General features: G+C 36.7%; 7 protein-coding genes across 24 annotated transcripts; 1 reads left to right on the top strand and 6 right to left on the bottom strand.

Annotated features, from left to right (window-relative positions):
• Positions 1 to 31,870: 31,870 nt before the first annotated feature.
• Positions 31,871 to 34,674, top strand: LOC113341793 (chaperone protein DnaJ-like). 2 transcript variants are annotated; one of them, XM_026586543.1, is made up of 6 exons: positions 31,871 to 32,196; positions 32,292 to 32,385; positions 32,479 to 32,555; positions 33,030 to 33,086; positions 34,023 to 34,070; positions 34,345 to 34,674. In XM_026586543.1, exons 1-6 carry the CDS (start codon positions 32,101 to 32,103, stop codon positions 34,465 to 34,467), a joined length of 495 nt encoding a protein of 164 aa, XP_026442328.1. In that variant the 5' UTR covers positions 31,871 to 32,100; the 3' UTR covers positions 34,468 to 34,674. The 2 variants fall into 2 exon arrangements, with proteins under 2 accessions (XP_026442328.1, XP_026442327.1); XM_026586542.1 differs by having other exon boundaries at positions 31,884 to 32,196; positions 34,023 to 34,253.
• A 13,224-nt stretch (positions 34,675 to 47,898) lies between these two features.
• On the bottom strand, positions 47,899 to 52,709 carry LOC113341792 (ankyrin repeat-containing protein NPR4-like). Of its 4 annotated transcripts, XM_026586540.1 has the most exons (9): positions 52,491 to 52,709; positions 52,227 to 52,282; positions 51,736 to 51,849; positions 51,123 to 51,197; positions 50,802 to 51,035; positions 50,159 to 50,671; positions 49,819 to 49,971; positions 49,459 to 49,706; positions 47,899 to 48,576 (listed from the first exon to the last, which is right to left on the bottom strand). In XM_026586540.1, the coding sequence occupies exons 5-9, from the start codon at positions 50,821 to 50,823 to the stop codon at positions 47,914 to 47,916; spliced, it is 1,599 nt and encodes a 532-aa protein (XP_026442325.1). In that variant the 5' UTR covers positions 50,824 to 51,035; positions 51,123 to 51,197; positions 51,736 to 51,849; positions 52,227 to 52,282; positions 52,491 to 52,709; the 3' UTR covers positions 47,899 to 47,913. The 4 variants fall into 4 exon arrangements, with proteins under 4 accessions (XP_026442325.1, XP_026442323.1, XP_026442324.1 ...); XM_026586538.1 differs by lacking the exons at positions 51,736 to 51,849; positions 52,227 to 52,282; positions 52,491 to 52,709 and having other exon boundaries at positions 51,123 to 51,480; XM_026586539.1 differs by lacking the exons at positions 51,736 to 51,849; positions 52,227 to 52,282; positions 52,491 to 52,709 and having other exon boundaries at positions 49,819 to 49,938; positions 51,123 to 51,480.
• A 701-nt stretch (positions 52,710 to 53,410) lies between these two features.
• On the bottom strand, positions 53,411 to 59,548 carry LOC113341790. 4 transcript variants are annotated; one of them, XM_026586535.1, is made up of 10 exons: positions 59,160 to 59,548; positions 58,729 to 58,790; positions 57,705 to 57,859; positions 56,633 to 56,713; positions 56,300 to 56,515; positions 55,670 to 56,182; positions 55,302 to 55,454; positions 54,880 to 55,191; positions 54,250 to 54,698; positions 53,411 to 54,106 (listed from the first exon to the last, which is right to left on the bottom strand). In XM_026586535.1, exons 3-10 carry the CDS (start codon positions 57,736 to 57,738, stop codon positions 53,474 to 53,476), a joined length of 2,391 nt encoding a protein of 796 aa, XP_026442320.1. In that variant the 5' UTR covers positions 57,739 to 57,859; positions 58,729 to 58,790; positions 59,160 to 59,548; the 3' UTR covers positions 53,411 to 53,473. The 4 variants fall into 4 exon arrangements, with proteins under 4 accessions (XP_026442320.1, XP_026442319.1, XP_026442321.1 ...); XM_026586534.1 differs by having other exon boundaries at positions 57,705 to 57,824; XM_026586536.1 differs by having other exon boundaries at positions 55,302 to 55,421; positions 57,705 to 58,790.
• Positions 59,549 to 59,962: 414 nt separating this feature from the next.
• On the bottom strand, positions 59,963 to 62,687 carry LOC113341721. Its single transcript, XM_026586476.1, has 3 exons — positions 62,449 to 62,687; positions 62,123 to 62,359; positions 59,963 to 61,263 (listed from the first exon to the last, which is right to left on the bottom strand). The coding sequence occupies exons 1-3, from the start codon at positions 62,657 to 62,659 to the stop codon at positions 61,145 to 61,147; spliced, it is 567 nt and encodes a 188-aa protein (XP_026442261.1). The 5' UTR covers positions 62,660 to 62,687; the 3' UTR covers positions 59,963 to 61,144.
• A 7,459-nt stretch (positions 62,688 to 70,146) lies between these two features.
• LOC113341725 lies at positions 70,147 to 76,069 on the bottom strand. Of its 7 annotated transcripts, none has more exons than XM_026586487.1 (9): positions 75,969 to 76,069; positions 75,298 to 75,365; positions 74,872 to 74,987; positions 73,266 to 73,499; positions 72,614 to 73,126; positions 72,237 to 72,389; positions 71,774 to 72,085; positions 71,122 to 71,570; positions 70,147 to 70,967 (listed from the first exon to the last, which is right to left on the bottom strand). In XM_026586487.1, the coding sequence occupies exons 4-9, from the start codon at positions 73,492 to 73,494 to the stop codon at positions 70,305 to 70,307; spliced, it is 2,319 nt and encodes a 772-aa protein (XP_026442272.1). In that variant the 5' UTR covers positions 73,495 to 73,499; positions 74,872 to 74,987; positions 75,298 to 75,365; positions 75,969 to 76,069; the 3' UTR covers positions 70,147 to 70,304. The 7 variants fall into 7 exon arrangements, with proteins under 7 accessions (XP_026442272.1, XP_026442270.1, XP_026442271.1 ...); XM_026586485.1 differs by lacking the exon at positions 75,969 to 76,069 and adding an exon at positions 74,633 to 74,746 and having other exon boundaries at positions 75,298 to 75,881; XM_026586486.1 differs by lacking the exon at positions 75,969 to 76,069 and adding an exon at positions 75,654 to 75,881.
• Positions 76,070 to 76,788: 719 nt separating this feature from the next.
• Positions 76,789 to 81,999, bottom strand: LOC113341732 (protein ACCELERATED CELL DEATH 6-like). 5 transcript variants are annotated; one of them, XM_026586494.1, is made up of 7 exons: positions 81,820 to 81,999; positions 81,634 to 81,704; positions 80,014 to 80,085; positions 79,773 to 79,925; positions 79,147 to 79,659; positions 77,821 to 77,855; positions 76,789 to 77,687 (listed from the first exon to the last, which is right to left on the bottom strand). In XM_026586494.1, exons 4-7 carry the CDS (start codon positions 79,918 to 79,920, stop codon positions 77,025 to 77,027), a joined length of 1,359 nt encoding a protein of 452 aa, XP_026442279.1. In that variant the 5' UTR covers positions 79,921 to 79,925; positions 80,014 to 80,085; positions 81,634 to 81,704; positions 81,820 to 81,999; the 3' UTR covers positions 76,789 to 77,024. The 5 variants fall into 5 exon arrangements, with proteins under 5 accessions (XP_026442279.1, XP_026442280.1, XP_026442281.1 ...); XM_026586495.1 differs by having other exon boundaries at positions 79,773 to 79,921; XM_026586496.1 differs by lacking the exon at positions 80,014 to 80,085 and having other exon boundaries at positions 79,773 to 79,921.
• A 58,595-nt stretch (positions 82,000 to 140,594) lies between these two features.
• On the bottom strand, positions 140,595 to 142,557 carry LOC113341707 (probable aminotransferase TAT2). Its single transcript, XM_026586469.1, has 7 exons — positions 142,292 to 142,557; positions 141,789 to 142,128; positions 141,459 to 141,677; positions 141,301 to 141,360; positions 141,000 to 141,155; positions 140,818 to 140,911; positions 140,595 to 140,710 (listed from the first exon to the last, which is right to left on the bottom strand). Exons 1-7 carry the CDS (start codon positions 142,555 to 142,557, stop codon positions 140,595 to 140,597), a joined length of 1,251 nt encoding a protein of 416 aa, XP_026442254.1.
• Positions 142,558 to 144,179: the final 1,622 nt, after the last annotated feature.

The following is a 144,179-nucleotide window of genomic DNA, read 5'->3' as shown; positions in this document are numbered from 1 at the left end:
AAGTGTCCAAAAATAAAAAAAAAATTACAAAAACTAAAACCCTATTTACAGTTTCTAAAAATAAAACAAAATAACTATATACAAAATATTCTTCTTCACTCCTTTCGGATTCCTCTCTTTCCTTCTTTGGCGATGCTTTCCTTTTATAGTACTTTTTTCTTTCCTTGTAGCTTCGCTCCAATCTGAAAAGAATCGAAAAATACCAAAGGCGTAAAAGAGAACAAAAATTCTAAAAGAAATAAAATAAATCTAAAACCTAAAACCTAATACAAATCCGCGTCGGCGGCGCCAAAAATTGATGTAGTTTTGAAAGTGGTAGTAAAGTTCGTTCAACTCGGATTGTGTAAAGGTTTGATTTAAGAACTAAGAATAAAAATACTAAAAATATTTTCACAAGGTTGTCACGAATATCGAGAGGTACTGAGACTTAGGATTTCACCACTAATCACATTCAATTGGTTCATATGATGACTCATAACAATTCTAGCTGTTTTGTTGACTCTTTTATTTGCCAAAAGTAGATTTTATAAAGCATTAGATGTAAATCACAAGCATGACGCATCAAAAGTTCCTAAAACCCATCATGCGACATCAAACAAAATCACAACTAATCAAGAAAAATCATAAATCGATTAAAACAAGTGCAAAAGTCATAAAGAATCAATTATAGTTACCAAGTGATTGTGAAATAGGGCTTCCTCCATCATCCCAGTATTGGGGTTTAGCTCCTCATGTCAAAAACACGCTCAAAATATTTAATCATGGCTTAAATAGGTGTTTTTATTGAAGAAGTGAATCTGTAACAGATATAATTGTTACAGAATCCACTGTTACGGAAGCTGCCCTTACAAATAAATTCTAACAAGAATAGTTGTTGCAAAGCTGTTACAAAGGTATTGGATTTGAAAGATTAGGTAACAGTTTCTTGCTAAGTTGTGAAGTGTTCTACGACGTTGTTCTTCAGCAGCAGAAACGTCTTCTCTGCAACTCTTGATTTTCACCCCTGCAGCTTCACCAAGCCCTCAGCTCGGTCCTCCAAAGTCTCGACTCCCTTGTATGAACTCCCAGCAACTTATATAGCCAACAGAGCGATTTAATCTCCCCAAAACTTCTCGAAATCTCTTCTTTTCTTTTCTTGGCAGTTACGACAATAATCTCTTCCCAAAATTGTTTCACTCGTTTCTGAGCTTTCCAACTTATCTCAAACTCTTCCTTAGATAGATATGTATCTTTGGGAAGAGTTTCTTGCCTTTAGTCTTCCTAGAATTCCAAAAATAAGTCATACAGAGACCCGTGCAAAACCTGACTTCTATTTCTTTTTCCGCCTATTCTAGCCAATTTGAGTTCAAACCAAAGACTTCACCAGGCCTGTTTAGGCCTAGGGAGTAAACCCAATCAATTTCAGCCATTGAATCACTCTGGAAATCGATCGAATTCAATCCCCAAATCTGCCAGTTGCATGCATATTTTTCCCGCCAAAAACTATAAAACTTGATTCATCTCTTGCGGATTGTCTAGCCAATTCTGGGCAAAAATAAGACCATCACCAGCCCTGTTTAGCCAAGAGGGACAAACCCATTTGATTTCAGCCACTGAATCTCCCTTGAACACCTTCAATTCTTCAACCCTAATTTTTTTCTTATTTTCCCTCCAAAATTCAAATTTCAAATGAATAAGATGACCTCCCCTTATCCAAAGTGAGAGTCCGTATAGTAATTTTCTCCCACGAGCGCAAAAACCACTTTTTTAGCCAATTTCGCCGCAAAAGCTTATTTCTCCAAAAATACCTACAGGGACATAAAAAGCCATAATAAATATAAAATCGAGCACTAATAATATATACAATTGAGATTATATAAGACACAAAAATTTTCCTATCACCTGTTCTGAGTTCAACAGGATTGAGTTGAAGTTGTTGTTCAAGAAGAAATGAGGGAGAAGATAAATTAGGAATTAGGGTTCTTTAATCGTGTTTGAATCTGAAATTGAGAAGGAGGATATGGAACTGAATGTGATTTTGCAGATTGAAGCAGTTGAAGAGTTGAAAGGTTTCTGGAGATGAATTAGGTTATGAAGATTATGAAACTGTTGTTGATTTGCAGTGGAGTGTTAGTTGTGTTCAGCGTTGGCGTGAAATGATGTTGTTGGTGGTTTTGAGTTGGTTCTACAACTGGAACAAGGAATTGGCATGAGTTGTGAAGAATGAGTTAGATGGATGGTGATGAATTGCAGGTCATAGTGCCAATTGGTGATGTTGCTGCAATAGATTGTACATCTAATGTTCTTCATTTCCTCAAGGTCTATGTATTATGATTTGGTAACCTCGGTGCGGTTTGTCTGCGGTTTTCAAAGTCCAACTGCAAACGCATCGCGTGCGGATTTGAAAATCTCACCCGTGTCCGACCCATAGATCTTGCGGATTGGGTTTTACCTGCAATTTTGCGGACGGATACGGGTGAAATCCGCGGCTTCGGTTTTTCTGCACAGCCCTAGCTGGCATATAACTGTACTAACTTTCCATCTATCATTTTTAGTCAAATAAGGCCTAGTTTTATAAGAAATAAAAAAATAGGCTTAGTTTTGTAAACCATAAAAAAAACAGGCCTAGATTTGTAAACAGCCCAAAAAATATTAACAATTTTTTTAAGAAAGGTTTAAAAAAAAAATCTAAATAAATAATAAAATTAAAATAACAGGAAGGGTAGAAAAGTTTAAAAAAAAACTAAAAAATATATTAATAAATTAAAATAATAAGAAGAGTAATTTAGATATTACTATAAATATTTGAATAAGGGATGGCTTCAGCTTACTTCTAAATCTCTTACTAAAATTGAAATCATGGTCCCCACAAAAAAACCATGGTCCCCAAAAAATAGTTCAAAATTAGCTCTAATTAGGTTCTTTGATTTTAAAACTGGGATCTTGATAAAGGTTCAAATCCTATAGCCCAACCACGTCGATGGACAAATTTGATTTCCTACTATGGAAAATATGACCAAAATCAACTAGTTTGGTATTAATAATCCCACAAATGATTTTTAAATAACAAACAATATACCCCCAGAAACTATTTTTTAAACATTAATAAGCAAAATTATTAAAATATAACAGTTAATACTCACTCCGCTCCAGTTTAGTTGAAGATTTAGAGTTTAAATTTAGTTCCAAAATAGATTTTCATATTTTTTTCCAAATTTCTCTTGATTAATCCGTGCACTTAAATCTTACACTACACATAAGGAACAAAAAATATAAATAATTTATGGATTATTACTAAGGGATATATTTGCTCTTTCTCATTTTTGTCAAGCTGCTTTAAAATACCTAAATCTTCAACTAAATCGAGGCGAAGGGAGTATACTACAAATTACTATTATATATGATAATATATGGCAAAGTAGTACTACTGAAACTATTGAGCGACTAAGCATTCGCCGCATAGAGGAACAAGAGACGTCAGCGGTTGAACTTAGACCGCGCGAGACAAGTTACTTCGCTTGCGTTTCATATTCATCCCCACAGTACAAGAGGAGACCGCATATCTTGTTACGCCACAATGGGCAAATCCTTAAATTTATTGGTTTTTCCATCCATTTTGTATGTTTGGCTGTACCATAATGGAAACAAAATGGCAAATCTTAGATTTCCCTATTCCATTTGAATTTCCTAAGCAATATTTGTTTCTTGTTGTTGCCACTAAGTCTCTTGCTCTTGACGAGTTCATCCATAATGGAAGTAGGTAATGGTACCAAGTGAACGCTCTTTAGCATTAACCAAGTGGACGAGAGACGAGCTGATATTTTATGCGAGGAGTTGACGATCATTACAGACCAAAGAATGAACTTATTTTATCATACGATTTTAAGTGGAGTGATGGTTGAGATTTATCATGTCAGCAAGAAGTTTTCTACAAAAGAAATTTCGTTCGTTATCTAGAGCAGAAATTATTTTTGTTTGCTAAATCAATAATCCTACGATAATTCATTTTTAGCAGTTCGTACGGTAGTTTCTTTCTAACAGTTCATTTTGTATCGAAGTTTATTTTTCAATTAGCAATTTATTATGTAATATGAATTCGTATGGAGGTTCATTTTGTAGAATGAACTCGTGTAATAATTCATTCAAGCAGTCATTTTATAAAATAAAACTTATATGGTAGTTCATTTTGTATAATGAACTCGTGTGCTATTTCGTTTGTGTAATGAACTTGTATGGCATTTCATTGTAACAGTTCATTTTGAAGAGTGAAACTGTAAAATAATTCATTTTAACAATTCACTTTGAAGAATGAACCATCTGGTAGTTGATTTTTACTAAAAATAAACTACCATACTAGTTGATTGTAGCTATTCATTTTGTAGAATGAACTCGTATAATAGTTCATTTTGCAGTTAATTTTCCACTGAAGGTCAACACAAAAAATTAATTGTTTGGAAACATAGTCGAGTGTTTTCCGAATATAAAAATAAAATAAAAATTGACTTTTCAAAAGATATTTAATTTTCAAGTTTTAAAGAAAGAGAAAAGGATATATATGACATTGTTTAATGAACGATGATGTTGTCTGACGTGGATAACATTTACCCTAGTTTACCCTAGGACCAAAGAAATTTTTTTGAACCAAAATAAAGTAATATTTTAGAAAAATGATCTTAGAGCAATTGGACCAACCCAACAGGACCAAACTAACACATTATGTTTTATACAAGGACTACTTGATAGTTTCAACATAAAATTTTCAAACTGACGTGTTTCAAACTCGGGTCGTTGATATCATCACCAATGAACTTTACCATTGCATTATAATAAGACCGACAGAACAAAAATTTCAGAACAACAATTATAAATTGACCATTGGTAGGTTTGGATGAAGAATTTTGAAGGTGGGATTTATGGGTCCAAGAGATTTGGTGGAATTACGTTTCTTTCGGTACGTTTTGTTACCCAAATCCTCTGGAATCACGTTTCCTACAAGAATCACTTTTCCAGCAAATCCTCCATATGAAATCCTACCCCTCCCCCTAAGATCTCTCGTACACGAGAGATCTGCATGAATCCCAGTATATGGAATTGTAATTTCTGCAGGCATACACACCACATAGGAAAAGTAACAGTATTTCTTTCCTAAAAACCTAAATAATAAATTAAAATTTTAAAAGTGACATAAGAAAATGGGTTGCGTTATCTTGTGCACGGAAAATTCCTAAGGTAAACAGTTTAAAACTTATCTTGGGGATGCTCAAGATAACCGATCATTAACATTGAAAATTGTAAAAATCAATAAAATATACGAGAGATAGTGTTTTTCTGCATTGGAGGATGCATTTGTAAACAGAGAAATTTAAAAATCCATAAATATTTAAATTCGCCAAAGCAAACACATGGTACCTCTTATATACTTTATTAGTGTTTACAATTTATTAATGCCTGACACAGGAGTACAAGTATAGAATCCTTTAATGCCAGAGCTATTTCAAGTGATAAATTATTAATCTCTAGTTTTGAGAACCGAAGATATGTTGTATTGTATGAAATGCGAAGACTACTGGGAATAATACTGGAGCAAAAGATTTCAGCATTTGTCTTTGGTGGTCAACATTCAACAATATATTGTTCAGAAAGTTGCATGTGATCTGTTGGCTCAAGCCTGAATGAGTTGAGCATAAATATTGATAAGCACGTAAGTGCGACGCTTTTTTACCCATAATTACATTAGCTAGGACCCATTTTATTGTTAATAAACTTGTTTTAAGTCTTTTCATGGAAATAAGTTCTTATGGAGAAATCGGCTCGAAAAGTGGTATTTGGTCCCAGAAAAGTACTAAAGGCACCCGAACTTTGGCTAAGGGCATCCCCGAAATGTGTCAAAAATGCCCTAGGAGGAGTGTTGAAAAACACCCAAGGAATTTGCTAAAGACATCCCAAAAATTACTAAGGGGCAACCTAATTACTAAGGGGGAGCCTAATTACTATCTCCACCCCCCAGCAGTCAAGAGGTAACCTTCTTCCACATTTTGAATTTCCCTTTTGGCGGGAAAAATTGGCTTCCACAGGCTGATTTAGGGTTCAATCGTTGAAGGTGTTTTACGAAGATTAAGTCGCTGGAATTCATGGGGAAGGATTGATTCATCAAGACAAGAATGATATGAGCTTCAGAATTAGTTAACTTTGGCTGGATAATCAAAAAAAAATTGTTGCAGTCACCGGAAAAGTTAGGGTTCAATATTTGGAGTTGTTAGAAGAAGACTCGATCGTTCAAATTAATTGGGTTTGTTCGTATTGGCTAGACATGGCTGGTATTAGTTTCAGATTCGTTTAGAATGGGTTGGATAATCACCATTTGAGAAAACATCATTCTCGGGTTTATTTGGCTCCGGGAAGTTCTGTAAGAAACTTTGGCAGGATTGAGAGTGATTCAATCTCGAGTTTGGGTTGCTTTAGGCCTGTTAAATCAAAACAGGGCTGGTATGTGAGTTGGAATCGAAAAAACTTGGGTTACACATGAAGAAAGAATGAAGAAGATATACTCGGAGTTTAACTCAATCCATGTTATGTAAGAAACGTGTTGAGACGTGTAGAAGCTTGTTTGGAAAGAATTGGACACCGACAGAAGCGTGCAGGGGAGATTATTGTCGTATTTCTCTGTGTAAGGAAAGAAGAAATTTTGAAGTTATTACGAAGGATTTTGGGAATTTGTCGAGTATATAAAGGCTGTAGGGGATCTGTATAAAGGGACGGAGAGTCTGGGGAAGAAAGTGAGGCTTAGAATCGAGAATAGAGAAGTTACAAATATTCTTCCTGCTGCTGCTCAACCAAGAACACGAAGAACAACACCTGGCAGAAGAAGTCGCAGAAGCTTATCGTTTTAGAACCACAGAAGTGCCATATCGTTTATCATTTAGTTGTATTAGGTCTTTTGCTGCTAAACTATTGCAACTGTATAGTGGCTGAACATCTTTAGCGACTAGAGATCATTGTAAGCTATTTAAATTACTTTTTGAATACAATGAAAGATCAACATTTCTCCATTTTTCGATCCATGAGTAGCTAAGTTTCTTTTTTAGGGTTGGGATGAAGCTATTTTCTTAAGGAGTTTATTTAAATAATTATTTTCTTTATCATATTTACTCCCCTTTTGTGCTAATAATTCCTTAAAAATTCTCTCTTCTTGCATGCCTCATTTAAATTGTTTTGAATAGTTTTAGACTATTGATTTTTTATAGGCGAAGGAGAATTTGGCCTAAGATTAATGACAAAGTCATAAAAATAGAGCTGGTAACCTTTTTATCCTCCAAGGCATGAGATTGAGTTCAAAAATGCCTTGAGTAATCTGGAGTATTGTGTAGAAGTCTTAATTAGTGAATTTGCAACATCAAAATAGTGGATTCCCAATCCTAGTTCTTCATCTCCTTGTTAAACCCAAAAATCAATTTTAATTAAGTGTCTTAGTATTTTCTTTGAGTAATCTTAAAACCCATCCTTTGAAAAGTCCGAGCAACGAATCTTTTCTTACCACTTGTAAAAACTCCATCATATATCAAAGGGTACGACAAATTTACCACCCTAGAATAGAGCATGAAAGGATAATTATGATTAAAAGCAGGAAATTTCGATGAACGCGGCATAGATTAGGAGTAGTAGCTAGCAGCGTGTTTAATGCTATAGCATCCAAAATATTTCTACAAAAAGATCTTTTTGCATAAGAGGACAAACTGGGTATTTTAATTTTCTTACCCATGTTAAATTAAAGGTGATGACAAACACTTTCTCAACTGCTTTTTGAAATTATTTTTTAGGCAATCAAAAGAACGAACCACTTTAGTACTTTACTAAGGTAAATAGTTTAAAACTTATCTTGTGAATACTCAGTATAACAGCCAATCATTAACACTGAAAAAAATCAATAAAATATACGAGAGATAATGTTTTTATTCATTGGAGAATGCATTTGTAAAGAGAGAAATTTACAAATCCATGAATATTTGAATTTGCCAAAGAAAATAAACTGTGAAGCCCCAAATACTAAACCTGCTTCACTGATAGGATTACAACCTAATTGAAGTATCAAAACTAGATTACCGATTTTAAGAATCATAATTATAGAAAAAGCTAAATATCAAAATTCAAACTCTCTGATATTATATAAATGAAAGTCTTTCGAGTTCTAAGAATATACTAATGTGTTGTTTACAGAATCATAAAGAATACATATAGTAAAAGATGCCCAACAACACTAGATTCGAAAAAAAAAACTCTAAGCTACGAAACAGATATCTTCGAGCGCTCCATTTCTTCAGATTACTGAAAAACTGATGTGGGAACAAGTGATCACATCATCCCAAGGGGTTCCCAACGGAAACAAATAACTTTCAAGTAATCACTAACATGCTTCACGGTTCTAAAGATAAAACAATAATTTAAAAGAGACAATGGTGAAAGGAAACATTCAGTAATTCACGCATCAAGAAGCAAAGGTTAGTCAAACAAGCATAATATGCACACGAGTGATATCCCTTAAATAAAATAGTATATTTAATATTCTGACGGATGGCGTACCGCCCTACTAGATACTGTTGCCGACGGATATGGAACACTGTCCTACTATATTAATAAGAAGAAAATGTAATACTATTGCCGACGGATGGCGTACCGCCCTACTATCAACATAAACAGGAAATGTAATACTATTGCCGACGGATGGCGTACCGTCCTACTTGACTTTGCTAAGAGTAGTGGGGAATACACAGACACTCTTCGTGGGAAAATCACACAACGCATATCACACACATACAGTTATTCAAAACAAACATCGTTCAATGCAATTACAATATACATTCATATAGATAGTAAAAGCACATCATGATCACAAAGGAAAGAAACTTAATGATTACATGAAGGTTACAAAGTTCCCACCTGATTTGATGAGCCGTGCCTACCTCGAGATTCACGATCTACTGGTTCATCCTATTAATCGATCGTTGTTAGTAAAGACTAACTGTTAATCGCACAAGCACTCAAACAAATTATCCAAAAGGATCACACAAGGCTCATAGCATAATCTCATACAATTCTCTAGTTATAGACTAAGTGAACTATCTAATGGTTTAGATCTCATTTGTGGTTCTACACCTTTTCATTATCTATCTTTAGCACATCTAAGGTTTTACTAATTAAATTAGGTTGATTCTATAGTCCATCTGATAGGTCTTATGGATATCTACAACTTTGTAGAAGGAACCAAATGCCAATTCAGACCATAAGGGTCCAATTCATCAAATTAGGAAAACTATACTTAAGCCTAAGTCCACTAAACCGGCCCGTTAAACTAAGGACCAGTCCATCTGAGTCAACTAACGGTCAAAAACAGATAAAGGGGTCAATTAATGGTCAACAGTCAAAGTCAATGGTCCACTAGTCCAGGTCAAGTCAACTGAGTCAAACCGATTCAACTCAGTCAGATTCATTAGTCGACTCAGTCACATAACTGAGTGAGACGAGTCAGACAACTGACTGGGTTAACATACTAGGTAAAACTGATCCAATCAGATCACAATCCAAACATCCTAATGCATAATCAAAACACAAGATCAAACATATAATTTCTATAATCATTCTAGCTGTAATCTCCAACTATAAAATCATCTATATTCACTTTCCATTACAAAGCTAATGGCAGAAACTCATTGCCATATCCACTACATACTTGCAATATCATACATATCTCTTGAACTCTAACAACACTGCCAACCTAGCTTCAACTGCAATACACCCAAACTGCAGTTCAGCGTTTCTATTTCTTCTCAGTATCACATGACCACTGACATCAACACCAACTAACCTTGAATAACTCTAGCTGTAACATCTAGCACTTATCTTCAATTCCTTTAGCCACAGCTACAATCCCATATCATTTTCACTGCATGCACAGAGCATAAACCAAATGCACCTAAAACTTCAGTTCCATCTATGCACAAGAATCCATAGTTCATCTTCTATCTTCAACACAACCAACACCACCAATTCAGTTGAATTAAAACATATTTATTTTCACAGCCTCAAGCCAAGATCACAAATCAATCTTCATCTTCTTCTTAAACTCATCACAATCCCAACATACAATTAAAGCTCCGTATTCATTCACTTCTTGAATTCCAGTTACATAAAGCATACAACCGCCAATTCCAACATCTTACCTCTGCTATTTACATCAATACTAGTTTCTCTGTATTTCCCAAAATCAGAACCAGCAAACTTTATGTATCTAACTAAGTTCATCTTCACTAACATCTCCATTTGAAGTTACAGCTTCACATGCAGTTCCAACAATCCATACACCCACTTCCTAGAACAATACTATCAAACATTCAACCAACAACTAAAACTATATCTTCTTTCTTGATTCACCAATAACACAGCATCACCGACATTTCTTCGTCTCATTCTCCCTACACTAGTGCAGTTAATTACAACAGCAAAACAACATAATACCACGACACCACAACCATCACAGTATATTGATTTGTTCTCTTGTTCATACTTAGATACTTCCATATCTAACAACAACAACTTCAGCTCATTATATTTTCTTCTTCTTATCTCAACCCCAACTCTAAATCAACTTCAACAACCCCAATTCACCATTCTTTTTCTTTCCAGTACCATTCAATTGATTCCCAACTAAAATACTCAAACCCTAGTTTCTATTTCATCTTTGAAGAATCCTAAATCAACAACCTAACTTCAATCACCTCTAACTAATTCAATTCTTCGACCGAGATTCAATAGCAACATCTCAAACCCTAAAATTCCTAACCTGATACACAATTAACTGAGAAACTGAAATTAAATCCTATAGAACCATCTAAACTACAATCAAACACAAACCCATCTATAATTTATCCATTTAAAACAGATTCATGAAGAAAATTAAATCAATTAGAAACCCTAAAATTTAATGTCTGATTTACCTTCTTTGTGAATTCTTGAATTTGGTAAACATATCAGCACCATCACCTTCTTCATATAATCATCTTGGATAACTGATTCCCTCAAATAGAATTCACTCTCATCTCATAAAACAATCAGAAGCAGAGGAACAGGGAAAGGAAAGACAAAAATAGGAAGAAAGAAAAGATAAGAAGATTTACAGAAGTGTATTGGATTAAGATTTACATGGATATTTAACAATCCTAAAAACTCCTAGGTATTCAATTAGGATATGTAAGTAATCATTAAATATTCATGGTATTCAATTAGGATTGTTTTAGATTCCTCAAATATCCTAGGTATTCAATTGGCTTAGGATATCTTAGGATAGTTAAGGGACATGATATATATAGATTCTTATGGATATTTGTAGGAAAAATATGTATGTTATTATCTCGTATATTTCTTAACCCAAACTACACGAGTTTCATGGATTTTTATGGACAATTTTTTTTAATAATAACACGCTATGTTTTTCCACCACCACCACCACACACCAACACTAACACAACCAAGACCAGCACAACCAACACCATCGACCAACGCCGCCACCATAAAACGTCACCACCATCATTGCCTCACACCAACCACCACCGCCCACGCCCACTACCGCCCACCACCACCTCCACCCACCACCTCAACTTTTCTTCTTCTTAAGGGAATCATGATGACCTTGATTTTTTCAAATATATTACTAATTTGTAATATATTTCAATTTTTAAAGATCTAACTACTCCTAAGACAATCCGTTATAATCCAGAATCATATATCCATAGGAATCCTAAAGATTCTTTAAAAAACGTTATAAATCCACCAGATTCGGGTATAACTAATATCTAATTTTATATGATGATCCAATACACCCCTGTTAATCTTCTTCGGTTGGTTTTGTTGATAATACCAACGAAAATACTGAGGCACCCAGAGAAGTTGGATAAGGGCAGCCAGGTCGGTTCTCTATAAAAGTCTATTTTGCCGTTCTTACGGTTCGAGTGACTTCTTCTTCATCCGGTATCCGAATGATACGTTCGAGTAGTCCAAATCGCATAACTTTTCGAGATCTATCTAGCTATACTAGTTTCATATCTAGATCGTTGTTAGATTAATTTCTATTAATTAAAATCCACGTTAACTAATCGAGTCATTAACGGTTAATTCGTCTCTTGACTGGTCTAATAGTGTTGACGTTCTTGAGGGTCCTTACATTCTCCTCACCTTATAAAATTTGTGTCCTCGAAAATTGAACCATCCTTCTGGTTCTCAAAACTCCCCACCTTATAGAGAAAACACTATCTCTCGACTAAGTGCAGATACTGCCCATACTTACAAACGCGCGAAAATCTAACTCATTTCAAATGAGTTCAATCGAAGCAACATGAAATGAAACATAATTTACATGGATCTCTACAACTAAGATCTAAAGTTTTTAGCTCTAGGTTCAACCTCAATAATTTATGTTCTAACAAATAATTATGTCTAAGTTCTCCGCAATAATATTTATTGTCTAATATTTAGTAATTATTAATTGGGAAAATTAATAAAGTAACCAGCTTCCTGACCAATAATTAATAAACCGGCCATTTTTTTCCTGACTTATATAAAGTGGCTATTCCGTTAGATTTTAGGTCCGGACCCACTATATTCGTCCAACGCCATTGAAAAAGTCAAAACCGTGTGAATCATTACTTAACCACCCTTCTTGATTTTCTAGGAAGTTTTATTTTCACTATGTCTAAGACAAGAAGAAGAAGAAAGAGTCGCTCAGGGGATGGTCATGGTTGGTATTCTGTTGTCATTTTTACTACTCAGCTCGGAGAACCAGATGATACTACAAACACCACCATTCACGACTTGAATTTCTTCCGTTGTGGTGATGGTCTTCTCCGGTGATGGAACTTCATCTTCTCCGGGATTATGAACAGGTGATAGAAATATAAGAGGCCATCACAAAATAAATGGGGATTATTCTAATTAATGTGTTTGCTCATTTATTTGTGCTAATTAGAGGTATGGGTAGGAAGCAATCAAGTTAAATTGCATGTATTGATGTTTGATTTTGGGGATTGAAAATTTAGGGTTCTTAAAAACTAGACCTAATGTCTGTCTTATAATTTTTAGGGTTCGGATCTGTTTGTATTTCGTGTTGGATTAGATATCTAATAACTTGGGTTTATCAATTTGTAACGGTGGTGTGTTATTACTGTGACAATTTAATTTGTTTGTTACGGGAGAATCATAAACTAGTCTTGCTGGTTAATTTTGAAGTGTTTGTGAATTGTTGATTTGTCAATGGTTTGATTGTTTTTTTTTCTTTCAATTCGTGATGAAATTAGTTTGTCTCCTCTATGTTTTGTTTAGAACTAGTTGACCATACCCCAGTCGGTAATGGTGATGAACTGTTGGGGAAGAATATGAACATGGTTATACACAACAACCCGTTTTTTTCTACTTACCGGGTTAGTTGACTCGGGAACTAATCTGACTCGGACTCTTTTAGCCGATTTGAGTGATTTATACGTCTTTTCAGTGGACTGGATAACTGACACGTAAGCGATGACTGTCGTTACCCGTTTTTAAAAAAAAACGTGACGGAAAATGTCAAACTCGGCCATTTTATATAATGATTCAAAAAAACGGCCACTTTTTTAAATATAGTTCGAAAAGTTGGCCATTTTATTAAAAAGCCTAATTTGATGTAGTTTCGTGGTTGTTATATATATATATATATTTATCCATATAACTAATTCAAATTTGATTTCACGTCAAATTATATTATGTGATATTTTAACTTTACCGTGATACCATATACAAATTTTTTCTAAGTGTTATCTACCATAAATTTGTTGTTAACCTAATTACTCAAATATTATTATTCTCATTATGTGTTATTATTCTCATTATTCTTATTATCATAGTTATTGGTTTGTTGATAGTCCAGTTGGTACACTAAGTTTTAAGTTTCTAAATATGATTCTACATTCACGTAAAAAATTGATAGTATAATAGATTTTATTTTCTTTTAATTCTAATATTTCACTAAGTATCTGAAGGCTATTATTATTGCTTCATGTATATTTGTTTCCTTTTAAGGATTTACTGGATCATTTGTTAGATTAAAGATAATTTCTGTACGGATTACTAACAAGTGGAATCCTTTTATTTTTATATTATACCCTCGTTTTCTTAAGTCTAATGCCAAACAAGGATTATATTAATTATCCAGTTTAACGAAAAACATATATCCTCTAATTTGTAATTAATTTAATTCGTTAATAATAATTATTAGTCATTATTAGACCTTTAATAACTATTTAATCAGAATTATTATTTCTACATTTTTAATGAAATTTTAGTTAATTAAGCTAAGCTCAATATGATACTAAATGATAAATGTTGATCATTATTATTATTATTATTTAAAAATTATTATTACTTTGATTATCATCTATAATTATTATTATAATATTTTATTATTAACATTGATGGTCGAACTATTATTCTAACTACCCTTACAAATATTATTGAGTCCCAAAAATATTATTATCATTTATGTAATTATAAATTGTTGATTCTACGTTTAAGTCAATGCGCAATAAGTTTCTATGTGACTTTTAAGATCTATCAATAATACTGATCTCCCTATTTTATTTTTTTCTAGTATTGGATTGCTTACGTGTTCATACTTTTTAGACTAATTCAAAACCCAAACTCTCTGATATTATATGAATGAAGAACTTTCGAGTTCTAAGAATATATTAATGTGTTGTTTACAGAATCAGAAAGAATACACATAGTAAAAGATGCCCAACAACACTAGATTCAAAAAAAAAAACTCTAAGCTACGAAACGGATATCTTCGAACGCTCCATTTCTTCAGATTAGTGAAAACCTGATGTGAGAACAAGTGAACACATCATCCCAAGGGGTGCCCAATGGAAACAAATATTTCCAGTTACATAAAGCATACAACCGCCACTTACAACATCTTCCCCCTGCTATTTACATCAATACTAGTTTCCCTCTATTTCCCAAATTCAGAACCAACAACCTTTATTTATCTAACTAAGTTCAGCTTCACTAACATCTCCATTTGAAGTTACAGCTTCACCTGCAGTTCCAACAATCCATACACCCACTTCCTGAACAATACTATCAAACATTCAACCACCAACTGCAACTATATCATCTTTCTTGATTCACCAATAACAAAGCATCACCGACATTTCTTCGTCTCATTCTCTCTACACTAGTTCAGTTAACTACAACAGCAACACAACATAATACCACAACACCACAACCATCACAGTACATTGGTTTGTTCTCTTGTTCATGCTTAGATAATTTCATATCTAACAGCAACAACTTCATCTCAGATCAATCATTATATTTTCTTCTTCTTGTCTCAACCCCAACTCTAAATCAACTTCAACAACCCAATTCACCACTTCTTCCTTCCAGTACCATTCAATTGATTCCCAACTAAAATACTCAAACACTAGTTTCTATTTCATCTTTGCAGAACCCTAAATCAACAACCTAACTTCAATCACCTCTAACCAATTCAATTCTTCAACTGAGATTCAATAACAACATCTCAAACCCTAAAAATCCTAACCTGATACTCAATTAACTGAGTACCTGAAATTATATCCTATAGAACCATCTAAACTACAATCAAACACAAACCCATCTATAATTTATCCATTTAAAACGGATTCATAAAGAAAATTCAATCAATTAGAAACCCTAAAATTTTATCTCTGATTTACCTTCTTGTGAAGTCTTGAATTCGGTAAACATATCAGCAACATCACCTTTTTCATCTAATAATCTCGGATAACTGATTCCCTCAAATAGAATTCACTCTCATCTCATAAAACGATCAGAAGCAGGGGAACAGGGAAAGGAAAGAGAAAAAAAAGAAGAAAGAGGAAGAAAGAAAAAATAAGAAGATTTAATCTTCTTAGGTTGGTTTTGTTTATAAGACCAACGAAAATACTGAGGCACCCAGAGAAGTTGGATATGGGAAGCCAAGTCGGTTCTCTACAAAAGTCTATTTTTCCCTTCTTACTGTTCGAGTGATTTCTTCTTCATCCGGTGTCCGAATGACTCGTTCGAGTAGTCCAAATCAAATAACTTTTCGAGATCTATCTAGTGATACTAGTTTCGTATCTAGATCGTTGTTATATTAATTTCTATAAATTAAAATCCACGTTAACTAATTGAGTCATTAACGTTTAATTCGTACCTTGACTGGTCTAATAACGTTGACGTGCTTGAGGGTCCTTACATAAACAATACCTCTTATATACTTTATTAGTTTTTACAATTTATTAATGCCTGAAATAAGAGTACAAGTCTAGAATCCTATAATGTCAGGGCTATTTCAAGTGATAAATTATTAATCTCTAGTCGTGAGAACTAAAGAGATACTTTATTGCATGAAATGCGAAGACAACTGGGTATAATACTGGATTAAAATATTTCAGCATTTGTCTTTGGTGGTCACATTCAGCAACATATTGTTCAGAAAGTTGCATGTGATTTGTTGGCTCAAGCCTGAATGAGTTGAGCATATATATCAAAGGATACGACACATTTACCACTCTATAATAGAGCATCAAAGGATAATTATGATTAGAAGCAGGAAATTTCGATGAAAGCGACATAGGTTAGGAGTAGTGGGTAGCAGGGTGTTTAATACTATAACATCCAAAATCTTGCTGCAAAAAGATCTTTTTGCATAAGAGGACAAAGTGGATATTTTAATTTTCTTACCCATGTTAAACTAAAGGTGATGACAAACACTTTCTCAACTAATTTTTGAAATCATTTTTTAGACAACCAAAAGAACGAACCACTTTAGTACTTTGATAAGGTAAATAATTTAAAACTTATCTTGTGGATGTTTAAGATAACAGCCAATCATTAATATTGAAAATTGTAAAAATCAATAAAATATACGAGAGATAGTGTTTTTATGCATTGAAGAATGCATTTGTAAAGAGAAAAATTTACAAATTCATGAATATTTGAATTTTCCAAAGCAAATAAACAATACCTCTTATATACTTTATTAGTTTTTAGCATTTATTAATGCCTTCAACATAAACACAAGTATATAACCCTATAATGCCAGGGATATTTTAAGTGATAAATTATTAATCTGTAGTCTTGAGAACTGAAGAGATATTTTATTGTATATAATGCTAAGACTACTGGGTATAATACTGGAGCAAAAGTATTTAGAATTTATCTTTGGTAGTCAACATTCAGTAACATATTGTTCAGAAAGTTGCATGTGATCTGTTGCTCAAGCCTGAACGAGTTGAGCATATATATCAAAAGATACGACACATTTACCACTCTTGAATAGAGCATCAAAGAATAATTATTATCAGAAGTGGGAAATTTTGATGCACGCGACATAGGTTAGGAGTATTGGGTAGAAGGGTATTTAATGATATAACATCCAAAATCTTGCTGCAAATAGATATTTTTACATAAGAGGACAACCTGGATATTTTAATTTTCTTACCCCTGTTAAATTAAAGGTGATGAAAAATACTTTTTCAACTGATTTTTGACTTTAGTTTTTAGGCCATCGGAAGAACGAACCATTTTAGTACTTTGTCAAGGTAAATAGTATTAAACTTATCTTGTGGGCGCTCAAAATACGACCCAATCATTAAAATTGAAAATTTTAAAAATCAATAATATATACGAGAGATAGTTTTTGTCTGCTTTGGAGAATGCATTTGTAAATAGAGAAATTTACAAATCCATGAATATGTGAATTCGGTAAAGAAAATAAACAGTACCTCTTATATACTATATTAGTTTTCACAATTTTTTAATTCCTGAAACAGGAGTACAAGTCTAGAACACTATAATGTCAGGGATATTTCAAGTGATAAATTATTAATCTCTAGTCTTGAGAACTGAAGAGATATTTTATTGTATGAAATGCGAAGAATACTGGGTATATAACTGAAGCAAAAGATTTCAGGATTTGTTTTTGGTGGTCAACATTCAGCTACATATTAATTGTTCAGAAATTTGAATATGATACGTTGGCTCAAGCCTGAACGAGTTGAGCATATATATCAAAGGATACAACACATTTACCACTCTTGAATTGAGCATCAAAGGACAATTATGATTAATAATCGGAAAGTTCGATGCGCGCGACATAGGTTAGGAATACTGGTTACCAAGATGTTTAATGTTATAACTTCCAAAATCTTGTCGCAAAAATATCTTTTTGCATAATAGGACAAACTGGATATTTAATTTTCATAACCCTGTTAAATTAAAGGTGATGACAAACACTTTCTCGACATATTTTTGAATTTATTTTTTAGGCCATCAGAAGAACGAACCACTTTACTACTTTGTTAAGGTAAATAGTTTGAAACTTATTTTCTGGATGTTCAAGATAAGAGACAATCATTAACATTGAAATTTGTAAAAATCAATAGAATATACGAGAGATAGGGTTTTATGCATTGGAGAATGCATTTGTAAAGAGAGAAATGTACAAATCCATGAATATTTGAATTCACCAAAGTAAATAAACAGTACCTATTATATACTTTATTAGTTTTTACAATTTATTAATGTCTGAAACAGGAGTACAAATCTTGATTATATAATGCCAGGGCTATTTCAAGTGATAAATTATTAATCTCTAGTCTTGAGAACTGAAGAGATATTTTATTGTATGAAATGGGAAGACTACTGGGTATAATACCGGAGCATTAGATTTCAGGATTTGTCTTTGGTGGTCAACATTCATCAACATATTATTCATAAAGTTGCATGTGATCTGTTGGCTCAAGCCTGAACGAGTTGAGCATATATATCAAAGGATACGACACATTTACCACTCTTGAATAGAGCATCAAAGGATAAATATGATTAGATGTAAGAAATTTCGATGTACGCGACATAGGTTAGGAGTAGTGGGTAGCAGGGTATTTAATGCTATAGCATCCAAAATCTTGCTACGAAAAGATCTTTTTACATAAGTGGACAAACTGGATACTTTAGTTTTCTTAGCCCAATTAAATTAAAGGTGATGACAAACACTTTCTCAACAGATTTTTGAATTTATTTTTTAGGCCATCAGAATAATGAACCACTTTAGTACTTTGTTAAGGCAAATAGTTTAAAACTTATATTGTGGATGCTCAAGATAAGAGCCAATCATTAACATTGAAAATTGTAAAAATCAATGGAATATGTGATAGATAGTTTTTTTCTCCATTGGAGTATGCATTTGTAAAGAGAGAAATTTACAAATCCATGAATATTTAAATTCGCCAAAGCAATTAAAAAGTACCTCTTATATACTTTATTAGTTTTTACAATTTATTAATGCTTGAAACGAGAGTATAAGTCTAGAACCCTATAATGCCAGGGCTATTTCAAGTGATAAATTATTAATCTCTAGTTTTGAGAACTGAAGAGATACTTTTTTTGTATGAAATAAGAAGAATACTGGGTATAATACTGGAGCCAAAGATTTCAGGATTTGCCTTTGGTGGTCAACATTCAACAACATATTGTTCATAAAGTTACCTGTTGGCTTAAGCCCAATCGAGTTGAGCATATATATCAAAGGATACGAAACATTTTCCACTCTTGAATAGAGCATCAAAGAATAATTATGATTAGAACTAGGAAATTTCGATGCACGCGATATAGGTTAGGAGTTGTAGGTAGAAGGGTGTTTAATACAATAACATCCAAAATCTTGCTGCAAAAAGATCTTTTTGCATAAGTGGACAAATTGGATATTTTAGTTTTCTTACCCCTGTTAAATTAAAGGTGATGACAAACACTTTCTCAACAGATTTTTTAATTTATTTTTAGGAAATCAAAAGAACGAACCACCTTAGTATTTTGTTAAGGTAAATAGTTTAAAACTTATCTTGTGGATGCTCAAGATAAGAGCCAATCATTAACATTGAAAATTGTAAAAATCAATAAAATATACGAAAGATAGTAGTTGTCTGCATTGAGGAATGCATTTGTAAAGATAGAAATTTACAAATCGTAAATACTTGAATTCTCCAAAGCAAATAAACAATACCTCTTATATACTTTATTAGTTTTTACAATTTTTCATACCAATAATTAGTTTTTATCTTGTGTATAAATGTCAAAAAAGTTTCATAATTTTCATTCGAGACTAGTGTCACTTGATATTTTCAAGTAACTATGTACCAAACAGAAAACACTTTCTATCACTGGACCAAACTGTTGTAGTCTCGTCTATAAATGGACCAAGCAATAATTTCCTATAACAAAACCCAATGTTCCTTTAAAGACTTTGACGGATGCGAAAACGGAGTATGATGGAGGGGCATGGTTCGAAACTCCCTTTTCAAGCATCTTAATAACATACACTTTGTCAACGGCAAGGAGAATAGCCATTTCCGAGAGAGGATACGAAACAATGCGGACGTATTCCATAAGTGGGAGAAAGTTTTTTTTCAGTTGAAAATGTGGTTGTGCTCATGTATGCACCTGCATGCATGGAGGAAGCCATGCAGTTTACACACATGTGATGTCACTTTAGGGACGTTCAATGGAAGGGGGGCGGACTTTCTCATCCATGGAATTTCTTTACCAGTCGCTGCAATTGGAGATGTGGAACCTGGTCCGCCAGTAAATGAAGGTGCAATTACTTGTCAACTTGATTTCGATCTTTTAGACAAGGTTTTCAGGAAGAATATCCATACAGTGAATAATATACCTCCCAAGTGCAGACTACAAGTCTATAGAGCTTTCAAATCATCACTCGACAAGGTGGCTGTGCTAATCTGGTACACAAAATACTTGATGAGAATGAACATTTGCGTCGAGATAGACAGAGAAATAATAAGACAAGCCAAAAAAAACAAATTTGAGAGTATGTCGTAGCAAAGTTACAAACGGGTTATACACAGCTGCGATACGAGTACTTAGTTCCAATGGTTTAGCTCCTCCCTCAGATGATACCCTGAATGAATTGATTAGAATTCATCCTAGAGGACCAGTATGTAAGGAAACGGTGGGTTTCCTAAATTGGGTCAACTTTCATATATAATATGGGTTGCCTAATGGACATGGTTTCCTAGTATGAGTTGGTTTCCTAAACCAAGGAGGCTAATACTTGGGAACCAAGTTTGTGACTCCTATATAAGGAGCTCTAGGCTAAGTGTTTTAGTCATGGAATCCTCAATGTAAATCTCATAGAGATGTGAGGGATTCATCCCACCTACTGAGGTGGTTATGTGATAGACCTAATGGTGGAAGGAGTACATCATTATGGTGTTTATAGGATACTTATCGATGTTGGAAGATATGTCGTTATGGAGTATTCATGTGGAGATGTTGGTAAGATATATTGTTAAGGAGAAGATCATCTTGGTGGTGCTGGATTAGATTATTGGTGTTGAGCTGAAGGCGTCCATGATAATCTATATCAGGGTGTGCAGGAAAGATCGTCTCGTTGTGGTAGATAATGTGGTAAACATTATCTCGTACGGGTGAAGACGCTACTTTGGTTCTTATAGGGTGCTTGTGAGAGTTGTTGTGTTCGGTCACATTGTGGTGACTTGATGGATTAATTTAGTCAATCAGTTGTGTAATTCTCAGTGGTGATTCTATAATGAATAAAGAGGTCGTAGTCGTTTGGTAAAAAATATTACACACATTGTGTATATTGTCGAACCACGTTAAATCCGTGAGTACTTTACTTCTTGGTGCTTTGTTTATGGCTTGAATCTATGTGGTTCTCTTTCTTTTCTTCTTATCCTAGATCACAGTAAGGTTCATGGAGCAATCCAAGATACCAAGTGTTTCTTGTTAGCTAATATGTTTCCGCAAGATTAGCATGTAGATGGCTCTGAACCCCAACAATTGGTATCAAAGCATTATGTTGGATACCAATTGCCCCAACAATTGGTATCAGAGCTATAGGTTGCGTAGAAGATTTAAAGAGAAAGTTTTGGATTTTCTGGTTGGAAGAAAATTTTGAAGACGGAGGATTTGGTTTCATCAAGTATGTGAGGATTTGATGTTACAGCTTCCGAAGATGTAGAGTTTGATGTTTTCAAGTTAATATGAGATTTGATTTCATCAGTTTTGGGAACAAAGTAAAAAAAAAGTGTACTTCTAAAGGAATGTGATTATATTAGATGATCTGCATTCGACATGGTCAAGATTTATGGTCTTGATGTTTATGATGCTCTACATTGAAGATGTAGAGTTATTGGAGCGTAAACCCTATGCATGGCTTCAAGTAAGTTTATTTATTCTCTATACTTCGTACTATTCTTGGAACTGTTTGAAAGACCTGCGTAGATTGGTTTTCAATTGATCAGTGTTTGCTTGGAAAGACACAAGAAGGCAACAATATCATAGTTTGGATACAAATATTGATTTGTATGTTTGTGTAAGTAAAGACGGAATATAAGCATGTCAAAGTCTCATTATTGTCCAAACCAAGGAAACAATAATTTGTTATCAATCGTCATCAATTGGATTATGTTGCTTCTTGTATTTAACCTGAAGTTGAAGAATGTGAAGATAGATTCATACTCGTTTTTCCTTAGTTATTTGTTACAATAAGGATATGGGAAAATCTCGTTGTAGGTTTCGTTTTGGAAGTATTTTCCGTTGGCTAGGGTTTGATATGTTCCAGTTGTGAAGAGTTTGATTTCAGTCTTAGTATTTGAAGTGTGTGGTTACAAATAAGTTGCATGACAGTGATCGTTTAATGAGATGTGATATTGGTTGTGGTGGAGCTATAGATTCTTCTTATTGTATAAGAAGCAGTTTGTCGACACAGTTTGTTAGGGTTTGTTTGTCTGTGTTGAGGTTTGACATTGTTTCGGGTAGAACAATGTTTTGGAGTTTCTCTCGTACTGTTTCTGATGGAGAAGCTAGATAGTTTGTGATCTTTTGATTCTTGTCGATGAAGTTCAGTCAAAGGGTTATTTTTGGTTGTACACCATTTGAAGTCGATCGGAGCTGGTTGAAGTGCAAGATCATTGTGAGAAACAGGTTGGTCTATTGTATTGTGGATACGTTCCTATTTTGGTAAAGACCCATTGTGAGGAATTAAAAAGGTATCGCTTGGACACTTCAAGAGTTTAAAGAATAAAGATACAATACTACAATGTGTATGGTGGTGTGGCTACGGGAGCTAGCACATACTACTTGGAGAAAACACGGTGCATGAATTCGAGTGGGCTACAATTTCGGCGTGTTTTTCCATCAACCTTTTATTATGCATTGGCTATTTGATTTCCCGATGATCAGTGTGAGACTTACTGTTGGAGAGAGCAACATTATAGCAATGATAATATTTGGGGGCTTGCTCATCTGCTATAGTTATTGAAATTGATTTCAATAGTGACAGATCCTGTAGAGATGAAGGTAAAAATTTCTATTGAGAAATTTTGTTCAACAACGATATAGTTTCCGTCAAGTTATAAAAACAACAACGTCTTGAATTTCTTGGAGCTTGAGGAAGTTACCGAAGGTTTCAGATTATGGCTGAGTGTGATTGGGTCTTTGTGTGAGGATGGATTATCGGATTTCGAAAGTTGGTGTACGTTTTTGGAGCAAGATTGGTAAAGGATATGCATAAGGCAGAATGTGTGACTTTATACATTGTTACGAGGGTAGCAGTGAATTCTTCGACGATGGTCACAGTTCTATTCGAGTCCGATTGTATTGTGGTTTGACTGTCATGAAGTCGAAACTACATGCTTGCTTAAGAAATTGATAAAAGACTATATTGACAATTATGCCTGTAAAAGGGACATTGTTGTCAAAGCCCGTTGAGGTTGCTGAAGTGGTATAGTAAAACGATTGGTGTGTCAGTTGTTGAAGTCTCCGTGAAGATGGACATGTATTTGGTATGTATGCAATGGTCGAAGATATGATGAGCTGTCATGGATGAGTAGAACTCAATTGGGGAAATATGGTCGTAGAATCATGATCCATTCGGAGATAGGCTCGATAAAGCAAGATTCATAGAGATGATCTTAAGATTGGCACGCAGTGGCAATAATCTGTGGATTGGTTGTATTTGGTGTGCAGTTAGAGTCATGCTCAATATGCTTTAGTACATACAAGATGGTTAGTTTTTTGAAAGCTAACATGGAAGATGGTTTTTGTAAACTAACCTGAAGTATCTCGTTAACTCGCTTTCATGGACATGCTCGTGGAAAGGAGAAAGTGTGTGATCAGTTGTTTGAAGAAGCAATTGTCTTAGCTGGAGTTTGGAGACGAAGTTGAAGACTATAGTTCTGCTAAGGTAATGCTTAGGCAGATGCATGGAGGCTACTATGGCAGTTTTATTTGATAATCTATTAGTTATGGATGTCAACCCTAACGGATGTGGTGTGCAACTTGGAGTTAGTGGCTTAGAAGAGCGGAACACTACCTTAGGTGGAGCAAGGCAGGCCAAGACGGAGTTGTGTTCATAGTATGAAACAAGTTCGAAGGTGGCGAAGGCTCAAAGGCGCATAATGACTGTAAATAAGTTCGATTGGAAGCATATGAACAATGATCGTGTATGGTCTGATTGAGTTGGCATGTAATACACCTAGAATGAGTACCAATCAATGTGGAGTTGTGAACATAAAGGAGTAAGGTGTTTCTCAAGATGTTGCATAAAAAATGATCATATGATGATGGTTGGTTTGATGGTTAGGAATTTTTCACCGTGGTGGGGATTTGTAAAATCACTGGTAGGTTGGATTGTTAAGTCTGAGTTGGTGACGTTCAAGTTTGATTTGCTCTCTTCTGGTAGAGGTTCTACGGAACAAGTTTAGGCGAACTACATTTAGGTTTGATTTCTATTGAGGATACGTAGGAAACCAGTGATGGTGCAATTGATGTTCAGAAGATAGAGGGATAACAGTTGATCGTCTCATGCATGAATGCATGATCCGAGGTGGAGAATTGTAAGGAAACGGTGGGTTTCCTAAATTGGGTCAACTTCCATATATAATATGGGTTGCCTAATGGACCATGGTTTCCTAGTATGAGTTGGTTTCCTAAACCAAGAAGGCTAATACTTGGGAACCAATTTTGTGACTCTTATATAAGGAGCTCTAGGCTAAGTGTTTTAGTCATGGAATCCTCAATGTAAATCTCATAGAGATGTGAGGGATTCATCCCACCTATTGAGGTGGTTATGTGAGAGACCTAATGGTGGAATGAGTACATCATTATGGTGTTTATGGGATACTTATCGATGTTGGAAGATATGTCGTTATGGAGTACTCATGTGGAGATGTTGGTAAGACATCTTGTTAAGAAGAAGATCATCTTGGTGGTGCTGGATTAGATTATTGGCGTTGAGCTGAAGGCGTCCATGATAATCTATATCAGGGTGTGTAGAGAAGATCGTCTCGTTGTGGTAGATAATGTGGTAAATATTATCTCGTATGGGTGAAGACGCTACTTTGGATCTTATAGGGTGCTTGTGATAGTTCTTGTGTTTGGTCACGTTGTGGTGAGTCGATGGATTGATTTAGTCAATAAGTTGTGTAATTCTCAGTGGTGATTCTATAATGAATAAAGAGGTCATAGCCGTTTGGTGGATGTAAACAATATTACACACATTGTGTATATTGTCGAACCACGTTAAATCCGTGAGTACTTTACTTCTTGTTTCTTTGTTTATGGCTTGCATCTATGTGGTTCTCTTTCTTTTCTTCTTATCCTAGATCACAGTAAGGTTCATGGAGCAATCCGAGAGACCAAGTGTTTCTTGTTATCTAATATGTTTCCGCAAGATTAGCGCGTAGATGGCTCTGAATCCCAACACAGTATCCATCTTAGCACAAACACCTATTGAAGTTGATGCTATCACTGCAAACAAATCAACTGTGTTGAGAAAATTAGGAGCTTCCCAAGAGGGACTTCTTGTGGGAGAGACGGACTGCGGTCTCAACATCTCCTGGATATGCTTAGTGGGGCTGCTACAGCTGTAGCTGATGATCTTCTGTCATCAATCACTGAAGTGGTCAACCTCCTTCTTGCTGGAAAATGCCCAATCCAAATGGGAGAATACATAGCCAGTGCTCGTCTCACCCCATTATTAAAGCCTGGAGGAGGAGTGAGGCCTATTGTGTTGGATACTATTTGGTGTCGTCTCGTTTCCAAGGTTGCTGCTACTTCAGTGGGCAAAGAAATGAGCGATTATCTTGGGGACTTACAGTTCGGTGTTGGCATCCCCAGTAGTGGCGAGGCAATTCTCCACTCTGTTAATCGTTTACTTGAAGAAAAAGGTACCTAAAGTTCTATCACCATGCTTCTTGTTGATTTTAGTAATGCCTTCAACATGTTAGACAGATCTGCGATGATTCGAGAAGTAAGAAATATATGTCCTTTTGTATCTAGATGGGCAGAATTTTGCTACGCCACTCCTGCTAGATTATACTATCAAAATAACATATTATTTTCATCTCAAGGAGTTCATCAAGGGGATCCACTTGGCCCGTTACTTTTAGCCCTTACATTACAGCCACTACAAAAGTTAATCGCCAACCAATGCCCTCTAGACCTTCAATCATGGTACCTATATGACGGAATGATTGTTGGAGATACAATGGTTGTCTCTAGAGCCCTTCAAATAATTCAATCCGAAGGACCATCTCTTGGTCTCCACTTGAATATTGCTAAGACAGAAATCGATTGTCCATCAATAGACACACGCAGTTTGGTTAAAGGAGTTTTCCCTGAACATATTCGCAGGCAAACTGCTGGTGTAAAAATACTTGGAGGCCCAGTCAGCCTCGATGATAACCACTGCAATGATATGGTTATGTCCTGTGTCGACAAGACGATCAAGCTGATGACTGCGATTAAGAGACTCAAAGACCCCCAGACGGAACTGATTCTCCTCCGCAACTGTACGGGTGTTTCTAGGTTGTACTTCTATTAAGGAAAGTGATATATTAGGAAATGTCGTAATACTTTCCAAGACCGTAGTGGTCAGTCTATGGAAAGTATTGTCCATGTAAGTCACGAATTTGAGACCGATAAGGTAAGTGATATATTAGGAAAGTGTGGTAATATATTAGGAAAGGATTTCCATGTAAGTCATGATTTTGAGACTCATAAGGAAAGTCTCAAATCCGTGTCTTAGGAAAGTTTTGACCATTTGTGGAGCACAGTATTTTTTAACAATAGTAGATGATTTTTCAAGAGGTGTGTGGATTCATTTGCTTCAAAATAAAACTGCAGTTGAACGAACGTTTCTTGATTTCATTGCTCTTGTGAAACGATAATTTGATAAAGATATCAAAATTGTTAGAAGTGATAATGGTACCGAGTTTAATTCATTGCGTGGATATTTTAAGACTAATGGGATAGTTTTTGAAACATCGTGTGTTGGCACTCCGCAACAAAATGGAAGAGTGGAGAGAAAGCATCAACATATATTGAATGTGGCAAGGGCTTTGAGATTTCAAGCCAACTTGCCAATACGGTTTTGGGGAGAATGCGCATTGACAGCTGCGTATTGATTAATCGTACTCCTACACCTATTCTGAAAAATAAAACGCCATATGAAATATTGTTTGGAAAGCAACCTCCGTATAATCAGTTGAAAGTGTTTGGATGCCTGTGTTATGTGCATGATCAAAGTAATAAAGGGGATAAATTTGCAAGTAGAGGAAGGAGGTGTGTTTTTCTTGGATATCCATTTGGTAAAAAGGCATGGAAAGTATATGACTTGGATGAAAGAAAATTTTTAGTGTCAAGAGACGTCCAGTTTTGTGAGAATAGTTTCCCATATAAGAATGAAACATCTGTGTTGCAGCAGCCAACAGTTTCGACTCGCACCGAGAGTGATCAGCCTGGTCATTCTATTGAGACCGAGGTGACTGGTGTATCAGCTGAGACTGATCAGTTGAGTCCATCGTTTGACTGGAGTGATGATGAAGATGTAACAGCGACAGCAGGAGAAAGTGTGGCAGCACCAGGCGTAACAGCGACAGGAGGAGACGTTGTAGGCATACCAGGCGTAACTGCGACAACAAAAGAAGGTGTAGCAGTTCAAGATGTGACTGCGACGGAAGGAGAACGTGTAGCAGTTCAAGAGAGATCTGCTGAGGTTGTGAGTCCGGGCAATGATGTTGCAGTAGAAGGTGATATGGGTAAAGGAAAGCGTACGAAAATTCCATCGAGTAGGCTTAAGGGATTTGTGACGCACACCACTCGAGAAAATAGTCCATCTCATCTTCATCCATCACAATCATCCTCCTCAGGTACGCCGTATCCTTTGACATATTATGTTAGTTGTGATAAATTTTCTACACCGTATAAGAAATTTCTTGCAGCTATAACTGCGGGTTCTGCACCTCGCAACTTTAAAGAAGCAATGAAACATCCAGGATGGCGGAAAGCCATGGAAGAAGAAATACGAGCACTAGAAGAACAAGATACCTGGGTTTTGCAAGAATTGCCGGAGGGCAAGAGAGCACTAGGAAGTAAATGGATATATACAGAGAAGTATGATGAAAATGGGAATTTGGTTCGTTTAAAAGCAAGATTGGTGATCTTTGGAAATCATCAGGTGGAAGGCTTAGATTACAAATAGACTTTTGCACCTGTAGCAAAAATGACAACAGTGCGCACTTTTCTAGCTGTTGCAGCTGTTAAAAATTGGGAAGTACATCAGATGGATGTACACAATGCGTTTCTACATGGAGATTTGGAGGAAGAGGTGTATATGAAAATACCACCTGGATTTGCGAAAGGTAATCCTAATATGGTATGTAGAATGAAGAAATCGTTGTATGTTTTGAAACAGGCTCCACGTTGTTGGTTTGCAAAACTATCAACAGCTTTGAAGAATTATGGTTTTCGGCAATCTTATTCAGACTATTCTCTCTTCACTATGATCAAAGGAAAGATGCAACTTAATGTTTTGGTGTATGTGGATGATTTGATTGTTGCAGGAGATAATATAGCGGATCTAAATAAATTTAAAACATATTTGGGACAGTATTTCAAGATGAAAGATTTGGGAAAATTGAAATATTTTCTGGGCTTGGAGATAGCTCGCAGTAAGCAAGGCATTTATGTTTGTCAACGGAAATATGCATTGGACATTATTATGGAGACGGGGTTATTAGGAGCAAAACCAGCAGAGTTTCCAATGGAAACTAATCATCGTCTAGCTTTGGCAACAGGGCCGTTGCTGAGTGATGCAGAAAGGTATCGACGACTGATAGGAAGATTGATTTATCTGGCCGTGACTAGACCGGATCTAGCTTATTCTGTGCATATTTTGTCACAGTTTATGCAGCATCCAAGACAAGAACATTGGGAAGCTGCACTTCGGGTAGTTAGATATTTGAAAAAGAATCCTGGGCAAGGAATTTTGTTGCGCTCTGATAGTAGTCTAAGTTTAAAAGGCTGGTGTGATTCAGATTGGGAAAGCTGTCCTTTGACTAGACGATCGTTGACAGGATGGTTTGTGCTTCTTGGAGATTCACCAGTGTCTTGGAAGACCAAAAAGCAGTACACAGTTTCTCGGAGTTCAGCTGAAGCAGAATACAGATCTATGGCTGCAGCTACTTGTGAATTGAAGTGGTTGAAGCAATTACTAGGTGATTTGGGAGTTTGTCATACACAGGGAATGAGTCTTCTTTGTGATAGTCAGTCGGCATTGTATATTGCTCAGAATCCCGTTTTTCACGAAAGAACTAAACATATAGAAGTGGATTGTCATCTCATCAGGGATGTGATAGTACAGAAAATTATTTCTCCCTCTTATACGCCTACGGGGTTGCAGTTGGCGGATATCTTCACCAAATCATTAGGCCGAGTTCAGTTTCAAGGTCTTTTGTCCAAGATGGGCATTTGTGACCTGCATGCTCCGTCTTGAGGGGGGTATTAAGGAAAGTGATATATTAGGAAATGTCGTAATACTTTCCAAGACCGTAGTGGTCAGTTTATGGAAAGTATTGTCCATGTAAGTCACGAATTTGAGACCGATAAGGTAAGTGATATATTAGGAAAGTGTGGTAATATATTAGGAAAGGATTTTCCATGTAAGTCATGATTTTGAGACTCATAAGGAAAGTCTCAAATCCGTGTCTTAGGAAAGTTTTGAGTCTCCAAGTTATCGGTCATGTATAAATATCTATGGAAATACTATGAATGAAAATAAGAAAAGAATTTACCAAAGTTTTAACAACTTCCCATTGCGTACAACCAAACCTTCGGTAATTTCAACTGCTCAACTTGTTTTTGACAGCTATCTGTTTGATTATCTAAGGAGCTTGATTACAAGTGATGGACCTGGCTTCGGACCACTGCAACAACGCCTAGACACTTTTCCAGTAAAATATGGAGGTTTGGGCATATACTCAATGGCAGAAACTTCACAATATTGCTTTCTGGCTTCACAAATCCAGACCCAGTCTTTACAGGACACCATTCTTCGCAACTCTGGATGCATAGGTCCGAGTCATAATGTTCAACTAGCTAAAACCTCTTTTGTACATACATGCGACATAGTTTCTTCTTCTTACAGTTTCGACGACACTGACCCACATCCCATGCGTTCCTTGGAAGTCAAATACTTTAAAGCTGTAAAGAATGATATGCCCGTGAAATACAATATGTCCACAAGGGACATAGTACTTTGGCAGTGTAATAAGATAAAACACGCGCAAGATTACTTGTTTGCTATTCCGATTGATGGTTTCAATCAAAAGATAGGACCAAGACAGTTTCGGTCAGTCTTATGTTACAGTTTCGGTCAGTCTTTATCTGCGGAAGGCAGCTCGTGCCCTAGTTGCAATAGAAATATGCATATTTTTGGTGACTCTGCACTTCATTGTGCACATGGCATGGGTTAAAAATTCAGGCATGATCTTGTTCGTGATGCTTTCTCTTATAATTGCTTTCGAGCAGGTGTGTCGGCTGGGAAAGAGGTTAATCTTGGATTCTCATCTAGCGAAGGAAGAGATTTACGACCGGCAGACCTTTTAGTACACAACGGAAGAGATGTTTGCCCAGGTATTACAGGGGTCTCGCCTTTCACTGGAGGTGTTCACACTTTCATACCTGGTCAAGTTGTCGCCAACGCAGAAGCCCGAAAGCGAGCCAAATATCTGGATAAATACAATGAGAGCGGTTTTGGATTTGGTACCTTGGCATTCACAACATTAGGTGAACTTGGAGACGACACAACGAAATTCCTAAAGAGACTTTAGAATTACATAGCTAGTCATGATGCTAATAATTATGTAGGAAATTTCATTTTTCATAAAATAAGTCTTATTATCCAAAAGAGGGTCGGTGCCCAGCTCGTGACCAGGTTATCGTCCAACTTCTTGTAAGTGCGCTTTTGTAAGTTCATATGAAAATTTATTATTTCTCAAGAAAGAAAGGAAAAAGAAAAAAGAAAAAAAGCCAAAGAAATTCCATAATTTTCATCCGGATTAACATTACTTCCAAAAAATGATTCACCCCACTTCTAATCAAGCTCATCCCCGATGATGTAACAAATTTTTGGAATTATTGCTAAAAATTCTCCTCAACCCCAGTCCAAACTATTCACGACCATATTAGCTAGGTAATCAAGATCCTTCCTTATCATCCCCCAACCACCACCATCATCTCCACAAAAACCATCCCGAACCCTAAAATGGAAAAACCTATGAACCCAAACTCAACGTAGGACCCACCACAACTCTAACCTTAAAAGAGACTGGTTCAAAGCCATGGGCCCACACTAGATATTTTTTTCTGGTCTCTCACGCATGTAACTCACACATTGAAAATGAAGAAGAAGAACCTTCTCGATTATGTACATAGTCACCAAAAATATCTTGCACCAACCAATCGCAACCATCAATCTAAAATAAAAACAACCTCTGTTTTTCTAGACTCTTCTGATAAATACTATACTTTCTTTACCTTTCTCATTAAACGTGACGTTTTCAATACAAACAGAATCTGTTCATCTTTTAACAAAAACCCGTGTTTGATTCAATGAAGATGTAGTCTTTGGGATACGGTTTTAGTTCAATCCATCTTTTAATTTCAGTGGGTGTTGAATCAATTTTTTGAATTTACATAATGGCTAGTGGGGGTGAAGATTTTTACTCTGTTTTGGGGGTGAAGAAAGAATGTACGGTTTCAGAGTTGAGGAATGCTTATAAGAAGTTAGCTATGGTTAGATTCTTTGATTTTAAAACTGGGTTTTGAATAAAGTTTTGATCTTTTGCTTTGATTTTTTTTTTGATTTGATGATTTGGTTATTTTTGCAGAGATGGCATCCTGATAGATGTTCAGCTTCAGGGAATTCGAAGTTTATTGAGGAATCTAAGAAGAAGTTTCAATCAATTCAAGAAGCTTATTCAGGTAATTGATTAATTACTTAATCATTCTGTAATTGATTGTGGTTTTATTTTACTTTTCAAAAATCTGATTTTATTTTTTTTATTTTTTTTACAGTTTTATCAAATGCGAATAAAAGATTCATGTATGATTTAGGATTGTACAAAAATGATGATGATGATGACGACGATAATGTAAGTATTGAGATATTTTTTTAATGAATCTGACTCGGCTCTGAATCTTATGTCACATTGCTGGAAAGTAAATTATGGATCTGACTCGGTGGAGTCAGATAGCAGTGTCTTATGGCTTCTCTTAATGGGACAGGGCTTGTTTGTTTGAATCTGACTGGACTCTGAATCATATGTCAGATTGTTGGTCAGTTTGAATCCTGGGGCATTTTCGAGTTCTTACTGAGTCTGACTGGGTTGAGTCAGGTAGTAGTAGTGTCCTATGTCACAAGAGGAGTCTGGCTTAGAACTTGTTTGAAGACTTTAACCATGTTGGCTGCTTGATATCCATCTGACTTAGAAAGTGATTTATAGAAGGTCTTAATTTTTAAGATGAATGAATCTGAGTCAGACGAGTCAGAAAAAAATCCCAAAGTTTGTATTAGTTTTTCTCCCACTCTGTCTTAATGATGTTGATTTTTTGTATGATTTTTGTAGGAAATGGGAGATTTTTTGGGAGAAATGGTTGATTTAATGGCTCAAACTAAACCCAATGTAAGTTGTCTTTATGTCTATGAATTATTTTATTCAAATTCAATGTTTGAGAGACTTTTTTTGGTTCAACATGGACAAAAATCATTGTCTGTTCATGGAGGCTAAAACTGACTTTTGATGTCATATTCAATTTTCGGGTATGTTTAGACCCCACCATACTTTCAACTTGCCAACCAACTTGGTTTGATAATGATGCACAGAGGTATTGCATTAGAGTGAATAGGGTTTACTATGTTGCAATTTGCAAGCTTTACCGACATTGATTTTTTTTTTTAGCTAGTCTAGATTCGATGCTTCCACGAGTTGCAACTTGCGTATTAAGAAATTTCTTAGTGTGTCCAGCTCATTTCTGGATGAAAGACTTTACTAGATCCAAGTTGAAGTAGATATGTTTGTTCATGCCGTGCTGGATTATGCTCATTGTTGTAAATTCGAGTTAACTCTATTTGGTAGTTAGTGCTTATTCGGTTATTCCAATGGCTAGTTTGTCTCGATGAATAGCACTTCATGTCCGTATATTGTTTCTGAGCATAAATCAATTTTTATTGCATCTTAAAATTTGAAAAAATCCCATACTGTAGTTGTGCTTGTAAATAGTACTCATGCTTGTTGTGGGCCTTTTTTGTTCTATTTGATAATGATCATTCTCTTACAATCGAAAACGACATGAAAATTATATAGGAAAAATGAAAGCGAAAATTGACAATTCTAGATTTTGCCGCCATCCTTAATCCGTAGTGGTTGGGTGAAAATAATTGCCAAACTTCTGCAGTTTGGTGACCACAATCACATGATTTGGGGTGTGAACTACCCCGTACTTCTTAAGATTTATATTTCTTCATGTGGGGTGGGTATTATGGGCTTTCTAAATTCTATATGTGTTTTAGAGTCGGTGGAATTCTATTTGACTTTGCACTTCTCTCTAAATTGTAACAGGAAAATGCCAAGGCAGAGACTTTCGAGGACCTTCAAGTATTGTTCGAGGTAATGGTCCAAGATAATATGCAAGCTTTCAATTCTGCTCCATCATTCCCAGCTTCAAACAGTAGAAACAACAGCACAAACACAATTTCTAAGCGAAACTGTGTAGACTTAAATAGTTACTCCGGATGGGAGAAAATGGACTTTAGACCGGCCGAATCTCATGGCCAGAATTTCTGTTTAGGGGTGAGTGTGTGGCATTCATAAGTTCGACATAATGCTATTTACTTAAAGATCTTGGTTAAGTGTTTGTATTATGTTGATGTGTTCCTGTCAGGCGGACGGAGGCTTGGATGATTCAAGAGGCAGAAGAGGAAGTTCGAAACGCAGAACTGTAGGAAAACAAAAGTCATCTTCTCAGCACAACATGTCTTCTCATGACTCTAAAATTTCGGTTTGAAGCAAGTTGGTGTCACAAGCGGAAACCTTGCTGGGATGAGAAGCTTCAGCTCATGCCTGGGGCACCAGTTAACGAATCCTTGATTGAAAGTTTTCTTTCTACTGTAACCACATTCGATTGAATGAATGTCTTTTCGTTTTTTATTTTGAACAATGAACTACTCTTATATGAATTTTGAAATTGCAAGAGGTTCTGCTTTTGATGTCAGACCATAGCTTTTTCCGTTAACAAAACAACAATTGCCTAGGAACAAATGAGGCAAACAATCAACATTTAAAGCTCAATTCCAAGGCTTTACTAGCAGTCAACTAACAACACATATTGACATGACTATAGTTTGAGCAATTTGATTAAGAACCAGTACCACACTTTAAAATGCAAAGTAGTGGACAATACAGAGTTTTACCACCGACTAAAGTATTGGGCAAGTGACATTGAACATCTTCATAAGACTTGTTTGGCAACATTGAGCCCATTTGCACAGTAGGAAAGAGAGAGGTTGTGGATACCAAGCATCTACCTTCTAGAAGACCAACCTAAGTTCTGACTTTTGGATTTAACTAAATAAAAGTACCATCATTTGGCGCATACAAGAAAATTATGGGGCATATTGAATAAGACAAAAACATGATTGGAAATAATGTTTTTAGGCTATCCCTTATCTAGCAACTTTTAAAAATGCTAAAATACCCTTGGATGACTAGTGTTTAATTAGTGTTAATTTTAATAATTATAGTTGGTATTAGTGTTAAATAAAAGTGTGTTGGTTCGGCTTATAATGTTAGTCACCAATGAGCCGAACCCATATATGTTTACTACTTCGTCTTTGTTATTCTAACTCGAACCAGCCGAACCGTAAGATCAGCTTTCAAGTATTTTTACGAATCACCCGAACCTTACCTTGAAGGTATGTGACATTGTTGTAGATTGTTCCTGAAAGGGAAATTATGGAGGATCAACCACCGCCTGTTGATGTCATTCATGAAGATACTAAAGATCACTTCCAAACTGACTTGGTAGGTAATCTAATTTATGTTTTTTTATTATTTTTTCAAGTATGTTGTATTCAAAATCATTAGTAAAACTTAATTTTTGTACTTGTCACCATGTAGACGTGGAAAAATCGAGATGAAGTTGTTCAATGGGCTGAGGAACATGGTTGGAAAATCAATTGCGTCCTAGTTAAAGGAAGACAAAGCCGAAAGGAGCGGGTTGAGATGGTTTGTGAGAGAGGTGGGAAAAAAGTAAGCAAGAAGAAAAAGGGTGAGGTGTATGTTGGGAAGACCGGGAAAAAAGTATAAGACTAAATCAAGGAAGATAAATCGTCCCTTCAAAATCGTCTTCAGTTGGAACTCAAATGAAAGGGTTTTCACCATGAACAAAGATATGGATTGCCGTCATAACCATCCACGTCCAAAGTATCTTCATGGACATTATAGAGCCGGAAGACTCAGAGCTCATGAATATGCGGAGGTAGATAAAATGACAAGAGCACGTACGACACCCTCTAAAATTCTTAGAAAATTGAAGGAGGATGATAAGAATAACAAGAATACGTTGCAACAAATCTATAACGCTAAAAGTACTTTGAGAAGGAAGGATTTGCAAGGTAGGTTGGTGATGCACAATTATTGTGGTTGGCGCAAAAGAAGAACTATGCTTGCCAAAAGAAATTGGATGATTTCGGCCATGTGACGCACCTTTTTATTTCCCATCCGGAATGCATAAAGTTGACGTTATGCTTCCCACAAGTTCTCATATTGGATTGCACTTACAAGACCAATAAGTATGAGATTCCCTTGATGAACGTTGTTGGTCATACGTCAACCAAGTCACCTTTCACCGTTGCTTTTTGTTTTTTGAAAGAGGAGTTGAAAGAAAGCTATGTTTGGGTATTGGAACAAGTGAAGTTAGTCTTCCGGGAAGATGCTCTTCCAAAGATCATGGTAACCGACCAAGAGGCGGTATTGCTGTTTGCTATAAGGAAGGTATTTCCCAACGCGCAGAACTTTGAAAAAGTTTGCATTCACCGCTACAGTGCGGACTAGTATGTCCAACGGATGAAGATGATAAAGAGGTTTTGAAAGATGACGAAGAAGATGTTATAAGGTTAGGATCACCTAATACTTAATTTAATACATCGGGTGAATATATTTTGTTTTTGCATTTTGTTTTCACTATATAATGTATCCTCAAGCGCATCTTATGATTTAAATTCATTTTGTAGTTCAAACAAATAAGCAACAATATACAAAAAAAATTAAAAACAACTTTAAAATTGTGCACTCAATATACCATAGTTCGGTAAGACTTTTGGTGGGCCCGGGAAAGCGTATAAAATTGAAGCGAAATGAAACGCGGGCCTACAGTAATACCGCAAGTGCACGGTCGTCGGTTGTACCTCGTGCAAGTACGGGTCGATCCACAGAGACTGGGTGTGTTTTGGAGTTTTCTAGCTATTTTGGGCTCCTAAATTGTTGTTGGGTTTTGAATGGTCAATGGCTTTTGAATACCAAAAGGGATATGGGTACCAATGAATTATGGGCTTACTTGGAATCAGAGTAACTTAGCCTTGATTTAGCTTTGGGCTTTGATTAAGCTTTGGGCTCAACTTCACCCTAACAGTGAAGTGGGCTTGGTACTTGAAATGAACTGAGCTGAGCCTGAAATGAACTGAGCCTTGGGCTCAGTTGGCTAGGTGCTGAAATGATCTAGGCTTGTGGTTTAATTGGCTGGGCCTCTGCTCCAAGAGTGAATTGGGCCTTTGGCCAAGCAGTTAACTGGGCTTATGGTCCTTGAACAATCAATGGGCTCTTGGCCTTTTAACCTGGACTGGGCTTATGCTGTGAGCCAAGCTCAGTTGCAGCAGCAGCAGTGGAAACCAGGTTGCAGCAGCAGCAGCAAGGAAAAGAAAGCAGCAGCAGCATCAGTACTGCTCAGCAGGGGAAAGAAAGCAGCAGCAGCAGCAAGGAAAAGGCAGCAAGCCAAGGGGAAGAAAACAAGGCAGTAGCAAGTAGTAAAAGCAGTGAAGCAAAGGTAACAGTGACAGAACAATGAAACTAAACAAGAACAATGGAACCAAGGCCTAAGCCAAGGGCAGGGGTGTGAAGAAGACAGTGAAGTAAAAAAAAGGAAAAAAAGCAAAGCCAAGGCAATGGCTTTAGGCATTCATTAGAGTGGGAAGAGAACCAGCTTGCTCACAGTCACTAGTGAGCACTAGTTTCTCCCCACTGCTCAATCAACTCAATGCTCCAAAGGCTTTAGCCTAACATTCACACAAAACAGTAAACTAATCCTAACATTTGAGAAGCTAACAGTTGACAAAACAAGAGAGCCTAGGCATACAACTAGAGTGGGAAGAGAACCAGTTTGCTCACAGTCACTAGTGAGCACTAGTTTCTCCCCACTGCTCAATCAATACAATGCCTCAAAGCTAAACTTCTACCACTAACAGTGAACAAAACATGATTAAACACAAAACTAAACCTAAACAGTTGACACTAAAAGTAATTTAAACAAGCTTAAATACATTACACCACTAAAATTAACCTAACAAAGATTCATACTAAAGCACTAACAGGGATTCACAGTTAAACATTGAAATTGCACTAAACATGATCAATCAAAAATTAAATTGAAATTAAAAAAACAAACAGAAATTAAAAGACATAAAATCAAAATTAAAAACAAACAGAAATTGAAATTGAACTTAAATTAAACTAACCCTAAACTGAAACTGCAATTAAATTAACCTAACCCAAATTGGGTGGAAACTTGGCTAGTCCAAGAACACCCTTAAATTGCTCTACACACTCTCTATTTATAACATACAAAATACCCAATTTTTGTGAACCCTAATTTTGAAATTAGGGTTTTGAAAATCCGAAATTTACTCACCAAATCCGCTGAATTGGTGGTGACCCATGCCTCTTCTTTTCTCTCTCGATCCTTCTCTGCCCTCAATTTCAATCTATAGCCTCATCTATCTCATCAACTCTTCACGCCTAGGGTTCCAGCGAGAAAGAGGGGTGATGGGCTGATGTAATAGATGGCTAGAGAGTAGAGGGATGTATAGGTGATTGAGACAGAGGAGTTGGTGGTAGAAATGGTGGTGACAGGAGCGATGGATGATGGAAGTAGCAGGTGAGGTATGGTGGTGGTGGTAGTTTCTCTGCAGAGGGATGGAGAAGAAGGAGGAAGTCGATAGAATGGGAAGAAGGGGCTGTTTGGCTAGGTCATAGGGTTCGGTCACTATGGTGTGTAGCGAGATCATCGAGTTCGATGTTCGGCGAAGCTGAGCGGTGGATGGTGGAATTTGGAAGGAATCGAACGGCGTCAAGGATACTGGATTAAGCGACCGTTGGATTGCGAGATACAACGAATTTAACGGCACCAGATGGAGTTAGGTGCTGTAGTGTGAAGCAGGATCTTCAGACCTCGATGCACTGACGATGCTGCGACCATTGGATGTAGATGGATCCAATCTGACGGCTACAGGAGAATGGGCTTTGGGTCTTGTTATTTGGCTTGGGAGATAAGTTGGGCTTGGGATAATTCTGAGCCCATTTCTTCTTGTGAGAACAATCTCTTCCTTGTTAAGCCCATTGCTAGCCTTTTGGTCTTGTGCACAACATTCTTCGCGGCTTCCTTGCGTAATTTCTCCCGGCTTTTCACTACTTTTCTGCTCTTTTCCGCTCTGCTATTCATCCAAACTTTATTTATTACCTAAAAATGCAAAATTAAGTAAGAAAAATATTTATTCTTGAAAACAAAGAAAATACAGAATATGGGATAAAATGTAGAATTAATGCACAAAAGATGAGTTAAATGCCAAGAAAAATATATAGAAATATGCACTTTTTAGCACTCATCAAATACCCCCAAACCTGAATTTTACTTGTCCTCAAGTAAAACAAAACTAAGGAAATCCTAACTATACCACTGTCGCTGGTCTCTCGAATGCATTTAGCGTATGCACTAAGCCTTTTAAACCACTAAGTGTCCCTAGTGGACGAGTGAAGTCTCGTGAAGGTTTGCTTAGAACGTACCTACAAAGTTCTAGGTCAAAATATAAGCTCAGATTCCATCAAATGTGACATGTGCAAGTCAGTTAAGCTCACAGCAAAATGGAGATGTCAATCTAGCTATCGAAGGCACAATCCTAGCACTGATAACAAAAAAAGACATGTGATAAGAGTGTAATGTGTATCTACACATGTGTAAAGAAAGATCTGAAGTTATGACTACTAATCACCAAGAGATAGTTTCTCAGGCTAAGAACCAAGGTCGAAATCTAGCTAGCTGTCCGGACTTTACGAGAATTGTGAATGAGTTGGAGGTATTTCACAATTACTCGCGTTGTACATCAATGGCATACACCCTTCCTTGTTTATTACAATGAAACAACAAAATGACTCTTTACATGACTCTTATTTACATTGACTATTCTCTTTTTATTTTTTGAACAAGAGATGATGGAATTGATAAATACTTGATTTTTTTGTATTTTTCTGATATTTTTTTCTGAATATATACATCGTTTTTTTTTTTTTTTTTTTTTTTTGATAAAGAAACACTTTTGATACATAAACAAAAGGAAACAAAAATTACATGACACTTTGCAAGAGGTAGCCCTTTTTGATGCACCCAGTTAAATTCGATGGTTGTTTTTCTTAATGTAACCTCCACCTTCTATCCCAACCAACCAAAGAACAAGCTAGTCAAGTTTCGTTCAGTATTCTAAAGTGATTGGCAATCGTAACTTCCTATCAAACACCTTGAAGATCGAGGCCATACATGTATTGGTAGATCGTGCGCGTGCAAATTTCTTATCATTATGTGAATTGTGCTAGAATCAGGGTGCCTAAATATCTAGACTAAGACTCCTAATAAAAATACATATTTGCACAAGAGTCAACATTTCAAGGTAAATGAGCTCCATTTTTATGATTTTTCATTTTTTTCATTTTTTAATTTTTTTTTTTTTTTTTTTTTTGAATTTTTTCGATTTTTTCAAAAGAAGAAGGAGTTCGATTTCAATTATGGCATATTATCAAAGTATCTACTCTATACCCCCAAACCTAAACTAAACATTGTCCTCAATGTTTCAAAATATGGAAAGAATTAAAAAACAATATATGAAGAGGAACATGCTGAGTAGAGTAAAAGGAGAGAGAATACCCGATTGTACGGCGAAAGCTCGATTAAAACTCCGTTATTCAAGGAAAAAAAAATCCAACATATTTCAGCCGAGATCATATTGGATTAGCAAAATATATACAAAAGGAATTTTAACTAACACATTATCTACAAGAAAATTTGGTTTTTAATGGGATTGGACTTTTTGGGAAAAATTTGGTTTTGTCGGGAGACATTTGGCTTTGATGGAAAGAAAAATTTTGGTTTTTTAGGGAAACATTTGGAAAACTTTGGTTTTTATGGGAGAAATTTTTGGTTTTTGAAATTGGGAGCAAGCCCACTGTTGGTCCTCTAATGGAATGGGAGGAAGGCTGCGGCCCACGAAACACTAAGTTTTAATTTTGAAAATTTAATTTGGCCCAGTTGGTTAAGGCCCGACGTTTGTTTTAAAACTTTGGTTTCGAGGTCCACTCTTGAGTGGAAACAAGCCCACAATCGGTTACAAGCTCAGCTGGGTTTAAACCCAGAGTCCAAAATACAAGTCCAATGAAAGAATTTAAACAAGCCCACAAATTAAACAAACAAGCCCACAAAAATTAATTACAAACCCAACAGAAAATAAAAAGCCCAAAAATTGGGTTAATTATTACAAGCCCACAATTAAAAATTGGAAGCCCACAATTCGGGTTCTCTTAAATGGGTTACCTTTTAAGCACAACCCAGCTGCTCTGATATTGTTGCAAAAACCCAGTTGGGCTTTGGTTCTTTTCCTTGGTGGCGTCCCAGCAGAGGAAAAACGGGTTCAGAACAGCAGGTCCAACAGCAAATGAAGTGAAGCAGATGCAGATGCAAATGCTATGCAGTGAAATGCAAAAATAGCTAATAAAACTACAAGACAAACACAGCACCAATCCCCGGCAGCGGCGCCAAAAACTTGGTGGGCCCGGGAAAGCGTATAAAATTGAAGCGAAATGAAACGCGGGCCTACAGTAATACCGCAAGTGCACGGTCGTCGGTTGTACCTCGTGCAAGTACGGGTCGATCCACAGAGACTGGGTGTGTTTTGGAGTTTTCTAGCTATTTTGGGCTCCTAAATTGTTGTTGGGTTTTGAATGGTCAATGGCTTTTGAATACCAAAAGGGATATGGGTACCAATGAATTATGGGCTTACTTGGAATCAGAGTAACTTAGCCTTGATTTAGCTTTGGGCTTTGATTAAGCTTTGGGCTCAACTTCACCCTAACAGTGAAGTGGGCTTGGTACTTGAAATGAACTGAGCTGAGCCTGAAATGAACTGAGCCTTGGGCTCAGTTGGCTAGGTGCTGAAATGATCTAGGCTTGTGGTTTAATTGGCTGGGCCTCTGCTCCAAGAGTGAATTGGGCCTTTGGCCAAGCAGTTAACTGGGCTTATGGTCCTTGAACAATCAATGGGCTCTTGGCCTTTTAACCTGGACTGGGCTTATGCTGTGAGCCAAGCTCAGTTGCAGCAGCAGCAGTGGAAACCAGGTTGCAGCAGCAGCAGCAAGGAAAAGAAAGCAGCAGCAGCATCAGTACTGCTCAGCAGGGGAAAGAAAGCAGCAGCAGCAGCAAGGAAAAGGCAGCAAGCCAAGGGAAGAAAACAAGGCAGACAAGCGTAGAGTAGTAAAGCAGTGAAGCAAAGGTAACAGTGACAGAACAATGAAACTAAACAAGAACAATGGAACCAAGGCCTAAGCCAAGGGCAGGGGTGTGAAGAAGACAGTGAAGTAAAAAAAAGGAAAAAAAGCAAAGCCAAGGCAATGGCTTTAGGCATTCATTAGAGTGGGAAGAGAACCAGCTGCTCACAGTCACTAGTGAGCACTAGTTTCTCCCCACTGCTCAATCAACTCAATGCTCCAAAGGCTTTAGCCTAACATTCACACAAAACAGTAAACTAATCCTAACATTGAGAAGCTAACAGTTGACAAAACAAGAGAGCCTAGGCATACAACTAGAGTGGGAAGAGAACCAGTTTGCTCACAGTCACTAGTGAGCACTAGTTTCTCCCCACTGCTCAATCAATACAATGCCTCAAAGCTAAACTTCTACCACTAACAGTGAACAAAACATGATTAAACACAAAACTAAACCTAAACAGTTGACACTAAAAGTAATTTAAACAAGCTTAAATACATTACACCACTAAAATTAACCTAACAAAGATTCATACTAAAGCACTAACAGGGATTCACAGTTAAACATTGAAATTGCACTAAACATGATCAATCAAAAATTAAATTGAAATTAAAAAAACAAACAGAAATTAAAAGACATAAAATCAAAATTAAAAACAAACAGAAATTGAAATTGAACTTAAATTAAACTAACCCTAAACTGAAACTGCAATTAAATTAACCTAACCCAAATTGGGTGGAAACTTGGCTAGTCCAAGAACACCCTTAAATTGCTCTACACACTCTCTATTTATAACATACAAAATACCCAATTTTTGTGAACCCTAATTTTGAAATTAGGGTTTTGAAAATCCGAAATTTACTCACCAAATCCGCTGAATTGGTGGTGACCCATGCCTCTTCTCTTCTCTCTCGATCCTTCTCTGCCCTCAATTTCAATCTATAGCCTCATCTATCTCATCAACTCTTCACGCCTAGGGTTCCAGCGAGAAAGAGGGGTGATGGGCTGATGTAATAGATGGCTAGAGAGTAGGGGGATGTATAGGTGATTGAGACAGAGGAGTTGGTGGTAGAAATGGTGGTGACAGGAGCGATGGATGATGGAAGTAGCAGGTGAGGTATGGTGGTGGTGGTAGTTTCTCTGCAGAGGGATGGAGAAGAAGGAGGAAGTCGATAGAATGGGAAGAAGGGGCTGTTTGGCTAGGTCATAGGGTTCGGTCACTATGGTGTGTAGCGAGATCATCGAGTTCGATGTTCGGCGAAGCTGAGCGGTGGATGGTGGAATTTGGAAGGAATCGAACGGCGTCAAGGATACTGGATTAAGCGACCGTTGGATTGCGAGATACAACGAATTTAACGGCACCATATGGAGTTAGGTGCTGTAGTGTGAAGCAGGATCTTCAGACCTCGATGCACTGACGATGCTGCGACCATTGGATGTAGATGGATCCAATCTGACGGCTACAGGAGAATGGGCTTTGGGTCTTGTTATTTGGCTTGGGAGATAAGTTGGGCTTGGGATAATTCTGAGCCCATTTCTTCTTGTGAGAACAATCTCTTCCTTGTTAAGCCCATTGCTAGCCTTTTGGTCTTGTGCACAACATTCTTCGCGGCTTCCTTGCGTAATTTCTCCCGGCTTTTCACTACTTTTCTGCTCTTTTCCGCTCTGCTATTCATCCAAACTTTATTTATTACCTAAAAATGCAAAATTAAGTAAGAAAAATATTTATTCTTGAAAACAAAGAAAATACAGAATATGGGATAAAATGTAGAATTAATGCACAAAAGATGAGTTAAATGCCAAGAAAAATATATAGAAATATGCACTTTTTAGCACTCATCAACTTTGCAACATCCTCAATGCCTTTGGAGTTCTTCCTCGCCTTCATCTCCATTTCCTTTTATTTTTGATTTCCACTCCTAGCATCTACCAAATCTTGACTTTCCCTATTAATGATTAAGGGATATGAAATTTGGTTATACCAATCTGTATAAGAGGGGTCAACTTCACAAGGATCTTCACGCAACTCTTCTAAGTTTGCCCAACTTAATTTGTTCTCTTCCAATTTTATCCCAACATTCAATGGTAGGATCGGGATCATACTCGACATTCCATGCACTATCAGTACTCTTAGTTCCCTTAGAACCCTTGGGCAACAATTTGAACTTTGATTCCTCTAGCAGCGGAACCGTTTGGATAAATCCATATTGACGGAGTACTCGATGAGGATCAAACAATGTAAAGCCTTCGGGATAAAACAAAGGCCCGTAGTATATCCCAATGGCATATCTTCATCGCCAACAGACGTCTATTATCGAATTCACCCGACCTGAGAGTACCCATTTTTGGAACGTCCAGTGCCAAAATCTTCAACAACTTCATCCTCTTCTTCATCCTGCTGGTATGGTTGAAATACAACGTCTTGAACAGTCAAAGAGTCTAACTTTTTTTATCAAAGCTATCAAGAATTCCTTTTTATTTCTCTTCTTGTTTTCCTTGAAAATCCATTTGGCCGAGGTAGGGAATGTATCTACCCATTTGTCATCTTCCTTTGCCAATTTCAATTCCAGGAAATGGTCATATATCCGTACCTACATCAAGCATGTATATATATATATATATATATATATATATATAAAGAAAAAACAATACTCCCTCCGTCCCACTATTAAGTGAACTATTTACTTTTATATTTTGTCCCACTATTAAGTGACCTATGTCACTAAACAAGGAGATATTTCTAAAACTATCCTTTTAAATGATTATAAGAAATATAAGAAATATGGATAATTTGATAGGCATGTTTATATTTGTTGCGCAGGTGTTTTAAAATGTTTTTCAATGGTATGAAGTTTGCGAACATCCGAGGTGCAGTTTAAGAGATAAATCATTTCAAAATTTCACTAATTATTAGCCATAAGGGTATAATTGTAAAATATGCTTAAAAATACTCTTTTCTTTTGCTTTCCTTAAAAATTGTGCAAACTTGAACTAGATCACTTAATAGTGGGACGGAGGGAGTATTATTTATCATGATAAATGGACTTAGGGAAACAGGATAAAGTTCGACTGATAAATAACATCAACCTAGCGCCGAACAAATAAAGTTCGGCTCAAATGTCAAATTTCACATAAGCCGAACCTTGGTAAAGTCGGTTCGGCACAAACATAAAATCTAATTATAAGCCGAGTTTAGTGATTAAAATTTAAATATAGTGTGCAAACTTACCTGAAGCATGGTGAAATAACCTCCAATATTTGTACTTGATAACCTAGAGGCGGTTCCAAGTTGCTCGAAAAGGAAGGAAATGGTTGCGGTTCCCCAAGAGTACTTGTGGCAGCTTTTCAAATCCTTTAACAATTGAAGATATTGAGCATTCACCTTGTTCCCACTGTTATCGGGAAATATAACAATTCCTAGAGTATACAACAAATACACTGTAGCAGTGCACCTAGCAGTGCACGTACCACATTATCATCACTAGGAATGTGCTTATACCTGTCTCCCTTGATGTAACAACTTTCTTCTTCCTTTATTTTGTTTTTGTTGCGTTTCTTGTTGTAGTTCTTCTTGTGGTTCTTCCTCTTCATCACTGTCAGGCTCTTGTTCTTCTACAGGAAATGAGACACTTGCGTCAGTTCCCCTTTTCCCTGCATGCAAGTTCTTTCTACCACCAGCTCGAGGTTTGGGAGTTTTTGAATTAGAAGGAGTCACTTCCATTGTTCTCCTCTTAAGATTCTCTTTGAATTTTCCCGATGGTTACTAAAACAAATGATACACCTTAATTAATTTTTCTAAAAAAATAAAAATGTTTCTACTACTAAACAAGATGATAAGTCACCAATAAATAGACAAGTTTATACGAAACTGTTAGCCATACACAGAGTAAAGTTCGGCGGATTCGATATTTATCAAAATGAGCCGAACAATCTAAGATAACATATACACATACTAAAGTTCGGCTGATTTTCATCAAAATTATAATGAGCCGAACATGTAGGTTCAGATGATTCGATATTTAAAACACAACATACGTATCAGCCGAACTGTTCTTCGTCTGTCGAAAAAAATAGAGGTTCGGCTGATAAATGTCAACCGAACAACACAATGTAACTACTGAAACCGCAATGAATCATCGATTACATTCATCAAATCAATGAAATACGAAAAACCAAGTAATGGGTTTGTGGGAAATACCTTTCTATGTGCAATTTTAAGGATTCAGGGTCTATTTCTCTCTCTCCAACACCAATTAAACCACTATCCTCTTCAACTTCATCTTTATCAAAAACCCTAGGTTGAGTTGCTGCAGAAATAACTCCTGGATTAGGCATCCTACCTGATCTAGCAACTCGCTTATAACGAGGAGGCATAATTTCTATGGGTTTAATCGAATTTTTTTTGGTGATTCAAAGTTTTTGATTGATTTTTGAGAAGAAAATGAAGAAGAGAGAAGAAGGAGAAGAAAAAGAGGAAAGAAGAAGAAGATGAATAAATTTGTTTTAAGTTTTAAATTAAATGGGTTAATTAGTAACGGTTAATTAGTGGGAGGGTAGTTAATTAAGGGATGTTTAATTAGTGGGAGTGTAGTTAATTAGAAGACGGTTAATTAGTTGGAGGATTTTAGGATTAGAATTTAATTTAGAGGAAGGGTAATAATATAATTTAAACTATATAATGGTATTACATTAACTTAAACATCACTAGACACCCCATATCATGAATCTTTGGATGACATAATAAGTCGAATTTAATTGTATGCCCCAAATGATGGTACAAATAAAAACATCAAAATAGACGTCGGAGCGTCCAATATTAACTTGGTGGTCATACCACGAAATCTTTGGTGAACTATGCACTATCATGTTACTTCACTGTCATGTTACTGTAAATTACATCCTCTTGTAATAGCCCTTTAATAGTTTGATAAAAATTTATGCATTACAAAAAAGAAAAAAAGAAAAAAAAGAGAAAAAAAACACACACACGAAATCTTTGGTGTCCAAAACTATGGGGTTGCGATGGATTTTATATTTTCTTGCCCCTTGAATACAATGCGTCTAGGGGTGGACTAAAAACATGGTCCGAATATGGACCAATCCCCTCCCTCCACTGATGTCATATCTACAGGGGTAGGGTTTTTAAAGAATAATGTGGGGCCTTCAAGAGAATTTGAATGGCTGGATTTTAGTGGTCCACATTTGGATCATATAATTTGGTCCATCTTTAGCTTTTCCGCCTTGGAAAAACGTCTTCTCAGCAGAACATGTTTTCTCATGATGTTTAAGTTTGGCATCACAAGCAAGAACCATGCTGCAGTGAGAAGCTTCTGCTTGCACTTGGAGCAGCATCTAGAGAATTTACAAGGCATACCTCCTTTCACTACACCTCCCAATTCTTTGCAGCCAAAACAACCTGATTTAAAGCTCAATTATCTACTAATACCTACATTGATCAACTGTAACAGCAATACTACAAATAGCAATACAGGAGCACATCTAAATAACGTCACAGGAACTGGCGCCCAGGCAAACGTTTTCCCAAGCACAGTGGACAGTGATGCACTGAAAGCCACCAATATGGTAGCCATGGATATGAACAAAGCTGCAAAATCTTTAAAAAACTCTGGGAAAACACAATTTATGCCTGAAAGTTCAATTATCTTTTCTTATATCATTATATAGATCAGCTGTAGGTTCAATATATCTATGTTTCCAGAAGAGGTTACCCCAGTACGCAGAACGAACATATTCAACAAACAATGGTAACTGCAAAAACGCAAACAAGACTACAGGAACACAGCCAAGCAGCGTTATAGGAATCAGTGCCCATGCAAATATATCTCCGAGGATAATAAACAGTGATGCACTAAAAGCAACCAATATGGTGGCCATGGATATGAACAGAGTTCCAAGACCTATGATCAGTTTTTGTGGTAGAGACTTGAGGAAATCTTCTTCTGCATACCGTGATGTGTATATAGCCAAAAACATAAGTACTGAAGAGATAGAAGAGAACAGAGCTAAAGCATCTGCTACTGCAAATACCATAAACGATGTCCTTCCGAGGAAAACCGGGCTGCCGTTCTTAGAGTCATTACTGTCATTGATATTACCTCCAGGGACTGTAAAGGCAGCTGCAAATGCTACAGTAGCAACCAGGGCAGCTACTAACATGCAAGATCCAGATGTATCCTTCATCCATTTCTCGCCTTTCTCAACCAAGCCTTTATGTTCCTCTGTAAATATAAGTTGAGCAGTATTTCCCTCTCCATTTGTCCTGCACCTATTTTTGAAGCGTAAGATCCACTCCACACCCTGAAAGGAAATGAGGTAACCACAAAATTAAAGTATTAAAAGGTGCAGGGGGGTTATGTGATGTTTTGAATTGAACTTAGAATTCCCCTTATTATCCACATGCTTAATATGAAAATGTTTTGCAGTTGTTGGTAAGATTAAAATACCCCAACAATCCTTAAACCACTGCAATTCCCGTTGCAGCTGCAGAGCTGCACCAGAAACCAAACTGAGTTTAGCCGAAGGCGCCAACTTGGCGGCATAGTGCAAGAGAGTGTTATAACTTTTATCATCTTTAGAAACTAGATCTGTTTTTCTCCCCATAATATCAGCGGTTTCACATAAGTAATTCAAAATTGTATCATTTTGTTCTTCAACAGCCATTTGTGCCATTGTCTGTCCCGACATTTCATGCTTAATTAGGCAACCGAATTTCTCAAGACTCGCCATTATAAACTCTGTGGATCCATGCTTTATAGCTGTTTTCATGAAGGTAGAACTGTCAAAAAACTCTAGCATCTCTTTCCTGTTCAATGTTTCATCGAGTTGTCTCAACATATTTTGGACCAATGCCAAAGCCTGTTTGTGCATCAACTTTTGCTTGTACAATTGTTTGAGATGAGGCACTGATGACAATCAAAATAAAGTCAGCCTAATATCAGAACCTCATTTCTTAAATATTAATGACCTAGCCAGACAGACTAACTGGCATCACATCCATGTACGGTAATTGGTAAGTAACCTACATAACGTGAAAACACAAAAGATATTTTAATAAAGAATTAAAAAAACGTAGCAACCAAATTTATCTCAAGGGAAAGAAAAAACTTGCATTAGGTAAGGCATGATGAAGATTGAGATGCACTTAATTATCGACGAGTCTTTACTAGTTGGTAAGGATACCTCTGAGCTCTCCAAATGACACTTTTCATTTCCTTTGATTTCTTTTGAGGTCTTTGAAGGGTTCCCTGCATCCTCATTATTGGTCTCTATTATGCTTTGTGAAGGGTTCTCTTCGTCTGTTTCACTGCTTTCTGAGCTGTCTGAACAGTTGTCTTTTTCTCTTTTGTTCCTTTCATCTATCCTCCAAGAGTTTTTCTCTTCTACTATGTTGTCATGGATATGTGCAGCATCCATGTCCACTTGAATTACTGGAACACACACCCCAAATACACATTTAGATAATTGAGCATTTGAATTCAGATATATGAATAGGGAAAGAAAAAGAATTGTACACAGAACTAATATTCATGAATAACTAACACGAATAAATGCAACGCTGCCACCATGTTAGTCTAGCTCCACTTAAAAAAGTAAATGGCTTCTCAACAAGTATTTCAAATCCATATTGCTTAGACCACTTCGACCTCGTACTCACCAACCCTGGAAATCGTAGGACAAGAGATGACGATATATCTACAAATAAGATAGTTAGCTTTAAGTAAATACAAGTAGAATGAAGCTTTTTAACTTTCGAAAGATTAAATTCATATCATGAAAGGGTGCTGAGATAGAACTTAAAAAGCCCACAAAAATAAACCGAGTGCGAAAAATCAACAATACCCATAATAGTATATCTATGTCAACTGGTTTGTGTACATACCGTAGAACTCTTCATTAATTGCATCACATAACAGGCTAGCACCACCATGACCCGAGAACGGACTTGGGTACTCATCTCTAGTTACAGAGTAAAGGTACTCAACTATCTCTTTCTGTGCATCTGTAGTATGCATAAGAGCAAGAGCGAGGGGTACCCGTCCGTCACAATTGCATATCTGGGTCAATATCCGGTTTTTCTTAACCATCAGCTCAGCTGCTTTGAGATTTCCATACATGACAGCGAATTGAAGTGCTGTAGATTCGTAACATCTTGCTTTATATTCCAGTACTTCAGGTGGCATGAATCTCACAATCTCCTCTATAAACACCAGGTGATTCCTGTGTACGGCTATATGCAGGGCTGTCTCTAGTTCTTCAGTGATCACTTCTCGAATCGCTTTTGGATTGTTTTCTAAAAACTTATTAGCTTTTTCCCAGTCACCATCATATGCTGCATAGTATAGTTGTTCGTATCCATCCAAAACATACTTTTTACTCATCCTCTCATCACCCTCTTATCAGTTACAACATACATAAGCAATAAAACAATAAACATCAGAATATATTCCAAGAAATTCAAATTCAACGCAAAAATATCTTCTTTCCATCATATTCTTTTTTCAATTAGAATGAAATCAGCTTACTAGATCTAAGGTTCTGCTCCATGGTCGTATGATTTCCTGTGAATTCACTAAGTTGACGGTCAAATGGCTGCTGCTGATATTTTTCATTATGATTGTCATCAGATAACGCCTGCGTGGTTTCTTTATACACTACCGTTGTTGCTCTTTTCACGTTACCTGCTACTTCATCCGTAGAATTTCTACTGCAAGTATCTCCTTCTGGTGTCAATAATGTTGCTGGTGACGATGTCAAAGCTAAAATATACAAATCCGGTCAGATCTCAGATATAGAAACTATTTCGGCGACATCAGATGAAATATATGTGCACATATATTACATACCTTGCTGCTTATTACAATGGGATGATGATGGGTTCTGAAAATTATGTCCATCCTTGTCCTTTGTATTATTATTACCTGCGTTATCAATACTTTTTAATATCTCTAATATCTGGTTTTGAGTACTTAATTGAGAGTTTAAAATTTGAGATTGAGATTCAGCTAGTTTAGCTTGGGATTCAACAAGAACTTTAAGTAAAGTTTTAATCTCAATCATTTCTTCCTGAGATCGATGATCACAATCACCCAATTCTCTAGCAGACATGATATGTGAGTGTGTGTGTGTGTGAGTGAGAGAGAGAGAGAGTGAGACAAAGAGATAAAGATTAATTAAAGGCATTAAGGGTAGGTGAATTATGCACAAAAGTCCCTCTGGAGGAAAGTCCTATCACTAATTAACAAATGATTCTTGTTTTTATTGGAGTTGCTTTTGATTAATTAAAACAACTAAACTAGAGTGTGGTATCTAGAAAATCTAGTGATATTTGGCTGCAGTGCAGAAATCTGAGATCTACTAATTTGCAGGCACTTAATTACTCGAAAGCTGAAAAACAAAGTCAAATATTGTGCACACCTATTTCAGGCTCAACAATGTAAAGACAATACGGGTGTGCACCTTCTATGTACACTTGTTCTGTTTGCAAAAGCAAAATGCACGCCTTTGGAAAGCTCCGTAATATACAGTTAACCCCTCATAACCATTCCGATGTTATTCTTGAATAGAGGTTACCTAAAAAAAATTAAAATATTACACAGCCTTAGATAAGAGAAAAAAAACATAAAACAATCTCTTTCTCCTATTTACATGTATCTATTCTAGAAGCACCACAAAGCCATCTTAACTTCTCTAGTGATTTTCAATCATCTAAAATGCACAAAAGGACTGTAGATTATTTCTCAATGACGTCGTTGTGTTGCTATCTAAACATACTATTCATTCAAGACAAAATTGAACACACACTACTACTACTACATCATTATGACTTCATGAATAATTAGCATTCAGTTACTTTAGATTCAATGGCAACTATAGTCTATGCAAATTAAGATTGAAAATTTAGGTTTTGTAAGACTGTTAATACACAACAGATTTACCTTGAAACTTACCTGCTTTCAAAATTCATCTCAATTTGTTCTGCTGTTTGAAATTCCAAAATCGATACCTACATAAAATCTTTAATCTCAAATGTTAATGGGAAGTTTGGGAACCACTAAGTAGAAAACAAAAAGCATGAGAAACTTAGCAAAAAAAAAAAAAAAAACTTCATAACTAAACACACTAAAACCCTAGACATTGATAAAGCTAAGAATGGAACTGAATCCAAGTGAAATATTTAGAAGAATTTTACTGAAATCCACAATAGAACTTACAAAGAATCAGTAGACTCATGCCTGATTCGATTGAATTTCAGCTTGACTGAATAAGATTTTTTTAGATCGGAGAAGGTCCGCCCTAGAAGAAGAAACAGTGATGAGAATTAACTTAATCTGCTCCATTTAAACCACAATGCCGAGTAAAAACAGATGAGAAAAGATCCACCAAAACGAAGAGGAATTGTGATTAAAATGGAGCAGATTCAGATATTTTTTATTTGCAGTGCTCCAGAGAGTGAGAGAGAGAGAGGAAAATGAAAAAAAAAAAACATGGAGCCACTCTGCTCTTCTGGACCATGGAATGGCAGGGTTTCGATTTCCAAGGGTTCCAAACAAGGCTGCTAATGGGGTATCATTTTGCTTGGGGGTGTATCAATCCAGAGGCAATTGCTTTTTTATCCTATATGTTAATTGGGGTACACCCCAAAACAAAACGGTATCCTCCATTAGCAGCAGTCTTGTTTGAATATTTATTCAGAATTTGGATATAAAATTTTAAAACTGACTTGTAGAAGTAAAAAAGCTAACTTTTTCCGAGTTCTACTTCTTAGTTTGGGTATCGAGATGCCATTCTTAGTTTTTCCATGCCAAGTGTTGAACGAATGCTAAATTAGAGCCAATTAGCACTCTGGTGGTTGTACCATGAAATGTGGCGTGATGGTTCTATGCAAGGCCAACTTTGAAATTGGAGAGTTCTGAAGCTTCTGCATTTGACGTTGGAGCATATTCTCTTCAGCGAACTAAAGAACTACAGTTTATACGGCACCCACATACAAAAGGCACACAATGAACACTGAAAGGCTTTGGCAATCCACCAATAAGATCTACGATTCGATGAAGCTAATCAACAAACAACAAATATTGACACATGATGTAAATAAAGGATGAGCAACTTGATGAAGAACCACACGTTAGAATGCACAATAATGAACAAAATTCGTTCCACTGCACTGAAAGTTCAATTATATTTCTTTATATCATTATACTGTAGGTTCCATATATCTATGTTTCCAGAAAAGTTTACCCCAGTACGCACAACGTACATATTCAACAAACAACGGTAACTGTAACCATGCAAACAAGACCACAGGAACACAGCCAAATAGCGTTATAGGAATCAGTGCCCACGTAAATATATCTCCAAGGACAATAAAGAGTGATGCACTAAAAGCTATCAATATGGTGGCCATAGATACAAATAGAGTTGCAAGTCCTATGATCAGTTTTTGTGGCAAAGACTTGAGGAAATCTTCTTCTGCATACCGTGATGTGTATATTGCTAAAAACATAAGTACCGAAGTGATAGAAGAGAACAGAGCTAACACATCTGCTACTACAAAGACCGTGAATGATGTCCTTCCCAGGAAAACTGGGGTGCCATTTATAGCGTTACTAGTATCACTAATATTACCTCCAGGGACTGTGAAGGCAGCTGCAAATGCTACAGTAGCAATTAATGCAGCTACTAACATGCAAGATCCAGATGTATCCTTCATCCATTTCTCACCCTTCTCAACCAAACCTTTATGTTCTTCTGTAAATATATGTTGAGCAGTATTTCCATCTCCATTTGTCCTGCACCTACTCTTCATGCGCAGGATACGTTCCACACCCTGAGAAAAAAAATATGAGGAAACCACAAAATCAAAGGTGCAGGATTATGTGATGTTTTGAATTGAACTTCCTTCTTTCCACATGCTTGATATAAAAAAAATGTTTTTTTACTTGTCGATAAGATTTAAATATCCTAACATACCTTAAACCACTGTAACTCCCGTTGCATCTGTAGAGCTGCACCGGAAACCAAATTGAGTTTAGCCGAAGGCGCCAAATTTGCAGCATAGTGCAAAATAGTGTTATAACTTTTGTCATCTTTAGAAACAAGATCCATTTTTTTCCCCATAATATCAGCGGTTTCACATAAATAATTCAAAATAGTATCATTTCGTTCTTCGACTGCCATTTGCACCATCGTTTGTCCTGAAATTTCATGCATAATTAGGCAACGGAATTTCTTAAGAGTCGCCATTATAAACTCTGTTGATCCATGCGTTATAGCTGTTTTGATGAAGGTAGAACTCTCAAAAAACTCTTTTAGCTCTTTCCTGTTCATTGTTTCATCGAGTTGTGTTAACATATCTTGGACCAATGCCAAAGCCTGTTTGTGCATCAACTTTTGCTTGTACAATTGCTTGAAATGAGGCACTGATGACAATCAAAATCAAGTCACCATAATATTAGAACCTCCATTTATGATTTTTATTTTTAAAAGATTAATGACCTAGCGAGATGGCCTAGGTAGCCATAGATCAATGCACGGTAAGTAACCTAAATCACATGAATACAAATAGGATATTTTCAAAGTTATCTCAGGGGAAAGAAAAACCTCGAATCAGGCAAGGCATGATGAAGATTGAGATGCACTTGATTATTGACGAGTCTTTACTAGTTGGTAAGGGTACTTCGGAGTTCTCCAAAAGACCCTTTTCATTTCGTTCGGTGCCTTTTGAGCTCCTTGAAGGGTTCCCATTGTCCCCTATTATGCTTTGTGAAGGGTTCTCTTCGTCTGTTTCACTGCTTTCTGAGCTCTCTGAACGGTTACCTTTTTCTGTTCTGTTCCCTTCATATATCCTCGAAGGGTTTTTCTCGTTTACATCGCTGTCATGGAAATGTGCAGCATCCATGTCCACTTGAATTACTGGAACGTGTACCAAATATCTATTTAGATAATTCAGCATTTGAATTCAGATATATAAATAGGGGAAGAAATAGAACTATACACAGATATATTATTCATGAAAAACTAACATGAATAAATGCAATGTTGCCACCACATTAGCCTGGCTCCACTGAAAAAGGTAAATGGCTTCTCAACAAGTATTTCGAACCCATATTGCTTAGACCACTTCGACCTCGTACTCACCAATCCTGGAAATCGTAGGACAAGAGATGATGCTATATCTACAAATAAGATATTTAGTTTTAAGTACATACAAAAAGAATGGAACTTTTTAACTTGGGAAAGATTAAATCATATCATAAAAGGGTACTGAGATAGAACTTCGAAAGCTCATAAAAATAAATCGAGTGCGAAAAATTAAATGTGTTCATACACAGAACTTTTAACTAAACTACCTATAATAGTAAATCTATATTAACTTGTTTTGCGTACGTACCGTAAAACTCTTCATTAATTGCATCACATAACAGGCTAGCACCACCATGACCTGAGAACGGACTTGGGTGCTCATCTCTAGTTACAGAGTAAAGGTACTCAACTATCTCCTTCTGTGCACCTGTAGTATACATAAGAGCAAGAGCAAGGGGTACCCGCCCATCGCAATTGCGTATCTGAGTCAACATCCGGTTCTTATTCACCATCACCTCAGCTGCTTTGAGATTTCCATACATGACAGCGAAGTGAAGTGCTGTAGATTCGTTGCATCTTGCTTTATATTCCAGTACTTCTGGTGGCATGAATCTCACAATCTCCTCTATAAACACCGAGTGGCTCCTGTGTACGGCTATATGCAGAGCTGTTTCTAGTTCTTCTGTGATCACTTCTAGAATTGCTTGTGGATTCTTTTCGAAAAACTTACTAGCTTTTTCCCAGTCACCATCATATGCTGCATAGTATAGTTGCTCGTATCCATCCAAAATATACTTTTTATTCACCACCTCGTCACTCTCTTATCAGTTGCAACATAGATGCGCAGTAAAAAAAGTAAATATCAGAAATTCAATGTAAAATTATCTTCTTTCCATCACATTATTTTCTCTATTATAATGAAATGAAATTAGCCAACCAGATTTATGGTTCTGCTCCATAGCCGTATGATTTCCTGTGAATTCACTAAGTTGATGGCCAAATGGGTGCTGCTGATATTGTTCATTATGATTATCATCAGATAACGCTCGTCTGGTCTCCTCGTACACTACCGATGGTGTCATTTTAAGAGTTTCTGCTACTTTTTCTGTAAAGTTACTATCGCCAGTATCTTCTTTTGGTGTCAAGAATGTTTCTGGAGACGACGTCAAAGGTAGAAAATAGCTGATCAGATCTCAGATATAGAAACTAATTCAGTGACATTAAATAATATATATAGATAGATATAGATAGATAGATATATAGTATATACCTTGCTGCTTATGACAATGAGATAATAATGGGTTTTGGAAATCTTTATATTCATCCTTCTCCATTTTATTATTATTGTAACCTGCATTACCATTGCTTTTTAACATCTCTAATATCTGGTTTTGAGTATTTAATTGAGAGTTTAAGATCTTCGATTGAGATTCAACTAGTTTAGCTTGAGATTCAACAAGAACTTTAAGTAATGTTTTAATCTCTATCATTTCTTGCTGAAATCGATGATCGTGATCACCTAATTCTCTAGCAGACATGATGTGTGTGTGAGTGAGAGTGAGACAGAGAGAGAGATTAATAAATTTGAAGGCATATTGAGAGTGGGTGAATTATCACTAATTAATAAATGATTCTTGTTTTTATTAGAGTTACTTTTAATTAATTAAAACAATTAAACTAGACTGGTATCAAAAACATTTAGTGATATGGGTCTGGTGCACTTTTAAGATCTAAATCACAGGCCCTTAACTATTCAAATGTTTGAAAAACAAAGTAAAATGGGAGTGCATTTCACTGATGCACACCTTCTGTCAACACTTGTGTTTTCTGCACAAGCAAATTGCACACCTTTGGAAAGTTCCATAACATACCGTTAACCCTCTCCATATAAAAAACTATTATCCCCTAGAGATGTTTTTCTTCAATAGAGACTACCTAAAAAACAAAAAAAATCTAGATCGCCTTAGCTAAGAGAAAAACATACAGCTATTCCTTTCTCCAAAATACATGCATCTATAAATACACAAAGCCGTTACAGCTTCTCCAGTGCTTTCTAATCATCTAAATGAGGAAGACAAAGGGAATATATTCAATATAGGGATGCCGGTGTGTCGCTATCTAAAAGATTCTCTCAAGATAAAATCTGATACACATGCACTACTTCTTCAACAATACTATATCATTTTCATTTACTGCATAATTAGCATTCAGTTACCGTGATGCGACAACATACTAAGAAATATGATATTCACAAATCAAGATTGAAATTTTGGGTTTATAACATTCTCAAATACATTAACATATATACCTGACCACCAGACAAGCAAAAACAACAACTTTACCTTGAGACAGCTTCTCAAATCCGTCTTCGACCATCTACCTGTGTTTGATTCCACTGCCGAATCACTTGTATCCGGTAAAGGTAGCCCAGCAAATGCAGTCACCCAGAAATATTATACAACCTAGAAATCTAGAAAATTAAGAATCCAGCAGAATCCTAGTGGAAAATGAGAAAAATAACGGAAATCCTCAAAAGAAGTTATGGAGAATCAGTGGCTGAATCACAAATTCTTCCTCTGAATAGCTTGAATCCAATAACACAAACTGGAATTGAAGATCACATTTTCAAATTTCACATCAGTGATAAAAATAATTTAACATCTCAACCGTGAAGAACAAACCCTGCATATTTTTCAACCAAATCATTACAATGAAAACCCGGGACCATGTGAGACACTATACATGGTTTGACAATCCACTTAGCAATTCACATGCTAGGCACAAACAACTGCAGCTAAACAACAGACATCTTCTCAGCAGCACATGTCTTCTCAAAACACTAAAGTTTCGTGCATGTGGTATAACAAGCAGAAACCTATTTTGGGTATGAATCCCCCTCCCATATGCTGACACTTCATCATCACCTAAACATAAATTTAACTATACAAAAATGTGAAAAACAGTTATAAATAATTTATTTGTTTTAACGGGTCCACTTTAAAAAGGTTTCTATCATGGGAGGGTAAAAAGGTGACGAGGTGTCAGCATATGGAGTGGATTCATACTCAAAATATGGAATGGGGTTCATATTAGAACTCTTTAAATATTTCTGGAAGCTGACTACCTAGACTGCTCAATGACGCCACTGTTGCTATTTAAGCATCTGTACTATGATTCGTTCATTCAGCACAAAATTTAACATACAACACTACTACATCATTGTGAAATACTAGCATTCAATTACCCTGCTGTCTGTGTGTGACCCCTTCTCAATAGCAAATACCCAAATAAACATTGCAATTTTGGTTTATATCATTCGGACAGTACACGAGATAGACAAGATAAAAAAATAAAATACAATTTTACCGTGAGATATAGCTGCTTCCAAATCCAGTATATGCTCGAAATTCCACACTCGGTTCACTTGTCTGCAAATTGTGTCACACAAAAAACAATAATCAATCTAGAAATTCATCAGTTAGGAATGGAGCAGAATCAAAGTGGAATAGAAGAATTACTGAAATCCACAAATTAATAGACAAACCTAAAACCCTAAGAATGGAGATACAATCCAAGTAGAAAATGAGAAACAATTCAATAATCAACCTACATATGCCAATATTTAATCTAAAATCTTAATAGGAACAGCTATATATACATAGAAAATTCACCAAAGCCTAAAATTAGCAAAAGAATCTTTCTAAAGCCCTAGATATTCATAAAGCTAAGTAAGAATCGCGATGAACCCAACTAGAAAATGAGAACAAGAATTACAGAAAATCCACAGTATAACTTACAGACAGTTACTGGAATCGTCGAAAACCTCTGATCAGATTGAATTTTCAGCTGTTTTTGAAATTTAACATCTGATTCTCTTTGTATAAGATTTTCAGATTTGACAAGGCCCTATTAGAAGAAACAGTGACGAGAATTAACTTAATCTGCTCCATTTAATATAAAAACAGATCAGACCCACAAAAACGAAGAGAAATTGTGATTAGATTGGAGAAGATTCAGATATCTCTCATTTGCCGAGCTTCAGAGAGTGAATGAGGGGGAGAGAGATTTTGCTGAGAAAAATGAAAAATAAACCATTTTTTAAGACTTGTTTGGCAACATTGCCATCTAAAATAGAGCCAAATTACCATTCTGCTGGACCATATGAGGGTGCCGTCAGAAAAAGAGCTCAAGTTACTTGAAACTCAAATTTTGCTTACACTAGCGGCAGCATCTAGAGAATCCAAGATTCAAGCTTAATTTCTGCGGTATATGCATTCAATCAATTGAATGTCTAGGCTATATGATATTGGCAGAGTTCTGCAGCTTTCGATGTCAGATTCAAAGAATTAAATAAAAAATCACGACATATGATCCACATTTGATAATCAACAAATATTGACATGACGTAAACAAAGCTAGTGGAACAAACTGGATTTCATTAACAGGGATATAGCAAATTGCAAATGTTCAGGAGTAACAATACAATATAAAGAAATGTAAATAGAGCAATTTGATCAAAAGAACTAGATGCCACACAGTAAAGTGCACGAAAGTGTACAACTACAGGGCATACCTTTAATTACACCTACTTGCAGCCAGAACAACCTGATTTAAAGCTCAATTATTTTTCTTAGTACCATTGTATTGATCAACTCTAGGCTGGACATATCTATGTTTTAAAAAGAGTCTACCCCAATACGTAGAACTGCATGCTTACGTTGAACCACTGTAGTTCACGTTGCATCTGTAGAGCTGCACCAGAAACCAAATTGAGTTAAGCCAAAAGCGCTAACTTTGCAGCATAGTGCAAGAGAGTGTTGTAACTTTTATCTTCTTTAGAATATAGTCTTATTTTTCCCCCCATAATATCAGCGGTTTCACACAAGTAATTCAAAATAGTATCATTTCGTTCTTGAACAGCCATCTGTGGCATTGTTCGTCCTCCCATTTCCTGGAAAATTAGGTAGTTAAATTTCTCAAGGGTCGCCACTATAAACTCAGTGTATCCATGCTTTATAGCCATCTTTATGGAGGTAGAACTGTCAAAAAAACTCCGCCATCTCTTTCCTGTTCATTGTTTTTCCGAGTTGTTCCAACATATTTTGCACCATCGTGAGGACCTGCTTGTCCAACAGCTTTTGCTTGTACAATCAAAATCAAGTAAAATTAAATTAAAGCCTACATTTGTTATTTTAATATTATACTGTTGGTTTAACTATAGGAGGGCCTACTAGCATAGATTAATGTATGGTAATTCTTTGGTCACCAAACCACTTGAAATTTTTAAAGAGAGGTTTAAACAAATTAAGCAACCAGTGTAGTCCCAAGGGAAAGAAAAACGCATGAAGAGGATTGAAATGGACTTGATAATTGACGAGTCTTTACTAGTTGATATCGGGACTTTTGAGCCCTCAGAAAGATCATCTTCACTTTCTTTGATGCCTCTTGATCTCTTTGAAGAGTTACCTGCATTCTCAATATTGGCCCTCATTCTGCTCGGTGAAGGGTTCTCTTCGTCTGATTCAGTGCCCTCATCTATTTCCCAAGACTTTTTATTATCTAATTGGATGTCCACTTGAATTACTGGAACACATACCCACACATGTAGATGAAATTACGTATTTGCTTTGAGATAAATAAATAGGGCAGAAATAGAAGCATATACAGAACTAATATTCATGAGTACGTAATGACTTTGTTCCTGCAGTGTAAATTTTATTAAGGGAACTAACTAACGAACATGAATAAATGCAACTTTGGCACCATGTTAGCTTAGCTCCACTTAAGAATGTTGACGGCTTCTCGAGAAGTACTTCAAGCCCATATTGCTTGGACCAATACGGCTTCTCGACTTCGTACTAACCAATCCTGGAAATCGACGGACAAGGGACGACGCTATATCTACAAGTAAAATGTGTAGTTTTAAGTAAATAGAAGTCCAATGAATTTTCTTACCTAGGAAAGATTAAATCCATATCATAAAAGGGTGCTACGATGGCACCTGGAAAGCACGTAATAATAGGTTGTGTGCCATAAATCAATGAGTGTATTTATAAACTAATTCTTCACTAAGCTACCTATTATGGGAAACCCATATAACTGATTTGGGTTACGTATCGTAAAACTCGTGATCAATTGCATCACACAACAGGCTAGCACCATCATGACCCAAGAATGGACTTGGGTCCTCGTCTCTAATTACCGAGTAAAGGTAATCAACTATCCGTTTCTGTGCACCTGTAGTGTACAGAAGAGCAAAAGCCAGGGGTACCCGTCCATCGCGATTGCGTATCTGAGTCAACTTCTGGTTCTTTTTAACCATCACCTCAGCTGCTTTAAGGTTTCCATACTGGATAGCTAAGTGAAGTGTCGTAAAATTGGAGTTTTTTTATTTTATATTCCAGTACTTCGGATGGCATGAGCCTCACAATCTCCTCTATAAATACCACATGATTCTTTCTTACAGCAATACAAAGCGGTGTTTCTAATTCTTCTGTTATCACTTCTCGAATTGCTTGTGGATCGTTTTGGAAAAACTTACTAGCTTTTTCCCAATCACCATCAGATGCTGCATTGTACAGCTGGTTATACCCATCCAAAACATACTTTTTACTCACCATCTTATCACCCTCTAATCAATTCAAACATACATGAGCAACGTAACAATAAAGTTCAGATATAAATCCAGTACACTAAATCTGACGTAAAATAATCTTCTTGTCAAAATGTTGGTATCCTTATCAGAACAAAATCAACTTACTTGATTTTAAATTCCGCTCCATGGTCGTATTATTTCCGGTGAAATCACAAAGTTGATGTTCAAATGGCGGCTGCTGATATTGTTCATTATTATTATCCTCAGGTAAGGCCTGTGTGATCTCCTCAAGCACTACTGATGGTGACTCTTTCCCGTTTTCTGAAACTTTAGCTGTAGCATTACTACTCTTGTTGGCATCTTCTTCTGGTGTCAATACTGTTGTTGGTGACAACATCGTAGCTACAACATACAAGGCTAATCAGATTCAGATCACAGATATAGATACTAATTCAACAAAATTAAATGGCCAACACATAACTTTCAAATACCTTGCGGCTTATGAGAGTAGGAGGATGACGGGTTTCGGAAAGCTTTATGATTATCCGTCTTATAACGATTACCTGCATTACCAATGCTTTGTAAAATATCTAATATCTGGTTTTGAGTGCTCAACTGGGAGCATTGAGATTCAACTAATAGTTTAAGTAACGTCTTAATCTCTAACATTAATTGGTGAGACTGATATTCTCTAGCATACATGTCGGTAGAGATAGAGGGAAAGATAGATAGCGAGTGAGAGTGAGCGGAAATCTGGTAGGCAGAATTATGTGACATTCCCTATTTATACAGAAACTGCCACCGTCAAAAGAGTACTCTAAAAGTTTTCCTCATTTTCTTTGACATAGTCAATGCATGAACATAATGCTCACAGCCTCCTCCGAACCTAGCTTTTCTCATTCATGACTTCTTATATTCTGTTTCACACTAAACACAAATAAATAAATATAACAATAGAAACTTCTACAAGTGCTTGTTGTTTTTATCGTTACATGGCATAGATTACCCCGCAAAGACGTGCGGAACACATGACTACCAACCAAAAAATAAAGTAACAACACCTAGAAACAGAAACACTATGACACAGAGGTAGAGATGGTTTACACCATCACTTCACCCAACACAGAGTTTCGAACTTTTGACTCAAACTAAGGGTCAAGTTTCTGACCAATTAAATCATTCACAGCTGGTTTAGTTACTGTTGAATAAATTTCACAGCTGGTTTAGTTACTGTTGAATAAATAAAAAAAAGAAAGCATAATTAGTAGGTGACGGAAAGTCTAGTGAGTCTTACTATTGTTGCAGTTGCTTTTGACTAATTATAGCAATGAAACTAGACTTTGGTTGCAACCTAAAAGAGAAGCTTTATTGTAAAGGAAGAGAAAAAAGCATCCCTAGGAACCAAACTAAGAAGTAAATTGAGAGTTTAAGAGCAACCAAGCTTTAATCCTTCCTATTATTATTATTACCTGCAATACCAACCTTTTTAATATATCTAATATCTGGTTTTGAGTATTTAACTGAGAGTTTAAGAGTTTAGACTGAGATTCAACTAGTTTAGCTTGAGATTCAACAAGAACTTTAAGTAACATTTTAATCTCTATCATTTCTTGCTGAGATCGACGATCACGATCACCTGATTCTCTAGCAGACATGATGAGAGAGACAGAGAGAAAAGAGTGAGTAAGTTGAGAGTAGACAAAGTAGGTGAAATTGTTTATTTGTTTTAATTATTTGCTTAGTTGATAAGATTAACAAAAATATATGGCATCAATAGTTGGTGAACTGTGCAGAAAAGTTCCTCCGGAAGAAAATTCCATCACTAATTAACAAACGATTCTTATTTATATTGGAGTTGGTTTTGATTAATTTAAACAATAACACAAGAGTATAAGGGTGTGCATTTCACTAATACACACCTTCGGTAGACACTGGTGTTTTGTGCACAAGCAAAATACACATTACACACCCAAGGAAAGCTCCATAATATCCAGTTAACCCCTCCATATATGAATAAGACACAATTATTCCTATAGAGAGGTTACCTAAAAGAAATTAGAATTTGGCATAGCCTTAGCTGAGAGGAAAACAAACAATACCTTTCTACGAAAAAGACATAGAATACACAAAGCGATCTAGTGTTTTCCAATCATCTAAATGAATAAGACAAAGGGAATATAGTTTATTTCTCAATGACGTCGTTGGTGTGTTGCTATCTAAACTCACTATGGGATTCATTCAATACAAAATTAAAAACACACACGCTATTTTATTTCTTGAGTAATACTCTCTCCGTTCTTTTTTAATAGGTTGGTTTTGTTTTTAGATAAAATTAAAGAAATTAAGAGAACCAATTATTGAAAGTGGTTCTCATGACACTTATCAATAAAAGAAGCAAAGTAAAATGGTCCCATGATACTTGTCAGCAAAAGAAGTAAAGTGAAATAGCCCACATGACACTTGTCATCAAAAGAAGTTAAGAGAAAAGTGTTTCCACAAAACCAAAGTAACATTTGACTTTCCCAATCAGAAAACCAGCCTATATTTTTGAAACATTTATTTTTAGAAACCAGCCTATTAAAAAGGAATGGAGGGAATACATAAGTAGCACCTCAATAAGATTGAAAATTTAGGTTTACATCATTGTAAATACACACCTGACCACCAGACAGCAGCAAAACAACAAATTAACCTCAAGAGATAACTTTCAAAATCCATCTATTTGTTTTCTGGAGTTTGAAATTCCACAATGTTGTCTATTCTACAGGTAGACCTGTAAACTCATCAGAGAATCAAATCATTAATCATCCTACATAAAATCTTTAATCTCATAAATAAACACTAAAACCCTAGATATTTATAAAGGAAAGAATTGAGTTGAATCCAAGAGGAAACTAGAAAGACACAGTACAACTTACAAAGAGAATCAGTGAAATCATTGAATTCCTCCTCTGATCAGATTGAATTTCAACTGTTTTTTAAATTTAAAATCTGATTGAATAAGATTTTTAGATTCAGGAAGGCCGACCTGCCGTAGAAGAAGAAACAGTGATCATAATTAACTTAATCTGCTCCATTTAAATCGCAAACTCGGGTAAAAACGAAGAGAAACCATAGAAATTGTAATTAAAATGGAACAAATTAAGATTTTTTTCGCTTGTAGAGCTTCAGAGAGTGAGTGAAAGATTTTTGTTGAGAAGATTTTGAAATTTTTGAGAAAAATGAAATAAACCGACTTAAGTCCTTTAGGTAAGAATTGTTTGGCAACATTGCTATTCTATGGTGGGGAGACCCGGTTCAGTGAAGCAGCGACACGTTAGTACTGGCGCCGAGTGCGCATCGGACACAGAACAATATATCCACGACTGGGTGCTGGTAATCAGTACATGTGCGACACCTAAGCGGTTTTGATTTTGACAAGTGTCAAACCATTTTGGGTCTTTCTAGCATTTTTCATCTAAAATAGAGCCAATTTTATAGCATCTCCAGTACAAAGGGTCAAGGTCTTAAAATTGCATGACATCTAGGATTTAAGACCTTGTCTACCAGATTTTCATCTCCAATACAATGGTGGCGTTCATAATTAAAGATGATATGGCTAAAGTGGGTAAAGGAGAAAGTCTAATAAGACTTTCTTCATGATCTTGGGTCTTAAGTCCACATCATATTTTGTTTCTAAATTTGAACAAAAATGCTAGATATGGCCTTAGGGATTGGAGATGAAATTTAGGTAGAGAGTCTTATCTTCTTTTTATTTTGTCATGTAGTAAATGACCCACAACCAAAAGGTGTTAATCATATCTTCACATATGATGACCTTGACCCCTAGCGAGATGTTCTTACTACTCTGTTGGTAACATCTTGTATACATCTGACTTGGAATCTGGCGTCTGACTAAATTTCTCCATTTCTTACTACTCTGTTGGTAACATCTTGTATACCCCTAGCGAGATGTTCTGACCTTGACCCCTTTCGAATATACTTGTTCGCACATTTTCCATTTCTTCTGTCGTGCTATTATTGCCGCATGACCATACTTCTTCAAATATACTTGATTCCAAATTTCTCCAACTTGTGTTTCTTCATTATCTTCCATCAATTCATACAGTCTATTACCAATAGCTTTCTTAACGAAGAATGGTCCAACCCACGCATCTTTTGACTTTCCTTTTCCATTTTTCTGGAATGGTGGTTCTTGTCTCAACACCATCTCTCTTATCTGGAATTCATTCTTTCTGAAGCATTTGTCATATACACTTTCTTTCACGAAAGTTGTCGCCTTGACAGAAGTCTTGTCGATTTCACTACTCTTGTTCACAATATCAACCATTAATCTCTCACCGCGCTTTACCTCTTGTATTTCTTTCTTCCAGTTTCTTCGATTATTCGCGCGTTCTTCACATTTGTCAATATCTATATCATGACTAGTTTTTCCTTCATTTGGATCTCCTCTTATCACTCCAACACCTTGAGGCAAGGGGAATTTAATGCATTGATGGAAAGTTGATGTGACTCATAGGATACTGTGTAAACATGGTCTGCCTATCAATGCATTATACAGAGACTCTACATTATCTATGCAAAATACTATTTATGTTGTTATGCTTTTAAGTGGGATTCGCATCGTTATCTCTCATTTTGGCTTGTTTGCAGATCCATTAAAACCATAAATCTTGTATGTTGATGGGATGAGTTCATCATCTCTTCCGCCCATAGTTTTGTAAGTGTGATAAAACAGTATATCAAATGAACTGCCAGGATCTATCAATATCCAATTTATAGCCCACGTGTCTGCGTCATCCTCTTCTTCTTCATCCCTCTTTACTTTTGGGTTGATTTCCAGTTTGACCACTAATGGGTTCTCATGTAATTCTCCACTTCCTGATACTTCTTCTTCGTTAAATGAAATTGGTTGCCTCTACCAATCCTTCATGTTGATGTCTTTGTGAGGTTGAGTATCTCTTTTCCATCATTGTCTCTTGCGTAAACTCTACTTAAGACATTATCGTGAAAGTCTTTTATGCTTCTAGCTGAATGTATTATAGAGTTATAGTATAAATTCTTTGCTTTCGCTCCCACTTCGATCAAGTATGTATGCTTTCGAGCTTCCATTCCCGATACCTGCACTTCTGGTGGTGGTGGTGCTAAATTTTATTGTTGCTCTAGGAAATGATTTAACTTCCCATGATCTATCATTCTTAGTATGATTTTTTGTATATTTCTGTAGTTGCTGGTAGTGTGACCGTGAATACGATGATAAGCACAAAATTCTCTGCTTCTTCTTCCTGATTGTGGTTCATGACCCATATTTGGTGGTTCTGGTATGTCTTCCATTAAGATTACCGCCTCCCAGATTTTTTCTATTGTAGTATTTAGGTGTGGCATCTTGATCTCCTCCGATACTGTTTTATTTCCTCCTGGGCCTTGATTGTGGTATCTCTTTTTTCCTCCATAGCCTTCCGTTTGGTTATTAAGTCTTTGAATTTTGTTATTTCCTGCATTGTTATTGTATTGCCTCTCTCTACCTTCTCTTTAGTACATCTCTTAATCTCTGCTGCCCATAGCTACTAGCTTTTGGTTATCTTCCGTCATCATCTTTTCTTGACTCCCTTGAGATGTGCTTGCAACTGTGTTTGTTATCTTTGGGAGTAGACTTGTGTTCCCCTCTTTTGTATTTGTATTCGAAATTGGATAAGATTCCATTTCTCTCTGCTTTATTCAAGAGGGATGTATTCTTCTTGGTACTCGCGCAGTTCTGTCATGGATATGGTATCTTTGATCCTGAATATCTGCGTATACAACAAGTCTGTTGGAAAGAGTGCGTTAATAAAATATAGTATGGGATTTTCCTCCTCTACTCTTCCAGACATTTCACTACACATAGTTCTCCAACGCGTGGTTAAGCTTCGCAAGCTCTCATTGGTTCTTCTTCACAAGCTAAACACCTTATCTATTCCTGGACGTAGCACGTTGTTACTGATGTATGCTCCCAAGAATATAGTTTATAGATGATTGAATGATCTTATTGTTCCCATGGTTAGGCCTTCAAACCACTTCAAAGCTTCTCCTGTTAGATTGGAAAGAAAATATTTGCATAACACTGCATCGTTACCTTCCACTGCAATAAGGACCTGTTGTAAGCTTTTATGTGTTGTACTGCGCATGTGGTTCCATCGAAAATATTTGTGAATACTGGTAGAACACACTTAGTTGGTATCCCTGCTATTTGGATGTTCCTTGTGAATGGTGTTTTTCCCGCTTCTTCTATAGCTTCATACAATTGTCGTCTGCCTCCATCTCTTCGCGTCGTCATCATCGCTCTTACTTCTGCTAATTCTCTCAAGATTTGTTCATTCATGATTTGATATGTATCTTGTTGCATGGTCCTTTTTAACCTTGCTTGTCTTACTCGGTTGTCATGCCTGTTTTGATACATTGCCTCTTGCACTTCGCGCTCTTCAGCTTATTCTCTTCTTCTCCTTCGCCTTTCTCTTTCATTCCTTGCATTGTTATGTGCTCATTGTATCTTTCAACTTCATCTTCATGGTCACGTTGGTTTCTTAACATTTATCTTCCTTGTAGTATCATTCTTCCTTGCTCTTCATCAGTTTCATCGTCCTGGTCATGATGTGTGCGATAGCGTTCACCTTGTTGCTCATGTCTATTGGCTCTGTGATCTTCTCGCATGCGGTATTTTTCACCTTGTTGTACATATCTATCATCATTTGGTTGTTGCTCTACGCGATTACCATCGCACTGTCCTTGTATATTTTCACCTACCTGATTATTTTCAATAATGTTGTTTTCTAAAAGCTTCTCTTGTATGGCATCTCTGCGGCTGGATCTGCTACGTCTTGACGTCCTCCTGCTTGTTCTAGATCATGAGTTTGTACGCGTTGTACTTCGTGACCTTTGTTCTTGTAATCTGATATTCTCTTCTCTTAAATCATTGTTCTGACGCGTCAGATTTGCACGTACATATTCTTCTCTCATTCTTTCTGCGATTAACCTTTGTCGGAGATCCTCTATGGTCATATTCTCTTCATTATATGTTATTGGTCCTCCATCTCCAGTTCTTTGCTCATTTTCTTCTGTTGAATCTGTATTTTCAGTATGAACACTTACTCTATCATAGTCGATCGTGTTGTTCTGCACTGGTTCGCATTGAATCTGAGTTTGGACTTGATTTTCTCGATTGTTTCTTTCTCCCATCCTTGACGATTCAACAACTTCACTTCTTCTTCTTCCAGCTGTTCTTCTGCTCCTCCTTGTTACTACCGCTTGTTCTGCTGTAGATGCTTGTCTCACCATTTGTTTTTCTTTGAACGATTTTCTCTTGACGAAGGAAAAAGTACTTTCTAAGGAATTGAAATCTTTACTAAGAAGATAGTTTTTCTGAGATAAAATTTTTAGTTGAAACATTTAGATCTAAGTTTCCAAAACTCTCAAAGACTATTAATGCAACAATGAAACACTATGAATAATTTTAAACTTGTTTTTAAAGAAATTCACCAGCAGGGTAGATCATTCCGACCTGATTTCTAGCGCCAAAATGTAGTTGCGAGAAATCTCACAACTACACCCTTAGTAAAATCTACAAGACAATCTAAGAAACCATCATAAGAATCTCAAGAACTTTTATTAAAATCTTAGAACAAGTACAAAGATATGAGAAAACCCTAACTTGGGAAGCAAATAATCTTTCTCTCTCCTAATTTTTTTGTCTAAGCTCTCTAAAAGATCTCTCTCATTTTACAAAGGCGCTCGACTCCTTATATAAGAGTTTACATTGTGGAGGACAGCTAATAAAGCCCCTTATTTCGGATCTGACGCGCGTCATTGTCGCATAAGGATTCACCATTGCCGCACGGTTTCTTTACAGCCGCACAAATCTTCACACTTTACTCGTGATTAGGTGACGTCATTTGGTTCGTCATCTTGAATATGTTGCATGCGATCGTATTCGCTTATCACTTAAGGAGTTACTTCGCATATTAAACGAGTGTGCGGCATTTTGTACCCACATTTTGGCAGTATTCTGCAGCTTTAGCTTTTGATGTCAGATCAAAATTTCTTCACTGAACTAAATAATTATAGCCCAGGAACTAAAGGCTTCAGCAATCCGACAATAGAATCTACCATTTGATGAGCTGAATAAACAAATATTGACACGACGTAAAGAAAGCTAGTGTAACAAATTGGATTTCATTAACAGGGATATACCAATTGCAAATGTTCAGTACCAAGAAATGTAAATCGAGTAAAATGCACCAAAGTTGATGAACACAGGGCATACATTTCACTACACCTCCCAATTCTTAGCAGCCAGAACAACCTGATTTAGAGCTCAATTATCTTTCTTAGTACCATTGTACTGAGCAACTCTAGGTAGGGCATATCTATGTTTTGAGAAGAGGCTACCCCAGTACGCAGAACGAACAATTTCAACAAACAATGGTAACTGCAACAGTACAAATAGCAATACAGGAACACAACTAAATAACGCCATAGGAATTGGTGCCCAGACACACCTATCTTCAAGCGCAATGGACAATGCTGCACTAAAAGCTACCAATATGGTAGCCATCGATATGAATAAAGTTCCAAGACCTATAACAAGTTTTCGTGGAAGGGACATGAGGAATTCTTCTTCTGCATATCTTGAAGTGTACAAAGCTAAAAACATAAGCACTGACGTGATTGAAGAGAATAGAGCTAATGCATCAGCCACAACAAATACGATAAATGATGTAGTTCCCAAGAAAACTGGAGTGCCGTTTTTGCCGCTATTACTATCACTTATATTACCTCCAGGGATGGTAAAAGCAGCTGCGAATGCTACAGTAGCAATGAGGGTAGCTACTACCATGCAAGATCCAGATGTATCCTTCATCCATTTCTCGCCTTTCACCACTAAATCTTTATGTTCCTCCGTAAATATTGACTGAGCTGTATCTCCATCTATGTTTGGGCTGAACTTTTTTTTCTTGAGTAGGATACTTTCCACGCCCTGAAGAAAAAAAAATTACCATAAAATTAAAGTGTTTCAAGAGAAAGGTTCAGGATTATGAGACATTTTGAGTCAAACTTTAATTGCCCTAACTTTCCATAGGCTTTATATGATGTTTCATATTCTTTGGTGAGATTCAAATACCATTACTTACCTTGAACCACTGTAATTCACGTTGCATCTGCAGTGCTGCACCAGAAACCAAATTGAGTTTAGCCAAAGGCGCTAATTTTGCAGCATAGTGCAAGAGAGTGTTGTAGCTTTTATCTTCTTTAGAATATAGACTCAATTTTTCCCCCATAATATCAGCGGTTTCGCACAAGTAATTAAAAATAGTATCATCTCGTTCTTGCACAGCCATTTGAATCATTGTTAGTCCTCCAATTTCTTGCCAAATTAGGTAATATAATTTCTCAAGGGTCGCCTCTATAAACTCCGTCGACCCATGCTTTATAGCTACCTTGATGGCGGTAGAACTGTTAAAAAACTCTGCTATCTCTTTCCTGTTCATTGCTTCTTTGAGTTGTCCTATCATACTTTTGACCAATGCGAGGGCCTGTTTATGCATCAACTTCTGGTTGTACAATTGTTTGATTTGAGGCACTGAGCAGTGAGCACAATCAAAATCAAGTCATCATTCAATTAAATCCAACATTTATGATTTTTAAATAAGATTGTTGGCTAACTAAAGGGCCTAACTGGCATCGGATAAATATATGGTACTTCAGTCACTAAATCACTTGAAAACTATAAAGAAAGGTTTAAACACATTAAGCTACCAATGTTATCCCAACGGAAAGAAATACCTCGCATTAGGTAAGGCATGAAGATGATTGGGACGGACTTGATTATTGATGGGTCTTTGCTAGTTGATAAGGGGACTTTATAGCCCACTGAAAGATGATATTCATCTCCTATGATGCCTTCTGAGATCTTTGAAGTGTTCTCTGCATCCTCAATATTGGCCCTTATGCTTTGTGAAGGGTTCTCTTCGTCTGATATGGTGCTCTCTGAACACTTACCCTTTTCTCTTTCGTTCCCTACATCTATTCCCCAAGGGTTTTTGTCATTTACTTGGCTGTCATAGCCATCTGCAGCATCCATGTCCAATTGAATTACTGGAACACATACCCGAATATGTATTTAGATGAATATTGAGCATTTGCATTCAGATAAATGAAAAGGGAAAAAATAAAAGTATATATTTATGAGTAACTAATGATTTTGTTCCTGCAATGTAAATTTAATAAACGCAACCAACTAACTAACATGAATAAATGCAACGCTGCCACCATGTTAGCTTAGCTCCGCTTAAGAATGTAAACGGCTTCCCAACAAGTATATCGAATCCATATTGCTTAGACCGCTTCGACTTTGTACTAACCAATCCTGGAAATCGGCGGACAAGAGATGACGCTATATCTACAAGTACGATGTTCAGTTCTAAATAAATACAAGTCCAATAAAAAAATTATCTTGGAAAGATAGCATCTGGAAAGCACGTATCATATAAGGGTGATAAGATAGCATCTGGAAAGCACATAGTAAAAGGTTGGGTGCCATAAATCAATTTGTGTATCTATAAAATTATTCTTAAACAAGCTACCTATAATAGAATACACATGTAATTAGCTTTGCATACGTACCGTAAAACTCTTGATTAATTGCATCACACAATAGGCTAGCACCATCATGACCCAAGAATGGACTTGGGTCATCATCATTAGTTACAGAGTAAAGGTACTCAACTATCTCTTTCTGTGCACCTGTAGTATACGCAAGAGCATAAGCGAGGGGTACCCGTCCATCGCAATTGCGTATCTGAGTTAACTTCTGGTTCATCTTAACCATCATCTCAGCTGCTTTAAGGTTTCCATACTTGATAGCTAAGTGAAGTGCTGTAAACTCAGAATTTTTTTTCTTAAATTCCAGTACTTCTGGTGGCATGAGTCTGACAATCTCCTCTATAAACACCAAGTGATTCTTGCTTATAGCTATATGCAGTGGTGTTTCAAGTTCTTCTGTGATAACTTCTCGAATCGCTTGTGGATTGTTTTTGAAAAACTTACTAGCTTTTTCCCAGTCACCATCACATGCTGCATCGTACAGCTGCTTGTATCCATCCAAAACATACTTTTTACTCATCACCTTATGACCCTCTGATCAATTCGAGCATACACGTGCAACATAACAATAAACTTCAGAAGAAAAAAAATCCAAAATAAACTAAAATCTTACGTGAAATAATCTTTGGGTCATCATATTCTTTTCTTTATTATTAAAATGAAATCAACTTACGAGATCGAAGATTCCGCTCCATGGTCTTATGATATCCTGTAAAATCACTAAGTTGTTTTTCAAATGGCGGCAGATATTGTTCTTTAGGATCAACATCAGATAACGCCTGTGTAATCTCTTCAAATACTACTGATGGTGTCATTTTCACGTTATCTGCAACTTTAGCTGTAGCATTACTACTGTTGCCGGCATCTTCTTCTGGTGCCACTACTGTTGTTGGTGACAACATTAAAGCTGCAAGATACAAGGCTGATCAGATCACAGATGCAGAAACTAATTCAACAAAATTAAATGACCAACACATATATTTCACAGAGCTTGCGGCTTATGACAGTCGGAGGATGATGAGTTTCGGAAAGCTTTATGATCATCCTTTATAAAATGGTTACCTGCGTTACCAATGCTCTGTAGACTATCTAATATCTGGTTTTGAGTATTTAATTGGGAGCATTGAGATTCAACTAGTAATTTAAGTAACGCCTTAATCTCTATCATTTCTTGGTGAGACTGATAATCACCATAACCTGATTCTCTAGCAGACATGGTGGTAGAGAGAGCGGGAAAGATATATAGAGAGAGTGATAGTGAGTGAAAATCTGGTAGGCAGAATTATGTGACATTCCCTATATATACAGAAAACTGCCACCGTCATAAGAGTACTCTATAAATTTTCCTCAATTTCTTTGATATATTTTCTTTACGTAATGCCCACAGCCTAATTCCAGACCACAAATAAATCAATCTCACAATAGAAACTTCTAGCAGTTCTTTTTTTTCTTTTCTTATTAAAGGGCATAGATTACGTTTGCAAAGATGTGAGAAAGCACATGACTACCAATCAAAAAATAAAGTAAGAATACCTAAAAACAGAAACATTATGACACAGAGGTAGAGATGGCTTACACCATCAGTTCACCCACCATCCATAAATTTAAACTGTAAATTATTCAGAAGCAGAGTTTCAAACTTCTGATTAAACTAAGGGTCAAGTTTCTAGCCAATTAACTTGTTCACAGTTAATTTAGTTACTGTTGAATAGAATAAAACAGGCATAAGGAGTAGGTGAAATGAAATATGTATAAAAGTTCTTCCAGTCAACAATGGAAAGCCTAGTGACCAATTCACATATTAGTCTTATTTTTCTTGCAGTTGCTTTTGACTAATTACAGCAATGAAACTAGACTTTGGTAACTTATAACTTATGGGTTGCCACCCAAAAGAGATGCTTTACTAAAAAGGAAGAGAAAAAAGCAGACAAACTAATCAAACTATTTCCAAGCAGTAAATGGAGAGGATCAGAACAAGAGAAGGAAACAAATGATGGCAGAAAGAAAAGAAAACACCGAAAGACTAGGAGAACAACATACCCAAATCAAAAATAAAGCTATCTAACAAAGATATAAGTCAGGTCTAAAGATTGCAGCCCAAAAAGCGACGATAGATTTCGTCATTGCTGACGTTCCACCAGGATATCGTCTTTTCTGCAAATCTCTTATATAATTCAGCCCCTTGACTATTCATAAGTTTTGAAAACAGAACAACATGAAAATGAAATGATGTGCAGGCAGATGAACACCTTTTTTTTGTGCAAGAGCGAAATACATACCTTTAAAAGCTTTTTCCTATTGAGTACGGATACCTCTTTCCATGAGCACCTTTCTTGAGTGTATTTGAAAATTGCCCATCTTTTTTCTCATTTTACAAAATGCACACCTATGTTGTCTGCACGAGCAAAATGCAACACTTTATGACATTAGACAAAAACTGTGCGTGAGAAAAATATTTACTTCCTAGACTGCTCAATGACGTCGGTGTTGCTATCTAAACATACTGAGGTAACTGTATGATTCATTCATTCAATACAAAATTACACACACTCTACTTCAACACTACTGATATATCATGAATACTAGCATTCACTGGCCCTGCTGTGTGTCTGAGTGCGTAGCAACTACCAAATTGAAACACTACAATTTTTGTTTATATCATTGTAGTGTATCCCTATAAGACGAAAACAAAACATCAACTTTACCTTGAGAGACACAGCTTTCTTATCCAGTATATGTTCAAAATTCCACATTCGATTCACTTGTCTGCAAACTGGGTCAGACAGAAACAGTAATCAATTAATCTAGAAATTCAAAAGCAAATCAACCAGGGATCCAAGCTGAAATCCACAAATCCAGTCAGACAGAGAAATAACAATTAACCTAAATAAGCCAATCTTTAATCTCCAATGTTAATGGGAACCAGTAAGTAGAAATATTCAGCAAGGCCTAAATCATGAGAAACTTAACAAACATCTTAATAATGAAAGATGAAAACCCTAGACATTCATAAAGCTAAGAATCAGAGCTGAATCCAAGTAGAAAATGAGAAGAATTTTACAGGTACAGAAATCCACAGTACAAACTTATAGAGAATTAGTGGAATCAACGAATTTCCTCCGCTGATCAGATTGAATTTCAGCTGTTTTTCAAATTTAACATCGGAGAAGGCCTGCCCTAGAAGAAAAAACAGTGATGGAGAATTAACTTAATCTGCTCCATTTAAAATCGTAATGCCGGGTAAGCAGATGAGACATTGTGATTAAAATGGAGCAGATTAAGATTTTCTCATAATCTCATTTGCAGAGCTTCTGAGAGTAAGGGAGGGGGAGATTTTTGCTCAAAAGATTTTGACATTTTTGAGAAAAATGAATACCTGGATTTTCTTATAAGACCATTTATCTTTTATTTAGGATCAGATCTGGATCCATTTGAGTCAGCTAACAAAATGTCCCTCATCCTCACTGATTTGCATATTTTTAAGTCTCATGAGTCAAGTTTAACTCAAAAAAACAAATATATTGAGTTAGATCTAGATAAGTCAGGTCTAAGTGAGCCAGATCCAGATGAGTCCGACTCAAAAGAAGAAGAAAAACATCTCTGATCGTCTGACTCGCTCTGAATTATTTATCAAATTGTTTGCTTTCTTATTTTTCTAATGTCTGACTCGGCTCATACATCCGATTCGGATATGATTGAGTCATGTATCATTTTGTTGCCCGACACTCGTTGGGCACATATCTAACTAAATTTAAAAGCAAATTGTAACTCGATTGATTTTCGAGTCACATGTAATGAGTTAGATTTAGATATAGTGATTCAGATTCAAAGGGGTTATCAGATGCAAAGCTATATTGCATTCATCTGGTTCAATGTCTAGGCTATTATGATACTAGCAGTGTTCTGCAGCCGTTGCTTTTGATGTCGGATCAAAAAAACAAAATTATTGAGCCGGTGTCACTATAGTATATTGGTAAGTCACTGTGGGATGATACCTGTGATTTGAGAGGTGTAATAAATGGAGTTACGCCCCAGCTCAGTAGGTTTGTTGGGCACAAAAAAAAATACAAAAAATTGAACTATACAACTACAGCCTAGGAACAAAGAGGTAAACAATCAACATTAAAAGGCTCAGTTCTAGGGCTTGAGCAATCCACAAATAGGATCTACCATTGGATGAAATGCACCAGCAAATATTTACATGATATTAACAAACCTACTGTAACAAATTGGATTTCATTAACAGGGATACAGCAAATTGCAAATGTTCAGGAGTAAAATACAATATCAAGAAATCTAAAATGAGCAATTTCATCAAGAAACTAAATGCCGTGTAGTAAAATATGCCAAAGTGTACAACCAAATGAGCTAGGGCGTAACTCCATTTATTACACCTCCCAATTTTTTGCAGCCAGAACAACCTGATTTAAGCTCATTTACCTTTCCTGTTAGCATTACACTGATTGCCTCTGCGATGGATGTATCTATGTTTTGAAAAGAGGCTACCCCAATAAGCAGAACGAACAATTTCAACAAATAACGGTAACTGCAACAATGCAAACAAGAACACGGGAACACAGCTGAACAGTGATATAGGAATCAATGCCCAGGCAAATCTACCTCCAAGCAACATAACCAGTGATGCACTAAAAGCTACCAATATGGTAGCCATGGATATGAACAGCGTTCCAAGACCTATAATCAGTTTTCGTGGCAGGAATTTGTAGAAATCTTCTTCTGCATATCGTGACGTGTATGTAGCGAAAAACATAAGTACTGACGTGACGGAAGAGAACAGAGCTAAGGCATCTGCCACCACGAAAACCGTAAATGATGTCGTTTCCAGAAAAACTGGGGTGCCATTTTTGCTGCTGTTAATATCACTAATATAACCTCCGGGGACGGTAAAAGCAGCTTGAAAGGTTACCGTAGCAATGAGGGCAGCTACTACCATGCAAGATCCAGAAGTGTCCTTCATCCATTTCTCTCCTTTCTCCACTAAACCTTTATGTTCCTCAGTAAATATATGTTGGGCTGTATCTCCATCAATGTTCGTCTTGAGCCTATGTTTCTTGCGCAGAATACTTTCCACGCACTAAGAAAAAAGAGGTAATCATAAAATTGAAGTATTGAATTGAACTGAACTGGAAACTTGCCCTTACGTTCCACATGCTTTATACGAAAACATGTTCTGTAGTTAACGATGAGATTAAAATTCGGCAACATACCTTAAACCATTGTAACTGCCGTTGCATCTGCAGAGCTGCACCAGACACCAAATTGAGCTTAGCCGAAGGCGCTAACTTTGCGGCATAGTGCAAGATAGTGCTATAACTTTTATCAGTTTTAGAAACTAGATCCATTTTAATCCCCATAACATCAGCAGCTTCACACAAGTAAATAAAAATAGTATCATTTTGTTCTTTGAGCCATTGTTTGCCCCCACATTTCATGTGTAATTAGGTAACTGAATTTTTCAAGAGACGCCACTATAAACTCTGTGGATCCAAGCTTTATAGCCGTCTTTATGGCTGTAGAACTGTCAAAAAAATCTTTTATCTCTCTCCTGTTCATTGTTTCATCCAGTTGCCTTAACATATTTTGAACCAATGCCACAGCTTGTTTATGCATTAACTTCTTGTTATACAATTGTTCGATATGAGGCACTAGTAACAATCAAAATCAAGTTAACAGCAAATTAGAACCTACATTTATGATTTCCAAAAGACTAGTGACAACTAAACAGCCTAAGTAGCATCAGATTAATTAATGGTACAGGAAACTAAATCACTTGAAAACCCTAAGGAAATATCTAATGACGATTTAAACAAATTAAGCTACCGAAGTTATCTCAAGGAAAAGAACAACCTCGCATTAAGTAAGGCATGAAGAAGATTGACATGAACTTGATCATTGACGAGTCTTTACTAGTTGTTATAGATACTTCTGAGCTCTCCAGAAGATCCTTTTCATCTCCTGCGATGCCTTTTGAACTCTTTAAAGAGTTTCCTGCACCTTCTATTATGCTTTGCAAAGGGTTTTCTTCTGAACACTCACCCTTTTCTTTTTCGTTCCCATCATATATTCCCCAAGGGTTCTTCTCATCTACTTGGCTGTCATGGCCACGTGCAGCATCCATGTGCACTTGAATTACTAGAACACATACCGACATATGTATTTAAATGAATACATTCATGAGTAATTAGCGACTTTGTTCCTGCAATGTAAACTATATTAAGGTAACAAACTAACTGACATGGATAGATGCAACGTTCCCACCATGTTAGCCTAGCTCCACTTAAGAATGTAAACGGCTTCTCAACAAGTACTTCGACTTTTCACTAACCAATCCTGGAAATCGTTCGACAAGAGATGATGCTAAATCTACAAATATGACATTTAGTTTTTGGTAAATACAAGTCCTACGAAACTACTTATCTTGGAAAATTTAAATCCATATCATAGAAGGGTGCTGCGATAGCACCTGGGAAGCACATAATCATAAGTTGGTTCTCACAAATTAATTCTATATTCATGGTTTTTTGAATACATACCGTAAAACCCTTCGCTGATTGCATCACAAAGCATGCTAGCACCCCGGTGACCCGAGAATGGACTTGGGTCATCGTCTTTAGTTATAGGGTAAAGGTACTTAACCATCTCTTCTTGTGCACCTGTAGCACACACAAGAGCATATTCAAGGGGTACCAGTCCATCACCATCCTGTATCTGAGTCAACTTTTGGTTCTTCTTATACATCACCTCAGCTGCTTTTAGGTTTCCATGCATGACAGCGAAGTGAAGTGCTGTAAAATTAGTATATCTTGTTTTATATTCCAGTACTACAGGTGGCATGCGGCTCACAATCTGCTCTATAAACACCAAGTGATTCCTGTGTGCGGCTATATGCAGCGCTGTTTCATCTTCTTCTGTGACCACTTCCCAAATTGCTTGTGGATTATTCTCGAGAAACTTACTAGCCTTTTCCCAGTCACCATTATATGCTGCAAAGTATAGCTGCTTGTATCCATTCAAAACATACTTTTTACTCATCCCGTTCTCACCTTCTGACGAATTCGACAAAACAATAAATATTAGAAAAAATTCCAATATATGAAACTCTAATGTAAAATATATCTGTCATCATGTTCTTTGTTTTATTAGAATGGAATCAGCTTACTATATTTAAAGTTCTGCTCCATGGTTGTATGATTTCCTGTGAATTCACCAAGTCGATGTTCAAATGGGCGCTGCTGATAATGTACATTACGATCATCCTCAGGTAACGCCCGTGTGATCTCCTCAAACTCTATGGATGGTGACAACATCCTAGCTACAATACACAAGACAAGGCTGATCAGATCACAGATATAGAAACTAATTCGACGACATTAAATGACGGATACATATATTTCACATACCTTGAGGCTTAGGACATTTCGATGATGATGGGTTCCGGAAAGCATTATGATCATCCTTTTGATAATTATTACCTGAGTTACCAGTGCTTTTTAAAATATCTAATATCTGGTTTTGAGTATTTAACTGAGATTCAACTAGTACTTTCAGTAACGTTTTAATCTCTACCATTTCTTGGTGAGATTGATGATCACCATCACCTGATTCTCTAACAGACATGGTGGTAGAGTGAGGTGGAGAGATAGAGAGTGAGTAAAAAGGCAGGCAGATTTTTGTGGCATTCCCTAGTTATTCTAAATCTGCCACCATCATAAGGGCACTCTTAAAGTGTTCCGCATTTTCTTTGTTATAGTCAACAAATTAACCAAGGTATGGAAGTCATGCATTAACGTAATGCCCACAGCCGACGTACAGACCTAGCTTTTCTCATACATGACTTCTTATCTTCTGTTTCACATTAACATGAATAGATGAATCTCACAATAGAAACTTCTACCAGTGCCTTTTGTTATTATTATACATTGCAAACACGTGCAAAAGCACTCGACTACCAATATAGTAACAACACCGAAAAACAGTAACATTACAACACATACATATAGAGCCAGCTTATGCTATCTGCTAACCATCCATATATAAAACTGCAACTATTCACAGGCAGGTCTCAAACTTTTGATTTAGACCAAGGGTCGAGTTTCTAACAAATTGAATTATTCAGAATTATCTTACTTATTGTTGAATTAGATTAAAAAAGGCATAATGAGAGTAGGTGACACACGTAGAAAAGTTTCTTCGTTAGACAATGACAGAAAGTCCTGTGACTGATTCACAAATTAGTCCTATTTTTGTTGGAGTTGCTTTTGACTAATTAAAGCAGTCAAACTAGACTTTGGTTCATTGAAGAAGTGACTTCTAACTTTTGAGTCTTCCACCAGAAATTTAAAAAATCTTATTCCCAGGCCCTTAACTATTGGAACCAGAGTAAATTGAAATGACATTGAGGCAGATGCCCACCTTTATTCAGTACATAAGCAATGTATACATCTTTCCGTGAGCACCTTTCTTGAGTGTATCTTTTTTCTCTTTTGATGAATGAAAAAATGCACACCTTTTTTATGTGCAGGAGAAAACTGCACTCTTTTTCAAACTCGGCATACTGTGTGCTAGAAAAATACAAACTTTTTTCAAGTGCGTAATCTCCTGAAGATATACCTACCTAATAACACTCTCTAGTATCTCCTAAATAACACTCTAGGACCCAGAGATAGATTTGGCCTTGCTTTAGGTGCCACGTTCTAGAAAAAGAGTACTTAGTTGCTCTTATCTGCCTAGAATCTTACTTGCCAGAATAAATCATCCAGAAGTTCTTTCTGGTTGGACCTTCCCTAATCCGAATAACTTATCAGTACATCTCGTCCTATTTTCAAAACTCTCCAACATATATATACTTTTTAGGCTTGTCAATGACTTCGGTGTTGCTACCTAGACATACTGTTCTGTGATTCACTGATTCATTCATTCAACATAAAATTATACTTTACCAGTACTAGACGAAACATTGTAGTTGGCTTATAACATTGTAGCAATACACGACATAGATGAAACCGAAATAAGAAAATTACCTTGAGAGATAGCTGCTTTCAGATCCAGTCTATGTTCTAGTGGGGGAAATTTCCACTCACTTGTCTCCAATCTGCACATTAGGTGACACGGAAAGAGTAATCCATTTTGAAATTCATTAATTTAAGAATCCAGCTAAAAGTAAGTGAAAATGAGAATTAATTACTGAAACCCACAAATTAACTTACATTCTCCTGGATTCTTAACTTGAATCCAATATCTCCTTGATATTTGACTCCAAGTTTACATTTTGAAATTGAATAAGATTGATTTAATCAAAACCCTAACCTAATCTGGAGCATATGGTAATGCCGGATAACAAGAGATGATGTTTAGAAATAAGAAATTTGTTTATCATTTGCAGAGAGCGAGTGAGATTTTTTTTTTCTTTTTTTTATTATAGTGCTTTGATGATCTGGTGGGACCCGTTTTTATAGAACCCTGTTTTAGGTAGGGTATACGTAAATCTTCTATGACATACCGAATAAAGATAAAATAGGGATGTAAGTATCAAATTTAATAATCCCTTAGCCAAATATTTTTTATAATGGTAAATCTGTCCTTTTAGGATTAGTGTTAATTAATGATTAGTTATAATAATTCTGATTAGTGATTAAGATAATTTAGTTATATATGTTTGAGTAGATCAAAACTTTTGAGGAAGAAAAAAAAAGTTAGGTTTTTTTTTGGAGGGAGAAGGGGAAAGTGAGAAAAAAGCTTGTATTTTGATTCAATGGATGAGGAGGGTCAATCTTCACCAAAAAAACCTAGGAAAATACACATCCACTACAACAATGATTCCCAAATGGTTGATTTCTTAGATTACGAGAACGATTTTACACAAACTCAAACTCAAACTCAAGGTGATGATTTTTATGAGTCAAATCTAGATGATGAATACTTATATGAGGAACCCAATGCTTCTAATACACAGGTACACTTCTATCTTAAACAATCTCACTTTTCTAGCTTAAAAGCATCAAAATTTTGGGTTTTTTCACTAAGGTTCGGCGAGTCTGGATGAACAGTTCGTCTAGCTGAAAGTGTTATGATTATGAGCCGAACCTAGTGTGAAGACCTTAGTTCGGCTTGTTTTGAATAGTTATAATACGCCGAACCATACACTGGAATTCCTGTGCTTAAAAATTTGAATAGGTTCGCCACATATAATGAATATCATACCTGCCGAACTTAGTGAGTGTGATAGGTTCGGCACGTATTTAGATTATCGTACCAGACGAACTTTGTAAATATGCTTTGTAGGCTCACGGGGTTCATTAGGCACGGGTGCTATCGAACTCATATCTAATTTCTTGGTATATAAATTCTTCCAAAACTCATTGGTAGGCTCGGGATCATACATTGGAGTCCATGCAGAGATGGTGCTTTTAGTTCCAGTAGCACTCTTTGGCATCAACGTGAATTTTTCGTCAAACAATGGGATCTTTTGGATGGCTCCTCCTTGACGTAGTACTCGCCGAGGATCATGAATTACACAACCACCAGGATAGAACAATGGTCCATAGTACGTAGATACCTACCGACATGTATTCATCATGAACAACTTCATCACGTTCATCTTCCACCGGCTTGGCATATGGATCAAAATCGACGTCATTGACCTCCAAAGCGTCTAACTTCTCTCTCAATGTTTCCACTAACTGCTCTTTGTTCATTGCCATCTCCTCCTCAAACTTGTATCGTGCCGCAGTTGAAAATGTATCAACCCAATGGACATCCTTTTCAAGTGTTTTGGCCAATTTCAAAGTCGAGAAATGGTCATATACCCATACCTACATCGAAAATTAATAAGGAATAAAGTAACAAACATAAAATTTTGTAACATACCAGGTTCGGCTTGTATTGTAATTCAAACACAAGATGAACCTAAATGACTTTAAGTTCAGCTTGAAATTTATTCTCCAAACAAGCCGAACCTAAAAAAATAGTTCGTCTCATAATGTCTATCACATATACGCCGAACCAAACACTGAATTTAGAGATAGTTGGCATTCTACAAAAATAAAATAAAATAAAGAAACGAATGGAAATTAGTCGAAAATTACATGAAACAAAGTGAAGTTCCCTCCAATGTTTGTACTTTTCAACCTAGAGGCTGTCGCAATTTGGTCGAGAAGGTAAGCTAGAGTGGCGGTACCCCAAGCTTATTAGTTAATGGTTTCAAGATCCTTTAACAATATGAGATAATTGGCATTCACCTTATTTACGGATAGACATCTCTACTAAGAGTATAAATCAAATAGGCGGTTGCGGTTTGCTTCACTTTGATATCTTCCATTAACAACTCCCCATTCTTCACTCTCTCGGCTGTATTCTCAAATTCATTTTTCAAATTAGTAAGCTTCACCTTCTTGAGCTTCTTATTTGTCCCACCGGGAAAGTTAACATAATTTACATCTTTAACGGAACGACAAAACTCGAGTTCGGTCTTATAATTATCCCAACCAAGACATTCCTTGTACAAATTACAAGGCTCCTCCCAACTCATATCATAATAGTCAGCATCCACGCTTCTACCCCTTACTTTAAACCCTGTAATCTTGTTCGCATTATCAGGAGTGATTGTCATCTCCCCAAAGGGTAGATGAAACGTATAAGTCTCTGGAAAAAATCTCTCGCAGAAAGCGGAGGAAGTCACACTATCATATTCCTTATGCCCATATTGAATGACATGCCATAAATCATAGGATTGGACGTAAGCAATTACCTCATGAACCTCTTTAGACAACTTCCATTTCGCTACCCTCTGGTGTCTCAATACTCGGACTGCATCGTTGTGATCAGGAGTCTCATATATTCTCTTTCCCCAAGATTCAGCGTGACCGATCAACACCCTTCCTCCATCTTCTGGAATTCCATGGGGAAAACCATCATCTCGAGCTTTGATTACGTTATTCTCATCAGGAATGTGCAAACCTTTAACCCGGCGTTCAGCAACATGCTTCGCTTTCGGTTGATGTTGAGGTTCTTCATTAACATGACCACTATCAACTTTTTGTTCTTCTCTTTGTATCTATGGAAGTGGTTCACGAAACACTAATGTTGCGGCTTTGTCAACTCCTCTGCCTTCAGCTCCAAATTTTTTGTTACCTCCTCCTCGAGGAACGAGTGTTTAGAAGTAGAAGTTGTAACCTCCATCCTCCTCCTCTTTTTAGCTTTATTATTCCTAAAACAAGTTTAAAACTTTCTATTAAAATTCAAGTCTAGGAGTGTGTAAGAAACCCAATCACACGGATTGTCACAAAAGGAGATGTTTGGTTGGTTAGACAATAACCCAAATAAGCCGAACCCACTAACTCTAGGGTTCGGCTAACCCGATAAATGTAATACAAGCCGAACCTAAATCTAATCCATGTTCAATGCAAACTAGACGAACAAGGTTCAACTCAAATTTAAAAATATCAAATTAGCCGAACCCTGTGTGTACTCCTACGATATACTAGGTTCGGCGTATATTTCTTATTCTATTTCACGCCGAACTGCTTCTACACTTTCAGGATGCAATTTTGAAGAACAGTTCGGCATAAAAAACAGCTAAAATATGCGCCAAACATGACACTGCTACCGGCGAAAACCCTAATTGTTTTTGAATTTTCCCTATTGAATCGATTAAAAACAACAAATAAAAGATTGGGTTTGTAGAACTTACCTTCTAATCCTCATTTGAGGAGTTGGTGCTTCGATTGGTTGATTTGGTGGTTGAATTTCAGTTCTTTCAATGGATTCTTCTTCTTCTTCAATGGCTTCTTCTTGTTCAATTGAGGGATTTGAAGATGATTTAGAATGCCTCCAGTTGCCTTTTCTTTTGTTCGAACCATTATGTAGTCTAGTTTAATCGTCGATCAAATTTTGACAAATCAATGATTAATCACGGCGATGAAAAAAAAATCTCGTGAGGGAGATGAAGGTTCGGATAGAGGAGAAGATGAAGAAATAGAAACTGATTTTTTTGATTTTCTTAAAACTGATTTTAGGTTTTTATATTAGGGGTGAGGGCATATTTTAGTAATTAAAACAGTAAGAGGGTATATAGGTAATTGACCTACCCAAGAGTTACCCCTTATAAGGACACCCTAGATGGTATCATTGATTTGTATGCCCTAAAAGATTTGTGTATGCCCTAAAACAAGGTTCGTGTTCTTTTATAACTTAATTATATCTGTGTTTTTTTGATCGTTCATTTTTATGATACGTCGTCTCAAATTGAACAACCAACTCAAGTTGAGCCCTGGTCTCAAGTTGAGACGGCCGATCCAATTTGAAACTCGTTCGACAAACCTTTTATTTACGGGTTAGTCCATTCATTTTATATGTATGTCAGTTCCAATTATGGGAGAAAATGCGTAAACTTATTAACGCAACCACTAATCATCTCCTGAGGGAAGCCTCATCTGTGCCACGTCATCGTCCATGGTGGCTTCGGACCGATAGTACTGATGCCCCCATTCTAATGTCTTCGGCATTATCCGAATAAGGGTGCTTACATATGTCAGTTCCATTATGAGGCGAAAATGCGTAAACTTATTGGTTTCTTCATCCCATTGGACTTGCCTTAAGTTTTATTTTTTAGGGTAACAGAATGAAGTTGGCATGGATCACTTTAGAAGAAAAAAACAAGTACGATTCCTCGCTTTTAGGACCTAGTTATGCTAAATACAAAAATGAGTTCAACTATTAAGTTTGATATTACTATTAAACTTGGGAAATATATATGAAAGCTAGCTAACCATGGTGTCTTGTTTAATCTGGTAAGATTCGGGTATATCCAAATTTAAATGGACCTAGTTTCCTTGCCAAGGAGTGGCTGAAGTTATGAAAATACCCTTGACATTTATAATTAAAAGTTAACCTAATAATCTGATTTCACTTCATCTCCTCTTCTTCCTCTCCTCCTCCTACCACCATACCGACCTCCCATCAACATTTCATCATCAAACCCAAATATACTCGTCGATTATTGATTCGAAAATTTCATCTTCGATAAATCTTCAAATATGCAAAATCGTTTCAAGCAAACTTATAGAAGGCCCAATAAAGATGACCCCCAAATTGGAAAAACCACTCAACTCAAATCCAAGAAAAATCTGCAGGTATTTGGCCGGCATGTTAAATATTTTTCAACCTTGCCGGCTTTTCATATGTGTATTTTGTCGTTGTCTTCCTTGGACGAATATCGTGCCGACATTTACAGCGTCGACAAGGTATTCAACTAACTACCTTGCCGTATTTTTATTGGTCGTTGGCTTTTGAAGTTTCTACCATGCCGGATAATCAATTTTAGAGATGGTTTTTCCTGTATGACGTTGGGGCTTTGGTCGTTGGGGTATAATTTGAAAATACCTATCCGGCCTAACCTTAGTCGTCACTGTATAGATTATCAACCATGCCGACCAATATCTCAGAAAAATAAGATTTTCCTGTATACAAATTTGTAATTAGTCGTTATGGTTATTTTCACTAAGCTGCCTACTGAAATTTGGTCGGCACTCTCTACAATTATGGACCTAACGGCTATTGGTCGGCACTGTTTTCAATTTACGACTTTGCCGGCTAATTGCTTTGCACTTCCATCAGTGTTGATGCGTGTCGTAACCACAACAAATTAATTAAGATATTTCCCACTAATTAACTGGTAATATAGCGGTAGTAAGAGATCGTTCCCATAGAGAGATGTGTAACTGATAGGTTATTTGAATTATCAAAACAAAGTAAAAGACAATAGGGGATTGGTTGTAAGATAAATAAAAATAATCAAATAAGAAAAAAAAGGGATGATCAAGGAATCCTTCGCCGTTACCAAGCGATAACTAGATTAGAATACTTATTTATCTTTCGTTAGAACCATTCATCACCAACCGTAGGAAAAAAGCTAGATCAGTGTTATCCCCAAAACTCCTTCTCTCACTGGATACGGAAGTTCTCGACTACCAGATTCTATTCAACGAACCACCAAGTAGTAGATCACTCAATGTGTAATTCAATTGAATGCTTTAAGCTTTGTGAATTTAGGTTGATACCAGTAGTTGAAATCTTAGATAAAGGTCCACTTGCTGATGTTATCTTAACTCGCAATAGCTCCACAGAATCCCTTTGCAAGGTCTCGTGATGTCTACTTGTGTAGAGAGTCAATCGACGATTACTTATCTCATAACTTCTACTAGATTTAGAACAATCAATAAACTAATCTATTAGGCCTCCCAAATCAATCTAAGAATCATTCATAAACCTTAAATATAGAAAAGAAAAACGATGATGATAAAAACTCCGAACAAACTTGTATAATAATAAAGCTTCACGTCTAGAACATTGAATTTATCCTTAATCAACAAAGGTTTAGAAACTCATGATTACACAATTACCCGGTTTTCCTCTAAAGGGGTAAACCCTAAAATATTTTATGAAGAACAAAAATATAATATGAGATGTGATGATTTCTAATTGTTGTGGAAGTCCTCTTATATAGTTTTCATGAGATCTAGGTATTAGAATCTATCCAGGACCGTGTTTCCTTGATTTGGAAGTCAAAATACGTCAAACGGGACCCCATAACTTCTCTGCCTGAAAGTTGTGCTCAAAAATACACCTTCTCTGCCTGAAATACGACTACTTTCGGTATTGCTAAAGCAATGCCGAAAGTGGTGTTGTAGATTGCAATTTTTAGGTCTCGACTGTTTTGGCCGTAACTTCTTCGTCCGAACTCGGAATGACCTCATTCTTTCACCGTTTTCTTCAAAATTGAATTCTCTTCAAGATGGTTATAAGAAATCCTTAATTTGGATGATTATAAATTGGTATCATAGTCTTTCGTATGATCTTGAGAATTCTTTGCTCCTTTTCGTCGTACTTCTTCCACTTCTTTCGGCTTTAGACATTTGGATCTTTCGAGAACTTCACTTTATAGCTCTTTCGCATGCCTTTTCACTCTTCTTAGGATGATTCACCTGATATGACACATAAACTAGAAAATAATCATAATAACAAGTAATATGCAAGAATTATAGCTAAAACAAGTATGGAATTGAAATTCTAAACATGTAAATTAAGCACTTCTCAAGTGTATTCAATGGTTTTCTGTTACAAAACCATCACCAGATGCCACTTTGTATTTTTGTGACAAAACCATCACCAGATGTCGCTTTGTATTTTTGTGACACTGCTATTGACAAATATATATATATATATATATATATATATAGCTAAAACACTGAATTACCTTACTTTTAGAGTTGGTCCAACACTGGAATGAAAATATCCCATCGAGAGTTTCCTTCAAATACAGGGAATCAAATTACACGTCCCAAGTTTATCAAAATCTCCACTGATTCGAAATTTCCACTAATTCGATCAATATTGATATAATTTTTCTTCAAAATTTTTAAACTACAAAAAAATCTCTCCGCTCATTTTATGAATTTAATCAACTTAAAGCTTTTATAGTGTTGGAATATTTTCAACGCCGCTAACCAAAGGGGGGTCCTGGGGGGCATCGCCCCCCAGGCTGGTGGGGGTTTCAAGGGGGCAACGCCCCCGGAAGAATTTTTTGAACTGAAGGTTTTATTTGGCCGATAAAAGCCTGTTCGAAAATTTCGAATCCAAAAGACACCATTGATGTCTGTTGATGAAGGAACCTGACGTTTCGTGAATAGAAACCTGTTGGCGAATAAAAAAAAACTATTCCCAACAGGTGCAAAACCCTTTATAAATAGCTTTTCCCAGTTTCGTTTAACATATAAGAAAAATCAATCTGTTTTCTCTATTTCAAAAAGCATCATCAGAAATCAGAAATCTCTTTGTGTGTTCTTGATTGAATCAAGGGGTACAAACCTTGAATTCAGTTTTCGTTGCAGGGCTTTCATTGTATCCTGAAGGCAATATTTCGCATACCTGTTGTAATCGCCAATTGTTATTGGGAGGGTAGAAATATTTGTCTAAAAGAAATTTATACAAGCCTTGAAAGTTTTGGAGTGCAACAATTTCTTCTCTGTGTCATTCATCCTTTGTGAAACCCATTTTTTTCCAACATATAGTTCAACCCATTGACTCGCATCATTCGATATCATCAGATTCGACCTCCTGAAATAACATGAGAATGAACAGGCAGAGTTACAATAGCAGGGAATTGGGAGGAGAATATGAGATTTTCTGATATCGTTTTCCCTGGTCAGGCCGTTATCCATGTTCGAACGACATTTAAAAAATAAAACGAACAGAAAAATTGAAGAAAAATTACAGAATGAGTCATTGGTAGTAGATGAACTTTCCCCTCAAATAAAAAAAATTGTAGTAGAAGAATCATTACTTGTAAAAATCAAAACAATACTGGAAAAACCATAATCAAAATACTGTAATAAATTTAAGGAAGACATAGAAAATTTTATTTCTTTACAGTAGGTTCTAAATAACACTAAAAAGTACCTTTGCATTTGTAATTCGTTATCCATTGATTTATCACCTTAATTTAGCCACAAAAATCCATAATTCCATCTTTTGATTCTTCTCAAATTCTTTCATATAATTCTATTTGTAAGTATCATCTTAGTAGTTAGTATTTTACTACGGGTTCTTTTCACATCCTTCGTATATGAGTTTAGTAGTGAATTTTGTTGTGGAGATCATATTGTCGTTGATATATTAAGTTGTTGTAAATGTGTTAAAGGAGCAAGAAAGAGAGGAAAGGGACCGGGATAATTAAGAGTTGAGCTGAATATTTTTGACTAAAATTCTATAAATATCCTCAAATGCATGCTATTCCTTTTGGTTGGTAACAAGTGTCCAAACTCTAAAGTATTGGACGTGCACGTATCTAGTGATACTTGAGAGACTGGCCAGTTGGGCATGTTAAGAAATATACCATGTTTTCGCCCGCGGGTTAAGAAAGGTATACCCAGCCGACCATGTTTTCGCCGGCGGGTTAAGAAAGGTATACCCAGCCGACCATGTTTTCGCCCACGGGTTAAGAAAGGTATATCCTGGCATCCTGCCAACTAATGAACCATATATAACACTTTTTCTGTCGGTGAAAACTCATTTAGTCGGCACTGTTATTATTTCACAAAGATTCCGATTTGTGATGGTCGGTACGGTCGATATTTGTCGACTTTTCCGACTTTTCATACTTTCAGTTCTGAAAGTATAATTCTTTTTCTGAGAAACCATTAAACTGTCATGGAAATCCATGTTTGACTAGTGTGGTTTCTTTTCCGTTCAAAAAAAAAAAAATCTCAAAAATCTGTCTACACAATCCATAATTTCACTCTACCAGATTATGGTTTCATACATTTCTAATCTTGTTAATTAATCTAACTCAATTAATTAATCTAAACAAATTTTATTAGTGCTAATTAAAAAAGGACAATTTAACCGTTAATGAAAATTTGTGGCTAAGTGGCTTTGGGATTTACTTCTAAATAATCATATTTTGTATTATTAGGTATACCCCAATTAATCTGGGTATACCCCAGTCTCGCCAGGTTGTTCAAATAATTTTTCTGGTGCATATTCTTTAATTTCCTCCGTCCTTCTTTGTTTCGAGGAGAGATATCGGGGAACGGAAAAGTCTGTAGTTTCTGGTCATGTAATTCCCCCATTTTCCTCATGTACGTATGTATCGAAAAATATACGAGGGTTAAACGGTAATATGATTGAGATCAATTATGAGGATGATAGGCTAATGACGAACAATCCTTGTCTAAATGTAATGGTCGTTCAAAGACTGCTTCAGTGACATATGGAGAGGTGGGTTTGATCTATGGAGAGAAGCCGAAATAAATGAGATAAGAATTTCTTAGTTGCAGAGAGTTGCATTTGAAGAGACTCTATCTAAGAGAGAGAGAGTGTATTGTAGAGAACTTGTTATGTTGTTCTGTTCTATCTATTCTAATAAACAAATCTGTATCACACAGAAAAGTCTACGATAATAGATAAATTTATCTCCCACAGATAAACCTACGAGTTTGTTCCGTCTTTTGATAAAATAAAGAAGAACATGAACCAATTGATATACCGGACTTATATTCCGAATAAAATCCTAGAATATCAATCACCTCACAATAATCTTAATTGTATGGTATGGAAATAAAGATATTGTGGAATCACAAACGATGAGACTAAGATGCTTGTGACTTCTTTTTATCTTGCCTATCGGAGATATAAATCTCAAGCCAATCTTAAATTGTACTCGTACGATAGAAACAACAAGATCAGATCACTAAACTACAAGAGAAGTAGTCCGGCCTGACTTCACAATCCCAACGAAGTATTTAAGTCGTTAACCTACAGGGTCTCGAGAAGAAACCTAAGGTTAAAGGAGAATCGGCTCTAGCTTAACACAAATAGTATGACACAAGAGGTGTGGGGATTAGGTTTCCCAGTTGCTAGAGTTGTCTTTTATATAGTTTTCAAATCAGGGTTTGCAATCTATGTTAGCTTAGTAATAAAGCATTCACTATTTACCATTAGATGAAAAACCTGATTCAACCAAGCTAATATCTTTCAACTGGTATATCGAATCTTAACTTGTTGTACACAAATGAAGTGTATTTCATTTAGGTTTGAGTAAGCGTACCTAAACGTGTACACTTAGTTGGTTCAACAATAGTTAACCAATGGTTAGCCATATGAGCACTTCCATATCAACCGTATTCATCTTTATCACAACTAGTTCAAATGACTCAAAAGAACTAGTTGGAGAGTTGTTCAATTTCTTAGGTCTTTATGAATAGACACAATTGAAAAAAAAAATTGGTTTGATTCATTTGAATCAATTCATGAACATTATAGCCATGGGTTGAAAAGATTGCATTCCTTATAATTTATTTGTTTAAGTTCATGAATTACCAATTTGAGAAAATAACCAGCTTAAGTATGCGTACGGGTACGCATACTTAAGAAATCGGATTTGAGTTGGTTTTGGTTTCCAAACTTAGCAGAATTTTTCGGGTAGAAAAGTTCCTCCAGTATGCGTACGGATATGCATACTTTAGGTGACTGGTTAAGAGTTTGTAAACTCCAAACTCAGCAGATATTCACGGACGTGAACTTCTGCCAGTATGCGTACGGGTACGCATACTTAACCTATCTCATTCACCAATTCCGTATACACACATATGCATACACATGGTTCCCTGTTTATGGATTTATATACTAATGTGTGAACACACTATATATGCTTATATCCAAAGATGGTTACATAATCTCAACTCTTCATTTCAATCATTGAGACATTCTTAGAGGATGTTATATATAGTTGTTATTCACAAACTATTTTTCATCAAAGCAATTTTCAAGATATTGAAATGTCATCATGACATTCGTCACGAGTAAAGATGAATTTGGTTAAAGCTAAAGCTTACCAACACATATTTCGAGAAATAGATAGATGAGATAAGCTCGACTCGAAATAGCAAATGTGTATAATCGAAAACTGCATACTTATGTGACTTTTGTCTCAAGAGTAGGAGATAGAGTAGATAGACTTTTTAGTGATAAATAAGTTCAAGTCTCCACATACCTTTTGGTCGGATGAAGTTCCACTGGTTCCTTGAGTAGTTCTTCGTCTTTGTAAGATGATCGTCATGAAGTCTGGAGCTCAACTACACTTAACTATCCTAGTCCGAGACATAGCTATAAGTAGACTAGAAATCAAGACATTAGTTTTGAAAACTAAATTTGACAAACAAGCTTGAGATAGCAATGCTTGCGAGTTCGACCGGGCAGTGCTCTAAAAATCTTCCCCTTTGTCAATTTTAGTGGCAAAACTATCAATACATATGGATTACAAAGTAAATAAAAACTTTTTAGCTTCTCGTCCACATGCTTGATCTCCTTGGTTATTCAACATTACTCGAAAACTTCGTCACTTCCAAGTACTCCCATGATTCCATATATCTTCAATTCAGCATCATAGTTGTTGAAGACCCGAAGCCATAAAAATGAGAAAACAAAAGCTCTCAATCATTGTTATACAGTGTCATAGTATTATTACACATTATCAAAGTTCAATTGTATCTCAACTTTGATAATAATACTATGGTGATATGTATCACTCCCCCTTAGTCAATACTTTCATCTCAACATGAAAACCACTCCCCCTTGCATAATGATCCGAAAACCATATGTATTTGTAGTGTGAAATAGACATTAATTCTCCCCCCTTTTGTCAATAAAATTGGCAAAGGTAGAAAAAAATAGTGGGATCCTAATTAAATTTCCACGGAGATGCTTCAAGACCAAAGAAAAGTACATATCAACTTTGTTTAGATGCAATCATATATCCGAAGCTAAATTCCTTCATCAAGGAGTTTATAAAGATACAAGATAACTCCTAAAATATTCCACAGACTCCCCACAAAGATATGGAAATTAAGCGCAAGTTCAAAAGAACTCTCCCCCATAAAATGTCATTCCTGAAAGAACAACAAGAGCGACCTTACTTTCACAAGAAAATAAGGATTTATTTGGACACAAAAAATCAAAAAGGAAATGACTTTGTATCAAAAAAACTCAATAAAACTAATCACAAGATAACCTATGATTAATTTAATCGGAATACTCAACCAAATTAATCACAAAAGAATTCATGATTAGTCTAGTTGGAAATGCTCACATAAGAAGACTTATGGAGCCACACAGTATATACATAAAATATGGATCAAGATCAATACTGCGGAATAAACAAAGATTCATTCTATTTTCATCAGTATTTGCATAACGACATATAATAGCTATAATCTTTGTAAACAAAAGTTCTATCATTTCCTTATCAAACTGATGACATAAAGGCTTTAACTTTTGTTTTGTCAAAAGTTCATCGATCTTTTATCAATACATGCATATCGACATATGAAAGAGATAATTTTTGACCGAGTATGGGACAATCATAGTTCACGGATGCAAACACACATATCCCATAACAAATTGCAATATATAGAAGCATAAAGATTAATACTGCAAAATCATCTTCCATATCAACTTTAGAATTTAAATAAATAAATCTAAAAACATAGAAGATGAAAATTGTTGGACATAGCTATCTGTACTCACAATAATAGCTATTCCAAACCCTCGTTATTCTTCTAAACAAAAACAAGAATAAAAATTCTCATAAGAATATTTACTAGAAAAAATAAAAAAGTCTATCATAAACCGATCATAATCTAGGTCAAAGTTCACGTTCGGTAGCTTCACGAGTTTCGAGACCTTTGAGCTTGTGATTCATAGTATCAACTGCGTCTTCGTAGAAGATATCCTCATTGAGAAGCTATTTAACATGTGACTTTATGAGACCAAGGTCAGTAGTAACCTTTTTCAACTGAATTCTAACCACATCAAGATTCTTCATAGTATCAACAAGTTGCAGTTTTGCTTCCTCAAAGTATTTAAGAAAGTCGTGAACCACTTCAGCAAATATCATATCTTCATTCTCAACATCCTGATGTGAGTAGTCATAGTAGCATGAGGCATTAGGTGCACCATCTTCTATAAGGGTTCTTTTCTTCCTCCCATTTGAATTTATGCCAAAACCTTTCTCAAGAAATCCTCTTGCAAAATCACCATGGCGAGATGAAGAAGAAGACATTCTTGACAGACCACCAAATAACCTAGAGTATGCGTACGTGACTTACGTGACTCAATAGGTTTGGTACTTAAAGGTTTCTTAGGAAAGGAATTTTTAGGGTTTCCTTAATCGATTCGTGGCAGTCACACGTGTAACTTGTACGAACGCAAATTTGACCCAAGAGTCGTACACATACGCCCTTGAGGAAACAATTTTTTCTACGTGAAGAATTCACAATGACTCAAAAACTCATATATCTCATGAGAGAGGAATCTTTTAGAGCACAAGAGTAACAATTTGTCAAACCAAAGTTTCAAGAAGAACACTGTTGATGGTGGTTTTTAGCTTAGGGTTAAAATTGTAAAACCTTGCATCTGATGTGACGTCACTCTTCAAGGGAACAGAGCCATGAGTTTCAACCTCTTCACTGGCACATGTATTGAGAAACTCAATATTTCCTTATGAAATTTACCCAGAATGGTGCATGTAGCAACAATCCCAAGTATTCTGTAAATTTCGGCACCTTGCCTACATTCAAGTAATACAAGTTTATTTGAATGCTTTCTATGCTATGTTCCCTAGCTGAACCCTTAATGTTGATATGGCATGATAATTTGTGTTCACTCGCAACAGAGTAGAACGAATTTCCAAGTATCAAGGATAAGGTCTTTGCATAAAGTATTCAATCAGAAAGCATGCTTCTCTCTGGAAATGAACTTAAAAGAACTCTGTGTCAACACATATAATTCAATTAATTACCCTGACTAACTTGCAAGAGTTAGGGTTTCGCGCCTTGCGCAGTATATCAGACCTTGCTTATCGAAATTAAGCATAGGAAAACTAGGTAATTATTCCTCCATGGATTATCAAGAGAAAAATCTTTCCCAGAATCAGAAAACAAGGAGCCGCATCAAAGGGAGGCGTGGTCATGCCTCAGGCCAGCCAGCGCCATCTTCCATTGGCCACGCCCCATCCTAAACCAGCCCTATTTTCCGTCGACCAATAAGGTCGCCTTAAATTCTCCACACACACATAAGTCGTGGCTGGGCCAATATTAGCCGGCCCCATTTTCCATCAACCAATCAGGTTGCTCTAAAGCCGCCACACTCACACCAAGTGTAATCACACCCATGCTTGGTCAACCCCTCTCCTTCCTACCGACCAATTAGGTCACTTTAAATACGTCACAAGTACTAGAGGTGTGGCCGCGCCTTATGTTTGGCCGGCCCCTTTTCTTGACCAATCAAGTCGCCCTAAAAGTGCCACCATAAATTAAAGGCCAAACACAACCTGTCGCGCCTCCATGTTAATCGGCAGTCCAAACGCACCCTGCCACAACAACATATTAGTCGGCATGCCAACCCGCCACTCTGCTGCAATAACAAGCCACGAGCCACTTTATCCTTGGCCATGCCGCCAAGCCCTAACTTTGGCCACGGCTCAAATCTTAGCCTTGGCCATGCCGCGAAGCCCTAACTTTGGCCACGACGCCTGGTAGGTTGGGAAACCTACAATAAAATACTGCAAGTGAACAATGTCTAACTAGCAGAACAATGGCAAGTACAGGTCGTTCCCACGAGGAGTGTGAAATATTACTACTAATTAATATCAAAACTAACTAATCGACAAGATGATGTTTGAACGGTTTTTCAGAAATTTGGAACAAAATGAAATAATAATAATTCTAACAGTAAACAAAATGAGAGCGGGTTATTAGGGTTTTCGGTTTCCACCGATTAATTATGCAAATTCTACTAGTCATTAAAAATATATTCCATGCATTTTCAAATATTGTTTCTCCACTGTAATTTTCTTCGCTTCATGGGTAGTGATTCTAAAGCATTACCTATCAATCCTAAACCATATCACGTCAAAGAACTTAACCAAAGCACGCCATATCAATTGAAAAGCATAAATAATCAAGAAAATCACATGAACAATAAAATACCAAGCCATATGAAGAAAAATTACTAGTCATTCAAATTATTATTGAGCATATAAATGTAGAGTTTACACAATTAAATTGGTTTCTACCTAAACCCTAACATGACTCTAGCTAGACATGGCTTTCTCAAAATCCATAAACATATTAAAATCAAACTCTAACTAATGAAAAATGAAGAATCGAAAACAAAACTTCAAAATCCTTCTCTAGTTACGGCCCTGTGGCCGGGCTCTCCTCTCAAATAGCAGACACCCCTTCTTATAACCTTCCCTTTCTTTTATTTCATTAATCAAATAATCAAAATAAATTATTCTATGAAAATATCTTGCATGCAAGTTGACGTCATCATCAGTATCTTTCCCCAAATAGTATTGCCACCTCGTTCTTCCAATGAAATAATAATCTCTCCTTATTTCCAAAATCTCACAAATGAAGAAAAAGTTACTTTATTTCCAAAATAATCTCACGTGTAAATATTCTTCAATTAATTCTTCACATGGCAAGTAAATTATATTTCCTGGTGGAATATATTTGTAATAAAGTAAGAAAGATAAAATACTCCCATTTTCAGTTTGCATGTGCCAACTCCACTTTGATTTCAATTCATTTGATGCGTTTGTGCCTCACCTATGAAATAATTTTATGCTGCTGATATATATGGAGATACCAGGCCAGCTACATTTTGTCATTTTTTTCATTGTGGTTGCTGATATATGGAAATACCAGGACCACCCCATTTCATAATTGTGGTTGCTGATACATGGAAATACCAGGCCAACATATAAGTGCTGCTGATATATAGAAATACCAGGCCAATATAATTGATCAATGTGGTTGCTGATACATGGAAATACCAGGCCAACCACATTTCATCATTGTGGTTGATGATATATGGAAGTACCAGGACAACCACATTTTTCCATTTTCGTCGCAAACACCATTAAGTCTCACATTTTACTGTTTATTTGTTGGATGATCGAATTCACTTGTACTTTCTACAAAAGCGCTAAAATAGTATTAATAACTAAAATATTGTATCATAGCTAATATAAATATGGGTATAAAATGTAGCATATACATGCTTATCAACACCCCACACTTATATTTTTCTAGTCCTCGAGCAAAACATAGATATTATGCAATTGATTTTTTTTTCCTTTTAATTCTAAGAAAAGTGAAAACCTGCAAAAATATGGATAATTATCCACTCCCCCACACTTAAACATTACATTGTTCTCAATGTAATTAAGTCATCCAACGTAGAAATTAAGATGGGAAATACAAAAATAAACAATAAAAATAAGAGATAGAGTAGAGGGAACAAATATGATGGGTTGACTCCTATGAAGCGAAATGTATTTGTTTCCCTACTTTCCAATAGCATGTAGTCTCAAACAAGGTGAGGTTGGTACCCCAAAATAGACATCCAATCATATATATAGAGTCTAAAAATTTGAGGATCATACCAACTAATCCGGTCAACTGAAGATATGTCCCTGTGAACACTATAAACCTCCAAATCGGTATGCAAATTCATTCTCAATCGAAAACTGTAAGTGATATTCAAATAATGCATAGATGGGATAAGTAAATCATTTCCATACGCAACAAATTCAGATTGTTTGACAGTTTTTATTGGCGGAACACGCTCTAAATCAGGTTCTAAATCAACTGAAATAATTTCCGCGGAACAAGATCTCAATGGAGCAATAATATTACGACTCATAGACCCATTATCATCTAAAACGGTTTCATTATTAATATCATCAAGACGAAAAAATTCAGAACTTAATGGCTTAAGGGTCAAGGTCGGATCTTTCTCGACTGATGGAACTAGTCGAAGACTCGGAAAAAAACAAGAGGTTCTAATTTGGGGTTCCATTTATTAGTGTCTAGCAACGGTGCGGAGTCTAACAAGGCATTGACTTCAAAAATAACACTATCATCATCAAAACCAAGCCCAAAATGAGCTAAGCAAACCTATAATGGATCTTCCAAGTGGCTCTTGCAAAAGCTTGCCGAGTACATACTTGCTTTTCGCCCGCAACACTTCGGATTAAGGTACCTAAAAAAAAATCAAACAAACTGCATAAAAATAAACTAAGGAAAATCTAAAATAAAAAGAATAATAAATTATGTACAAAAACTAAAAATAAATCATATACAATGATATCAACTAGAGAGTATTTTGCAACCACTCCCCGGAAGCGGCGCAAAAACTTGGTAGGTTGGGAAACCTACAATAAAATACTGCAAGTGCACAGTGTCTAACTAGCAGAACAATGGCAAGTACAGGTCGTTCCCACGAGGAGTGTGAAATACTACTACTAATTAATATCAAAACTAACTAATCGACAAGATGATGTTTGAACGATTTTCAGAAATTTGGAACAAAATTACATAATAATAATTCTAACAATAAACAAAATGAGAGCGGGTTATTAGGATTTTCGGTTTCCACCAATTAATTATGCAAATTCTACTAGTCATTAAAAATATATTCCATGCATTTTCAAATATTGTTTCTCCGCTGTAATTTTCTTCGCTTCATGGGTAGTGATTCTAAAGCATTACCTATCAATCCCAAAGAATATCACGTCAAAGAACTTAACCAAAGCACGCCATATCAATTGAAAAGCATAAATAATCAAGAAAATCACATGAACAATAAAATACCAAGCCATATGAAGAAAAACTACTAGTCATTCAAATTATTATTGAGCATATAAATGTAGAGTTTAGAAAATTAAATTGGTTTCTACCTAAAACCTAACATGACTCTAGCTAGACATGGCTTTCTCAAAAGCCCTAAACATATTAAAATCAAACTCTAGCTAATGAAAAATGAAGAATCGAAAACAAAACTTCAAAACCCTTCTCAACTTACGGCCCTGTGGCCGGGCTCTCCTCTCAAATAGTCGACACCCCTTCTTATAACCTTCCCTTTCTTTTATTTCATTAATCAAAGAATCAAAATAAATTGTTCTATGAAAATATCTTGCATGCAAGTTGATGTCGTCATCAGTATCTTTCCCCAAATAGTATTGCCACCTCGTTCTTCTAATGAAATAATAATCGCTCCTTATTTCCAAATATCCCAAATGAAGAAAGAGTTACTTTATTTCCAAAATAATCTCACGTGTAAATATTCCTCAATTAATTCTTCACATGGCAAATAAATTATCTTTCCCGATGGAATATATTTGTAATAAAGTAAGAAAGATAAAATACTCTCATTTTCAGTTTGCATGTGACAACCCCACTTTGATTTCAATTCATTTGCTACGTTTGTGCCTCGCCTATGAAACAATTTTATGCTGCTGATATATATAGAGATACCAGGCCACCTACATTTTATCATTTTTTTCATTGTCGTTGCTAATTTATGGAAATACCAGGCCAACCCAATTTCATAATTGTGGTTGCTGATACATGGAAATACCAGGCCAATCCGGCTGCTGATACATGGAAATACCAGGTCAGCATATAAGTGCTGCTGATATATAGAAATACCATGCCAACATAATTGATAATTGTGGTTGCTGATACATGGAAATACCAGGCCAACCATATTTCATCATTGTGGTTGCTGATATATGGAAGTACCAGGCCAACCACATTTTTCCATTTTCGTCGCAAACACCATTAAGTCTCACATTTTGCTGTTTATGCGCTGGATGATCGAATTCACTTGTTCTTTCTACAAAAGCACTAAAACAGTATTAATAACTAAAATATTATATCATAGCTAATATAAATATGGGTATAAAATGTAGAATATACATGCTTATCAGCGCCAAATCTTAGCCTTGGGCATGCCGCCAAGCCCTAACTTTGGCCACGATGCCAAATCTTCGCCTTGGCCATGCCACCGAGCCCTAACTTTGGCCAAGGCGCCAAATCTTCGCCTTGGTCACGCCGCCCATCCATAACTTTGGCCACGACGCCAAATCTTAGCCTTTTCCATGGTGCCGATCTTAGTCTTGGCCATGCCGCCAAGCCCTAACTTTGGCCACGGCGTTAAGTCTTAGCCTTGGCCATGCCGTGAAGTCCTAACTTTGGCCACGCCGCCAAGCCATAACTTTGGCCAGGACGCCAAATCTTAACCTTGGCCACGCCGCCACCCATAACTTTGGCCACTGCGCCAAATCCTAACCTTTGCCACGCCGCCAAGCCCGAACTTTGGCCACCACGCCAAATCCTAGCCTTGGCCACGCCGCCAAGCCCTAACTTTGGCCACGCCGCCAAATCTTAGCCTTGGCCACGCCGCCAAGCCATAACTTTGGCCCCGACGCCAAATCATAGCCTTGGCCATGCCGCCAAGCCCTAACTTTGGCCACGACGCCAAATCTTAACCTTGGCCACGCCGCCAAGCCATAACTTTGGCCACGACGCCAAATCCTAGCCTTGGCCATGCTGCCAAACCCTAACTTTGGCCACGGCGCCAAACCCTAGCCTTTGCCATGTTGCCAAACTTAACTTTGGCCACAGAGCCAAATCCTAGTTTTGGCCATGCTACAGCGCAACAGGCGTGGCCACGCCACAACCCCACGACTATGCCACTTGCATGCCACTATGCCATGGCTACGCCAGGCGCCACTATGCCAATCAAGCCACTTTGCTATACAACAAGATATGTCCATAATCAACGGCCACCCTCTCTCCTGAATTACGAATCTAAGCCATCCAAGTTTGCCAACGAACTGACGGAATTGTGGAAAGTTTCAGGCGGCCAGACGCCTAAATCTAGTAGTTTCCATGGCTACGCCAGACGCCACTTACACCATCGTGCCACTGGCATGCACGAGCCATGCCATCCATGCTACCTTACCACTGGCGTACACCAAAACGCCACTGCGCCATTATTAGGCGCCAACACAAGGTAGCCATAATCAACCACTACCCTTCCTCATGAGATGCGATCTCAGCCATCGAAGTTCGCCACCGAACTAACAGACTTGTGGCAGGTTTTAAGCGACCATCCAAGACGAGCCTAATAGCATCACATGCTATTTTCCTACGGCAAGCCTCTTGATTTTAACTTACCACACGTAGCAAAATGCTACATGTTTTCCACGAAAACACTCGAGACATCAAACATGTCACATATACTGGGGGATACTCATCAGTGTATTAGTCTGGCGGTTTACAACGTGCGGCGTGCAATATGCCATTACAAGAAAAGTATCATAAAGCGGGACGGTTAGTAATAGCAAAGAGTAATGGTGTAAACGAATCCCTTCATTATGGAAACATAAATCATGACGTTACACGGTACTCTTCCACCACTCAATTGTTTCCACTTCCTACGAGACCAGTGTACGGTTTATTACGACTTGTATAAATAGGTTTTACTTATTTTCCTCAAGACAACAAGTTTTGGGTCGGCAATAATACAGTATCTAGAAATCACCTGGTAGCTTTCCTTTCGGCTAGCCAGTTCTACTTTCAGATACAAGTCATAAACAACCACACTTTCAGAATCAACGATTCTGGTCTCAACACTTTCTTCGCTTCCCTCCCTAAGACCAACCTTTCTCCTTCATTTTGTGACCGAAGCAACCCTGGAACGACCATTTCTTCGTTTAGGCCAGGATTGTACAGATTGACCTCTCGAATCAAAAGTACTCCCGTGCAGTGCATTGTTTAGGGTTTAGATTCGTTTCTCATCCACACACCCAAAATTACCAAAATTAACAGAAACGGTTTTCACCCTCAAACAATTGGCGAGCATAGTGGGAGATTAATCTCTCGGTTGCAATACCCATTTCCAATTCTGATAGGCACATTTTTGTGTCTTATATAATCTCAATTGTATATATTATTAGTGCTCGATTTTATAATTATTATGGCTTTTTATGTCCCTGTAGGTATTTTTGGAGAAATAAGCTTTTGCGGCGAAATTGGCTAAAAGAAGTGGTTTTTTCGCTCGTGGGAGAAAATTACTATACAAACTCTCACTTTGGATAAGGGGTAACCTAATTACTAAGGGGTGACCCATTTCCAGGCATCTGCTAAAGGGAGACCAGCACATGATAGGGGAAGGTCATCTTCTTCATTTGAATTTTGAATTTTGGAGGGAAAATATGCACCAAATTAGGGTTGAAGAATTGAAGCTGTTCTAGGGAGATTCAATGGCTGAAATCAAATATGTTTATTCCTAAACACTAAACAGGGCTGGTAATGGTCTTAGTTTCGCCCAGAATTGGCTGGATAATCGGCAAGAGATGAATCAAGTTTTATGGTTTTTGGCGGGAAAATTGTTCTTCACGTACAGAATTAGGGTTCGATTATTAAACGTGTTCCAGGGAGATTCAATCACCAGAATTACTTTGAACGGGCCTGTTTGGGCTAAACAGGGATGGTATATGTCTTCTCATCGATCAGAATTGGCTAGATCATCGAGATGATGCAAAACAGGCCCATGGACTTTCATGGGAATTTCAGGCGAGACTAGGGCAAGTTTATGTCGGGTTTCTTCGTTGATTTGGAGTAGTAACAACCTGTTACGACAAAACAGGAGGGGTATACATCAGAATCGAAAAGGGAAGGGTATTGATTGGTTTTCGATAAAACAGATGAGGTGGAAACATTTTAGGGTCTGCTGATAACTTGGGAAGATACGTGAACTATTAAGAGAGTACATGGACGTCTAGGATCATCTCCTATATTTACTTAAGAGAGTTTTAATCAAAACAGGGAAGACATATTCGGAAATATTCTATCTTAATTATGGAAGATACGTGACCAACATGAAGGAAAATATCTCTTTGGAGATTTACTATATCAATGAGAGAGATATCTACAGCAACAGACAGACATACAGCAAGGTAAGAAGTTATCCCAGAGAGTTATTTTCCGTGGAAAAGAAGAAAAATATCCTGTGGATTGTGGGTGAAGACGGAGATTAACTCGAGTGATTTGGGGAACTGTTGAATATATAAGGAGTTGGGATAGGTCAGAGAAGAGTATCAAGAGTTTGGGGGTGAAGCAGAGGATAGTTTGGGGGTGAAGAAAAGGAGACGTCGGAGCTGCAGGAGAAGTTGCAGAGTATCTTCTCTACTGGTGAAGAAGAAGACGAGCTGAAGAACATAGGACCCAGTTGGACAGTCGCAGAAACCGTGATCTATACTTTCAAACTCAATAGCTTTGTAACAATTTTTCCAACAATTATTCTGAGTTCGCAACAGTTCTGTTAGGGTTCTCTGTAACAGTGGGTTCTGTAACACTTATAACTGTTACAAACACACTGCTTTATACCTCTTCTTCAATAAAACACCTTTTTGAGCTATGGATTATTATTTTGAGCGTGTTTTCACCATGAAGAGCTAAAACCCAACACTGGGGTGATGGAGGAAGCCATTCTCTACACGTGTGGTAAATCTATTTAATTCCTTTATGACTTTTGCACTATTTTAAATTGATTCATGATTTTTCTTAATTGATTGTGATTTTGTTTGATGGCGTATGCTTGGTCTTAGTATTTTTGATACGTCATGCTTGTGATTTACAGTCAATCTGTTATAAAATCTACCTTGGCAAAGAATAAAGAGTCAATATTTATTATGTTATGAGCTATAATTGTCTGGAATTGATAGTTGAACCACATGAATATGAGAATCGGTGGAATCTTGAGTGTCAGTACCTCTCGATATCGTGACAGTATTTTGTATATATTTTCTAGTATTAAGTCTAAAATCAATCTTTACAAGTCTTTGAATGAACTTTATTTACCACTTGAAAAACCACATCAATTTTTGGCGCCGCTTCCGGGGACTTGTATTTAGATTTGTTTTAGGTTTCTTTTTATTTTTATTATTTTTTGTTCTTTTTTACGCGTTTTGGTATTTTTTCGATTCTTTTCAGATTTGGGGCGAAGCTACAAGGGAAGAAAAAGTGTTATAAAAGGAAAGCATCGCCAAAGAAGGAAAGAAAAGAGGAATCCGAAAGGAGTGAAGAAGAAGATTTGTATATAGTTATTTTGTTTTATTTTTAGAAACTGTAAATAGGGTGTTATTTTTGTAATTTTTCTTTTCCTTTTTGGACATTTTTTTTTGGACTTGTTGGACATTCTTGGACATTATTTTTAAACCCTAAGGAAGGGTCAAAATTAAATATCAAATGTTTGCAAGGAAGGACGACAGTTACGATACTGTCTCGGCCCCTCGGGTTCGTACACTGACATCGGAGTCGGTGGCCTGAGTCGACTTCAACGGTTCATCGCCCGTCTGGTACGGGAGGTAAAACTCTATCCACCCGCGAATCCCCTGTCAGTGGGTTTTATTTTGTGTGACAACTCACACTCCTGCAATAGAATGTCGAACTGGTATTACAATAGCCAATACAACGAATATCAGACTGAGTTTCAAAATGGACGTTACTACTTTGACCATAGTGTGAATAATAGTTGGGAACATCAGACTTTTGTAGGTTATGGTCCATACCATGGTGAGCCCAATTACTATCCACACGCCAACAGGTCATACGAGCAAAATTCCTCTCTACTAGAGTCAACACGTAAGTTAGCTGAGTCGACACGTAAGTTAGCAGAAATGAATAACTTAGTTATGGACGAAAGCAATGCAACGAGTGAACTTTCTTTCCTAGATTCAATCAGGAAGTCATGTGAGTCGACTCAAAATATTTTGTTAGAGGCTCAGAACATAACTGCTCTTAATTTCCAATATAGTGTTTCCAATAGTACCTTTGAAAATGAAGATAGTTATTCACATAATCAAGATGACGAGGATAAAATTGGTAAAACTACTTGTTTAGATGAGGTTCAACCATTTTCATGTTATAATGATGATTATGATGAGGATAGTGTTGATGAAGAATTTGAAATAAGTAGGCATAGTGATCAGGAATTTGTTGCTCCAATTGAGCTTAATAATGATAATGTTTCTAGTTCAAATCCAAATAATTTTAATAATTATTTACCTATTCAAAAGGACGAGGATTTGACTAGAGATACCCCCGTTTTAGACGATGTAGTATTTCCATTTGATTACGAAGCTATTAATGGTTTAGAGGAACGAGTTTTTTCTTAGAATATTGTTTTAGAGTCTAGCGATTTAGAAACATTAGTCTTAGACAAAGAAAGTGAACTCGTAGAGATGAGTGAGGATGAACCATACTTAGAAGAATCAATTGACCATTTTCAGGAATCTAATGACCTTGAAATTAGGGAAGTTGTGACTAGTCTTTCTAGAGACACTGAAAACTCTAAGTTTGGGGGTGATTATCATTCTCCATGTGCTTTAACTATTAGAAAGGTCCCTAACTTGGGACTTGACATATGTGCCTCAACCATTTTACAAGATTATCTTCATACACGTTTTCCTGAACCTAGTGATGTCCATAAGGAAGTTGAGTTGTTAGAAACCCATCCTCTGGTTGATGTGGTTTACCCAGGCTATGATATCCAGATTGACTTTGTTTTCCCACCAAATATTTTTCGACCAATTGTGGGAACGTATAAGTTTCATATGTGTCAATTATTAAGTTCTGAGACTAAACCTAATTACTTTAGGAGATTAGGGTCGACACATTTGTTTAAGGAAGACCACCACTCTCATTGTGGTCAGCAGTGTGAGTCAAAACTGATTGACTTTAAGGATCCACAATTATTCAGGTTATTATTATGTGCTTATAAGTTTTTACTTGAGTTTTTCCAGACTCTAATACCTGAACGGACCTTAGCTTTGAGGAATTCCAGCGCATGAAAATATTTTATCTAGGCCCTTTCATAGAGCCTGAACCTGAACCACAGCTAGATGTAGTTGTCTTAAACAGGAAACTAGACAAGGGTGCGCTTCATTTGTTAATTTTCTTGGCATGTTGGAGATTCCTTTTACTTTTGATAGCTCTATTTGGTTTTGATGACCCACAGATATTTCGGCTATTACTTTATGATACGAGGTGATTAATACTTTCTTATGTCTGGCTGAAGACGTTAAACTTAGCACTTCTTGGGAGGTAACCCAACATTCATGCGACACGGTGATATCTTTCCTTATCTCTTTTGCTTCAAATAGTAACAGTTTCTCCTTGTTCATGCTTTTAATTTCATCTTTAGAACATTGAGGACAATGTTAGATTTAAGTTTGGGGGTCTGAGAGAAACTTTTTAGTTGCAATAAATAAACTCCAGAGCCTAGAAATTTATGCCTATTAAGGATTGCACTAACCAATCTAAGTGGATGGAAGCATTTTGGTTGTAGGAGTTGAGGAACCAATCTGATTAGATGGAATCATCTAAAGAGTCTATTCATAAAAGCACAGAGCTCAGGTGTTAGAAATAACATGATAGTTTCACCATATCTCGTTGAGTCCTTTTCACTTCTATTTTTTTTTGTTTTGTTTTTAAACTATGTTTCTCTAAGTGATTAGGTGGGTCCCACGATTCAAGTTGTTACCAATGCTAGGGTGAATTAGAGTGATTGAGATACCAAAAAAAAAGTTGAAATTTTTTTTTTTGAGGCCGGACCATTTGACCAAAAGGAAAATTCAATAAAGTCGACCACTGGTACCCTTGTATATGCCAGTGTGTTGATATTAGTCAGACTAGTATCTCAATCCATTAAGATAGGTTCATTTTGGCGGAGGCCTTCAGACAGATATGGGAAACGCCGTTCACTTAGTAAACATCAAAACCATCTATGTTTTTCTCTATATCCATCTTCTTGATCTATCCATGTGATTAGTTTTGACTCCGGATATTGATGTCCATAGTGCGACTATCTGAGTAGAGCTCTGTCACTTTATATGAATTTTAGTATGCTTGAGTGCAAACTCGTGTACATCAATTGAAATTTCGCATCAAGGTACTTCCTCTTGTAGTCAATAAGTATGCCAACCAAGGAGATTCTTTAGTGCCTTCCAAGGTTCTGCCTAGATAGCTAGGGTCTGGAGTGTAAAGGTTTTGTGGGTATATCTCTTGTAAGCCCTCCGGAGACAACACTCCGCCACTAGGGACACTTAGGGGTTTAAAGGCTTATTGCATACGCTAAATGCAATCGACGATGCCTGCGTCAGTGAGTTAGGATTTTATTTTATTTAATTTACTCGAGGACTAGCAAATAATAAGTTTGGGGGTATTTGATAGGCACATTTTTCTGTCTTATATAATCTCAAATGTATATATTATTAGTGCTCGATTTTATATTTATTATGGCTTTTTATGTCCCTGTAGGTATTTTTGGAGAAATAAGCTTTTGCGGCGAAATTACTAAGGGGTGACCCATTTCCAGGCATCTGCTAAAGGGAGACCAGCACAGGATAGGGGAAGGTCAACTTCTTCATTTGAATTTTGAATTTTGGAGGGAAAATAGGTACCAAATTAGGGTTGAAGAATTGAAGCTGTTCTAGGAAGATTCAATGGCTGAAATCAAATGGGTTTATTCCTAAAGACTAAACACGGCTGGTAATGGTCTTAGTTTCGCCCAGAATTGGCTGGATAATCGGCAAGAGATGAATCAAGTTTTATGGTTTTTGGCGGGAAATTTTTTCTTCACGTACATAATTAGGGTTCGATTATTAAACGTGTTCTAGGGAGATTCAATCACCAGAATTACTTTGAACGGGCCTGTTTGGGCTAAACAGGGATGGTATATGTCTTCTCATCGATCAGAATTGGCTGGATCATCGAGATGATGCAAACACAGGCCCATGGACTTTCATGGGAATTTCAGGCGAGACTAGGGCAAGTTTATGTCGGGTTTCTTCGTTGATTTGGAGTAGTAACAACCTGTTACGACAAAACAGGAGGGGTATATACATCAGAATTGAAAAGGGAAGGGTATTGATTGGTTTTAGATAAAACAGAGGAGGTGGAAACATTTTAGGGTCTGCTGATAACTTGGGAAGATACGTGAACTATTAAGAGAGTACATGGACGTCTAGGATCATCTCTTATATTTACTTAAGAGAGTTTTAATCAAAACAGGGAAGACATATTCGGAAATATTCTATCTTAATTATGGAAGATACGTGACCAACATGAAGGAAAATATCTCTTTGGAGATTTATTATATCAATGAGAGAGATATCTACAGCAACAGACGGACATACAGCAAGGTAAGAAATTATCCCAGAGAGTTATTTTCCGTGGAAAAGAAGAAAATATCCCGTGGATTGTAGGTGAAGAAAACGAAGATTAACTCGAGTGATTTTGGGAACTGTTGAATATATAAGGAGTTGGGATAGGTCAGAGAAGAGGATCGAGAGTTTGGGGGTGAAGCAGAGGAGAGTTTGGGGGTGAAGCAGAGGAGACGTCGGAGCTGCAAGAGAAGTTGCAGAGTATCTTCTCTGCTGGTGAAGAAGAAGACGAGCTGAAGAACATAGGACCCAGTTGGACAGTCGCAGAAACCGTGATCTATACTTTCAAACTCAATAGCTTTGTAACAATTTTTCCAACAATTATTCTGAGTTCGCAACAGTTCTGTTAGGGTTCTCTGTAACAGTGGGTTCTGTAACACTTATAACTGTTACAAACACACTGCTTTATACCTCTTCTTCAATAAAACACCTTTTTGAGCTATGGATTATTATTTTGAGCGTGTTTTCACCATGAAGAGCTAAAACCCAACACTTGGGTGATGGAGGAAGCCATTCTCTACGCGTGTGGTAAATCTATTAAATTCCTTTATGACTTTTACACTATTTTAAATTGATTCATGATTTTTCTTAATTGATTGTGATTTTGTTTGATGGCGTATGCTTGGTCTTAGTATTTTTGATACGTCATGCTTGTGATTTACAGTCAATATTTTATAAAATCTACCTTGGCAAAGAATAAAGAGTCAATATTTATTATGTTATGAGCTATAATTGTCTGGAATTGATAGTTGAACCACATGAATATGAGAATCGGTGGAATCTTGAGTCTCAGTACCTCTCGATATCGTGACAGTATTTTGTATATATTTTCTAGTATTAAGTCTAAAATCAATCTCTACAAGTCTTTGAACGAACTTTATTTACCACTTGAAAAACTACATCAAATTTCCAATTTCATTTTTCAATTCCGATCTCAAGATGGTAGAACTCAGGTCCGGATCAGCAACAAACCCTGAAAACACTAGTGCTGAAATCATCTTCAATGTTAATGTTCTTTCCAGTGACATTAATACGCCACCTGTCAACACCAGCGGCGCGGAAAATGTCCCTTCAAGCGTTACACCTCCGATTACCAGAGCCAGAGCCGCTACCGACACCCCCAACGTTTCTTCAATTGTTACAGCTCCAACCGTCACCAGAGCCGCTGCTACTCCACCATCAAGAGAATGGAGGAGCCAGAGGAAGCCTATCTCCTCTTACCACTGTTGATTTGATGGAAAGACAAAAGGTTCTCGTAAGGCTCAGACAGACATGGCTACAACTCAGAAAGAGATACCTATTTTCCTTAAGACACTAACGGAGCGGCTACTACAAGAGTCATGTACACCCCGGATGGAGATGAAAAGGAATACTTTTAACATCCGGCGCAGGCACTTCAACAGGATGCGCGATTATAGATGAACAGGCTCGCGTTGCTCATGAATGCCTAGTAGAAGGGAATCAACAATCCAATTTTATCACACGTGAAGATCAGGAGCGACTTCTCCAAAATCGAGGCAAAGAAAATCAGCAACCCTCATGAGTTCACAGAGACCCTCTTCCCGCCTGCATGATTTCTGGGGACTTCTCCCACAAGATCGTGCAGTCTATGATGAAACATTTATGTGAGATTCTGTATTTCTCCAAGGCGCAACGTCAAGATATATTTGCATCCCTCAACCGCACTGCATCAGGAAAACAACTGTTTCCATCCAGAGAATCCATTCCCAAACCCCAACCTCTCCTGGAAAGAACGATTGATAAATGGAACTGGGGACTCCTAACCACTATTCACTTGAAGGATGTCGAGTTCTACAGCACGCTGATTGACGCGGACTCCGACTTCAACATTGTAACCGTCAAGGCTCTGAGAGTTGCAAGGAAAAATCAAAAAGAAGAAGCGTATTCTTTCCCATGAGGATAAAAACACGACTTGCCGACCAGCACTATTTGTGCCGTCTTCCCATATGCCATGTCGTATCTAGTCGTTTTTCGAAGTCAAGGGTTAATAGCGCCCTCACTGGAGTTTTCTCCAGGAGCCGCTTCGACGTTTTTCTCTAGGAGACGCTTCGATGTTCTCTCTAGAAGTCGTCCGCTTCAACGTTTTCCAGCAGCGGCTCCGCTTTAGCATTCGCTCCATAAGCTGCTCCAGGATCCGAAGCCGAAGCTTCAGCGTTTTGCTCCATAAGCTTGAACGTCCTCTCTAGGAGCCGAAGCCGCTTCAACGCCTCCTTCCTGCCAAAGATCGTGCCGTAGCCGCCACACTCCTTCCTTTAAAGGTTACGTTCCCGTAGGCACCACACTCCTCCGTGTCAAAGATCGTGATCCTAGCCAGCCAAGGTTCGTAGTTGTGGACACTTTTTGATCCATCTCTCCAAAGCTCGTGGTCGTGGACAATTTACTCGCTTTCGCATCCAGCCAATCCCTTTGCTTCCATGGACGCCCATGCAATTCCAGCCAACCTATTTCGTTTCCACGACAGTGTAGTCTCTTCTGATCACATCCGCTGCCAAGAAATGTTGCCGCTCGTTTGTCGATACTAGCCAGAGCTTCACGATAACAACAATCACTACAAAGGCAATCCGTACTCCTCTATATTTTAGTTTCACATGGAATAAGTAAGGATGAAAGATGGTGATATCTTTATCACAGTTAACCCACCGACCATACAAGATATAAACATGTAGACCACACATGGGGACTAAGGCTCTACACGGAATCCTTCCACTGTTAAAGCTCAGAAGACACGGTAAACCAAAAGGTCATAGCCACGACAAGGTCATCTACTCTTCAAGGGTGAAGCGTAAGAATATCATCACCTCTCTGTCTAGAAGGCGTCTGTAACACTTTACTAGGCCGCGACGGATCCCAAGCCTACTCAGAGAAAACAACTTCAGCAACCAAAGAGAAGTGTGACTGGGGAGGTCTCATCACGGTCCATCCCCGACAACAATCAATCATTCGTGAGATAACTCCAGAGACGCGGCTGAAACATTTTCCTTGAAGAGACAGGGGGAGCCACGATTAACGATATGACTCTCTCACCACTACCTCTTCGTTATCCAGAATATTCCGTCCATGTGATATTCCAATCATCCCAACATCACATCCAGGAGGGTATGATAAGATTTTATCAAATCCCATAGGCGTGGATTCAAGGCGATGCAATTAAAGTAGGCTACACTTGAGGACTGAAGCTTCCTTCATGTTTAGAAGCATAAACGTAGTCACCACCTTACCAGTGAATGCAACATAAACACATCTTCCACGAGAAAATAGGCTCAAGATAATTACACATGAGGACCAGAATGGGATGCCTTCACTTCCCTCAACCAGGTTATTTCCGATTTCAACATCGTCATTGTCGAAGTTTTACGAGCCGCAAGAATTTCTCAACATGAAGCCGTACACGTGCATCAAAGACCCCAAAAGCACGCCACAGAGATAATTCACATACCCGGCCACGACGTCGGATCTAAGAGAAGTATAATTGGGGACTTTTCACCGCATCCCATTCCATACAATAGTCCAAGATTCAAAAGATGGTTCAAAGGATGTTGCTTGGAATGAAGTCCTGGTAGCAACACATCGACAACAGAGCGCCTCTCAACTCATCTATTTCGCCCAATGGTTCCAGAAGATTTCGACCATACAAGCATCCACGGCATATCATCGTCGCAAGCAGAAAGTCCAGGTACCAAATAACATAAAGTCAAGGATGGACCAACAACGCAACCAAAATCTCCAAGATTAGCCCTGACATGATCATTGTCGAGCATATATTCATCCATCCATCCCAAGAGTTAATGGAGTGTGGTAAATTTTAAAATCCATTGGAGAGGTTAGCTACGCATTATTCTGGAGTTAGAACCTTATTACACATTCTGGAGAAGATCGATGGTACTGTTGGGTGGATACATGCGAGAGCACCTACTTTGAGTTCTCCTGGCTCAACTTGATGCTGATTATAACTATTGGAGATTGCTTTGTTGCCGTTAATGCTCACTTAACCACCGCTAACAAATAACAAAGAGAAGCCAGACGCTGCAGACGAAAGCACAGAACCGGACGAGCAACAAAAAACAGAAGAGGGTCGATACCCCTTTTCATACGAACATAGTTTCTAGGGTTTGAATATAATAAGGATTCCTCCTTGATCCATGAACGGGAATAGATTACTGGGAGCACCACACTCATGATCCATAGCCAAACAAGACGTGTGCTAATATCTACGTTCCATGGCTCCAGCCCTCCGTGGTCAAGCTAGCGCCAATACTCCATGGCTCTAGCATTCCGTGGTCAAGCCAGCGCCAACTTCCCGAGATACAGCATCAATAGTATGTGTCCAAAGTTGCAGCGCCATCATAAGTGTTCCGTGGCCAAAGTTTCAACGCCATTTCCACCATTTCACAGACTGAAGCCAGTTTCCACCATTCTAAGGACTGAAGCCAGTTTCCACTATTCCGCGGACTGAAGCCAGTTTCCACCATTCCGCGGACTGAAGCCAGTTCCCACCATTCCACGGACTGAAGCCAGTTTCCACCATTCCATGGACTGAATCCATTTCCCACCATTCCCTAGCAGGCCAAAGCAGTGCCATCCACCTTTCCAAGAAAGGAGCGCCATTCACCTTTCTAAGTAAGCATCGCCATCCTTACCACTCATATCCGGCGCCGTCTCTGCTCTCTCCACAACCTAGCAAGCAGCGCCATCCTTACCACTCCTAGCCGACGCCATCTCTTCCCGCTCCACAGCCAAAGCAGCGCCATCTTCACCGTTCAAAGCAGCGCCATCTTAGACGTTCATTGCAGTTCCATATCCGCACTTCCGTAACCTAGCTAGCCGATGCCATTCACCTTTCCACGGACCAAGTTGCAGTGCAACCTCCGCCGATCAGTAGCCAAAGTTGCAGCGCTGATGCCAACACCCCATGGCCAAGCCGAATTTATGCAAATCCGAAAATGGAAGGGTCACAGATTCTTCATGCCTCCTGACAAAGGTTAGCCAAATCTTCCTGACAATCTCTTCATGACTTAACATTTCTATTTTATCCTTGTCTGTCACCATCTCATGCTTACCCCGCAACAATGTCACTGTTCCGAGCTAAGCATGGACTTAATGTTGATGGTGATTTTTAGCTTAGGGTTAAAATTATAAAACCTTGCATCTGATGTGACGTCACTCTGCAAGGGAACAGAGCCATGAGTGTCAACCTCTTCACTGGCACGTTTATTGAGCAACTCAATATTTTCTTATGAAATTTACCCAGAATGGTGCATGTAGCAACAATCTCAGGTATTCTGTAAATTTCGGCACCTTGCCTACATTCAGTTAATACAAGTTTCTTTGAATGCTTTCTATGCTATGTTCCCTAGATGAACCCTTAATGCTGATATGGCATGACAATTTGTGTTCACTCGCAGCAGAGTAGCACGAATTTCCAAGTATCAAGGATAAGGTCTTTGCATAAAGTATTCAACCAGAAAGCATGCTGCTCTCTGGCGATGAACTTAAAGAACTCTGTGTCAACACATAAAATTCAATTAATTACCCTGACTAACTTGCAAGAGTTAGGGTTTCGCGCATTGGGTAGTATATCAGACCTTGCTTGTCGAAATTAAGCTTAGGAAAACTAGCTACTTATTCCTCCATGGATTAGAAAGAGCAAAATCTTTCCCAGAATCAGAAAATAAGGAGCCGCATCAAAGGGAGGCATGGCCATGCCTCAGGCCATCCGACGCCATCTTCCATTGGCTACGCCCAATCCTAAACCGACCCTATTTTCCCTCGACCAATCAGGTCGCCTTAAATTCTCCACACGCACTAAAGCCGCACTCACACCAAGTGTAGCCACGCCCATGCTTGGCCGGCCCCTCTCCTTCCTATCGACCAATCATGTCACTTTATATATGCCACAAAAACATATTAGTCGGTATGCCAACACGCCACTCTACTGCAATAACATGCCATGAGCCACTTTAGCCTTGGCCATGCCGCCAATCCCTAACTTTGTCCGCGACGTCAAATCTTAGCCTTGGTCGTGCCTCCAAGCCCTAACTTTGTCCATGGCGCCAAATCTTAGCCTTGGCCATGCCGGCAAGCCCTAACTTTGGCCACAACGTCAAATCTTAGCCTTGGACACTCCGCCAAGCCATAACTTTGGCCACGTCGCCAAATCTTAGCCTTGGTCGTGCCGCCAAGCCCTAACTTTGGCCACGATGCCAAATCTTAGCCATGGCCATGCCGCCAATCCCTAACTTTGGCCACGACGCCAAATCTTATCCTTGTCCACGACGCCAAATCTAAACCTTGGCCACGCCGCCAAGCCATAACTTTGGCCACGGCGCCAAATCCTAGCCTTGGCTACGCCGCCAAGACCCAACTTTGGCCACAATGCCAAATCTTATCCTTGGCCACGCCGTCAAGCCATTAATTTATCCACGACGCCAAATCCTAGCCTTGGCCATGCCGCCAATCCCTAACCTTTACCACGTCGCTAAATCTTAGTCTTGGCCACGCCGCCAAGCCATAACTTTTTCCACGGCGCCAAATCCTAGCCTTGGACATGCCGCCAAGCCCTAACTTTGGCCACGACGCTGATATACGCATTTATGTGTCTATTTTGGCCTCAATGTTCCGTATTGTAGGTACTCGTTTTTGTATTTATTCGGCTCGAAAAGTTGCTCGGAGTACCCCCGGAGGACTTTTGCTATACGGACCCCCACTTTTTCTAAGGGGATCCCACGTCTATATGTAGCCCATTTATCTATAGCACCCATTTGCTGAAGGCACCCCAAGACCGGATAGGATGCAACCCTTCTTCTTCAGTTCAAATTTCATTTTTGGCGGGAATAAGAGTTTCACCCCTGGCAGATTTTTTGATCAAATTTTGGATGGGTTAGAGGTAGGCTGAATCGCTGAAACTTCATGGGTGGACGCGATATGACTATATAACGTTGGTATGGGTTTTATTTTAGACAAAATTTGGCTGAATCTTCGCGTGGAGAAAAACAGAGCTTCTTGAAGTTTTCACGGGTTTAGTTGAATTGCAGAGAGTTTCTCACGTGTTGGAGAGAGTCTATCATGTTATGGAACATGATATGAATGGGATAGAGTGTGTAATACATCTCTAGACGCGTGGAAACAACAAAACAGGAAAGAAAATCTCCCCGAAAATAATTTGTATCACCCAAGTAATGAGAGAATATTTGAGAGTTTAATGCGATATTTGGAGGTTCTGTTGGGTATATATAAGGTGTTGGGGACTCATATAATGCAGAGAGAGTTTGGGGGAGAGTTACATAGCATCACAGAGCCGAAAAATCGAGTTGCAGATAACACCATTTCTGCTGCTGTAGAACTGAAGAACACGAAGAACAGACTCACGAAGACAGTCGTTTATCAACAGTGATAACGACACAGAGGCGGGGGTCGTAGAAGCTGAACATCGACAGTTGGCTTTTATGTTTTATGTAACAGTGTTTTGCAACAATTAAAAACGTTGCAAACACCCGATTTTTAATATTTTTTCTCCAATTCATCATTTGTAAACACTTTGAGCAATGAAATCAACTTTTGAGCGCGTTTCCACAATGATGAGCTAAACCCAATCCTTGGGGCGACGGAGGATGCTATCTTTCCAATGAAAAAGTGGTAATTCTTAATTATTTAATTTGTGCAATTTTTATTTATGATTATTTTCCTAGATTGAAAATAGATTTTATGGTTTTTGTTAAATAATTGTATTTTCTTTTGATGGAACATGCTTAGCCTAGGGTTTTGATGTCTCATGCTTTGGATTAACATTTGTTGTTTCTAAAATCTACTTTTGCAATAATTGAGAATCAATTTGAACGTGTGAAATTGTATGATTATAATTAGTATCAATTTGGAATTGGTAAATAGCGGAATCCTAGCCCCAGTCTCTCAATAATTTTCAAGACATCTTTTTAATTTAGTTCGCTATTTTTATTTATTAAAAAATCTAAAAATGCGCTTTCACAAGTTTTGAACGAATCATATTACTACAACAACTTTGAAAATACATCAAATTTTTGGCGCCGCCGACGTGGACTTGTCTTTAGGCTAGAGTTTTTGATTTTTTTTTTTTAGGTTTTTATTTTATTTGTTCTTCTTTACGTTTTTGGGTTTTTGTCTTTTTCTTTCAGATTTTGGAATTTGGAGCGAAAGAAAATTTTGCCAAAGCTTTTGGTGAATACTTAAAGACTGGAGTAAAAGGCAAAGCGAAAGGAGCGAAAGAAGAAGATTTTTTTTTTAAAAAAAAAGAGACATTTTTATTTTTGTAGATTTTTATTTTTTTAGACTTTCTTTTTTTTGCACTTTATATTTTTGGACTTTGGACTTTAAATTTTGGGACATTATTTTTAAACCCTACGGAAGGGTAGTTTAAATATAAACTGTTTGCAGAGAAGGACGGTGATTACGATATCACCTCGGCCCCTCGGGTTCGTACATGACATAGGAGTCGTGGCCCGAGTCGACTACAAAGGTTCATCCCCCGTCTGGTACGGGAGGTAAGTTTGTCGAAACACTCGCGAATCCCCTGTCAGCGAGTTACTGTCTTCCTTCGTATGCATATATGTTGAGGACTTGAAAAGGTGCTTTAATTTCCTAGTAAAGGGCAAGGACTGGCCATACAAGATAAGGGTTCGGATTTCATCACCGTTCTCTTCTTGCCCGCCTTAGGAAAACGACACCAAACGCGAACCTAAGCCTAAAATTTTGACTAGAACGAGACCGATAGGGTAACGAGCTTAACAGGAAAGTCATTCGAAAATATTGGTTACTCTTTTAAGCATACTTCGAAGTTCTTGACGGTTTCTGTAAGTTGAATGCGTGACTGCGCCGCCTTGTAATACCGGTGAGGCCTTGGGTATCAAAGCTCCACCGAGCTTCCCTCGCCTCTATTCAACTTACTTTAACTCGGATTGATTCCAGAGGGGTTTGCTTAAATTGTAACGAATTCCCGTTCGAAGGATTAGAAGCTGGTCTAGAAACAATCTAAGTGGAGCCATCATGCTTTTTGTTTGCTAGAAATCAGTAGGTTTGCTGTGGTGGAGTCAGCCTTGTTTTGTTTGCATAGAACATCCCTTCCTTTTAGGACTTTTCTTTTTGATTTTGTTTTTTAGTGTATGCCCGAAGTTTTTAAACGGGCTTGGAAAAGAAACACTCTAGGTCGTTTGATTAGTGAAAACCTAGTAGTTCTTCTTGTGAAGGCGGGGAGCTCGAAGACTCTTCTTTTGAGAGCCCCGTTTTTGGAAACTTCAGTTTTGAGAATCTGTCTCTTCGTGAGGAAAGTACCCCTAGTACTCCTAGTCCTTTGGTAGTGCCAGAAATGGCAACTTTGAAAGCTTTGCTAAACCCAACTAGGACCTCTCGTCCGTCTTGTATCAAGTTAGCTGAAACCGAGGCAAATTATGAACTGAAACCTGGGACTTTACAGATGCTCCCAATGTTTTTAGGGAAGGAGAATGAGAACCCCTATTTTCATGTTAGGGAATTTGAGGAAGTTTGTAGTACTCTGAAAATTAAAAACCTAAGTGATGATGCGTTGAAACTTAGGTTATTCCCCTTTTCCTTAAAAGATAAAGCCAAATCTTGGTGTATAGTTTGGACTCTGAGTCAATTGAAACCTATGACCAACTTACTTCTGCCTTTATACATAAGTTTTTCCCAAGGCATAAAACATCGTCTATTAGGACACAAATATGTACTTTTTCCCAACAAGAGGGAGAATCTTTATATAGGTACTTAGAAAGGTTCAATGACTTGATATCTCAATGTCCTCATCATGGTTTGGAGAAGGTTAGGTTAGTTCAGATCCTCTACGAGGGTTTAGATTATTCAACAAAACCATGGTTGAGTCCTTATGCACAGGTGGGTTTGAGAATAAAACTGTTGATGAAGCGATGACATTTTTGAATGAAATCGCCGATAAGACCCAACAATGGGAAAATAGTAGGGAACCCCAGAAAACAATTCTTCTAAGTAGAGGAAATGTTAATAGGGTAGAAGGATCTTATGAGTCAGATGCCAAAATAGCAGCTATAGCCAAAAGGTTAGAAGCCTTAGAATTAGGTCATTCTAGTGGTAGTAGTGGAAGAAATGAGCCTTTTTGGGAAGGCCATGCTGTTGAAGAGCAAGCCAATGCTCTTTATAACAACACTAGGTTTGATAACCAAAGAAGTTTGACCCATATTCAGAAACCTATAACCCTGGCTGGAGAAACCATCCAAACCTTTCTTGGTCCAAGGGCCAGAATCAAGGTCAGTCTAGTAATGCTCAGGTTCCCCCAGGTTTTGGCTATACTAAGAATCCTTCAGCTCCGGCACAGTTTCAGAACCCTTCGGATAAGAAGATTATGAGTTTAGAAGAGTCTCTTGCTTGTTAACTCGTAACACTGTGCAGTTTCAGCAATCTTTGCTCAAGGTTTAGAAGAAAATAAGAGAATAGGTCAGGCTAACTCTCAGGCTATTTCCGAGTTGAAAACCCAGGTTAGTCAGATAAATGAGACATTGAGAGAAAAAGGAAAGTTTCCTAGTCAACCACAACCCAACCCTAGGGGAGTCCATCAAATATCTTTAGCTGGTGAGAAATCATCAAACCATGTGAACTCGATAACAACCCTTAGGAGTGGTAAAACGGTAGACAATAAGGTAGCCATGCCTAGTGGACATACTGTAGTTCCACCTTCTACTTCCCAAGAGGAGCCCGTAGACGAGGAAACTGAAACAGTCTCTAAGGATTCCCAAGAAATTCCTGATAGGTCTACCTTTGTGCCTAGAGCCCCATATCCACATTTGTTAGCCCCAACAAAGAAGGAGTCGACTTTCAACGAGATAATGGAAACATTTAAGCAGGTGAACATCAACATTCCCTATTAGAAGCAATTAGGCAGATGCCTGCTTATGCCAAGTTCCTTAAAGATCTTTGTACACGAAAGCGTAAGCTTAATGTCCATAAGAAAGCTTTTTTAGCTGGTCAGGTAAGTTCCATTCTTCTGAACCAAACACCCCCTAAGTATAAGGATCCTGGATGCCCCACCATATGTTGTGCGATTGGTAATCACATGGTCGATAAAGCTTTACTTGACTTAGGAGCTAGTGTTAACTTACTCCCGTATCATGTATACACCCAGCTAGGTCTTGGTAAGTTGAAACCGACTAAAATGACACTACAATTAGCTGATAGGTCTGTCAAAGTCCCTCGTGGTGTCATAGAGGATGTTCTGATTGAGGTTGATAAGTTTATTTATCCTGTGGATTTCGTTGTTCTAGACACCCAGCCTGTTCAGGACCCAAGTCGTCAAATCCAGTGATTTTAGGTCGCCCATTTTTAGCCACAGCTAACGCTGTCATCAACTGTAGGACTGGGCTTATGAACATATCCTTTGGTAATATGACCACTGAACTAAATGTCTTTAATGTTACTAGACAACCTTCTGAGAACGATGATTTAGAAGAAGTGAATATGATTAGCACTTTAGTTCAGGATTTGGTTCAGGATAATTGGCTTGACACTTTACTGGTAGATTCTTTAGATGATTTTGAGGAAACCATTCTCTTAGATCAGATATGTGATCAATCTTTAGAAGAAGCTCTTGAGTATTTTAAAGATTCTATGGACCCAGAAATTCAGGCAATAGTTTTAGGTTTTTCTGAGAATAATGATGACCCTAAGTTTGGGGGTAGAGAACTAGAAGAATCTCTTGAGTATTTTAAGGACTCTGAAGATCCGGAAATTCAAGAAATAGTTAGAGGTTTGTCTGTGAACCCTAAGTTCGGGGGTAGTGATGGTTCTTGTGATTGTATCGTATCCCTAATTAGAGTCCCTAACTTGGGACTCGAGCCTTGTACATCTGAGATATTACTTGAGTCTTTTCAGACTCCAACCCGATCCTCCTGATACTGTCCAGGAGGTAACCCAGGTATTAGAGACCCGTTTTTCGGATGAATCTATTTATCGAGACACATATGAAGTTCAATTACGCGCCGCAGATAAACCCAGTTGTCTTGACAGAAACCTTAGATGAGGACGTGCTCCTTCTTTTCATTTTTCTGAATCAGTGCAGTTGTCTCATACTGGTGTCAGCTCTATTTGGTCTTATGGACCCACAATTGTTTCGACTATTGATATATGACTTTGGAAGGTGACAATCCTTTTTGAGGTATTTGATGTCTAGCTAAAGACTTTAAATTTAGCATTTCCTGGGAGGTACTCATGCTTACGGTAATATCCTTCCTTATTTCTTTTTCCATCCATCAAGTGGTAACAGTTTCTTATTGTTCATGCTTTTAATTTCATCTTTAGAACATTGAGGAAAATGTTAAATTAAGTTTGTGGGTGGGGAAGAAACTTTTTGTTAGCTCTTAGCTACAACAAATAAACTCCAGAGCCTAAAAATTTATGCTTATTAAGGTTGGCACTAACCAATCTAAGTGGATGGGAACATCTTGGTTGTAGGAGTTGAGGGACCAATATGATTAGATGGAAATATCTAAAGAGTCTATTCATAAAAGCACAGAGCTCAGGTGTTAGAAAAAAAACATGGTAGTTTCGCCATATCTCGTTGAATCCTAATCCTTCTGTTTTTATTTTTTGAGTGATTTGGTGGGGCACACGATTCAAGTTGTTACCTTTACTAGGGTGGAATAAAGTGATTGAGATACCAAAAAAAAAAAAAAATAAATAAAAAATAAAAAAAAAAGAAAAAAAAAAGAAAAAAGAGAGACCACACCATTAGACCAACCGGAATAAATTCAATAAAGTCGACCACTGGTGCCCTTGTATATGCCAGTTGTGTTGACCTAGAGTTAGGTTTATCGACCACTGGTCCCCTTGTATATGCCAGATGTGTTGATATTAGTCAGACCGGTGTCCCAGTCCATTAGGATAGGTTCACCTTGGCAGAGGCCTTCAGAAAGATATGGGAAACACCGTTGACTTTTAACCATCTCTTTATCCATCTTCTTAATATTTCCATGTGATTGGTTGACTTTGGTTATGATATACAAAAACTATCTTAGTAGAGCTCTATCACTTATATATGAATTTTAGCATGCTGAGTGCAAACTCGTGTACAACAATTAGAATTTCGCATCAGGGTACTTCCTCCTATAGTCAATGATTGTATGCCAACCAAGGAGATTCTTTAGTGCCTTCCAAGGTTCTGCGTTGATAGCTATGGTCTGGAGTAAAGGTTTTGTGGTTACACCTCTAGTAAACCCTCCGGAGACAACACTCCGCCGCTAGGTCCACCTAGCGGTTTAACGGCTTGCTGCACGTGCTAAGTGTAGCCATTTTATTTTCTAGATTAGATTTGCTCGAGGACTAGCAAATAATAAGTTTGGGGTTTTTTGATAGACGCATTTATGTGTCTATTTTGGCCTCAATGTTCCGTATTGTTGGTACTCGTTTTTGTACTTATTATGGCGTTTTGTGTGTTTGTAGGTATTTTTTTGGAAATAAATATTGTTGGAAAATTCGGCTCGAAAAGTTGCTCGGAGTACCCCCAGAGGACTTTTGCGATACGGACCCCCACTTTTTCTAAGGGGAACCCACGTCTATATGTAGCCCATTTATCTGTAGCACCCATTTGCTGAAGGCACCCCAAGACCGGATAGGGGGCAACCCGTATTCTTCATTTCAAATTTCATTTTTGGCGGGAAGAAGAGTTTCACCCCTGACAGATTTTTTGATCAGATTTTGGATGGGTTAGAGGTAGACTGAATCGCTGAAAATTCATGGGTGGACGCGATATGACTATATAACGTTGGTATGGGTTTTATTTTAGACAAAATTTGGCTGAATCGTCGCGTGGATAAAAACAGAGCTTCATGAAGTTTTCACAGGTTTAGTTGAATTGCAGAGAGTTTCTCACGTGTTGGAGAGAGTCTATCCTGTTATGGAACATGATATGAATGAGATAGAATGTGTAATACATCTCTAGGCGCGTGGAAACAACAAAACAAGAAAGAAAATCTCCCCAAAAATAATTTGTATCACCCGAGTAAAGAGAGAATATTTGAGAGTTTAATGCGATATTTGGAGGTTCTGTTGGGTATATATAAGGTGTTGGGGACTCATATAATGCAGAGAGAGTTTGGGGGAGAGTTACATAGCATCACAGAGCCGAAAAATCGAGTTGCAGATAACACCATTTCTGCTGCTGTAGAACTGAAGAACACGAAGAACAGACTCACGAAGACAGTCGTTTATCAACATTGATAACGACACAGAGGCGGGGGTCGTAGAAGCTGAACAGTGACAGTTGGCTTTTATGTTTTATGTAACAGTGTTTTGCAACAATTAAAAACGTTGCAAGCACCCGATTTTTAATAGTTTTCTCCAATTCATCATTTGTAAACACTTTGAGCAATGAAATCAACTTTTGAGCGCGTTTCCGCAATGATGAGCTAAACCCAATCTTTGGGGCGACGGAGGATGCTATCTTTCTAATGAAAAAGTGGTAATTCTTAATTATTTAATTTGTGCCATTTTTATTTATGATTATTTGCCTAGATTAAAAATAGATTTTATGGTTTTTGTTAAACAATTGTATTTTCTTTTGATGGAACATGCTTAGCCTAGGGTTTTGATGTCTCATTCTTTGGATTAACATTTTTTGTTTCTAAAATCTACTTTTGCAATAGTTGAGAATCAATTTTAACGTGTGAAATTTCATGATTATAATTAGTATCACTTTGGAATTGGTAAATAGCGGAATCCTATCCCCAGTCTCTCCATAATTTTCACAACATCTTTTTAATTTAGTTCGCTATTTTTATTTATTAAAAAATCTAAAAATCCGCTTTCAAAAGTCTTGAACGAATCATATTACTACAACAACTTTGAAACTACATCAGACGCCAAACCCTAGCCTTGGACATGCCTCCAAGACCTAATTTTGGCCAAGGAGACAAATCCTAGTTTTGGCCATGCTACAACGCAATAGGCGTGGCCACGCCACGGCTATGCCACTGGCATACCGCTATGCCATGGCTACGCCAGGCGCCACTTTTCTATACAACGAGATATGGCCATAATAAACGACCACCCTCTCTCCTGAATTACGAATCTCAGCCATCCAAGTTCGCCAACGAACTGACGGACTTGTGGCAAGTTTCAGGCGACCAGACGCCTAAATCTAGTGGCCATGGCTATGCCAGGAGCCACTTACTCCATCGTGCCACTAGCATGCACGAGCCATGCCAGCCATGCCACCTTACCACTGGCGTACACCAAAACGCCACTGCGCCATTATCAGGCGCCAACACAAGGTAGCCATAATCAACGGCTACCCTTCCTCATGAGATGCGATCTCAGCCATCGAAGTTCTCCAACGAGCTAACAGACTTGTGGCAGGTTTTAGGCGACCAACCAAGATGAGCCTAATAGCATCACATGCTATTTTCCTGCGGCAAGCCTCTTGATTTTCACTTACCACACGTAGCAAAATGCTACATGTTTTCCACGAAAACACTCGAGACATCAAACATGTCACAAACTGGGGGATGCTCATCAGGGTATTGGTCTGGTGGTTTACAGCGTGCCGTGTGCAATACGCCTGTTACAAGAAAAGTCATAAAGTGGGGCAGTTAGTAATGGAAAAGTGTAATGGTGTAAACGGATCCCTTCACGTTACCCTTCCACCACTCAATTGTTTCCACTTCCTACGAGACCAGGGTACGTTTTATTACGACTTGTATAAATAGGTTTTACTTATTTTCCTCAAGACAAGAATTTTTGGGTCGACAACAACACAATATCTAGAAATCACCTGGTATCTTTCCTTTCGGCTAGCCAGTTATACTTTCGGATACAAGTCATAAACAACCACACCTTCAGAATCAACGATTCTGGTCTGAACACTTTCTTCGCTTCCATCCCTAAGACCAACCCTTCTCCTTCATTTTGTAACCGAACCAAGCCGGAACGGTTATTTCTTGGTTTAGGCCAGGATTGTACAGATTGATCTCTCGAATCAAAAGTACTCTCGTGCAGTGCATTGTTTAGGGTTTAGATTCGTTTCTCATCCACACACCAAGATAACAAAGAATTCACTATTCACCGTGCAGTCCAGATTGAACACCACACTGTACCGTTTCTACACTGTACTGCATTGCAATCTATGTTAGCTTAGTAACAAAGCATACATTATTCACCGTTAGATGAAAAACCTGATTCAACCAAGCTAATATCTTTCAACTGTTAGATCGAATCTTAGCTTGTTATACAAAAATGAAATGTATTTCATTTAGGTTTGAGTAAACGTACCTAAACGTGTACACTTAGTTGGTTCAACAATAGGTAACCAACGGTTAGCCATATTAGCACTTCCATATCAACCGTATTCATCTTTATCATAACTAGTTCAAATGACTCAAAAGAACTAGTTGGAGAGTTGTTCAATTGCTTAGGTCTTTATGAATAGACACAATTGAAACAAAATTGGTTTGATTCATTTGAATAAATTCATGAACATTATTGCAAAGATTGCATTCCTTATAATTTATTTGCTTAAGTTCATGAACTACCAAATTGATAAAATAACCAGCTTAAGTATGCGTACGGGTATGCATACTTAGGCAACCAGATTTGAGTTGGTTTTGGTTCTGCCAGTATGCGTACGGGTATGCATACTTTAGGTGACTGGTTAAGAGTTCGTAAACTTCAAACTCAGCAGATATTCACGGACGTGAACTTCTGCCAGTATGCGTACGGGTACGCATACTTAACCTGTCTCCTTCACATACTCCGTATACACACATAAGCATACACATGGTTCCCGCTTTATGGATTTATACACTAATGTGCGAACACACTATATATGCTTATATCCAAAGATGTTTACATTATCTAAACTCTTTATTTCAATCATTGAAACATTCTTAGAGGATGTTATATATAGTTGTTATTCACAAATTATTTCTCATCAAAGCAATTTTCAAGATATTGAAATGTCATCTTGACATTCGTCACGAGTAAAGATGAATTTGGCTAAAGCGAAAGCTCACCAACACATATTTCGAGAAATAGATAGACGAGATAAACTCGTCTCGAAATAGCAAATATTTATAATCGAAAACTAAATACTTATACGACTTTTGTCTCAAGAGTAGGAGATAGAGTAGATAAAATTTGGAGTGATATATAAGTTCAAGTCTCCACATACCTTTTGGTCGGATGAAGTTCCACTGGCTCCTTGAGTAGTTCTTCATCTTCGTAAGATGATCGCCATGGAGTCTGGAGCTCCACTACATTTAACTATCCTAGTCCGAGACATAGCTATAAGTAGACTAGAAATAAAGACATATAGTTTTGACAACTAAATTTGACAAACAAGCATGAGATAGAAACGCTTGCAAGTTCGACCGAGCAGTTCTCTAACAGTAGACCCCCAAACCGAAACCTTAATTTTATCCCTTAATTTGTGACGTGACCATCTTTTGCATGTGAGGTGTCATATGACGTGTTAGTGTTCTCCAAAGTTTTCGTAACCTTAGATGGAGGAATACATGCGTTTCCACGTGGAGGCCATCCGGAATCGTGTGACGAGCTTCAGATGCCTTATTGTAGTGTAGAGAGCACAAGCTTGGTTGAGGTCAAGCTTAATATAGTTGTGGAAGTTCTCCTTTAAATTAAAGAGTGCGTGGACTGATCTTTGAAGAGGCTAAAGGAAAGGCCTGGCCCAAAGACGCGCTAGCTATGACATGAAAATGGTCGAACGCTCACCAATGGTGGTCATCTTTCGATCGTTGGGAAGAGGCGAGGTTAGGTATTATGAACAATAGTCCGTCGTAAGATCCATGTGAGTTGTGGTTGATCATCAACCTAAAATGGTCGTTCGTACTCAAAGAACAAGAGTCGTACTCAGTGCGACATAGAGATAAAATGATTTATCTGACCAGTAGAATTGCTTTCACATTGTTTATTGTGATGTTCAAGTTCTCCGTCTAACTTGCGAGAGAATATCTACTAAGTATTCCTTCTTACCTTCTTGGATATTAACCCCAACTCCTTGTTTAGTAAGGAGGTGCTCATCTATTACTTGATCAAGATATGTATCCACCTTTTCAGCTGGCCGATAAATCCAGGTAGAACATCTAAAAATTTTAGGCAATAAATTCTCTATATAAAAATAGAGTTTTTTCGAGCGACCTGGTTAATCGGAGCTTCTGGTTGATTCTGGTCCCACCAGTTTTTTTATTTTAGTAATATAATAAATTTTCAAACAAAAAATCTAAAAAAATATTCTTTTACCCCCCAATATATTTTCGTATTTAAAGAAAAAGTTATTTTCTAGAACAACTAATATAATAAAATCTCATAATATGTTAAAAATATATAAAAAACGGCTAGAATATATCTATAATCATGACGTATAACATACAAATTCATAGAAAAATAAAAGTAAAATCACAACAAGATATGCAAATTTTTATCTAATCAAGATTTCATCATAAAAGTAAATTAATCATAAAAATGTCCAATGTTCTCATCATAAAATTAAATTAATCATAAAATAATAATCATAAAAATGTCCAATGTCCAATTTTCAATTACATTACACTTTTTATAACTAAATTAAACTAATCTTAATTACAACTCCAATCTATGGATAATTAGATTAACCATAATTATGACTTACAATTACAATTTCAGAAATCAAAATAAACTTTTGATCAAATTGATCTACAATCAAATAAAAATATAGGTGGATGCTTACCTGTAGATGATTTCTCTTCCACAAAAAATTGATTGTTATCCTGTCCAATATTTCGAAATACGAAATCAATAATAAAAAAATCGTGGAAGTATTTGAACATGATATTAAGTGGAGAATAAAAAGTTATCATTATAAAAGTTTTGTTAAAAATATTATTTGAACATGATGAATGAATTTTATTCAATATTGTTTATTTCACACAAAAAACAAAAATTCTAGTCCTAATCGTGTGAAAAAGATAATAAAAATATTATCATTATTGTCCAAAACTATAAAATTATAAAAATATTATTGTACTTGGACAAGTGTATTTCACATGGCCATGGATTGAGTGTTTTGGCTTTCTCTACTCTAGGAGAGTTGGGTGAGGATACTTTGTGTTTTTTCAAGCGTCTGAAAATTGTTTAGTTAGTAACGACGCTAGTAGTGGTTTTGGTAGCTTTATTTTTCATAGATTAGGCGTTGCTATTCAAAAAGGTGTTGGAGCCCATCTTGTTGCTAGGTTACCAACCAAAAGCTTTGTATAATAAGAATGATTAAAAAATATTACTATATTTTATTAAAAAAAATAAATAAATAAATAAATAAAATAAAATAAAATTATTGGTATTTTTGAACATAACTTTTCTTGATTTCATAAAAATAAAATTGTTCCTAAACCGTGTGAAAAAAGATACTCAATATATTTTGTACATTTTGGTTACCAAAAAGGATAAAAAACATAAATATTTTTTGATACCGATTGATCTTATTTCCAAAACAAAACTGATTTTTTATGGAATGTTCCAGGTTTTGTGTCCTATATAAATCATTCGCGTGGAAGAAAAATTTCATTGTTACCACTTTGCTTTTAAATTTAAGACTTTGTTGGGTTATTTTGATTTTTTGATTTTTTTCTTACAATTTTAGGGTTTTTTGTTTGATCTATTTTTGTTGTTTGTTGTGCAGGTACGGTCGATGACGCACCTATTGTAGCTGTTGTAATCGGGCATAATCAATCAATACGAAGGTATAAACTCGAGTATTGTTAGATATCAAATAGTGTATAGTTTTACAAAAAAATCATTGTTTTGGTTTTGATATATACGATTAAAATCTTTTTTTTTGTTGCTTTTTTTTTTTTGGTTACAAAGGTAGGCAACTAATATCTGTTTTCGTTTCTATGAAACATAGATTTGTAGTCCACAAATTGTTTATTGTTTTGGTTTTGATATATACGATTAAAATCATTTTTTTTGTTTTTTTTTTTTGGTTACAGAGGTAGGTAACTAATATCTGTTTTCGTTTGTATGATACATAGATTTGTAGCCCACAAATTGTTTTCTGGATATTAAGTGGAGAAGGATATGGAAGTGTTTCTAAACCGTTTATAAGGTATTAAACCTCTTCACGTAGCTATTACGGTAACAATCATCAAGTTCATGCTGTCTTCAGGAGTAATAATTAGATGCATTTTTAGGTGACACAACTGCAGTTCTATTTTTTTCGTCTGACATATATCACTGTTTTTAGTTCCGATCTTTTACCTCTTATGTGGCTTGCAGTTCTTAGTTCAGCATATCAAGACTCAACGTCCAGATTTGAAGGAGCGCATAAGTGCTGCACTGGTAAAGAAGACAAATTAAAATACATGCCAGCTATTGGGAGATCATAAAATCAATTTTTTTTGAAGCAAAATCATAGAATCAATGGTAAATAGTAGCCGAGAATGAAAGTAATTTTTTAGCTGAAATACCGATTGATACGATTGGAATTTTTACTGTTGCGTACAAAGATTAAAAACATACTACATTGTTTCCTGTCAGAAAAACTCTATCGGTTTTACTGTCTTTTTCACTCAAGCTATAATACTTCTTTGAGTTTATGTGTCTGCAAGTTTGTATTTGTTTTACCTCATATATTAAGCAAGTAATATAACCTTCATCGTTTTCTAACCGTTCTCAATTGTTTCAGGGTGGTAAAGGAGCCCTCTTGAACATTCTTTCAAAATATTCTTATGGTAAAGCTAGCTTCTTTTGTATTTGATTTTTCCATGTTTTTATTATTTTTCTTTTCTTTTGTTGTTTATGAGTAGATTTAGTATTCCAAAGTTTACTTAACATGGCAATCATGATTTAGTTCAAATTTTAATTTATGATTCATGAAGCTAATTCCCTCTCTTCTCCTTTTTTGTGAGTTTATTGTTATGTTACACTAAGCAAGATCATTTACCTACTGAAATGTAAAGGTAAATTCACTCATTTATTTCCCACAAGTATAAGATGTAAAACAGAAAAAAACTAAGATGTGGCATGCTTGACAAACCCAATGCTTTTGTATGTTCACTGATCAATAGTGCAGCAGTTGTAGGAAACAGTTTATCAAGAAATCACAGTTTACATCATTGATGGTACAATATACTTTATGAGATATAAGACAATATCAATCGATTATAAAAGTTACTCAATATGTTGCAACTAAAAAAAGAAAGCTTATTAAGAAAACTTATTAAGAAAACTTATGGAAGTATTTTTTACGGGTTAATGGTTTTGAATATTTACTCGGTTTTTACATCATTTTAATGGCTATGTTATAAAATATTATGTTGCAATGTTTACTCAATTTTGGCATCATATGAATAAAATGATTTTGGATTAAAGGAGAAAGAAAATATTAAAACTTTGTAAATTGAGGTAATAGTTCATGTGCAAATAGATCTGTTTTGGATTGGATTTTTTTAATTAATTATGATACTCTTTTCCGAAAAAAAAGAAACAAATTAAGTCAATAATTGTGATACTGACGTGAAATGTAGAAATGCTTTATATCCACGAAAAACCATCGTTCCCTCCATCATGACAAATAGGATGCAAGTTGTAGAATCTTTGTGCCCCATAATATAATATTCAACCAATCACATTTAGAAAAAATATTACCTAAAACAGCAAAATCTAATAAAATCTTCTCAAATGACAAAAATAAATAAAGAAAGTAGTCTAATCATCGTATTTAAATATTAAAATTAATAAATTAGATAAAATCATTCATAACAATTTAATCACAAAATTAAATCAATCATGAAAATATAAAAATAATCCAATGTCCGGTTACACTTCTGTTAATTATAAACTCATCTTAATTACAACCAAATTTACTATTGCAATTCGAATAAAATTAAAAAACCCTTTGTCAAAAAGAAATTAGTGATTCAAATTTAATATTAAAAACATAGAGTATTAGATGCGTACCCGTGGATCGGAACACGATTCCTCTTCCACAAATATAATTAAACGATAATCTTAAAAACTAGTCGAAATATAGAATCGTTAGTAGAAAATTCTTAATATTGTCGTTTCGATAAAAGAAATTCAAGAATTTGTATTCTAAACGTGTAATTAATGATGGTTGGTGAATATTTTTGGAGTAAAAATATTGCAACAGGTAAATATAGAGATATCCAAAGTTGCTATCCAAAATTTAATAAATTGCATGAATTTTATATTGCTTGATATTATTTCCAAAATGAAGTTTTTTCCTTTTTGTGGTAACTTAATGTTGGAGAGTCTTGACTCTCTATATAAATCTCTCGAGAGAATGCCAGATTTGCGCTTTAGGGTTTTGTTGTCTAATTTTTTTTCTTCTTTTGGTTTTGTTTGCTTTGCATGTTTCTTGAATATATAGCATGCTGCTGATTGCGGTGGAGGTGGTTCTTTTGGAGATTTATGGCAATGAAAGAGACTCATGCGATATTTAATGAAAACATCTTTTTTGTGTTTTGAGATTTTTTCTTGATTTTGTTTATTGCAATTGTTGGTGATACCTTTTATCGGTTTTCATGGGTGAGCCGATGGGATTATTTTTATTTTCTTTCCTTTCCTTTCTAGATATTTTATGTTTTGTTAAGAATAAGTCAATTTTTATTACATTGTCTCCCTTGGAGTTTATATTTGTTTTAGCCCTTTTTGGTTCATTTTATTTTTTGCACATCAACGAAGATACATCAGGTTAGTCATTGGTTTATTAATTTTTTATATATAATAAACAGACCCTTGCATTGCACGGGTGAAAAACTAGTCTTCGAAACAAACATCCACCAAAAGCTCAGACACCTCCTCTTGTAATTCCATATACCTTTTGTTGTCAACCTTGACATACTTGTTGTCGAGAGTACTGTTGAGATTATTAGTCCCACATTTTTTGGGTTATCTAAGATCCTGCAGTTTATAATCCGTAAGACCACTCCACTCATTGCCAATTGGTTTTGAGTTGGATGCCCATATTCTAACATGGTAGCAGAGCAGGATATTTGCGACGATTCGTTGATCACGTCTTTATCTGGTGACCAGATTTAATTGTCCACGTATTAGACCCAACAAAATTACACGTGAGGAGACGTGTTGATATTATTAGTCCCACAACTCAGAAGAGCAGAGCCTTTAAATTTTCATCAAGTATTCATTGTATGATGAGAAACCAATGTGCATAGCCTTTGAATTTTTATCAAGTATTCATTGTAGGATAAGAAACCAATGTCATTTCATACATAGAGAAGAGCTTTACCAATAACAGTAAAAGGTCTATTTGCAAAAAGAAGATCTTTCTTTCACAAGACTTCTTTTGGCGTCTCTCCAGATGATACTACAAGAGTTGGTGAGTGACCAAAATATAAGATCGAGCATAATCGGGCCATGTTTCTCAGATAACTCATGGAACGAGTGGTGGCCGGAATATAGTGTTCCTATTTGAAACATTTGATGAAGGTCACCGATAACCAGAAGCTTTGGTGGTGAAGGCGGATAACAAACACAGTTGATTTTTGTGACTTAAATAAATATAGAACAAAAAGGATTAAGAGAAGGAGATGACTCACTAGACTTTTTTAGTATGCTTTGAATCTTGTCTTGATTATCATCTCATTTTCGCTTAGAATTAATTAATGCTGGTTTCAACACGAGTTAGTAGAAGGAAAAAAATGGATTGGAGGAGGGAAGAAAATGTCTTGGAATTAAATTCTAAACCTACTGACTAGGTGATTTAAACATAAATATTAATTATGTTATTTATCCAATGTTAAGCTACACCTATTTCGAGCTACTTTGTACTCCTATTTTTTATTTTTTATTCGCCTTGAAGACTCTACGGTCAATAACTATTCGAAAAAAAAAGAATCATGGGATAAGTTGAGGTAAAAAGTTGGCTCCTCCGTATTAAGAAACTTGTCTACAAGTATAAATTTCGATATTGATAATCCATCCATTAAATTGAGTTGCTTTGGTTCTTAAAATAGTGAGTCTTGTTTCTTCCATAATACATTCCCTCGTCACATCCATTTCTCTGCTCGGATTAATAATACTCTTTCAACGCGCACAAAAGGATTCTCAAATAACCGTTTTTGGTGGCCACTTTTTTTTTTTTTTGCTGGTTGGAATTTCGATTTATCTGGGAGTGTATCAAATTTCATATAAAAATATATCTTTCTTACCTTTGGAATTGTGCACCCCCAAGCAAACTGCTTCTTCAGAAGTAGATGTCAGAAACAAAAATATTTCGCTTCACAAAAAGTTAATTTTTTTGCTTCTAGAAGTCTTTCGGAAATTGTGTACCCAAACTAACTTCTGACTTTTTTATTTCCAAAAGTCAAAAAGCTCCAGAGCTAAATAGTACACCACCCATTATAAGTTATAACAACATGGAGAAACATAATATGTTATTTCTGTTAGGGATTTTGTTATCTTGTGCACCTATGTACAAGATAAAAACTAATTATTAACATTGGAAAGTGTAAAAAGCTATAAAATTCAAGAAAAGAGTCTTTGCATTGGAGAATGCATTTGTAGAGACAGAAGTTAAAAAACCCATGAATACTTGTTTTCTCTAATGAAAACAAAAGACGTCCAAAGAATTATTTGGACTGATCTCCCTCCTTGATGTGGTCCTCATCTGAAACATTCTGCTTACTTACCTGCAACCCAAGAGGCCGAGAGATCCTCACTTACGATCTTGTAGGCAGAGACGCCGAATTACTGCATAAAAATATAAAACCACAAACAAATTTTAGTCAACCATGGGAAAATATGACTTAGGTAACAGTTGAAGAAGTACAATAACTAGAGGAAACTTCTTACTCATAATATTCAAACTTTTCTGTGGCGGCAGTCCAGTGGCAAACTGGTACAAGGACATAATTAAACAACTTCATTTTGAGATGTTTCTGCAGCAGATTATAGAAAAATAAATATCAAACGAGGGGTCATATGATTGCACCAAACTTAGGCAAGAAAGAATTAAGACTAGGCTAGGCATTATCAGTTTTTTTTCTTTTCAAAAAGGCAAAATCAAATAAAAATAAGAAAGAGTGCCAAGATAGCACCCTCAAGAAGTAGCCGAAAACAAAGGTCCAGGCTAGGCATTATCATTTAAGCAATGTGTATCCGACAAAGGTCTTGCATTAAATTTAGGTAGCGAAAAAGTACAGCATGGAAACGGATAATAAAGGGTTTAACGAGACAAACCAGAATTTTAGCTGCATTTTCTGTCACACGTTCTCGCTCTTCACACACAACATAATTTTCAGTCAGCTGCATGGAACGTTCTACAAGGAAGCCAATCGAAGAAAGAAAATACAAGATTAGTTAGCTGTGTAATGCTGTGGTTAGTAGGTAAAATTAACTGAAAGCAGTCGCAGTCACAATATATATATAATAACACCCACCATGATCAATCAGTCTTTTAGGCCCTGTAATATGGTAAACAGTTTCCTCGCATTTGAACGGATAGGTAAAGGCAGAGCTTGATCTTTCTCAAACACCACCTGAAACAAAGACAACTTTAACGGTGAGAACATCAAAGTACAATATAATTATCAACTACACAAGCACCTCAAAGCAGAATAGCTTTTTCCTGACCGTTTTCATTGGCGTGTTGCCAGGCTTTACGAAATCAAATTCTTCATATTCGCGTAACTTACTAGAAAGAGAAATATCAAGGGAATCAAAACAAGTATAGTTTCAAAAATTAAAAAGTTATGTAGTTAACGACCGAAACTTTAAAGCAACATACCTGAACATTTCTTCTTTGAATTTGTTAGTTAAAAGAACACCTACATCATCACCATCAAGTGCCTAGAAAGTAAATAGGCACAACCAATAAGGATACAGTGATAAAACACTTGTGTGCATGAGATCAAAAGTACCAAAAATATCACGTACAATTCCAATTTCATGGAGGCCAGTTTTGAGTTCTGTTTCTGGAGTATATCCTATAGTCTTTGACAAAGATCCATTACGTCCTATATAACCTCTGCAACAAACCAATCATGATATATTAAAATATATATTGCAGAAGAACTAGACAAATGATGATGCTCGTTGAATGATTATTTACTTGCAGAAATTGTTGTCAGTAAGAGATTTGATGAAACGCTGATAACCACTTGGGAGGTTGTATGGATGAGTATATCAGGGTATCTTTCTTTCCAGCTCATGTATATATTCTCGTAAGTTTTGAAGAATCAACAAACCGTACGTTTCAGCATTAGAAGGAAAGCAGAGTATGTTTCAGCATTAGTATCTCCTCTCACGTAGTATAGTTGAGAGGAGTTCTAGAAGGAGAAATAAGAAGGAAGAACCAAATTTTTTTTTGGAGAAAATTTGTGACAACAAATCACTAATATATTGGTATAATGGTATGTCCAAAAATTCAGTTGAGTATTGCAAAGCTAGGCACATAACTCAAGTATCACTTCATTCAAACAGTGGTCGAACAAGGTGAGATTCAACTCAAATATTGCAAGATGAAAGATCAACTGGCAGAGATATTCACCAAGGCACTTCCTAAAGGAAAATTTCAGCATTTGTATGAGTTACTAGGAGTTGTAGAAGATCATGATAAGGGGAAAATATTGAGTAATGCAGTGTTCAAATGTGCGGTCAATATATGGTTGCATTGTGTGATAGAGTGCAGTAAGTCAGTATGTTTGCATAACAATATGATGTTCGTCAAGTTGCATTGCATATATAGTAGTGTGCACTTAGTAAAAAGTTTGTAATAGTAATGTAATAGAATTGTATCGACAAGATAAGCCCACATGTGTTCGCTGTACGTCTTCTATGAACCAAGTATAAAAAACTAGATATGCAAGAAAAAAGTAAGAAGTTGAGACGGAAATTACGGTCCAATCTCGATAAACGAATGTTCGATAAATGAATAACCTTGCTAAATGAATAATTTTTCTGGTCTCAACTTGGACCAACGTGATAAATGAATAACCTCGCTTAATGAATTAATGAATAGAAAAAAATTGAATTCTTAAAGATCCTATATAAATATAATAGAATAATCACTAAATTAGATATAAACAAATATATAAGAATAAACCAAAATACATAATGAGTAAGTTTTACATAAAAATATATGTAGAAATAAACTGAAAAAATTATCTATGGTTGATTGTATTTTTCTTCCACCCAAACCAAAATGCAACGCATCCTTGATTTTATGCAATGTTTGCATAATATTTGGAATATTTTGCTCGTGTTGTAGCAAGTAATTTTTTTAAAGTGACCATCGCTTGAGAGGCATGGATGACACATTTGATACGATACTACTATCATCTGGTTCAGGATCATTTTCATCATTCATTACTGACTCAATAATATCTTCGTCCGTTGGAGATTCAATAACTGCATCATTCTCGTTAGGATAGTTTAAAAGATGTTCGACGTCCATGTTATAGGGATGACACCAGTTAATCCTTGGATATCTACTTTTAATAGACCATTTTCTGAGTCGGGAACATCAATATCTTCAGACCGAATCTTATAATGACGGAAACAATTTACAATTGTTTTTGCCGTCACATCAAATACCCAAGCCATAGTAGCAAAATTAATAGCATCCAAAATGTTAATCTTTTCACGATTTGGTGGGTCGAATTCAAGGCTTTGCAAGATGCTAAAATAAAAACGACGCCGATAATGAACTTTGAATGCTCGAATAATCCCATCATCACATGGTTGAATTTTAGATGTTGTGTTAGGGGACAAGAATTTTTACCAATACCCTCTAAGTACGTTTGTACATCTTCTCTTATACAATTTAACTTCTTAATTAAGAAAATGTTGTCTAATTGAATAAATATTTATTTATCGATAAATAACCGTGCTAAATGAATATTTTTTTTTGATCCCGAGAACATTCATTTATCGAGGCTAGAATGTAAATAAAAGAGTACGAAGAAAGCTATGCGCCCTCTCCGCGTAAGATTCTAGAGTTTCTCTTCAAAAATAAATAAATAAGATAAAATAAAAATCTCTCCGATGGTTCTTGGTTAGTTAATTTCTTTTCTTTCCAGGTACATGCTAATTTGAATTTAGGTGAGAGTCTCTTAGACTGTTAATTCCAAAAAATTTACTGATCAATAAGGAAAAAAATATTTTAAAAAAACTAGTGGCAGGTACATGATATTGTCGAGAAACTAGTCGTTTCGGTGGGTGGCTGCTTTTAGTAACTTAAACGTGGCCGTACGCCCATGCACTTATAAACTAATTACATATGTAGACTATTGTGTAGATCCATTGCTTTGGGAGGAATTTGATCTTTTATCTTTTGTTTTTCTTGGCATTGGCTTTGGCATTAATCTAGTTCTAAATAAAACATAAAAAAATAAAAAAAATAAAATTTTGAGAACATATTTGGATAATAGAAATATAAATCAAAAGGAAGCTCGTTTCACATTTTTATTCTCACACTATTTCACACGTTAGATATAATTTTTGCAATTACAAACCAAACCTTAACGGATTTGAAACTAATATTTTGAGGATATGTTTCTCTCACCAAGTTATACATGCCTACCAAAAATGAGCACATACCGAAATATAAAACCTCACAATCTTGGTTTTTATTTCAATGGCTAAAAATCCGTTGACTCTCAACGTAAGGCTCATTTTCAAAGCAGTAGATGGTGGTGTTATACGTTAAAATATTAACTTGGTAAGCATGTATAACTTGGTAAGATGAACATATCCCCAAAATATTAACTTCAAATCCGTTACGGTTTGGTTTTTGATCGTAAAAATCACATCGAACGTGTGAGATAGTGTGAGAATAAAAGTGTAAGAAAATCCCTCCTCATACATCAATTCCATAAGTCAGAAACAAGAATATTTTTCTTCATAAAATGTCATTTTTTTATTTTTATTTGTATCAATCATTCTAGAATTGTGTCGCCAAACTTCTAGTTTGGTAAAATAACTTTTCAAGGTATATCTAGATGCCTATAAATGAAGAGACGAAGCTCTTGATAATAAAGAATATTACAACTACTATTGCTATTGCTACCAGTAGGCTTGGGTTTCTCAAACCAAAAGTGTTAGTATGATTGAGAGACTGTGTTAAAGTGAGTAATTTGATATTCATTGCTTGTTTTCTACTCATTAAAATGGTCAAGTATTCCTAGTTGGAGAAGAAGAGGAATCATTTTAAGAAACCCTGCTGAAGATTTTCTTCAGTGGTTTTATACGAACCGCCCAATCAAGCAACCTAAGAAGTACCCTCTCACGTAAGATAGCCTGGCTCCTCTGAAATTAGCAGGGGACTGCTTTTGGATCCTAATGCGTGTATAGAAATATAAGAGTTTCTCCAATGGATCGTGATGAGGGAAAAAGTCTTCATCCACGTAAGATCTACTACCAGTTTCACTAAATTCTTTCTCCAACCCTAACCACTTCGACTAATTTGTATATGACGTGGCGTGTTTTTGGGTAGACATCCTCTTCCTCAACCTCTTGTTTCAGAGATTCATCAAGAGGATTTGTTGACATCCTAGTGAGCTTTTTTAAAATTAAAAATAGATTTAACTCACTAAGAGCATCTCCAACATAGGGTAGATTTATTTATTTTTAGTGACACATAGGATTTTAGACCCCCGTTTGGCATAAATTCATCTCTAACAGTAGGGTTGTACAAGTTAGGAGGGACCAATTATTAAATATGAAGGTGTTCAAGAATGTGTTATTTACACCTCCACGTCATGTTTTTAACTAATTTTCTTTTAATTCTAAGGGCTGAATTTCTCACTTGTTGGAGATGGTATTTTAGATGTGAGATCCTATATTTACTTTAGGTGCAGACCACATAAATAAAATGACTAAATTAAAAATTCACATAAGATTTTTTGCACCTTGTCTCGGAGATGCTCTAAAAACAACTTTTAACCTAAAAATAAATATTCCTTTAACCTTTCTCTTTCGTTTTAACTAGAACGAAAAAACTTTATTCCTTCTTTTGATCCAGAGCCATCGTCATACCATCTCGTTACTGTTGTAAATCAATCATACAAAAGCATTAATGGAGCAGTACACCATTTTTGTATCGGGTAATTCTTCTCTTATATCAAAATGACTCTTCTCTTATAAATTTATTTGAATTTCCAAAAGCATATATATAATAAAGGGTCATCATCCATAGAAACTCCGGCACATATGTACTCCGAATTACCATGATAAAAGTAACGCAGTCATATTAAAGACATCTTAATAGTCTTTTACTTATTTTTTAGCTGCAAGCCTGCAATTATATGGATGTGCACTTCGTGTCAATCGAAGCTGTATTAAGGGAAGGAATATTTTAAGTGAACATTGAGGCTTAAGCTACATAGTAACCTACAGAGAATGTAATAGCTATGAAGAATTCGAAAAATAACAAGTACCATTGGAATTTGCAGGAGCAGGAGCAATCTTGGGAGTTGGCATGATGAGACTCGAAGTGAAGATGAAGATAAATTCCACTTATGAAACATGGCCAATAATAGTACGTCTCAAGGCCCTTTGCTTCTTTCATGGATTTTGCAGTAACTTTGCAAATAAAATATACGTTTCTTCCATGTTCACCAATTTCAATTCATAAAGGCTTTACAAATACAAGTTTAATGGAGTTCTCAGCGTCAGAAAATTGTTATTGTTTCGGTTAATAAAATATATTTTATTAAATTCGAAAATATGAAACAGCTAGGCAGTGGGTAGGAAAAAATGTCCGAGGGTTGGAAAAGATTTTTTGTCTCCCTTATAATTAGGAAAATCCGTTTTTAAAAAAGATAAAGGATGTCTTCCCACTATGCCATATGGGAAACTAACCACATTACTATCGGAGAAGCTCTAAGAGTCTGTATATACTTTTTATTTTTCTTTGTTACTTTCACAAGTGATTAGCTTTTTAATTGTTACTTTTACCTTTAATTGTTAGTTTTGTCCAAAGACCAGATGATGAACACGACAATGTTCGTTGTTACACGCGTTTAAATCACAAACCATGGCTATTTCCTCAGTTCCTCTACGACGATGAGGGAAGAGCCAAAACAAGGAGACCCTTTTTTTTAACTAAAAATAGTAAATATTTTATTGAAAAGGAAAAAAAAGAAAGAAAAAAGGACGGTACAAGAACCGCTGCAAACAAAGAAGGATGGCCTAAAAACCAAACCAACCACCCACACCCAACTAGAGTTCAAAAAAATCAAACTAGTACACACTTGCAACAATTTAAATAATGGGATGCATACATAAGATAATAATCTTTAGCAACTACAGATCATTGCTATTACTGGGTAATTGCAGCTACATTTATTTCTTGGCATGTCGCTGGCAAAAAGCTTTTAACCTCAGAAGACCATCTTCCAGAGAAGTTGGTTCAACAGCAAACATTATACGCAGCCAATTTTCCATTCCAAACGTAGTTCCTAGAGAAAAAAACATTCATTGCGCGAGCAAGTTAAATGAGTCCTCGTGTAAAATCTTACAACCATGAAATAAATGTCTGCATACTCATAAACTGTAGAATTCTAACCTGGCAGAATAATAAGGGATTCCTCTTGAGCTAATTTGAAGCAGAAGTCTGCATCATCGTTTATGTCTTTCATAAGAGTTGGATTGAACTTGACCTGAATCAGTTAAAAATACTATAAGCAGACCCAAAATTTACAAAAAAACAAATCGTCACCAACAATTAGTCTATATCGCACGACCTACCAACCCAAACATGGATCCTTCTGGTTTGTGTGGACAAGTAAGGCAGTCAATATCCTTAATTCGATCATACAATGTTCCAGAACATTTCCTCAAGATAGTAATAACATTGTCGAAAAAATCGTCTGTTATTTTCTCAATAATTTGTGGAAGGGCAGCCTGAAATAATCAACACAAGTACGAGGAAAATTAGCAGATGTACAGTAGTATGTGGCGGCCTTGTCACAACACCAATCGCCTAGACCTGCAAAACGATTGAAGAGTTAAACGCTCTTTTGGAAACATACACAAGAAATATGCAAACCTGGACAAAAGTTACAGGGTCCCCAGAGATATTGAGGCAGCTAATAATGGAGTCAACAACCTGAGATATGTGATGAAAAACAAGATTAGTTTTCAGTTTTAACAATCAGCAATAAGACAATAGGAAAGGGAAATTGTTGAATTAGAGTAAGAACTTACCTTTGTCTCTTTAAAAACGCCATTGGGATCAGTGGCAACAAGCCAACCAAGTCGCCAACCAGGTACTGCCCATCTCTTTGATAAAGATCCAAGTGTAAGGACAGGAGCTATTGACCCAAAAACTCCCATTGGCACATATGGGTTACTCGCAAATGTCAGATGGCCATAAACTTCGTCGGCGATCACTAGAATTCCTAATTTCCTTGCAGTCTCAGCAACCTAATGCAATACAATGGAAAGAGTTTACTTAATATTGTAAGCCCATTTTTTACTCTTACTAAGACTAATTAAAGACATAATTCAGATTCAATAGAGTGACTAGCTATTCACCTTCTTTAAATGCTCATACGTGTAGACATTTCCACAAGGGTTTCCTGGGTTGATTATAACCATTCCAACGGTATTCTCATCAGCAAGAGCTTCTACAGCTTCAAGGTCGACCTCCCAACCCTTCTCTGGTAGAAGATCAAAATGTCGATATTCAAGCTGCCTATAACCAGCATAGGCCTCAAAATATGGATAACCTGGTCTAGGCAGCAATATGTTAGCACCAGGTCGATTGAATACCATTAATGCAATCTCGATTGCTTGTTCGCAACCAATCGTGAGAAAAACGTCGTCAGGTGATAGCTTGTATGGAAGATCACGAGATAGATAATCTGCTATAGACCTGTTAATAATTAAAGTTCAACAATTAGCTACAACAATAACTATGTAAATATATATATCCAAATGGAATTGTGCATACAACTGATGCATAATCAAACTATAACAACCAAAAGGAAGTCCACAGAACGCTAAAAGTAAAAACCCCTTGTGAGTTATAAGTATACCTTCTGGCAGGAAGAATACCAGCAGTAGATGAATAACCATTAAACTTAGCTGAACGAAGCGAATCAACGATAGCATCTTCAGCTATTTGACTTGTTCTAAAACATGGAAAAGCGGAAGGATCACCATGAGCAAGAGTAATAGTTTTTCTTTCATCTTCAGGGTTTCTAGAATCCATTAAAGTATTTAGAACCCCTCTAAGTGTAATACCAGAAGCTGAATCAATCTCATCATTTGCACTAAAACCCCATTTTTTAGGATTCTCCATTTTCTTCTCTTAATTTTGGTTTGATATATTTTCTGAAATAACTCGATGGGTTTATAAAGATATGAAAAGAAACTTTTAGGTCCACTTGAGTCATTTTTATCTTTCTTTCTTGATGAGCCGAGTCCATGCACAGAGTCGCACTCCGCTAATTAAACATGCATAATGCGTTTTCGATGTCAGATGCATGCATTTGTGTGACGTCGCTTGATCTCCAGTTGAAATACCTATAAGTTCTTCCTAGTACTAGTCACAGGGCCGTCTCTACCATTTTTGTGGCTCGGGGCAAACTTTTAAAAACATGCCTTTTCTTCCTAAAATACATGGGCATAAATGATAAATGAAAAATGGACGATTAAATATATTGAGCATTCCATTTATCCACGCTAACACCATCATAATGTTCCTTAAATATTAGCAGCCGACGGTGTCAAAATTTTATAACATTTTTATGTTGCTTGTTGTTGAAAAAATATCACCAAGACACTACACATGTTGCAAATGTTTCAAAAATGAAAAAAAATTAAACTCGGTGATTTATAATAACTTGTAATTTAGCAAATACCATGGATTATGTAGAATAAATTTTCAAGACTGCTAGTGGAATTACCATTTTACTTGGGGGTGTACCAACCCAAAGATAATTATTTTTTTGTCCTATATGTATATTGGTACGCCTTCAAACAAAATGGTACGTCCATTAGAAGCCTCGTAACTTTTGAGGGTTGACAAAAGTATTAATTGAATAACTTGTAACTTAGCAAATACTATGGACTATGCAATTACTTGGTGATATTTTTGCATTACTAAACAATCAATTGAATAAAGTCTCCCATCTCCATTATTTTGATTGTTCACTATCCTTTGATTAATATCTAGGGGAAAAAAATGTTTAAAAAAAAATCTAGAATAATTAGGTCATCATATTTTTGGGCCTTTACAAAATTTGGGTCTAAGGCGGTCAACCATCTCGTCCTAGGCCTAAGACGGCCCTGAAGTCTAGTAGGCCTAGATTGAGAAAGAAAAAGTGAATATTACAGGGAGACCTATTCTACATATTTTCTACACCGTGAAACCCACAGGCCGAAAAGTTCACACGCGCACCCAATTTTCGTAAGAAATTTTTTCCCAAACCCACAATTTATAAAATTTGGTTTCTTTGTATCTTTTTTCTTCTTATTCTTCGGGGAATTTCTTATTCAATTATTTTTCTTTTCTTCCTCCCAACTGTGACTTACGATCAATAATATTGATAGACAGTATAATCACATGAAGATTGGAAACAATAGATGAATGAAATCGAAAGTTAGGGTTTGAGGTGATGTTCTGAGATGAATCGAGATCTTGCTGTTTGTTATTTCCGAAAGATGGATGAATGGTTTTCTTTTTTTTTTAATTAGGTATTATGATTGAGAAGATGGATCTGAGATGTGTTCTGAGATGGAGATAGGGTTTGTAATTTTTTCAATCAAGTAGAACAGGAAGAAAAGTTGATTTGAGATTTAGAAAATACATGGAATAATAATAAAGCTTATTTGAGCTGGGATGATGAACAACGAAGAAGAAGAAGATGTTGTCATGAGTGCATAACATGTCATGCAGTCGAAAAAATGGATGCATAACAC

The sequence above is a fragment of the Papaver somniferum genome, unplaced genomic scaffold (assembly GCF_003573695.1).
Source record: "Papaver somniferum cultivar HN1 unplaced genomic scaffold, ASM357369v1 unplaced-scaffold_31, whole genome shotgun sequence".
In the NCBI taxonomy this organism is placed as follows: domain Eukaryota; kingdom Viridiplantae; phylum Streptophyta; class Magnoliopsida; order Ranunculales; family Papaveraceae; genus Papaver; species Papaver somniferum.
The sequence above is the reverse complement of the archived record's forward strand: the minus strand, read 5'-3'. Positions and strand labels throughout refer to the sequence as shown.

What these genes read in the sequence shown, in the direction of transcription:
- LOC113341732 (XM_026586492.1), bottom strand. Translation starts at nt 80,230, where the DNA reads ATGTCTGTTAGAGAATCAGGTGATGGTGATCATCAATCTCACCAAGAA. An exon ending in GAAATGTCCTAAGCCTCAAG is followed by an intron (nt 79,926 to 80,013) that starts GTATGTGAAATA and finishes TGTGTATTGTAG; the next exon opens with CTAGGATGTTGTCACCATCC. An exon ending in AATCAGCGAAGGGTTTTACG is followed by an intron (nt 77,856 to 79,146) that starts GTATGTATTCAA and finishes TGTCTGGTGCAG; the next exon opens with CTCTGCAGATGCAACGGCAG.
- LOC113341721 (XM_026586476.1), bottom strand. Translation starts at nt 62,659, where the DNA reads ATGTATGCTAGAGAATATCAGTCTCACCAATTAATGTTAGAGATTAAG. An exon ending in CTACTCTCATAAGCCGCAAG is followed by an intron (nt 62,360 to 62,448) that starts GTATTTGAAAGT and finishes TGTATGTTGTAG; the next exon opens with CTACGATGTTGTCACCAACA. An exon ending in GGAGCGGAATTTAAAATCAA is followed by an intron (nt 61,264 to 62,122) that starts GTAAGTTGATTT and finishes TTTTACTTGTAG; the next exon opens with ATATAGCGTCGTCCCTTGTC.
- LOC113341792 (XM_026586538.1), bottom strand. Translation starts at nt 51,459, where the DNA reads ATGCCTTTAATTAATCTTTATCTCTTTGTCTCACTCTCTCTCTCTCTC. An exon ending in GCAGCGTTGCATTTATTCGT is followed by an intron (nt 49,707 to 49,818) that starts GTTAGTTATTCA and finishes TGTGTGTTCCAG; the next exon opens with TAATTCAAGTGGACATGGAT. An exon ending in GTCATTTGGAGAGCTCAGAG is followed by an intron (nt 48,577 to 49,458) that starts GTATCCTTACCA and finishes ATTTCCTTTCAG; the next exon opens with GGTGTGGAGTGGATCTTACG.
- LOC113341790 (XM_026586535.1), bottom strand. Translation starts at nt 57,738, where the DNA reads ATGGTCGAAGACGGATTTGAGAAGCTGTCTCAAG. An exon ending in GGAGCAGAACCATAAATCTG is followed by an intron (nt 56,183 to 56,299) that starts GTTGGCTAATTT and finishes GCAACTGATAAG; the next exon opens with AGAGTGACGAGGTGGTGAAT. An exon ending in GCAACATTGCATTTATTCAT is followed by an intron (nt 55,192 to 55,301) that starts GTTAGTTTTTCA and finishes TACACGTTCCAG; the next exon opens with TAATTCAAGTGGACATGGAT.
- LOC113341707 (XM_026586469.1), bottom strand. Translation starts at nt 142,557, where the DNA reads ATGGAGAATCCTAAAAAATGGGGTTTTAGTGCAAATGATGAGATTGAT. An exon ending in CGTATGAGCATTTAAAGAAG is followed by an intron (nt 141,678 to 141,788) that starts GTGAATAGCTAG and finishes GTATTGCATTAG; the next exon opens with GTTGCTGAGACTGCAAGGAA. An exon ending in ACCCTGTAACTTTTGTCCAG is followed by an intron (nt 141,156 to 141,300) that starts GTTTGCATATTT and finishes TGATTATTTCAG; the next exon opens with GCTGCCCTTCCACAAATTAT.
- LOC113341725 (XM_026586482.1), bottom strand. Translation starts at nt 73,808, where the DNA reads ATGTCTGCTAGAGAATCAGGTTATGGTGATTATCAGTCTCACCAAGAA. An exon ending in ACAGAGCATTGGTAACGCAG is followed by an intron (nt 73,500 to 73,654) that starts GTAACCATTTTA and finishes TGTATCTTGCAG; the next exon opens with CTTTAATGTTGTCACCAACA. An exon ending in GTGAATTACAGTGGTTCAAG is followed by an intron (nt 70,968 to 71,121) that starts GTAAGTAATGGT and finishes TTTTTTCTTCAG; the next exon opens with GGCGTGGAAAGTATCCTACT.
- LOC113341793 (XM_026586542.1), top strand. Translation starts at nt 32,101, where the DNA reads ATGGCTAGTGGGGGTGAAGATTTTTACTCTGTTTTGGGGGTGAAGAAA. An exon ending in CTTATAAGAAGTTAGCTATG is followed by an intron (nt 32,197 to 32,291) that starts GTTAGATTCTTT and finishes TTATTTTTGCAG; the next exon opens with AGATGGCATCCTGATAGATG. An exon ending in GCCAGAATTTCTGTTTAGGG is followed by an intron (nt 34,254 to 34,344) that starts GTGAGTGTGTGG and finishes TGTTCCTGTCAG; the next exon opens with GCGGACGGAGGCTTGGATGA.